The 144,179-nt window shown below is 48.1% G+C and overlaps 2 protein-coding genes across 3 annotated transcripts; one reads left to right on the top strand and one right to left on the bottom strand.

Moving 5' to 3' along the window:
* Positions 1-52,704: 52,704 nt before the first annotated feature.
* LOC144158450 (tRNA (guanine(6)-N(2))-methyltransferase THUMP3-like) lies at positions 52,705-99,232 on the bottom strand. Its single transcript, XM_077689330.1, has 8 exons — positions 98,961-99,232; positions 96,176-96,433; positions 93,682-94,025; positions 87,775-87,844; positions 81,272-81,399; positions 70,587-70,677; positions 66,081-66,218; positions 52,705-53,102 (listed from the first exon to the last, which is right to left on the bottom strand). Exons 1-8 carry the CDS (start codon positions 99,207-99,209, stop codon positions 52,992-52,994), a joined length of 1,389 nt encoding a protein of 462 aa, XP_077545456.1. The 5' UTR covers positions 99,210-99,232; the 3' UTR covers positions 52,705-52,991.
* Positions 99,233-120,775: 21,543 nt separating this feature from the next.
* Positions 120,776-135,637, top strand: LOC144158449 (uncharacterized). 2 transcript variants are annotated; one of them, XM_077689328.1, is made up of 8 exons: positions 120,802-121,216; positions 125,134-125,202; positions 125,268-125,366; positions 125,418-125,489; positions 132,055-132,266; positions 132,344-132,503; positions 132,954-133,082; positions 135,538-135,637. In XM_077689328.1, exons 1-8 carry the CDS (start codon positions 121,087-121,089, stop codon positions 135,567-135,569), a joined length of 903 nt encoding a protein of 300 aa, XP_077545454.1. In that variant the 5' UTR covers positions 120,802-121,086; the 3' UTR covers positions 135,570-135,637. The 2 variants fall into 2 exon arrangements, with proteins under 2 accessions (XP_077545455.1, XP_077545454.1); XM_077689329.1 differs by lacking the exon at positions 125,418-125,489 and having other exon boundaries at positions 120,776-121,216.
* Positions 135,638-144,179: the final 8,542 nt, after the last annotated feature.

The following is a 144,179-nucleotide window of genomic DNA, read 5'->3' as shown; positions in this document are numbered from 1 at the left end:
CGAAGCCGCCTATGCGGTCAATTACGGTTCCACAAAAAGTATCGTCGCACTGGATGGCCGGGAGACTGATTTCATCAACCGTGGACTAAGCGATGCGCGTCATGGGTAAAGCAGGCTTGCTTTACAGCCGATTGAGATACAGCCGATTGAGATTGAGACAGCCAATTGAGACAGCCGATTGAGATAAGGGACAGTGTGAGAGGGCATCGGCATCTAAATGCTTTTTGCCGGACTTTGAGAAATAAAAAAAAAGACGTGCACGCTATTTCCGTGGTCGTCCTCGTATCATCTTTGTGCACAGCAAGTTACACGGATTGTACGTGATGGTAAACTTCTACTGCTGTAGACGAAGAACAAGACGGCCGAGGCAGCCCGACAGGTTTTTCAACGTCGACAACCAGCACAATGCGCGATGGTCAGTAACGACATTGAAATGTCGACCGTACAAGTAGGGGTGGAACTTTTTGATTGCCCACACAACAGCCAGGCATTCCTGTTCCGTAATTGTGTAGGTTCATTCTTCGAATTAAGTGTGCGACTGGCATAGGCCACCACTCACTCCCTCTTGCACGAATCGAGTTGCAACAACACTGCACCTATGCCTTGACCACTGGCGTACGTGTGTAGATCCGTTGGTGCAGCGTCCTCGAAGTGGCAAGGCACAGGGCTTGACGTGAGCGCGTTTTTGAGAGCTTGGAAAGCCCGTTCGCAATCTTCACTCCAAGTAAAAGCTGTGCCAGAACGCAAGAGGTTATTTAGAGGAGAAGCAACGGTTGCAAAAGTTCGTATGACGCTGCGGAAGTACGATGCTAGTCCGAGGAAGCTGCGAAGGTCTTTCTGATGTAGTGGGCGCGGAAAATTTAGAACGGCTGACGTCTTCTCACGGTCTGGCTGTATTCCTGTTTTGCGCACGACGAGCCCTAACACCTTTAGCGATTTGCTGGCGAATGTGCACTTTTTTGTATTAATCTGGAGTCCGGCATTTGAAAGACACGTCAGTACGTCGTCGAGACGTTGGAGATGTTGCTCAATCGTTGTTGAAAAAACAATGTTGCCCAGGTAACAAAAGGAAGTTTTCCATTTGAGGACGCGGAGCATGGTATCAATTATGCGTTCAAATGTCGCTGGCGCATTACATAGCCCGAAAGGCAAAACATTGAAATCGTAAAGACCAACTGGAGTGGCGAGGCCGTCTTTTCCTTATCATCTTCGTGCATCGGGATTTGCTCATAACCGGAGCATAAATGAAGGCTGGAGAACTCCGCTCCTTGAAGGCGGTACAGAGCGTCATCGAGACCCGGCTCGGTGGCTGAGTGGCTAAGGCGTTGCGCTACTGGGCACGAGGTCGCGGGTTCGATTCCCGGCCCCGGCGGCCGCTTTTTTGGTGAGGCGAAAAGCAAAACGCCGGTGTGTTTGAGATTTCGGCGCGCGTTAAAGATCCTCAAGTGGTCAAAAATAATCTGGAGCCCTCCACTACGGCGCGCCTCATCGCCTGTGTTGCGACGGCGCGTTAAACCCTACAATCAATGAAATCAATCAGAGCGTCATCGATGCGTCGCATCGGATATACGTCCTTTCGAGTGATCTCATTGGGGGCACGGAAATCAACACAAAAGCGACCTGAGCCGTCCTTTTTTTCTACTAACACGACTGGCGATGACCACGGGCTCGACGATGGACGCATAACATGACGCTTGAGCATGTCAGCGACGTGGTCTTCTATTATCTTGCGCTCATGCGATGACACACGGTAGGGGCGACGCCGTACAATCCCCGAGTCATCGATCTCAATCAGTGTGCGTCCACAGACGCTCATTTTAGCATGGAGAAAAAAAATTACATCAAACGATGCAATGTGCTTCTTCAATACCTGAAGCAACTTTTCTGTCAGTGTGGTCGTCAGGTATGGGCTAATGGTAGCGGTAAGAGCGGAAAGACTATCCGAAGCAGTAAGACCGCCCATGCCTGAAGACGTTAGGGAGCTAGAGACGACAGAGACTGGCGTGATATCGACCACAGAAGCGATGGTCATGCCCTTTGGTAATAGAATAGGCTCACCCGTGGTGTTGAGGACGGCCAGAGCTGCAAGACCCCGTGAAAAGCGGAGAAGGCATGCCGACATTGCAATTACTCGAGGAAGTAACCGGGTTGACCGCGAGGCCACCAGATCACCGTCAGAAATGCCGCTCGAAGAAACCATCATCATGACCTCTTCACTCATTATCATCATCACCAGCAGCAACCTATATACGCCCACTGCAGGGCAAAGGCCTCTCCCGTTACTCTCCAATTACCCCGGCCCTGTGCTAACTGCGACAAATTCATCCCCGTAAATTTCTTGATCTCATCTGCCAATCTAATTTTCTGCCGCCCCCTGAAATGCTTGCTTCTCCAGGGATCCACTCTGTTACCCTTAATGATCAACGCTTATCTTGCTTACGCATTACATGCCCTGCCCACGCCCATTTCTTCTTAATTTTTACTAATATGTCCTTAACACGTGTTTGTTCCCTGACCCACTCCGCTCTCTTTTTGTGCCTTAATGTTACACCTATCATCTTCCGCTCCATTGCTCGCTGAATCGTCCTCAATTTAAGGTGAACCCCTTTAGTGAGCTTCCAAGTTTCTGCCCCGCAGGCGAGTGCTAGTAAGATGCAGCTGTTATACGCGTTCCTCTTCAGGGACAATGGTAGGCTTCAATTCATTGTCAGAATTCCTGCCGAATGTACTCCACCCTATCCTTATCCTTCTAAATATCTCTGCCTCATTGTTGAGATCCGGGGTTACAACTTGGCCTAAGTAGATATATTCGCTTACCACTTCCACTGCCTCACCACCTACCTCCAACCGCTGTGCTGTCCCGAGGTTATTGATCATTACTTTGGTTTTCTGCGTATTAATTTTCAGGCCCACGGTTTTACTCTGTCTGTCCAGAGCGGAAAGCATGCTTTGCAATTCATCCCCCGAGTTACTTAGCAAGGCAACGTCATCAGCAAATCTGAGGTTACTGAGGTATTCTCCATTAACCCTTACTCCCATCTGTTCCAAATCTAACGTTCTGAATACTTCTTGTAAGCATGCTGTGAATAACATTGGAGAGATTGTATCTCCTTGTCTGACACCCTTCCTTATAGGTATTTTACTGCTCTCCTTATGGAGGATGATGGTAGCTGTGGACCCATTGTAGATATCCTCTAGTATTCTTACCTAATGCTCGTCTACACCCTGGTTCCGTAATGCCTGAATGACTGCTGAGGTTTCGACCGAGTTAAATGCTTTCTCATAATCTATGAAGGCTATATATAGGGGTTCAGTATACACAGCGCACTTCTCTATCACGTGATTGATCGTGTGAATATGGTCCATTATTGAATAGCCTTTACGGAACACTGCTTGTTCGTTAGGTTGACTGAAATCTAAGGTTGCAGAAATTCAGTTAGCGATTACCTTGGTAAGTACCTTGTAGACGACTGACAGTAAGCTGATCGGCCTGTAATTTTTCAACTCCTTCATGTCACCGCTCTTATGCATTTAGATGATCCCGGTCTTCCAAGATTCCGGTACAGTCGTGGTATTAGGCAATGCGTGTACAGGTTTGCGAGTTTTTGTAGTACAATTTGCCCGCCTTCCTTCAAGAGGTCGTCTGCTGTTATCTGATCCTCACAAGGTGCTTTGCCCCCTTTCATTCCTTTCAAAGCCTTCCTTACTTCTTCTGTCGTTACTGGTGGGATGTCTATCTCCTCTGAACTACTTTCTCGTTCGGCATTATCCTGGATGCCCCGGCTACTGTACAGATCCCTATAGAACTCCTCGGCTACGGTGACTATTTTATACCTATTTGTGATGACATTGTATTGCTTTTCTTTAAGTGCATACATCTGATTTTTTCCCCACGCCAAGCCGCCTCTTCACTGCTTTCAGGCCACCTCCGTTCTTTACAACGTATTCGATCCTCTCCATATTATACTTCCGCATGTCAGCTGTCTTACGCTTATTGATTAACTTCGAAAGCTTCGCTAGTGTCTATTCTGTCAGCTGGGGTGGAGATTGTCATGGTTTGCGGTTTCCTAATTAGATCTTTCGTCTCCTGGTAAAGTTTACCAGTATACTGTTAGCCATCGTGCACCCGACTTCTACTGCACACTCCGTGATAATACGTGTAATGTTGTCGCTGGCTTCTTGTGTCGTAAACTCTGCTTCCTCGGGAAGAGCTGAATATCGGTTCTGCAGCGCGATCCTGAATTCTTCTACTTTACGTCTTACTGTTAGCTCATTAATCGGCTTCTTTCGTACTAGCTTGTTACGGTTCCTCCTGAAATCTATCCTAATTCGAGATCTTACTATACGGTGGTCACTACACCTTACTCTTCGGAGCACTTCCACATCCACGACGCCAGAGTTATCGCATAATATGAAGTCTAGTTCATTTTTATGCTCCTTATTCGAGCTCCTCTACGTCCACTTGCGGCTCTCTCGTTTGCAGAAGGTATTCATTATGCGTAGGTTATTCCGTTCTGCGAACTCGACTAGAAGGTCCTCCCTGCTATTTCTACAGCCCAGACCACAGTTCCCAACTGCCTTGTCTCCAGCCTGATTCTTGACTACTTTAGCATTGAAGTCCCCCATAACTACGGTACACTGTGTTTTTACTTTGGCCATTGCCGATTCCATATCTTCATAGAAGCGTTCGAGTACCTGGTCGTCGTGGCTAGATGTGAGCGGGTAGCCCTGTACCACCTTAAGCTGGTACCTCTTATTGAGATGAATTACAAGACCTGCTGCCCTTTCGTTATTGCTATAGTATTCTCCTATCTTGCCAGCTATGTTTTTATTGACTAGAAATCCCACTTCGAGTTCTCTTCTGTCCACTAGACCACGGTAACATAGGACGTGTCCATTTTTCAGCACCTCTTCACTACCGGGTGCCAGAACTCGGTAGGCATGGAAAGTCAAGAACTGATGTCGGGGTTTAGTGCACGATAAGGTTCGGTGTTCGTAATGTGAATAGCTGGTTGAGAACAGGAGATAATGGCGGAAGCTGTCGAAAAAAAATCCCAACCGAAAATTAGTTCGCGAGCACACTCTGGCAGAACCGCATATTCAATACGGTGTCGATCGTCCCCGATGAAAACGCGCGCTGTACAAGTTCCAACCGGCTTTATAAGATGTCCATTCACACTGTATAGTGCCGGGCCAGAGTATGGGGCGCTCACTTTTCGTAAGCATGAACACAAATCCAACTGCATAACAGAAAGACTTGCCCCGGTGTCCACTAAATTTTGCACAGACATACCTTCCAGTATTACTGGTAAAATATTTGATGGGCGCTCAGGAGGAGCTGTCATAAATTCGACCGATGCAGCTTCCCCTCCATAAACCGCCGCATCTAGTTTTCCGATTTGCTGCTCGGTTCACGCAAAACGGGGCGAAGAGGTGGCACAAAACGACGCGGACGCATCGGCGAACGCCGTCTCGTCTGATCACGGTAACCACAAGACGGGTCGCCCAAATCCTGAGGAGACGGAGAACGCTGTCCAGGTGGATACGCAAGTTCCCCACGACCTTAGTTTTAGCGGATACGGCGTTCGTACGGAGCGTACCCTCGCTGCTCATCTTGCTGGCGCCGTCGACAGAAGCGTGAGATGTGGGTTCGAATACCACAGTAGAAGCACACTGGGCGGTCATTATGCAGAAGATCCAGACGCGGCCGCCAGTTTGTGTAGCCAGTGTGAGCCGGAGGCGGCGAGGAGACGGCTGCGATTCTACCGAGTACGGGCGGAGGCACAGAAACTTGCACTTTCGAGACCGGCGCTGGGGACGCTGCTTCCGCTTATGACGGCACGTCGAAACCAACTGGGGGCCCATTGGCATAGATTTCCCGTCATCGACGCCAATTTCTCCTTGATTATCTCCCGCAAGGTAGTCGCCGGCTAAGAGCAGCGGTCTCCATGAGCTCATCTCCATGAGCTCATCTCCATGAGCTCATCTCCAAGCTCCATGAGCTTGAGCTCCTCACGGATTATGCTGTGTATTAAAACACGCAGGCCTTTTTCTGCAGGAAGACGAGCGAATCCATGAGCTGGCTGCAGGCCCATCGCTTGAAGCTCATCAAGACGCTGGCATGTGGGCCATGTTGTTATGTTGTGTAATGTAGTTCGGTTCATGCCACCAGGTGGCGCAGAGTACTAAGGTGGCCAATTTTCATTGTCATCATCAGTAACCCCAGCCTGGTTTTAAATATCGTGTAACAACAATAAAGGATCTCTTTTCCGTGGGTACGAGGTGGCGTCTGCATCTCTCTGGTGACTCGGTAGGCTTGAGATACTACATAATGGCGACGAGGTAACCCTTTTCGGCTGCGAGCGGGACGCCATGTCAGTACTCAAGTACTCCATACTGCAATCTTCAATGGCACTGACGCCGCCGCCGCCGCCGTTTCTACCGACACCGGGAAAGCCCACCATACCGTGGACGCAATGGCGTCGGCTGTTCCAGAACTACCTCTTAGCGTCGGCCCGCGACGCATACCTGCCAGCACGCCGCAAGGTACTCCTTCTACATTGCCTGGGGGTCGACGGTCAACGAATCTACTACACGCTACCAGAGAAGCAACCTACGGAGGACGACTGGTTTGTGACTCGGTAGCCGAGGTACGTACTTTATTACCACCGGAGTATCAGAGCCCACCAAAGCATACCCAGCTACCATGGACATTTGCCACCTGGAAAATAACACTAGCCCTTCCCGGCATCTAGAGCAAAGCTAAGTTGCCTCTGCCTGCTCTTAAATTCTTTTCATTGCAGCACATTGCTACTACCTATCAAAATTACACACATTTTCACGGATGGATCGGTGATGGATACATCATCTGCCATCGGCATATAGATCCCATCAACCCGCACAAAAATTACCGCAAAATTAGGTCACAAGACTTTGTCGATGGTCACTGAACTTACGGCCTAGCGCGCTGCATTGTACCACATTTTAACTGCTCCAGTTGAGACATGGGCAATCTTCACCGACTCTCGAACAGCCCTTCAGCACCTCATTGTGCTGCCACAAGAGCAGCTTGCGCAAGAAATCAATGTCCTGCACACTCAGGCAATAAAATATCACTAAGTCGTTGTTCTACAGTAGTTTCCATGTCACTGCGGTGTGAATGGCAACGAAGAAGCCGACAGAGCTGCTGCATCAGGGCATTTCAGCGACTCTGGTGACATCGGCTGCCAAGAGCTCTCAGCGATTGCTGTGGACCGACCAAAATAAGACCTACGTTCCGTTGCCCAAAATAGACCCCGAGTGCCGCTTTCGAATGCCAAGCGGTCTGTGCAAGCGAGATGAAGCTGTCCTACATCGCATCCGACTCAATGTGGCTTACACTAGGCATTTCCTTTTTAAACTTCGCCAGGCTTCCTCACCTATGTGCCCTACCTGTACAGTTAGCGAGGACCTGAAACACGTTCTCTGCACGTGTCCTCGCTACGAACTTGAGTGTACCACAGCTAAGCTCTCTGTTGGCCTGCCCGCATCCGCCCAGATCTCTTCGAAGCACCTCCTTGGGCCCTGGCTTACAACCGGCATGGCAAGTCCCGCAACAAAAGCGCTCTTAACATTCCTCCGGAGCACTGGACTTGTGAGTGGGCTATGAACTCTCGGACGAATGACTATATCGACTGATTGTGTGCGTGCTTTTTGTGTCCGTCGGTGTGTTTGAGTATTGATGTGTGAGTGAGAGTTCTTTTCATATGTTTTCCTCCTACCTTCACCCGCATTTGGTGTAGCAAGTCGGGCGCCCAGCCTGGCTGACCTCATTTGCCTATTAAAGATGTTTCTCTCTCTCTCCCTCTCTCTCTCTCTCTGTCTCTCTGTCTCTCTCTCTCTCTCCAGACGCTCGAGGCCTACTACACAGCAAGTATAACGTTGTCATTGAACGCCAACGCTTTGGTCAACGCGTTCAGTTGCCGGGTGAGACCGCGGACTTGTTCGTTGCTTCGCTGCGAGTACTTTCTCTTGCCAGCGCCTTTAATGACAGGGCCGACGAGTTCATACGCGACCAACTCGTTGCAAAGACGACCAACTCCGTACTTTGGGAGCACTTTTGGAAGGCTCCTCATTGACGTTGGACAGGGCCCTCCCAGTTCCTCGAAGTATCGAAGAAGCCTAAAAATATTCCAAGGAGTTGTCATCTGCTAGCCGTGCAAGGTACGTGCAAAAAGTGGATAAGCGTTTGGCGCCAGGGCCAGCCGAACGTGCCTCGTCGGGACAAACCAGTAGGACTTGCTTTCCCTGCGGCTCTGCGAACCACTTAGTCAATTCTAGTATTTTCAAAGCAAGGAACAAGACCTGCAACAACTGTGGCAAGGTAGGCCATTTCGAGAGAGTCTGTCGTAGCGAGATGCTTAGCAAGAAGTCCCTCGCTGTTCAAGAAGTCGAGCACCGCGATCCAAAACCTCTCAGAGTACTGCAACTTAACGGGGAACAGAGCATCGGAGTGCGCCTACAAGTACAGGTTCAAGAAACTCCCGTCGATTTCCTCGTGGACACGGGTTCTGCAGTTTCAATTCCTGCTGCTCACACGTACAGCAAACTGAGGCCTCCAACACCACTCCAGCCAACATCGGCAAAATTGCTCGATTTTTCACGCAGAAACATCAACATTCAAGGATGCTTCGCCACTTCAGTTCCGTATCTGAACCGGCATGCTCAACTCCTTTTCTACGTGGTACCCCAAGGCACAAATCTCCTGGGCATCGACGCCATCAACACACTGCAACTACAGATAAATGGTACGTCACTGAGCTGCTCCCACACTTCTTGTTAACCGAAAGGGCTCTCTCCTGATCTGCTATCCCAGTTCTCTCACCTGTTTGTCAGGAATTTGGGTCTAGCAAAGGGCTCCGTGCGTAAAGTCAAGATACGCAAGGATGTTGCTCCTGTAAGTGCTAAACTACGACGCTTGCCGTTTGCGGTGAAGGAATCTGTGGAAGCTGAACTGGATCTTCTAGAACATGCAGATGTGATTGAGAAAATTGACAGTTCCCCTTGGGTCTCCCCAATAGCTGTAACGAAGAAAAAGGACGGGAAAATTAGGATATGTGTAGACCTGCGGGAACCTAACAAAGCAATCATTGTGGACTCATTTCCCCTGCCCCACACAGAAGAGTTGCTACACAAGTTGCATGGTGCAAAGTTTTTTCAAGACCGGATTTGGCCTCGGCCTATCATCAATTGACTCGGCCCAGACAGCAGGAACCTGACTGCTTTCATCACACAGCATGGGGTGTACAGGTACAAGCGTGTCTGTTTTGGACTCGCTTCGGCACCAGCTGCTTTCCAGAGAATGATGACTACAATCTTGCAAGGCTGTATAAATACTCTCTGCTACATTGAAGGCATTTCTGTGTTTGAGTGCACAAAAGAAGAGCATGACGCCTTGCTTCGACAGGTTTTGAAGTGCATTGCCCATGCTGGGCTAAAACTGAATGACAAGTGCATTTTTGGGGTGAAGGAGCTTCACATTTTGGGTCACAGAGTGATAGAAGGGGTTCGCCCACTTGTGAGCAATGTAGAGGCCGTCCAGACAGTTCCAACCCCCCCCCCCAAATGTAGCAACGTTGCACTCTTTCCTTGGCATGGTTGGGTATTATGCAAAATTACTACCGCACTATGCTGAACTCGTCGAGCCTCTGCGACAGCTCCTACGGAAGGGGTAGGTTTCACTTGGACGCTGGAAAGGCAAGCCTGTTTTGACCAGCTGAAGGTCCTCTTGGAAAATAACTGCTTACAGCTTTTTGACCCTGCTCTGGAAATAGTGGTTACCACAGATGCTTCTGGCATTGGCATAGGAGCTGTACTCCAGCAACAGAAGGGTGATGACTTGCATACCATTACTTTTGCATCAAGGCGCCAAACACCGGCTGAAGCCAAGTACTCGGTAGGCGAACTGGAAGCACTAGCCTGCACGTGAGCATTGGAAAAGGTACCTTTGGGGCCCGCACTTCACATTACGCACAGACCATGAGGCACTGGTGACGCTGCTCGGTGCAAATGGAGCGGGCCGTCAGCCTTTTAGGATTGCCAGATGGCATGCCAGACTGCTGGCGTACAATTACACAATCGAACACAAGAAGGGCACTGAAAACACTGTCGCAGATGCCCTTTCCCGGTTACCGCAGGAGAAGTATGGTGCCCGTCCGGAGCCGGAAGATGCTATTTGCTTTCTCTCTTCATGTTTAACTCACGAGAAATTCGTAACCACAACTGCGCAGGATTCTGTACTTTGCCAATTAATGCAGTGGACAACGTCCAGGTGGCCATCAGCCAAGACGCTGCCTCCAGAAGCAATGCCTGCCTAAAGGTTCGGGATGAACTGTCAGTGATGAATGACCTGCTGCTCCGAGAGGAACAGTTCGTGGTACCGTCTTCGTTGGTGAGCAGGCTTCTGGATATCGCCCATGAATCGCACCCAGGCATCACGCATACAAAGCAATAGCTCCGAGAAAAATACTGGTGGCCTGGCATGAGCAAGCACGTCGAACAGTTGATCAAGTTTTGTGCCGTTTGTCAGTCTGTTGACAAATCAGCAAAACCAGTAGTGTCGCTAATGCAGCCGGTACCATTTCCTTCAGCACCGTGGGAGACGGTAGGCATCGACATCGTTGGTCATTTCGCAAGGGCTCCTCAGGACTGTCGTTTTCCCATTACTTTAATAGACTACTTCAGCAAGTGGCCAGAAGTAGGGTTCACCTCCAACGTCACTTCAACGACGACCATGTCCTTTTTGCGGAGTATATTTAGCCTTGAAGGCTAACCGAAGGAGATAGTGAGTGACCATGGGCCACAATTTACATTCGTCGAGTTTGAAGAATTCTTGCCCAATAGAGGTATCCACCACACATTCTCTGCAGTCTATCATCCACAATCAAATGGACAAGTGGAACGGTTTAATTGTGTGTTAAAGGACTACGTTCAGGTGTGTCTGGAGGAACACCGCCCACTAAAGGAGGCTGTCACAGAGTACCTTGGGATCTACCGCTGCACCCCGCATTCAACTACGGGTCAAAAACCTGCGGTACTCCTACACGGCCGTCACCCAAGGACAAGACTCGATCTCGCTGCAGGACCGAGTGGAAGTGTTCCCGAGTTGGAGGGCGTGGAGCGTCGAGCCGTCAAGCAAAGGGTAACTCGGAAACAATTTGCAGGCAAGCACTATACAGATCGACGTCGTGCAGCCAAACATTCATCATTGAGTGCAGGACAAGCAGTTCGGAACCGGGACACGTGCCAAAGGGTTCCCCATCATATTCACCGCCTTTCACTGAGGTCCGGTGCCAACATCAGGACACGTACGAGCTGAGCGACGGTCGCGTGTGGAATCGTGAGCGGGTGATTCCATACACTGAAGCCTGGAATCCTGCGACGGATGCCACCTGCGGTTCCCCTTGGACTCCCGCCTCCATAGCAGCACAGCCCCGAGTGCCCAGATATTCCAGCCACTTACTACCCCGGCCAGCACCGACCGAACGGAAGTTCCAACTTCAAGTGCAAGTGCTGGTGTGCCGAGTATTGATGTCACAGACCAGTGTGCCAAGGAACGTGTTGGGTGGTGGGACTGAGGCAAGTGCTCAAAGTGAGGCTCCACGGCGATCCACCAGAGACCGACGCAAGCCTGCGTGGCTTGCCCAGTATGACTTATGAGGCATTTCAGTGACTGTGCGTGCCCCTTTTTGGGAGGAGAGGATGTAGTGTTGTGTGACGGTGTGCTGCCCCTTTTTGGGAGGAGGGGATGTTGTGTTGTGTAATGTAGTTCCGTTCATGCCACCAGGTGGCGCAAGGTGCTAAAGTTGCCAATTTCCATTGTCGTCATCAATAACCGCAGCCTGGTTATAAATATCGTGTAACAACAATAAAGGCTCTTTCTTTCGTGGGTACGAGGTGGTGTCTGCATCTCTCTGCCACGTATGGTGAGATCAGGAGAGAGCCCTTCCGGTTTACAAGTGTGGAAGCAGCTCGGTGACGTTCCATTTATCTGTAGTTGCAGTGTGTTGATGGCGTCGATGCCCAGGAGATTTGTGCCTTGTGGTACCACGTAGAAAAGGAGTTGAGCATGCCGGTTCCGATACTGACCTGTAGTGGCGATGCACCCTTGAATGATGATTTTTCTGCGTGAAAAGTCGAGCAATGTTGCGGATGTTGGTTGGAGTGCTGGTGGAGGCCTCAGTTTGCTGTACGTGTCAGCAGCAAGAATTGAAACTGCAGAACCCGTGTCCACGAGGAAATGGACGGGAGTTTCTTGAACATGTACCTGTACGCGCACTCCGGTGCTCTGTTCCCCCTTAAGCCGCTGTACGCCGAGAGCTCTTGGATCGCAGTGCTGGACTTCTTGAACAACGAGGGACTCCTTGCTAAGCTTCTCGTTAAGACAACCTTTCATGAAATGGCCTACCTTGCCACAATTGTTGCAGGTCTTGTTGCCTGCTGTGCAAATACTAGAATTGGCTAAGTGTTTCGCAGAGCCGCAGCGAAAGCAAGTCCTACTGTTTTGTCCCGACGAGGCACGTTCGGCTGGCCCTGCCGCCAAACGCTTATCCACTGTTTGCAGGTACCCTGAACGGCTAGCTGATGACAACTTCTTGGAATATTCGATACTTCGATACTTCTTCGATACTTCGAGCAATTGTGAGGGCCCTGTCCAACGTCAATGAGGAGCGTTCTAAAGGTAGCCGCTCCCGAAGTACGGAGTTGCTCGTCTTTGCAACGAGTTGGTCGAGTATGAACTCGTCGGCACTGTCATTAGAGGCGCAGGCAAGAGAAACTTCTCGCAGCGAAGAAACGAACATGTCCGCGGTCTCACCCGGCAACTGAACGCGTTGACCAAACCCCTGGCGTTCAATGACAATGTTAGTACTTGCTGCGTAGTAGGCCTCGAGCGTCTGTAGAGCAGACTTGAATTCGTCGTCGTCCTCCGTAGGTTGCTTCTCTGGTAGTAGATTCGTTGTCCCTCGACCCCCAGGCCATGTAGAAGGGGTGCCTTGCGGCGTGCTGACAGGTAGGCATCGCTTTCCGACGCTACGAGGTAGTTCTCGAACAGCCGACGCCATTGCGTCCACTGCATGGCGGGCTTTCCCGGTGTCGGTAGAAACGGTGGCGGCGGCGTTAGTGTCATAGAAGAAGATTGCTGTATGCCGTACTTGAGTACTGACGTGGCGTTTTGCCCGGAGCCGAAAAGGGTTACCTCGTCGCCCTTATGGTGTATCTCAAGCCTGTTGTATCCGAAGCCCATCGAGTCATCATACGTGGCAGAGAGATGAACACGCCACCTCGTACCCACGGAAAAGAGAGCCTTTATTGTTGTTACATGCTATTTGTAACCAGGCGGCGGTTACTGATGATGACAATGGAAATTGGCCGCCTTAGCACTTTGCGCCACCTGGTGGCATGAACGTAATTACATTACCAGGGGTGAGATAGCTGAATCAGATTTGGGAGCAGTTTTTGGAGCCGCGAAATCTCGATTTTGGAGCAGAAGAAGCTTCATTTGGAGCAGAAGAATGACGTTTATCTTATGTCACCTTAGAAGCCTCAAAAATCAAATTTTTGGCTGCTCGGGGTGGGGGGGAGTGCACTTTTTATTCAGTTTTGAACGTACATAACACTGGAACAGCCTTTCAATAACGATTTTCTACGAAAGTATCACAAGGTACAAACTGCAATACCTTTTTACAAACCATTTTTAAATTCTTAGGCTCTATGCATAGATAGCGTGGAGCTCCATTGAAAATAACGAATTGAAAAACTAAGCAATCGTAAGGCATTTTTATTATCATGTAAATGCCGAAAATATTATTTTTGTAATCCCAGAATCGGCTTTAAGCACAAGTGTAGAGCCAAGGCAAAGCTTGCGCAAAGTGACGTGACAGTTGGCGCACCTCGAGAATACTTCCAGTAGGTCCTGCAGCGAGATCAATCCTGGTCCTTGTGTGACGGCTGTGTAGGAGAACAGCAGGTTACTGGCCCGTAGTTGCATGCGGAGTGCAGGGGTAGATCTCAAGGTACTCCGTGACAGCCTCCTTTAGTGGGCGGTGTTCCTCCAAACACAACTGAACGTAGTCCTATTACACCCAAAACTCATTTGAGAGGAGGCTGTTTCCTGGTGGCAACAATAGACACGTATACCCCCAACTTAGCTTCCTGCATATAATACACCCCACCATGTATCCACCAACTTGTCCACACTGCAACAAACATTCAACACCATACCACACCACCTGGGTTTGCCAGAAAACACCAGAAGTCCCCACTATTCGCACTCTAACCATCCAGTTGTGGGAGGCCACGGGAGTAGTGAAAAGACCCGGACGACCAGCCACCCTTGGTGGACAGGGCATGCAGAACAGCAGCCGCCCCAGGAGTCCTGGGGACTGGGCGCTTCTCCCCGTTCAAGCGCGAACCTCCTCCCAATGGAAATCAATGAAGTTTTACCACCCCCACCACTTTGCAAAAAAGCTTTAGATAAAGCACCAATCCAAGGCGAAAGGTGTTATTTTATGAACTTTTATTGCAATCTCACTTGTCGCAACGACCGCAGACACTAAAAATGAAAAATGAAATTTGAAGTGTAACACAAGTGATTCAATACTTCCACTTCAAGTGTTCACATGGGGAAAACGTTCCCCAGCGCCAGCGCACTGAAGGCTTCTGCGACGAGCTGAGGTTTCTCGCTTGTAATCATCTTCCAGCTGTCTGTCGCTGCCACAAGTGCCGCATGAGCTTTAATGAATCGAAGCGCGCTCGCCCTCAGCTGGTCGGCGCTGTGCATGTCGGCAAGGACCAATATCTTGGCAGCGGTTTCCACAGATAGCTTCGAGCACAACACGTCTTCACACATCGCCTTCAGCCTCCCCAAGTCGTACTTGTCAGCTGCGAAAAGGACTTCCTCGGCCATCTCATCCAGCTTGGGTGCGCGTCCCGTGTAGATGAAGTCGACCACTTCGTTCAAAACGTCGAAGTCGCAGTCCGTTATCTGCACGCGATCTAGCTCGTTCTCCTTCATTTCATGCTTGAACATGGCGGCGAAAACGGGGCTACGTGCAGCCAAAATACCCTTGTGCGCATGAATCTCTTGACCTTCAACGCTCAAGATAACATCACTGAACTGACGGGATTCCAGCAAGTGACCAAGGTCCTGCGACAGGCGACAGCCGGGAACATTAATTTCGGCTGCTTTACCCTCCGTGTGATAGACAGAATCATAAAAATCAAGCACCTCACAGTATATGGTGAGCGTGTCGTCTACCAAAAGGCTTTCCGCACTCTTCAGGAGACAGTCCTTCTCGATGAACTTTGAAAAACCCCAACGACCACCAGGAGGAATAGGGGCAGTGGTTTTCTGCACGCAGACCTCGCGCTTTGCTTTGTCAAGAAGGGCCAATTTGTATTCGTGAACCCGGGTAGTGCTCGAGACCTTGGAGTCACAGAACAGGTAGACGGACACGTAACCTTCGCTTTCTGCGTCCTCCCCATTTGGGTAAAGATGTGAAAACCACGCGGGGACGCTAAACAGAAACTTTGGCATCGAAAATTTCGAACTTACTACTTTCTCACCAGTCTCTTCTCGGCGTAGGCAGAAGTTGCGAACTGTCCACGTGTAGGAAACCTTTTCGACGTCTACGCGTGTTTCGCAGGTAATATCCGTTACCTTACACATTGTACGCGACGCCATTCGGAGCACAAGTCTCACACCACCTCGGGGCGTTTGGTCAGTTTTGAAGCGTGCACAGTAGGCGCCAACTCGTAAACACACCAGCTCAGGCGCCGCCGGTAACGGACGACGGCGAACACACTCGTGGCGGTACTTCGTCGCCTTCAGTTTGAAGCGTAGACGCATACGAGCAATACTGGTATAAGAAATACCACGCCAAAGCGCAGAAACTTTTACCGGCGGCAACTGCTTTGTGCTCGCAAACTTTGCTTTGCCACCACAAAACAAACTTTCCCTCAAAGTGGCGCCACCAGGAGGAGACTCTAGAAGCATTGCCAGCCTGCGTTTTACCGCTGCCTACTAGATGGCGAGAGACGTACGTAATGCAGCCGCCGTAGAGTTTCATGCTAATTTAAATTCGTACCACCTATGTTATGTTCATGACGCTTCGTCTGCATTCTATGTTGAAAACGTGCATGGCAGTTCAAAATGCCGACGAGGACGCTCGCACCATAGAGTTTCTCAAACTCTATGGCTCGCAAAGTGAGAGATTACCAGGAGGCGGTCTCTTAGCCTTCAACCAAGCGTCCGGGCTAATTGTGACACTAGCGCCATATTCTCCCCTGGTCCGCCTGGGGAAACATCACTGCGTTGTTATTGCCCTAGCAACGCCACCGCCATGTTGGCCTTGAAGGCGTTATAATTGTCGTGGGGGGAGAGGTAATGCTCTCTCCTCTCATGCCGGTTGGATTCCTTCCACCTTCCCCGTCCCCCCATTCCCACCCGGCAACCGCCGCCGCCGCCTCTAGCGGGCAAACCTCGCTCCTACGGCGCGAAGCCACGCCGCTCGAGCAGTAACGACGCCAGCTCGAATATCACTTGAACACTTTATTCGCGTTACGTGCGCGAACGCGACGTGCGGCGAGAAACACCGATGACCAATACAACACAATACAACACAGACATGGTTGTCTGTCTTCAAGCACAGCCCACGCACGACACAAGTCCTATCCTTCAGCTCAACTTCACGTAGTGCATACGAACGAGGTTCTCACCTTTTGCTAACGGCACTTAACTTCGCGTTACGGTTCATCCTGGTGTTCTTGGCGTCCCTTTTGCAGCACCGTAATGTCCGAGGAAGCACATACGAGAAATCGCCCACTACATGAGACGCGCGTCGGCCTCGAAGCCTCGCCGTGCGAAAGCAACTGCGGTGACCGTTATCGCGCATGCGCGCCCCCAGTCGCGCCGGAGTGAAGCGGAAAGAAAAAAAAAAAGAGGGGAGGAGTGTTTCCCCAGCGCCACTGCCTCTAGGAGCGCAATAATAGAAGCGAAACTAGAAAAAAGTAGCATTGGCCTGAGATTACTTCATTTAAAGTGTTGCTATATGCCTCGAGCTTCGCGATCGCTGCGCCGCCTGCCGCCGCTGCTCCGCGGCGTTTATGGGATTTGAGCTGCGTGGCTTGTAGGGGCGCGTGCAGTGTTTTGGTTCTGTTTCGCTTCTTTTCGCATTTCGCGCCCAATCAAACTTGTTATGGTAACGTCTATAAGCACATAGTATGTTTAGTCACTTAAAAAGCCGCTGCGTCTTCGTGGAGTACTAGAACGCCAACAAGAACTAAGCGAGGACGCGGTTCTGCGCGCTTCGTCGCCGCTCTTCCGGGCGTCGTGACGGCAGCAGCATATGCATATGACCACTGTGCACTCCGAATACGTCAGACACAAGTGAATTATACTGTAGCCGCGTTTAGACCTTATACTGGCACAGTGAGATGTTGGTTTCATTTTGCAGAGCGGATAACGAGTGCGGCTTTTTTTCGAATATATACGTCGCAGAAAAATATGTTTCGGGGATGTGATACCCAATCCCGGAAAATAACTTCCCAAGCAGCAGAAATTGCCAAGCCCAAGCATGGCAAATGATCGGTGGCCAATGTGTCCGAGCTTGGCAATACCTCGGCCGCCAATATTGCCTGGTGTTTGGGAAAGGTGACAAGCCAACAATTGGGCAAGCTCTGGAAGGCCAATATTGGACAACGCTTGGCAAAGTATCTTGCCATGATAATACCAATTGGTGGATCCCACGCTATTTTCATGCACATTTTTGGCGTCGTGGCCAGTCCTTATGGCCAATGCATATTTTATGAGTTGCCTGGCGGCCCGATTTCTGCTTGATACATGCCATTATACAGAAAATTATTTAATGCGCACTCGTTAAATAATTTCGTGTACAATGGCATGTATAAAACATAAATCTGACCCCGAGGCACAATAAACAAACTGCATCAACTTTGCGAAGCAATTACGGGACTTGCCAAAAAGAATTGAGCAACACAACACACCAGACCTCTTTGCTTACTTATTTTATTATGCACATCAAATTCAGAACGAGAAACCTGGCTTAACAGTGGCAGGAACACGAAATAAGCTTCTTCAAAATTCAAACACGAAAGCAAACACAAACACAACACTCGAGAAAAAAGAAAAAAGAGCTGCTTCGTTAAACTGCTTGAGATGTGAAAAAAAAAGACCCTCCTCCCCGGTAATTCGCCAACCTGCCAACACCACAATATATCGTTGAACAGCACTATTGTAGAATAGTCCAGCTTGGAAGGCTTGTTCTCTCTGCTGCATCCGCCACATGTTCACGAGAAACACCTTTACGTTGTAGCACCTGTAATAAGTAAAAAAAAAACGTTCACTACAATGCTAAATGCACTCTGCTACTAAATACAACACCCAAGCACCATCCTTAACAAATGCACGTGTTAAAATATTCAGCCTAAACTCTTAGCTTGTTAACACTCGATCGCGATGAAACGTCAAACGTACTGCAATATTTATTTTTCAATACTTCGTTTTACAGTAGGAGTTACTTAGCTCGTTCTTAAGAAAACAGTCCGGAATTTCACCGAAAATGGGATTACACTCGCGTAAGGTAATACGAAAAAAGCCCAATAGATAAAGCAACATACGCCAGCGGTTTTGTTTTCTAACAACGCGGGATCAGAGATTACAAGCCAACGCACTACGCAATGGGTTCGGAATGCACGAACGTTCGTTTTTTTTTTTTTTGTTTTTTTTCGAGACATCTCTGCCAACTTGGAGGTAGATGAGAAGCGTTGTGACCTTATAATGCGTTATATTTTTAAGCGGTAACTAACTAAAGCACGATTAAAGCGACGCTCAAAACCTCACTGATTAAACTGGTTATACGGACGCGCAAGATGCGAACGGAATCGACGGAGAAGCCCAGCATCAGTGTAATTACTTTGTCGCTCGACAATATCTTTACTTTGCTCAAGAAAATAATGAAACGGAAGCTTCATTTATAGCTAGAGTTTAAGTAAGTCAGCTTAGAACATCCGAAACTTTTATACTGCACACGAGTCTTGCTTCAACGAATGCTGAACGTCGTGAACCTGCAGTGGGAGCACGGCCGCTTGGTCGGAAAACACAAAGCCGGAAGAAGGATAGCTAGAACTGCCGTCACTCAAATGGAAGTACATGTATGTGACCGCTTTTTTCTTCGCAAGAACCAACAACGCTAAGCAGCACTCACGGGCGCCAGTTGTTATAAACGACAGCTGAAGTTTTAGCGGGAACGAGAGCGAGCTCTCCCGCACCGCGCAAGGAACAATGAAATGGTGACTTACATTTTCAGCGGCGGCCACAGCAGGCAAACGATGTTATTCCACCAGTCAGGTATACTTCACAGAGCCACCGACACCAAAACGCATCTCACAGACACGTACAGGAGTACTACCGCAGTTTCAATGCCACAAAAGAGACGGAGCCGTCGGTGCAACGCGTCCGTCCACCGGCCCCGCCGTGGGTTCAAAGAACGCGCAAAGGCACAACGCTGAAGTAGTTCGACGGTCACCGTTGCGTTAGGACACACAAATGACCCATTCCTACTGAACGTGTAACACTATCTCACGCTTTTTTGAATACGCTGCACTTTAGTTTAAGTACGCTTTGTTTCATGGTCCGGTGCTGTAGCTCTTTAGGGAACTACTTTTTGCTGCGTTGTGGCCTGTTCACCCGCTCTAACCGTCGCCGTCACGGCAGGCCTCTCAAGCTTGGACGTTCCCTGTCTTCCCTATAGGCGGCGTAAAAATCGACGCCCCACGTGACCAACCTAAAGCGCTGTTTTCGACCATCAAGCCCACCAGACGGCGCAGGCAAAATGTTACTTTTGGTATAGAATACAAAACATTCATTCCGTGACTCAAAGAGCCCACACAGTTCGCGTACAATGTGTTATTTAAAAATACTATTAACAAGTTCCGCATCAAACATCCGTTGAGCAAAAATGTGCGCAACTTTTTACGAACAGCCGACTGGTGCACCACCTCGTTTCTGAATTCGCAACCACAAAGCCGCCAATTCAAATTGAAACCGCTGCAACGGCCGACCGTTTCAATGTGCGCGGAGCACCGGTTTCGTGACTGTTATTATTGCTGTTATGTGCTTTTGCGTCCATCAGTTGTTGAGAGGACTGGCAAAACACGGGAATTGAGTGCTTGTGGAATGACAAATGTGGGAAATTCCGCATCGGAAGGCAGCTGTCGAGGCCAGAATATTCGATTCTTCCAACAGAAGGTGAGTGTTATGCACTCCGCTAGAAAGACGGTGCAAAGGAAACCGTTGTCGCCGTCAATACTTCATTTGTGCCCTTCGTTCGAAATCTTAGCGCAAGTGAACGAGTTGTTATGGCAAAAAAAAAAAAAATGTTGTCACGAAAGCGACGTACAATTGCAGCGATCGAAATGAAATGATGTCCTGGCCTCTGTAAACTTGCGGATGTCAATAAACGATTTGTTCTCACTTGCTGCTCACTGTGGTCTGTGCCAGTCGAGGCCATCTGGTCACCTGGCGTAACATCACTTCACTAGCGCGGCGCAAGTAAACACGCGACCAGCGTGCCAGCCAGCAGGAGCAGCCACGGCCGGACTCGACGCCCCTTTCGCGCGCGGCAGGAGGAGAGTCGAGTCCGGCCGTGGAGCAGCGAGCCGGCGGCCGCCGTGCGAGGGCAGCCATGTTATTAAGGAGCTCAAGCGGCCTGTGCAAAAAGCATCCGCCATGTTTACAAAGCCGTGTTTACAGCGCCATCAAGCGGGCGTACTGGGTAGTTCACGACGCCGCCACTACGCTTTTTCTGGCACTACAGGCAAAGCTAGACCTTTGCTTCTCTAAAATCCTCCCTGTTCTGTGGTCACGGGCTCGGCAAGCTCAAGGCCGAAATGCGCTTTTATCCGTCAGCTGAAGCTCGGCTTCCGAAAAGCCTTCCGTGTGACGTTACTTCCGGTCGCCGTTTGCTTGGCGCTCACTCAATCTTTCAGCCAAGTTACCGATGAGTGGCTGACGGCTCGGAAGCCAATGGGGACCCGTGTGGTTTCCAATCATTGGCAATCGGCCTCGGCTGCTTGGGTTATGCCTTTTACAAGTAAATAAGCCATGCGAAAATGTGAAGTATATTACGAGGTTGTGCTTCGATAAATACGTGCCCGTTCACGCCTGATAGCAGGAACCAAGAAAGGTAATGAAACTACGGAAAAATAAACGCTGTGCAAGTCCGGGAGATACAGAATAGCTCTAAAGGAAATGAAAAAAAAAAACAGCGCAGCTTCTGATACACTAAAGACGTTCGTCGAAACCTAAGTCAGGAAGGGCTCACGAGACCAGAAGCAAAATACACTAATACAGCTGCTATTTCGCGAGACATGGGTGGCGGAGGGGAGGGGGACGCTGTGTACAAATGCGGAGTGAAATAAAGCAAAGAACGTTTTAGTAATCCCACACGCACAAATCTCGCGTTCACTTTCCTTTTGTTTTTTTACTTCAACGAACAGCTGATGGTTCGGCGGACGCATATTTGGAAGTATACAGGCTAGGCAGTTCACAAGCGACGAAAGGTGTCGTTGGAAGATTGTGGTATCGGATAAGGCCCTCTGATTTAAGTTTGTGCTTTATTCTGCAGGCTTCCTGAGCCATATGACGATGTTTTGAAGAAGCGCTTAGTCGCGGACGCGGATTACATTCTAAGCCCGTCTCCGGGCTGCTCGCGGAGGATATATGTAGCAGATGAATGTTTACGGGCGCTCACCTCACGGCAAGACGACTCTAAGTCGTGTGCTGATCACCGAGTATAATTCTGCATTATCCATCGTACTTTCGTTGAATGTTCGCGAAATTAAGACACACTGGCTTGTAAATGGTGGTAATCAATATATGAGGTATGATATTGGCAACCGTAACGGGCGTGCTGTCAGGTATGAGTGCTCCGTTAGATTACGCATGCGCACAAAACCGATTTACATCGTAGTGTATAGCCGTAGCATGAACATCTGAGGAAACGCTGGTAACGGAGACACTGTTAGTAAATTTTAGGGCAGTGTAACTACATCAGGCTCATGCATACGCCGGTTTCGCGCGTGAGAGAGAAGAAACTTTATTTAAGAGGCGTTCATTGCGAACTTTACACTGGACGCCCTGTACACGGGAATCCATATGCTGCTCTCGCCGCCGGGACCTTCGTGACCAGCCGTAGCTGATCCTCTAGGGCGGGGCTGGTCAACAAGATCCTCCACCTCTCTTAAAGGGTAGAGTGGGGTTGGTGGGGCGAGGCTCAGGTTAGGGGGGCGGGTGCTTGGAGCTAAACCTACACTCTCCTACCATTTGCTGGAGAGTGCCTAGTTTTTTTACAGATTGGGCAAGCTTCTTCAAATTGGGTTGGGAACATGCGGTTGAGTAGGCGGGGGTGCGGAAAGGACTGTGTCTGGATTTGCCGGTATACAGTTTGCTTGTACCTCCGTGAGTGCTGCGTGTGGTGCTGGTAGCTTCCTCCTGTCGTGCCTGCAATAAGAGGTTATTGCCCTGTAAGTAAGCAAGGGCTGTTTTTTTTTTCTTTACTGCAGGCGTGGCCCGGTAAGTCAGTGCTCGGGCCTGCTGGTGGGCAAACTCGTTACCCTCCACCGCAGAATGGGCCGGCACCCACACTAATTCTACTGTTTCCTTCGGAGGTTTTTTCTCGCTGAGCATTCAGAGGGCCAACCGGGACACCCAGCCGTACTGGAAGCTTCTGTAGGCTTGCTGGGAATCCGTGACCACATTGGTCTTGTCCGGTAGAGTAAGGGCCAGAGCAATCGCCAGCTCCTCTGCCTCTTCAATGCTCTTGACTACAGCGGATGCACACGTCAGCAGCTCGTTCGTGGTTGTCACCGTTGCTGTTGACCGGTTCGTACCGTCATTCATGGAGGCGTCCGTGAAGATAGCCCCTTCTTCGCTTTGATGGCTTAGCTTTGATGGCTTCCAGCCATTCATCCGGCAGCTGGTCTCTGTCCGCCGGTGTCGTCGCCCTCCAGCCGATTTACTGCAAGATGCGTCTACGCGCTTTTGTCTGGCTCAGCTTTTGTTTATGATTGGCGAGATGGGCCTCAATGAGCTCGTCAACCGAGTTGTGCAAGGCCATTTCCAAGAGCTTGCATGTAGAGGCACTCAAATAGCTTGCTTGACGGCTTTGCGGATGGTGACATCCAGCACCTGTGTGTTCCCTTCGTTCAGGAGGAGATAAGGTGTTACATAAGTGATTCTGGTTACCACAAAGGCTTGGACGAGCCTAAGTGTGTCCCTCTCCTTGAGGCCTCGTCTTCTTTTATATTCTCTGTATTTATTCTCTGACATGCCATTCCGCCCTCCTTTCTTCCTCCTACTTTCTCTCCCCACTTTTTCCCCCCTCACTTCTCCCCCCCCCCCTTTTTTTTCCAACTCCCCTTTATCTCGTCCACTTTGAACTGTAATTTGATTCCCAGGTTGAGTACGCAAGCCTGACTGGTATGGGCAATTCTGCCTTTTGCGGCCCTGTACGCCTGGTTCCACCCACCATGAGTACAAATAAGTATTAATAAAGTATTATTATTCTTGACGCCACCCGTCGGAGCATATGAAGGATTTGTTCCGACGTGCGCTTTAGTTTTGCAACGGCTATTGATGCCCTGTTGTCGGCCTGGATGGCTAATCCGAGAATTTTTGTGCTAGGGCATGGGACGATGTCTTCACCCTCTATAGGCTGAATTTTATGTCCTCTTTTTGTTTCTCAGGCGCCCTTGGCCGGATGGTCACCAGTGCTGATTTAGCTGGGGAGCATCTAAAGCTATACTCTTTGGCGTATTTGTCCACGACATCTGCGGCTGCCTGCAGCGTGTCTTGGATCCATCATGAAGAGCCTGCTTTCGTCGTCGAGAGCGAGATTTCGTCGGCATATATTTTTTGATTTTTTAGGGTTTAACGCGCCGACGCAACGCAGGCGATGAGGCGCGCCGTAGTGGAAGGCTCCGGATTAATTTTGACCACCTGGGGATCTTTAACGTGCGCCGAAAGCTCGTACACACGGGCGTTTTTGCTTTTCGCCTCCATCAGAAAAGCGGCCACCGCGGCCGGGAATCGAACCCGCGACCTCGTGCTCAGCAGCGCAATCGTCGGCATATAGCGCATGCCCCAATCCTTCGATCAATCCGAGCGCCTTTGGCAGGCCCAGGAGTGCCATGTTAAACAAAAGGGGTGAAAATACGGATCCATGTGGGGTCCCCTGGCTTCCTAGTTTCACGGGAGGGGATACACCTCTTCCCCCCCTTTGATTCTCGCCTGGCGGTCAGTCAAGAAGTACATAATTGTATACCCGTTCTCCGCATCCGGTGCCCTGGAGGTTCGATAGGACGCTGGCGTGAGAGGCGTTATCAAATGCGCCCTTGAGGTCAAGCGCCAAAATGGCTCTGGGCGAATGTCTCGTGACCTGCTTCATGACCTCCTCTTTATTTGTCCTGTGTTCCGAGGCGCTTTCAGAATCCAATCATGGTATCTGGAATCTGATTGGTGTTTTCTAGATGCTTTTGCAGCCTATTTAGCGCCATCCGCTCCATCACTGAGGAAAATTGGCCTTAGATTGTCAATGTGCGGGCAATTTTCGGGCTTCGGTATGAATGTGATCTCCGCCTCCTTCCATCGCATCGGTAGGTTGCCGCTCACCGAGGCCTCGTTCATGTGCCGCAAGAGATCATTCGTGGCTCTGTCGTTAGCTTATACGTAACGGTATGTGGACCTGGGGCACTATTCTGACGGCTCTCGGTAATCGAAGTCGGTGAACGGTTTGCCCAGCGTCTCGTTGGGTGCTCCCCGATAAGATCCTCGCCGCTCTACACTTCTTTCCGTCTTGAGGTATTTGTCTCTATGATCCCCAAAGAGCCTGTTCACGTCGCCATCATAGTTGTTCGGTGTTCTGGTCATATTTCTGTTTATCTCACCCTTGCTTGTCATGGGATCAATAAGGTGTCAAGGAGCTGCCACGTCATGCGAGCCGATAGAGTTCCCTGAAGTTCGTCGCACAGGCTGAGCCAGCTCTTCCTGGATAGCTCCGCAGCGTATTCTGCAGCCTGTTTGTTGACTTCTTGGATTTTCTTGCGGAGCTTTCTGTTGTGTCGCTGCCACTTCAAGCGTTTGGTGAGACTGCGCCGAGCTTCCCAGAGATGTGCCAGTTTTGCGTCGACACGTGGGGTTTGGTTTGTGGTTGCAATTCTCTCGGTGTGTTTTTCCACCAAGTCGAGTTGCTCCCCATACCAGTGCTCGTAGGGCTTGCTCTCCGTCGTTACTGTCTCGTCGGCTGACGAGCGACGATAAAGCGACCACACCGACCGGTTGCTGGAACTCAGATGCCTTTATTAAGCGAAGAGAAATAAACCCCCCCGGTCCCCGATGGCGCGGCGGCGCAGGCGTGAAACACGCTAGCTCACGCGTCATACATCCGGCGGGTCCGGCCGCCGCCCGAGCGAGCGTGAGAAACGCACCTTCAGCGCGCCGTGAAATGCGCGTCCACTTCTTTGATGGCGACATCGTTGATGGCACTTCGTTGATGGCGACATCGCTGTTGTTTCAGCCGTTGCTTCTGGCTGCTCGGTGCCCTGATTTGAAGTTAGCTCTCCACTTTGATCCGCGGAGCTTTCGACCGTCACTGCTGGTGTTTCGTCTGTGCTTGAATAACTGTCAGACGCAAGGCCATCAGGCATGCCTGCACCGTTCAATGGCACCAAATGCCGACGGTTGCGCTGAATGATGCCTGTCGGTGTTTCAACCACATATGAGCGCGGTCTTCTTGCTGGGCTAAGCACCTTTGCTGCGCATGACATATCCTGCACCCACACATCCTCCCCGTCAGCGAGTGGGCGGAGTTGGTGGGCGGCGTGACGACGGTTGAAGTCTTGACTTTGTTTTGTTCGGTTAGCTTTAGCCTTAGCTGTGACTTCGTCGTGTGGCGGCCACTCCGGTTGCAGGGCGTCTGGCATCTTCGGCACGGTCGTTTGCAGACGTCGGCCCATTAGGAGCTGCGACGGGCTGTATCCGCTCACTCCTGGCGTGTCGCGGTACACCAGAAGCGCCATGTGTGGGTCCTTGGATTTTGTGAAAAGATCCTTCATGGTCCGCACCATGCGTTCTGCCTCGCCGTTTGACTGTGGCTAGCCCGGGCTGTTTGTGATGTGATAAAATCCGTAGGTCTGCGCGAACTCGGCGAACACCCGTGACGAAAATTGCGGGCCGTTGTCAGACACGAACACATTAGGTATTCCATGTCGGACAAACGTGCTCTTGACAGCCGCAATGACAGCTGTGGAGGTGGTCGACGACAAGCTGATTACCGTAATTACCCGATTCTAACGCGCCCCCGATTCTAACGCGCACCCTATTTTCCAGGCAAAAAACCGAAAAAAACTTCCACCTCCGATTGTAGCGCGCAAGGAACTTTGTGAGCAATAAAAACGAATGCGAGAGAAACGGGCGATTTATTTCCCGAAGTAATCTCACTCATCTCACTCCTCGTCGCTCTCCGGGAGCTTCTTGTCGCCTTCCGCTCACCGCAACATCTCGTCATCGGTGTCGTCAAGCGCGTTCGCGATGCCACACTTCTGAACGAACGTTCAACCATGTTCGATGGGATCGTGGCCCACGCCTCACACGCCCATCCCGCGAGCTTCTCCAGAGGCGTACGCTTCAGCCAACCACTCGTTGTGAAGCGTGGGAGCCGCTCGTAAGCCGCGGAAGCGGCGCACCTTCGTTGCCGCTGCTGCCATTGCTGTTATCAAGCGCGAAAGTGGAATAATTTGACTATTTGTGTTACCGCCGATAGAAAAGCCTAGGCACCTAGATCCGAAAAAAATTTCCCCGCATTTCCCCGAGGGGAAGAATGTGAAAGTGCGAATGCAGGAGTTGAATTTGCGCGGTTCGGTAATGTGTCAGTACTCCTTTAAGCGGGTGCATTAGCCCTTCTCACGCCCGATTCCTGGCCAATCCCCCACGTGGGTATGTGCCATGCACATATACCTATTTGTGTTGTCGTTGTACTTGATTGCTAGAGCGGATCTCAGCTTTGAAATTTCGTGTCAGTACTCCTTCAAGCGGGTGCATTAGCCCTTCTCACGCCCGATTCCTGGCCAATCCCCCACGTGGGTATGTGCCCTGTCAGCGGCCAGGCAGCGCGCGCCCATGTCCCCCCGTTGCCAAGGAAGACGAGGAGATTCCTGGCCAATCCCCCACGTGAGTATGTGCCATGTCAGCGGCGAGGCAGCGCGCGCCCATCTCCCCCCGTTGCCAAGGAAGACGAGGAGCGCGCGCACCCGCAGCTGTTGCTATGTGGACGGACGGCGGTCAACGGAATTCAGGGTCGCTTATAAAGTGCATTCGCACTTAAAATTGTTGCTAAAAGCTTTGGCGCCATCTTGAGATGGAGATGGCGATGGGTGGAACGAAATTTCAGCTGTTTCGGCAGTTTCGGTTTTGTATCCGATTCTAACGCGCATGCGATTTTTCGGCCTATTTTTGCGGAAAAAAGGTGCGCGTTAGAATCGGGTAAATACGGTACTTCCGGAAAACGTGAGTAGTAGTCCACCACGATTATGTAGTGAGTTCTGTCAAGTTCAAACAAGTCGGCGCCTACACGCTGCCATGGCCGATTTGGAGTCGGTGTTGGGATTAGTGGCTCCGAACGCTGAACTCTCGTCTGAGCGCATTTCTCGCACGATGTTACGAGCTGCTCAATTTCGCTGTTAAGGGTAGGCCACCAAACTGCGTCCCTTGCCCTTGCCTTGCACCGTCCAATCCCCTGGTGGCCTTCGTGGATTTGCTGAAGTACCTCACGGCGCATCAGGCTTGGAATAATGATGCGGCGATCTTTGAGCAAGAAGCCATCGCACACTGTGATGTTGCCCCTTTCCTTCCAGTACTCCCATAGGTGAACTGGAACTTTTGGGACGTTTTCTGGCCATCCTTTCTCGCAGAAGCGGAGTAGCCCAGAACAGATGCCGTCTTCCGCTTGGTGCTTGCGTAACGCATCCATGCGGGAGGACATGAGGTCGGCAGCTGCTGTAACGACTTCCCCGACGAATAACTCGATGGAGTCTGTCTGCCGTTGACTTCGCTCCGGATCGTGTCCCTGAATAGGAGCCCTTGGCAGCGTGTCTGCCGTGGCAATCAGCTTGCCAGGGACGTAGAGAACAGTGAAATGATAGCGCATAAGACGGATTCGCAAGCGCTGGATTCTGGGCGGAATCATGTCGAGTTCTGCTGATCCCAGGAGCGTGACTAAAGGACGATGATCCGTTTCGACTTGAAATGCGATGCCCCTCAGAAACTGGTCGAACTTCTCGACAGCCCACGTCACAGCCAAAGCTTCCTTTTCCGTTTGGCTGTAGCAGATTTCAGTGTCGGTTAGGGATCGTGAGGCGTAAGCAACCGCTCGTCGTTCTCCCGATGGTTGATCTTGAAGCAATACGGCTCCGAGGCCGTATGAGCTTGCGGCAGCTGACACAACCGTGGGGTACGATGGGTCATATTTAGCCATGCCGACCTCTGAACTCAGCAAGCTTTAGAGCTTGTCGAAAACTGCTTGCTGGCACGTTCCCCAAAACCATGAGTTTCTCTTTTGAATCAATGCCCTGATCGGTGCTGTGATGTCGGAAAGATGAGGAATGAAGTGGCCCACACGGTTCGCCATTCCCAGCAGTCTTCGGACACCGCTGAAATCCGATGGGGTTGGTAGCTCGGCCAAGGCCTCGACCTTTTCTGGATCGGGACTGATTCCTTGTGCGCTAACCATGACTCCAAGAAACTTGACTTGGTTTGCAGAAAACGTGCACTTCTTGCGGTTCAGCTTGATTCCCGCTTCTTCCAAGCGCTGTAACACCTGCTTGAGACGTTGGTCATGCTCTTGCTGCGATGCTCCGAAGACAAGAATGTCGTCAATCATGCTCACAACTCCTTCGAGGCCTTCCAGAATTCTGCTCATCTGTCGCTCAAAATATTCTGGCGGTGAGCAGATTCCAAAAGGTAGCCTTTGGAAACAGAACCTTCCCATTGGTGTTATGAACGTAGTGAATTCTTGACTTTCTTCTGAAAGCTTCACCTGGTGAAAGCTAGCAGTAGCATCGAGCTTAGAGAATACCTTTGCTGATCCGAGTCGTCCCAGGATGTTCTCGACTGAGGGTAGTATGTGACGCTCCCGAAGCACGACTTCGTTGAGTCGGGTGAGGTCAACGCATATTCGGTAGCCTCCTCCTGCTTTTGGGACAGCCACCATACCGGAACACCATGGTGTGGGACGGTCCACCCGTCGGACGACTCCTTGGGATTCGAGCTTGCTGAGCTCCTCTCGAACTGGTTTGTGAAGCGGAATCGGTACTCTTCTCGGCACGCTGAGTGAGAACGGTTTGGCGCCTGGTTGGAGACGTATCACGTATTCGTCTTGCAGCTCGCCCAAGCCATCGAAGAGTCTGTCCTTCAAAGTGACGGTAGAATCCGTCACACTGTCCACGAACCGTATAACTCCGAGAGCCTGTATCGCAGGGAATCCAAGAAGCGGCGGGTCTTGCGAAGGCACAACATACACTGTTTGCACTGTAGACCTGCCTTTCCAGCTCAGTTTCGCTTGGAATGTTCCGAGAACGGTGAGGGAGTAATTTCCTGGGCCCGTAAGCTCACCTTCTGGCTTTTGCAGCTGTTTCGGTATGCCTGGAAACGAGTCCGGTACCACTGTCACCTCCACACCCGAGTCAACCTTGAAGTTAGCGTAGTCCGTTGACGGCCACTTTTACGAACTTGGCTCTGGTGATGGCTGCTACGGAGTGCAGTGTGAGAGCTCCCATGTTCTTCTTGCTTTTCTTTTCGCAGACTGCTTCGAAGTGTCCAATCCGATTACACCCTTTGCACTTGGCTTGCCTAGCTGGGCAATCTGCTCGAGAATGCGTTGGTCGACCGCAGTATCTGCAGCTCGTGGTAGCGTCGCTTGTGTTGGACTTCGTAACACGCTTGCCGGAGCTGCCTTGAGAATCCGAGCCATGTCGCGGCTTTTGGAAGCGCTTTTGAACTTTGGCCTCGGCGACAACGTGAGCAGGATTCGGCTCTTTTTGGAACACCGCTGCACGGGCTTTCACGGCATCTTCGTTGATGAGAGCCTGTAGTCTTGCTTCTTCAAGGGTAAGCTTTCGTGTTCGGCACAGTTTGTCCACAAGGTTAGAGCCCCGGAGACCCACGACGAACCTGTCTCGAACGAGTCGTTCTTCCACTTCCGCTGAGGCGTAGTTGCACTTTTTGACAAGTGTACGCAGCGCAGTGTAGAACTCGTCTACAGTCTCGCCTTCGCCCTGGGTTCGACGGTGGAAGCGGACACTTTCGTAGACCTCGTTGACCGGGTGGATGAAGTGATCGGTGAACTTTTTTGACTGCTTCTAGCGAGCTCCAGTCTTCGCTGGACAATGCTAGAGTGTCGAGAACGCGGCGGGCGTCTTGGGAGCCCATGGCGTAAAGAAGCGTTCTGACCTGTACTTCTCCCGGCGCTTGGTAGAGCCCAGATGCATAGCAATAGTCGCCGAACTTGTAGACCCATTCTTTCCAGGAGCTTGGGTTCCCAAAATCGAATTTCGGTGGCGGTTGAAGCCCGGTGCCACTGAACTGGATAGAAGGCTTGATCTCTCCATCCGCCATAGCGTTTTCTTGCAGGCTACGCACCTTAGACTGATCGCTAGCAATAATTGATCGATTTGTCGCTAACTTTATCCCACTTCTGACACCATGTCTCGTCGGCTGACGAGCGACGATAAAGCGACCACACCGACCGGCTGCTGGAACTCAAGTGCCTTTATTAAAGCGAAGAGAAAAGAACCCCCCCCCCCCCCCCCCGGCCATTGATGGCGCGGCAGCGCAGGCGTGGAACACGATAGCTCACGCGTCATACATCCGGCGGGTCCGGTAACGCGAAGCGCCGCCCGAGCGAGCGTGAGAAACGCACCTTCAGCGCGCCGTGAAATGCGCGTCCACTACAGTTACCTCTTCTACCCCCTCTACCTGTACCTTCCTAAGTTTGTCCCAGTTCGTAATTCATGCTATTCTGAACTTAGCCCTGAAGGCGGGGCCCCTTGCTGTGATCTTCAGGACGTCGTGGTCGGACCCCAAGTTCACTCCAGTGTTTTGCCACGTAGCGTCCAGGATACCTGCCAAGAGCGACAGGTCAGGCGTGGTATATCTCTGCAGTGCTAGTACTCACTCGTGTTGGAGTGCCTGGTTCATTGAGCAAGGCCAAATTGTGCTGATCCATGAGGTTAACTAGTTGCCTCCCTCTTTTCGAGCAGAACTTATACCCCCACGTCGTATGCACCGCATTGAAATCACCAAGTACGAGCAAAGGTCTATAGCCGGCTTTGTCCATGGCATCCTGAATTGTCCCCGCTAGGTCAAGGCCCTTCTTGGAAGGTCTGCAGTACAGACTGAGTATAAAACCGTTGTGTACACTTCCTATACCTCGGCTGTGGATTTCAATCAAGGTGTGCTCGTACCCTCTTTGTGTTGTTAGATGTTGTTGCCGCTATTGTGTTCCGCACCAGCACTACCGTCCCTCTTCCCGTCGGATAGACGTACGTTACGAAGCCCGGAAGTTTGGGTTTTTTGTTTGTCTCCTGCATGACTAAGATGTCGGGCTTGCTGTTGAGTGAGTCCACATATTGTTGTAGCTCGCCTGCCTTGTCTCTAAAGCCATGGTAATTCCACTGGATAATTGTCGTGGTCTCAGTTGGCTTTTTAGTAGGTTGCCCCATCTTGATTTTGCCTGAGGCTACTGGTTGTGTGACTAACCTGTAATCCCGTCTTGGCAAACGGTACCCCCTTCCTTGTCTTTTGCGTCAGTAGAACCTGATTAGCGTTGGCTTCAAGCTTGTCTATCCTAGATATCTTTGAGGTCATTTGCATCACCAGTTGTGATACCTTGTTTGCGAGCTGCGCAATGGTGCTGTTCATTTCCTGCATGGGATGCACCCACTCTGGTTCGTCCTTTGTGGCTGACATTGGTGACTTTTGGTGTTCCGGCTGCTCTGGCTGGATGTCCCGCTTGGGTACCTTTCTCCTTGTGTTGGTGTCCGCCCTTTGGCTACAGCTCTTAGTCTAGCTTTTATTTAATATAGATCGATACATTTCACTTAGATTTTCTATTTGTGCAGTTAGCTTAGCAATCTGCTCATTTTGTTTGGCTACCAATGGCTTCAGTTGTTCGCACTCTTTGGATTGCTTCTGAGGCCCTTGCAATAACGGGGGAATTTGGTTGTCATCTATGATGGAGGATCTGTCTGTCTAGCCCACCTGTTTTAAGTTGCTCCTCGCTGGTGTCTTGTTCCTGGACCTTGAGCTGGACCTCGACTGCTGTCTGCTGCCGTCAGCGACACGTGTTCAACCGGTGTTGGAGGTACTCCTCCCCGTTCGTCTTGGAGTTGGCAATCGGTCCCTTCGACTTTGGCTCGAAGACCTGTCCCGCCTCGACAGCCGCTGCTCCTCCACCGACGCTTTCTGTTGCAGGCCTGTTGCGACTTCACCTGATGTTGACCTTGCGCCTGTCGTCGCTGCTGCTGCTCTCTCCGGCGAATAACTTACGGAGTGACGAAGCGCCTCGAACATCCTCTGGCGCCCGTAACGTGAGCGCCTTCGCACAGGGAGCACTTTGCCACGCAGGTGTGGTCAGGTCCTGGGTCGCGCGTACCGCACTCGTAGCAGGCGCGTGTTCCTGGGCGTGGGCAGGCCGTGTTACGGTGGCCCACCTCGCAGCACACACTGCACACTGGTACTGTTTTCTTGTGGAGTGTGCACCGGTGTGCCGTTCCGTAGAGGTAGACGCAGCGGGGAACTTCTGACCCTGCGAACGTCAGGATCACAGTAGTTGACCCCATCCGCCTTGCTGCGTACAACTCGAAGCCGTCCTGCTCGATGTTTTCAATGATTTCTTGAATTGTAAATTCCTCCGGAACTCCTTGAATGACACCCTTGACTGAGTCATCGGGCGCAAGCCCGTATATCTCCACAGAATGTTTTTCATCCTTGATTTTGATGTCAGTTACACCGATTGATTTCTCGCCAATGTGAACAGACGGTGTGCTTATCGTTGCAGTATTCTGGGCTTGGTCGATCTGCAGGTGTATGTTCGCTTCACGCCAGGTTGTGCTGGTGGCGTGAAGGAGAGCCAGGGTCAGCTGTGAGGGTAAGATGTGCTGCAAGTTGAGCCCACCGTGGAGTCTCAGGACTAGCTTGCAATGGTCCCTTGGTAGAGGCTTGAACCAATGCCTGGCTTGACGAAGTGTAGGTCTCGACTGCTGCCCCGGTGGCGAAGGGCGATGGTGCTTGCTTGCTTTGGTTATCGCTTAGACGTAGCTGTCTTTGGTCCCGGCGTCGTTGCGCTCTTGATATCACCTCACTCCAACTCTTCACGACCCTGTCTTCCCCTTTTTGGACAAATTCTGGCTCTCTACCAAACTCTTATCGTCTTGATGCATGCAGTTATCTTCTTCCTCGTCCGAGTCGTGGGCTTCTACGACGGCCGCATCACCATCGGCGCCAGGCACGAGCTGTTGTTCCATTTCCATACTAGCAGCTGGCCTACCACGCTAGCGATAGGCCTAGCCCGCCCTCTCGGAAAAAGTGTCCTATGTGGGGTTATAGAGGGGTTTAAAGTAGATTGGTTTACTTTTCCCTGCAATAGCAAAACCGTCGACGAGAGAGACTAATCCGTCTTCGTCTTCTCGTTTCGCCCAGCTAGCAAGCTATCTGCCCCCACCCCGCGGCTGCGCGCTGTATCGCGCCAGCCGCGGCGGGCCGTGGCTCGACGGAACAAAGGAAGCGACAAGTGTTTCCCTCGTTGACATTTATTACCGAATAATAAACATCCAAAGAGCATGCAGGCTAGCTGGTTGACGGTGAGGATCTAGTTCCTCGCCCGGGCAATTTAAGGGAATCGAGAGGTTCGACTCACCGCGACAACAGTCATCTCCGGGGGCGCCTCAGCGCGCTCGCGTTTGCCTCGCTGGGACGCCGATGGCAGCCATTGTCGCCCTCCTTTTTGCCCGATCCTCGAAGGAAGGAGGTCGCTAGGCACGTCCTCTCGCCTCGCTTCCCGAGCTCCAACTTTCCCCCGCCGCAGCTCGCATCCCGCGCGCGCTCGCCGGCTTAAAGACACTCCTACGGCGAGGAGGTAGATCCCCCTCGCCGAAGTCTTGCCGAGCAAGTTCCCGCGAGGAGCAAGCGGTGTGGCGAAGCCGAACCAAAGGGAACGCGCTAAGGTCGCGTTCCCACACCTAATAGCGCCAAAAACGCGCTCACCGGTAAAATGTCGATGTCTTCGGGTGCCCCTCACTTAACTCAATCCGATGACAGCAACAAATTCTCATCAAACTCGATTTGGCCGCAACTTCGAGTATTCAACACAGAGCTCATAGAAAGGCGGTGCTGCTAGCGGCCCGTCTTGGCTTCCGAGCAGCCGGACGTCTCCCATAACCGGACTCTGAGCATCCGTTGATGGAGCGGCAGGCGGCTGAACAAATTCACATTGCCCATTTGTCGTCCTGGTCTGTAAATGAGCTCATAGTCGTACTGAGCAAGCAGCAGATTCCAAAGAAGCATTCGCGGTGAAAGCACGTTAGGCATTGGGCGGCTGTGGTGCAGAAAACCCATGAGCGGCTTGTGATCTGTGTACACCTTGAAATGTCTCCCATAGAGAAAGTGGTGGAACTTCTTGATCCCAGAGATGACAGCCAAAGCCTCTTGATCCGTTTGGGAGTAGTTCCGTTCCGGCGTAGTCAGAGTACGGGAACCAAATGCAATAGGTGCTTCTTGTCTAGATGAGTCTTAATGGCTAAGGACAAATCCTATTCCATAAAGAGATGCATCGCAGGCAAGCGTGAGCGGCTTGTGCAAGTCGTAGTGTACCAAAACATTCGATGCTTGTACGAGCTCTTTGGCGCGCTTAAAAGCGTTGGCTTCTGCTTGGCGCCATCTCCAGGGTTGATTTTTTTCGAGGAGACGATGAAGTGGTTTAAGAATATGCGCAGAGCCACGCAGGCACCTGTTGTAAAAATTCAACAGTCCGAGGAAAGACTGTAGCTGCTGTTTGTTCTCAGGCTGCCGTGCATTCTTGAGAGCCTCAACCTTCTCTTCTGTTGGTTGAATACCAGTTGCGTCTATGCGATATCCAAGGAAGGTCACTTCCGACGTCCCAAAAGTGCATTTCTCTTGGTTAAGACGTATGTTGTCATCCTTGATGCGTTTCAGCAGGGATCGCAGACGTTCGTTGTGCTCTTTAGCATCTCGGCCTCGAACAATGATATCGTCGAGGTAGACGTGAACCCCTCGAAACCCAACAAGGACTTCTTCCGTGTAGTGCCGGAATATGGCCACGACAGTTGGCACTCCGAACGGTAGGCGAGTGACTCTGAACAGTCCTCGGTGAGTGTTCACTGTTAGAAGGTCAGCTGTTTCGTCGTCTACAGCGAGCTGCTGGTATGCTTGGTTTAGGTCAAGCTGTGAGAAGGCTGTGCTGCCAGCAAGGTTCGAGAAAAGCTGGCCTGCTGTTGGCAGCGGAGAAGTCTCAGACTTGATCGCTTGATTCACAGTGCTCTTGTAGTGTCCACACATTCTGATCTTGCCATTTTTCTTGACGACTCCGAGCACGGGAGTAGCCCAGCGTGATGAACGCACGGGCTGGTATACACCTTCCTGAACGAGAGCGTCAATGGCATCGTCTGCTCGCGATTGGAGAGCCACGGGGATTTGTCGAGCTTTTCGGAACACTGGAGTAGCTCCCACGTTGACCTCTATGCGCATAGGAGGCCCCTTGCTCTTTCCCAGTCCTTCAGCGAAAACCTCGGGGAATTCAGAGATTGCTGTTGACCTGGTAAGTGGAGCTTCGCTTCCGGGAACGTAGTTTATTCCGCAGAGTGAGATCCCCAAGGCAGGAAACCAGTCTCTTCCCAGCAGGCTAGTGCCGGATCCACGCACAACAAAGAGGCGAAGGCGGGCGCACTTTGCTTTGTGTGAGACTGTCACTTCCAGGAATCCCAGAATCTCTAGGTGCTTTTTTGTGTAAGAACGAAGTTGCAGAGAACTGGGGTGAATTTCTTGCCTTGGTAGATCAAGCTTATCCATGGTTCTCTCCGGAATCGACTTCCATGGACAGTGGCATATTGTTGATGCGCACGTCCACACAGAAGGCAGGCGAAGTTCGGTTCACCATGGCGGACTTGGGCGTTCCATACTGTTACGGGTTACTTTGTTCGCTCTACGGGGGATAGCAAACTTAGCAGGGCGACCGGATCGGTAGCCGTGCCTGGCGGGGTTTTGCCTCGGCACAACTAACGACGACCCGTTCCCCAAGGAACGACAGAGACTGAGCTGCGATTCTCGAGTACGGGCATGAGCGCGGCGGGGCGGTTACGCGTGCGCGGAGACTGTCGGCTGCGGTGGCTCTCGCTCGGATTGTCTGGCGGGGTTTTGCCTCGACGCTCCTGACTTGAGTCAACTAGCCGACGCCTCGGAAGGGTTTTGGGGCGTCTTTTATAGGGAGACCAGGGAGAGTTTCTCCGAAATGATTAGCCACGTCTCCTCTCTCCACCGACAAGACCAACACCCTCTCCGCGCCCGCGTGCCGCTACCGCCATCTCTCGGGGCCCCGTGCAATCACTTTATTTATTTTTGTAACATCACATTCCCCCAAAAAAACATTGAGCGTCCTCGCTCAGTCTGTATCACTAGTAATACACGAACCCTTCTTGACGGGGTTTCACAAGCACTCTGCGTGGTCTAGTGTTCGTTGTTTCATCTGCTGATGCCGATGTTGTTTCTGACGTGAGTTCACCGCGAGCTGGAAAGTCTGGAAAGTCTATCGCGTCGAAGAACTCATCGTCGTCGTAATCACCGGCACCATCACTTTCACAACCTTCACTGATATCCATGTTGTCCGGTGTTTGTTCTGTGGTGGTTGCTTTCGACGCTGATTCGGATTCCTCGGGTGAAATCTTGTTGGCTGATAGTGGGCATCCTTGGGGTGTGCTATCATAAGCTGTTTCCCTGGCGATAAATGGTTTCAGCCGCTCCACGTTGACCACCTCTCGCTTTCCCCGCCTGGACTCCACCTCCCAGTCATTCACAGAGGTTCGCCTCACTATTCGGAACGGGCCGTGATATGGGTGCACGAACTTGGTAGTTTTTCCTCGTTTGGATGTGGGCATCCGGATGTGGACCAGATCACCTGGTTCGAAGTCCTGGGTGCGCCTTGTCGCATCGTACCGCTCCTTGCTTTTTTCCTTGCTCTTGTACTCTCGTTCAGTAACGATACGTTTGGCTTCCTCCCAGTGCACTGCGATGTCTTCGTTGGACGTAGCCTGCAGCTCATGCTGCCCGAGCCCCAAAGTGGCATCGATAGGGAGAGTCGGCTCCTTCCCGTGAAGGAGGTAAAAAGGGGAGTACCCCGTGGTCTCGTGTACCGAAGAGTTGTAGGCGAAGATGACGTACTGAAGAAACTGGTCCCAATCACGATGATGTGCCGACACGTATTTGCTGATCATTACTGCTAGCGTCCGGTTGAACCTTTCGCACTGTCCATTGGTCTGCGGATGGTATGCCGTGGAACGGGCGTGGTTAGTATTGGTCAATTGGAACAATTCCTCCATCATCTCCGCTGTGAAGTGGCTTCCCCGGTCAGTTATGACCCGCTCCGGCGCACCATGTCTAAGGACTATCGATTCCATAAATGCTCTTGCGGCGCAGGCAGCCGTTGCCTCCGGTGTCGCCACTGCCTCTACCCACTTCGTATAGTAGTCCACCATCACAACAATGTACTTGTTACCGTCCTGTGATTCAGTCAACGGGCCCACGAAATCCATTCCGACTTGTTGGAAGGGGTATAGAGTTGGGGCCAGTGGTTGCAGCTCTCCTGCCGGCTTTGTGCTCGGAGTGTTGCGGGTCTGACAGTCGGGGCATGACTGCACGTAGTGAGTGATCTCAGCAAACATCTTAGGCCAGAAGTAGCGCTGCCGAATCTTTTTCAGCGTTCTCCTCACCCCGAGGTGGCCTGCGGTCACGTCATCATGGCATGAGGAGAGGACCTCGCGTCGTAGGGTTCTAGGCACCGCGAGTGCCAGCCGTTCATCCGCGCCTTTGGCTCTTCGGTACAGAGTGCCGCCGATGAGGGAGAAAGGTTTTGCAACCCTCTTCATCTTCTTCCCCGTGGTTTTACTTGCCCCTTGTAGGTGTAAGATGATCGGCCGCAGGAAAGGATCCTCTATTTGCAGTTTGGGAATGTTCTCTGCGGAGATCACGAATACAGGCAGTTCCTCCTCGTGGTCTGGTGCAGGGTCATAGGGCAATCGAGACAGCGCGTCCGCATTCATGTTCCTTGTCCCGGGTCGGTGCCTAAGTGTGAGGTTGAATTCCTGCAACAGCAAACTCCATCGGATCAGTCGGCCATTCTGGTTCTTAGCCGTCATGAGCCACGTGAGGCTTGCCTGGTCAGTGACAACAGTTACGGGTGCGCCGAATATGTAGGGGCGGAACTGTTTTGTTGCGTAGACCACCGCTAAGCACTCTTGCTCCGTTGTGCTGTAGTTCATCTCTGCTTGATTCAAGTGTCGGCTCGCGTACCCAACGACGAACTCCTCCATGCCATCCTTCTGCACCAGTACTGCGCCGATTCCATAGCCACACGCATCAGTATGGAGCTCGATGGGCAGGTCAGGGTCAAACAGTCGGAGGACAGGATCCGAGGTCAACCGCTGCTTCAATGTTTCAAACGACTCCTGGCACGCTTCGTCCCAGATGAACTTGGCGTCCATCTTTGTCAGCTCGTTCAAGGGCCTTGCGATGCGTGCAAAATCCCTAACAAACCTTCGGTAGTAACCACACAGGCCTAGGAAGCTCCGGACCTGTTTGCGGCTAGTTGGTGCCTTGGTGTCGTGAACGGCGCGCGTGTTGTCGGGATCAGGCCGAATCGTCTTCCCATCAATGATGTGGCCCAAGTACCGTATGCTATTGAAAGCGATGCAGCACTTGCTAGGTTGAAGTTTCAGTCCGGCGTTGTCTAGGGATTGAAAGATTTCCCGTAAGTCCCGCAGGTGTTCTTCGGATGTGCGAGAGAACACGACGATGTCGTCCAGGTAAGCCAAACAGGTCTTCCACAGCTGGTTGGCCAGTACCTTGTTTATGGTGCGCTGGAATGTTGCCGGGGCATTGCAAAGCCCAAAGGGAACCACGTTGAACTCGTAGAGCCCGGATCCAGTCGAAAATGCGGTCTTCTCTTTGTCCTGCTCTTTGATTGGTACTTGCCAGTAGCCGGAGGCCAAGTCCAGCGTGGTGAAGAATTGGGATCCCTGCAGTTTGTCCATGATGTCGTCGATACGTGGCAAGGGATGCACGTCCTTCTTGGTGATAGCGTTCAACTTGCGGAAGTCGACGCAGAACCGCCAGGATCCGTCACGCTTGCGTACTAGTACCACTGGTGATGACCATGCGCTGGTAGACGTTCGAACGACTCCCTTGGTTAGCATCTCCCTGATCTGCTCTTCGACAACCTTGCGTTCGTAAGGAGAGCTGCGGTACGGGTTCTGCTGTATTGGCCGGGCCGCTTCGGTGTTGATTTCATGTTGAGCGACGGTCGTTCGCCCGATGGGGCCAGATTTGGTGGAGAAGAGGTGCCCGTACTCGTTCACTAAACTCTGAAATTGCATCTTCTCTTTGAGAGGCAACTGGTCTCCCAGTTTAACGTCCTGCGCCACATCCTCGGGGCCACTTGGTAAAGCCATGCTCAAGACTGTTTTCCCCATTGTAGTTGCTCTTCCAATTGTGGTGTTCTTTGGTATTAGCAATGATGTGCTCTCCGTGTTAGCAACTCGTATGTACCCCACCTGGTTTTTAACAACTGTCAAGGTGCGGGCTACACTGGGGCATGACGCTTCTCTAGGTTGGTCTAGCGGCTCGACTAGGTACGTGCCCGAGGCGGCTATCCGTACAGCGATGAGGGCCTCCGTTCTGGGAGGTAAGTTGAGTTCCTCCAGACATTGTACTTTTACCGTGTCCGGGGAGTCCGCTGAGCCCTCTTCCTGATGGTGCAACGGGAGTTGGTGTCCTTGTATTGTGATCGTCTTTTCTGGAAAGTCCAACACCATTTTCGTTGCCTTGCAGAAGGGTACCCCGCACCTCCACCATATGTTACGGGTTACTTTGTTCGCTCTACGGGGGATAGCAAACTTAGCAGGGCGACCGGATCGGTAGCCGTGCCTGGCGGGGTTTTGCCTCGGCACAACTAACGACGACCCGTTCCCCAAGGAACGACAGAGACTGAGCTGCGATTCTCGAGTACGGGCATGAGCGCGGCGGGGCGGTTACGCGTGCGCGGAGACTGTCGGCTGCGGTGGCTCTCGCTCGGATTGTCTGGCGGGGTTTTGCCTCGACGCTCCTGACTTGAGTCAACTAGCCGACGCCTCGGAAGGGTTTTGGGGCGTCTTTTATAGGGAGACCAGGGAGAGTTTCTCCGAAATGATTAGCCACGTCTCCTCTCTCCACCGACAAGACCAACACCCTCTCCGCGCCCGCGTGCCGCTACCGCCATCTCTCGGGGCCCCGTGCAATCACTTTTTTTATTTTTGTAACAATACGTAGGCTCGACGGAGTACGAATCAGCAGCAGTGACAGGGTTGACGTCCACAACTGGGTCACGGGACTCCGAAACGTGGTGGTTGCGTCCACGATGTTGCGACTTTTTCTTCTATCCCTTTCGATGACCGGATTTTGAAGCTTGCTTTTCTCCTGCTGCTTTCTTCCGACACGCTTTCTCGAGATGCCTCTTGTTGCCGCAGAAGTGGCAGACAGCTGAACGGTACGAGCAAGTTTGTGCGTCATGCTCACCAGTACAACGCCAACATGGTTGCTTAGGAGAAGCGGGTCTTTTTGCACTGTGGCACTTACTGCTGTTTTGTAGTTGGTTGGTGTCAACCAAAAATTTAGCCTTTGAGCGTCGCAGTTCTTCAGTCTTGGCGGCTGCTTCTTCCGCTGCACGAGCCAGTAGGGTGGCCTTGGTCAGCTTAAGGTCTGGTTAGGCGAGGAGACGCCTCTGAATCGTCTCGTAGCGAAGGCCACAAGCCAGGCGATCACACAGAAGACGATCCAACCAGTCCTCAAAGTCACAGTAGCGAGCCAACTGTCGAAGCGCTGCAAGGAAATCTTGCACGGATTCACCAGGGAGCTGGTCGCGCTTGTTGAACCTGAAGCGTTCCATCGTGACATTCGGCTTTCCGATGAAATGTCCGTTTAGCTTCGCGATGATGTCCTTGAACGGCGTTTCTGACGGCGCCTTGGGTGCACAAAGCGAGCGCAGCAGAGCATTCGCGTCGACACCGCATACACTGCACAGCAAAGCGCGCTTCTTGTCGTCTGACGTAATGTCATGCGCTTGGAAGAAGAATTCCAGGCGTTCCAGGTAGACAGGCCAGTAAGAAGGCTCGGCCGGAGAGAATTCGCCGATGGTGGCTGGAGGCAGCATGGTTGCCATTGTCGACGGCTGGTGCTTGAAGAGCGGGGCTCTTGGGGGCTGGAGCGGATCCAGGTGGTTTTGCTAACTCAGTCACAGCGGGCTGAAGCTGCGTGCTTGGGACCGCGGCGATCCCATCCTCATCGCCAGTGAGGTGTGAGTCGGAGTCCGAGGCAAAATTGTTTATTGGAGCCAAGCGTACAGTATGCACTGTGAGCGAGTGGGTTTCGAGAGAAGAGAAGTGAGAACATAAAGAGGGCATAGACCCGAGCGTGCCAGCGGCGGGCTGTAACACTAGACGTGGCGTCGAGGCGCCCGTGGAGTTCACGCGAACGGAGTGGCAGTATGCAGGTTCGGGGATGCAGTCTGCGAGTACATAACACTACCGTTTTCTGCGATCTTGGAAGTCTCTCAGTGATGTGCGGAGTTTGCAGACAAGCTTCAGATGTGCACATTTTATATTTCGAATTATCAATATATCGAACTTTTTCGCGATCCCCAAGGAGTTCGATATATCCGGGATCGACTGTAAATGTCAGCCTTATCCATTTATTTTTTGTGATATCATTATAGCATACCGTAAATATTACTGTTCTTACCAATGATTCCTTAAATGTTGTCACGAACCCAATCCTTTCGAAGAAAGATGTACTCCCACAGAAAAATAAGGATCATTTTAAATATTGATTGCTGATATTCATGCCAAGTTATATTTTGTCTGTTACGGCATGTTTACGCTCAGCCTAATGTTGTATATAGGGTTGGTTCTCATAGTCTACCCGACAGTGGGCAAGGCATCCTGGTGTTTCCTGTGATACTGCGTTTGGGATGCACCAGGTTCAAGGGAAAATGTCTGCGTCTTGCACGTTGGCTGCTAATAATTTGCGTTCTCCACGCCATTGACCGCTAGCAGGCAGAGGATTTGCAGTGAAGATGATGAACGGGCACGACGTACTCCCAGGCAATGGACGAGACTTCTCATGGAGACGTTGATTGTGTTTGGACCTACAGTGTGACCTAAGGCGGCGGCGTTTGCAAGAGCTACCTTTCTTTCGTTTTCCTTGGCGGCGTGAATGACCCAGGCCTGGGAGGAAGACCGGGGGGCCATCGTCTCCTGGATGTCTTAGATATCCATGCAATCATCCAGTGGTTGGATCGTGCGCATTCCTCTGGCCCTGGCCGCGCAGCTCTGTTCGCGCGCGGAACTGTCGTGTCCAAAAGAACGACAGGCCCGACAACAAGTTGTTGTGCACAGCCGCCGCATGCGGCCGAGCTGTTGGCAGCGCAGACACATGGCGGGACCGCCAGGAACTTCTATGAGCACCATGTTCCCGTACATCTTCACTTGGTGGGGAAGCGCGTCGAGCGAGTTCACGTTAATTCCTTGGGGCGATCTGTACTACTGTCGTCATGCTCCCCATGTGGTCCATGCCCGGGCAGCGCCACTTTTCATACGAAATGCTTTTCACTACACCAAAGCGCTCCTAGTGCCGAACGGTTGTCGGCACCCAGTGAAGCTTCAGTGCTTTTAAATGCGGAGCATTTCTTAGGCGCGCGATGTCACTCGTCGATGTTGTCGGCGCCGTCCACACGCTCACTGTGCATGCGCGTCGCGTCGAGGCGCAGGTGCGCGGCTCACCCCCGTACCTTCCTCGCTCTCAACAACAGGTGCGGCGGTGCGGGAGGAGCGCGTGTACCCCGTGCGCTCCGTCGCTCTCAACAACAGCTGCGGCGGTGCGGGGGAAGCGCGTCTGTGCGCGCATGCGTCGTAGCTACCCGTGCGCTGCGTCGCGCTAACAGTAACGGCGGCAGGGCGTGTACACGTGATAACGGCGTGGTGGGTGCGTGGAAAGTTCGCGCGCTTGTGTACGCAAGTGTGCGCATGCGCGTCTCTCCCCCGTACTCCTCTCCCTCGAACGCGGGCGGTGTGTATATAAGCGGCGGAGCGCGCGTTCGGAATTCAGTCAAGGGCGTCCTTGCTTGGCTTTCGCTTGACGGCACCAAGCAATAAAGACAGACTTTAACTTTACACTCCTTGCCTTCGCTTCTCCTTCATTCAATAAATAAGAATAATAAAGACGAAATAACAATTAAGCATTCCCAAACCATACCCAATTACGCAACATTGATCTACAACAAGTATAAACGCACCGACTCGCCCACTAACCTTTTAGAATCTTGTGGTCTTCCTACGCTAGCGACAAGGGCAAAACTGGCACGATTAAAATTTATACACAACTTGCTTCATAACCGCAGCCGCATCGATGCATCAAAATACATCTCCCTAGCACAATCCAGAGAACTAAGACACAAACATGCGTACACCATTACCGACTACACCTTTAACAGCGATTGCTTCAAGCATTCATTCTTTCCCCTGTCAATAAGAGAATGGAATAGTTTAGATTCCTCGATTACCAGTATACAATCAATGTCAGAGTTCACCTCAAAAATCGAGGACATGTTCTGTAAATAATTTTTTAGTTATCTTTTTCTCTTTTGGTGAGCCGTATTGTTTTCTAGCGGTTATTTTTGTTGTATAAATGTTCCCGTACAATTGCGCGTAAACGAATTTATTTTTCTGGTTGCAATAACTGGTTCTACGTTACCAAAGTGTATGTTTTTGTGGTGTATTGTTGCCAGTGCTCTTGTGTTTGCGTACAACTAGTGTCGTATTGTCTACTTGATAAGTAGAACTGTCTTGTATGCCATCTTTAAGTATGCACCGACTGTTCAGTGTTTGTATGTAATTAACGCCATTTTTTCAAAATGTCCCTATTGAATTTTGTAAAGGCTTCGAGTCCCCCTTAAGGCATTTCTGCCTTCAGCCTGTGTCCTCTTAGACATTGTCTGACAAATATGCCGCTGTACAAATGTGAAACTGAAAACTGTGTGTTGTGTATCCAAGAACTGATGCCCTTCTGCTTTGGTCTCGCATGAGACTGGCAGTATTGAAAATAAATAAATAAATAAATAAACATTCACGCGATACCCCCACCACTCTGCGACGCATTTACTCGAGTTCCCCCCGTGGGAAGATGCGGGCGGGCTTTTTTCCTGGTTGTTAGGGTCTATGACCAGGCACCGTTTCCCTTTGGCCTCGACTTCGCCCTTCAAGGCCAGATCCTTCATGTCTTCTGATCTCTCGAATGTGACCATCCAAACATGGTTGAATTGGAAAGGTCTTAGTCCTGAAATCTTCCTCATGTCAGTCGCAGCGCAGAGTGCCGCTGCGACGTTGTCGATCTTGTAGGTCCGGGCCGACGTGTCCGTGCAGGAAAACCGAGTTTTCGCTCAGCTTGCCGGTCGGCAGGGTCGGTAGCAGCGTCCGGTAGCCAGTCGAAGCGGCAGGCACGGAGGGTGGCGAGTAGGACCGGTTTGGCGCACACTCTCCTTCCTGACCCGAGATGACCGTGCTCTCCTTCTTCGTCTGCGAATCGGCTGTCACCGCTGCGCGGAAAGAGGTCACAGGCTTGGCATCGTCAGTTCACCCGCCTGCCCACACTGTCCTGCAATAGACACTCGTGCATGCACTGTGCGCGTGTCCACATCATTCGCAGGCTCGATCAGCGTTGAGAGCGTCGTATGCGAAACTGGGACTGCCTTCATGCACCTCATCAAACCTGTTGTTCCCGGATTGACACAAATCAAATCGCGAAAATGCGTTCCGAGCCCTGCTGGACTTTTTAAATGACACGGGACTCTCTGGCCGGTTATGATGCCGCCAGTACTGTCCATGCTGCGCGCCTTGTGAACCGTTATCTTATTCTCTATTTCTATCTTTTTTCTGTCCACCCTCTTTCCTGCCTAGCCCCCTCCTAGACTCAGTCTTGATTGAGGTGCCCTCAACCAGAGAGGCAGTGATCGGCTGAGTCGACTTTCGTTTCTCTTCTAATGAAGCAACTTTCTCTGTCTCGAGGAGCCGTCTCTCAACATGACTGCTCCCTCTGAGAGCTGGGGAGAGCCAGCGCTGCCGGGGATGGAAATATAAGATACCTATATATAATGCATAAGCAGTTCACAATATTATTTAATTTTAGCATTTCAAGCAAGTTAGATGACTATTTGTTGTATACCGCTTGTGCAGTAAGCGTCCCCAAAATTTCCGCAGTATCTCACGTCTAGCAATTGCATTCCTTAGACGAAAAGCGTTCGCAGATGTGTGGTCGTACTGCTGACCGCTGTGCTTGTTCACCCAGCGCAAAAAAGTGCTGCCTGCACTCACTAGTTTTACGCTGTACGGTAAAAGTTTCAGTTGATTTTATTTCCTTTGTACTTCGCTGACTATTCCGCCGCCGTCAATTGGCCTTAGAATTTCCTACTAGCGTACCAGACAGCGAAGCATCGCATGTGCGCGTGTGCAGCGCTTGTGTGTAGAGACCTGGATCATGGAGCTTGATACAGCGTACAACCTAACAAACTAAAGAAAGGCGCATTCTTTCATTCACAGACGTGTCGTGGCTCAGTTTCACCTGAGCGAACGAATTGCGACGACCCGTCGGCGGCCAGCGGACTAAACGCTGGGCCGACCGACTTTGTCGGAAGGTCGGCGAGCCGTGCAGTAGCGCAGTCAAGCCAAGTCATTTTTTCCTGACGTCACAACAAAACGCCACGGAAAATGAGCGAAGATACAGAGAGGTGGACAGCACTTTGGAATTGATTTTTCTACTAAATGAATTCGCGTAAATGCACCAAGAGTGGTAGAAACATGGCCTAGGGATGCTGGACTACAATTTGCGCTAGTAATCCCGCAATGTTTACAAATCACTTCAGTGTCCCTCTAATGATGCTTAAACGAAGTGTGTGTGCTTAACCTATGTCTTCATGCGAGCGACCGCAAACCTGTGAACTATAGAGGACAATTAAGTTGCCAGTGGGCAATTGAGGATCAAGTGTCACAAGTTTAAAGTTTGGCCTTTGAGCTGATATGAACTCAGGGACTCTTGGCCATGGCACGCTTTTTTTCAAAGCAAGACTTCTCTGCGATTTCAAATCACCCAGGGCAACTTTAATTACTAATCTGGATGTGTACCCTCCTAATTAAATGGTTAGTCTTGCTGCAGACATCCCATCTGGAAGTGCTGTGAAGCATGCTGTTGGTGATGAACAGTGAAAAATTGGGCCCATCTCCCCGCGAGGGGGACTGGAGTAAATGCGTCGCATAGGGGGTGGGTGTATTGCGTTAACGTTTAGTGTTTGGGGAGTTGGTGGTAGTGAATGCGTTGTATCAGCAGCTTCTTGACGTAGTTCGAATGAGTCAAGGATATAAGGCGCGTTCGTAGCCTCCCATTCTGTGTCGGCTTTGAGGCGCAGTGGGTAGAGCACCATGTATATTGCGTTCCGCCCGCAGGGTCGTGGGATCGAAACCAGGCGCCGGATAGTATTTTTTTTAAATGCAGAGCATTTCAGTAACTCACGATGTCACCCGCGTTGACGTCCGTCGTAGTTCGCACCGTCGTTGTCCGCACCCCTCCCTCTACACTATATAAAAAATTGGGCCCATCTCCCCGCGAGGGGGACTCGAGTAAATGCCTCGCATAGGGGGTGGGTGTATTGCGTTAACGTTTAGTGTTTGGGGAGTTGGTGGTAGTGAATGCGTCGTATCAGCAGCTTCTTGACGTAGTTTGAATGAGTCAAGGATATAAGGCGCGTTCGTAGCCTCCCATTCTGTGTCGGCTTTGCGGCGCAGTGGGTAGAGCACCATGTACACCCGCCCAATTTTTTACCAATATCACGGGAGCGTCAACCATTCCGTCGATCAGCGCCGTATGATGGGGTGATACGACAAACTCGGCGAGAGTAACCGCATGCGCACTAAGCGAAAGCCGCTGTTGCCGTCGTCTGCTAGGCTGTTCCAAGAGCCGACAGCCACCCCATACTGCTGTTACCACTCGCTTTCACTTGCCCTCTTCGCCCCGTTAACGGCGGGTTGGAGGGCAGTGTGATAAGCGAATAAAAAAATCGGGGATGGTTGTCTGCTCTTGGAACAGCCCAGCCGAAGACGATAGCAGCGGCCTTTGCTTAATGCGCATGCGGTTACTCTCGCCGAGTTTGTCGTATCGCTCCATCATACGGCGCTGATCGACGGAACGGTCGACGCTCCCGTGATATTGGTAAAAAATTGGGCGGGTGTACATTGCGTTCCGCCCGCGGGGTCGAGGGATCGAAACCAGGCGCCGGATAGTATTTTTTTTTATATAGTGTAGGGGGAGGGGTGCGGACTACGACTACGGACGTCAACGCGGGTGACATCGTGAGTTACTGAAATGCTCTGCATTTAAAAAAAATACTATCCGGCGCCTGGTTTCGATCCCTTGACCCTGCGGGCGGAACGCAATGTACATGGTGCTCTACCCACTGCGCCACAAAGCCGACACAGAATGGGAGGCTACGAACGCGCCTTTATCCTTGACTCATTCAGACTACGTCAAGAAGCTGCTGATACAACGCATTCACTACCACCAACGCCCCAAACACTAAACGTTAACGCAATACACCCACCCCCTATGCGACGCATTTACTCGAGTCCCCCTCGTGGGGAGATGGGACCGCCAAAAACAAGGCGTTGTGGACTGCGCAGTAAGGTGCCGGCACGTGCGAGAACCGCTCGAGCTGTTCGTTCCAGGCAGGGGGCGCGCGAACACTGCGAAGGCGGGAAATTTGAACTGCTTTGGACAAACCTCCGTTCAATTCATCAAGAGAGAAGTGAGACAGGGAGGCGAAGAGCGTGATGGGTAGTAGCAGTAAGCGGATAACGGTGCCACAGGCCGTTATGGCGAATCACTGCTCTGCATTTACGACAGCTTTCACGTTGAGTGGAACGGCTTTAATTTTTTTATATAGTGTAGGGGGAGGGGTGCGGACAACGACAGTGCGGACTACGACGGACGTCAACGCGGGTGACATCGTGAGTTACTGAAATGCTCTGCATTTAAAAGAAAAAAAAGACATCATCAGATGGCCCACCATATTTTGTTTTTAGATGCTACGTTGAGAGCATCTCTTGTCGGCGGCCCTGTCCTTCCTGCGTGCGTCCGTAGTCGTCGGCGTCCGCACTCTCCTCCGCTCACCCCCTCTCCTCTCCGATAGCGAACACTCTCTCGCGAGGGGCATTGGATTGGATTAAAGTGGATTGTGTTGTGTCATAGCCGCGGCAGACGCACTGGCGCCGGCGCGTGCCCAGGTGAGAGCGAACACTCTCTCTCAACATCTGCGGGTGTGCGGCCCAGCGCGCTCTCACTCCACCGGTGGGCGCGCTCCGCGCGGTGCTGCGCATGTGCAGTACTCTCTCTCTCCGCAGTCTCCTCTCCTTTGGGCGCGCTTCGCATATAACCAGTGTGCCGCTCTCCGGCGGCCTTTCGGTCGACGGTTGCTCTCCGTTGCGCTTGAACCACCCTCACCGTCGCATCACACCAGGGTTCCCGCGAGGGGAGGTGGGCGTAATTTTTTGTACTTGTGCTTTCTCTATTAATGACCTCCACATGTGCTCTGCTATTCCATTATGCCAGGGTGTGCTGGGCATCTAAACAAATATGCGCATTCTGCTCTCGGTGCTTGGAGAGCGGTCTTGTTCCAGGTCTTGTTCACGGTTCACACGTATATCAGAAGAGTAGTTTCTGGGGGTTCTGAACCAGACCATTGAATTTCCCGATGAGTTACCCAATAGAGAAGGCAACAACCAAGCACCAACTTTGGTCGGCCGAGTCCATGGCACTCGGCCTCTCCTAAGCTGGAGTCCGGGCCTCCTCTCCCCATCACCTTCCTTTTCTAAAGGCCAATAAATTGCATTTCACCACCTCCAACCAAGCACAAACTTTCCTCAAGCACCTTACAAGACGCATCTTTGTCAATTTGCACTCAGGACTGTCGCAGGTGAAGCAGACTCCGTGGCCCACCCTGTTCAATACAAATGGGCTGGGCATACCTTGCAGGTCTTGCTTATTACTAAGAAGTATATTGAGGTAAAGAGTTCACTGCAAAGAGGAGTCATGTGCAGATAGACTAATGAAGATCCCTTGCGGAGTAACAGAAATACTAGACCTGGCGGCCACAAAAAACCTCCGGCACCTGCCTGTAACCAACATACAAATAAATAGAACGACGCCCCCACGAATGTGCATCCCTGTTAACAGCTGCAAATTTCTGGAACTCTTTCGTACAAGGGGTTTGCTTATGATCACTTAGACAAGGTTTCCAGTCCCACCTTATCTCCCTTTCTGCAGCATCTCTCGATATTCTGTGCGAAAACAATGGGCACCATCACTCCCAAGATCAAGGTTTTACATTCTGCAGGGTGTCTACCAAGTTGACATTTTCAAATTCTCAAAGTTTTCCGGGATTTCCCCGAGTATTTTTGATAAATTCCGAGTGGCACAGAACTCTGTTTTCATCAACACGGGCTGACACCACTTCACCAGTTGCTGTCACTCTCTAAAAAGCACCTTATAAAATATGACAATAAAGTGTGAATGCTGGACAGTAACTTTTATCTCATTCAAAAAGAAAACATAACAGAGTGGCAGTAGAATTCACAGTGAATGAAATATAAAAAATGGTAAACTCGTACTGCCATGTTCTCAGCTCGCACTCAATGCCTCAGTGCTGTATTTCACTGTTTCAGAATTTATTTTGGTTTGGATGAGGGACACATGCATCTTAAACTCTGTCCCGTTAGGTGCCCTTAAATGCCGCCATACTTCTGGCGCAGGGTGAGCGGGAAGAGTTTATTCGAGATTCACATTGGAAATCAGAAACACCTCAAGTACATCCCGCTATGGTCACTCCACGTAAAGTTCTTTTGGCGCACAGCAAAAGCTACGGAGCCGAAACATGCTCCGTCTTTCTACGCAGCAGTATATAGTGCCAGCTTGGAGTTTCTAAAAGCGGGGTACAACGTCTATATTCGATACTTAAAGGAGCCATGAAGACAAAATGCAAATTTGGTTCATTCAAAAGTTTGCCCCCGTTAGAATCATGCTGACACCACTTTCAACTTAAACTTCGCTCAAATAAGCTGTATAATTAGGAAAAAAGGGAATGGCCATGCGACCCACTAGCTCATTTCCCGCAACAGAACCTATGGTGTCATGCCAGCCAGTTCTGGGATTGGCGGAGGCCGGAAAAAGCAAATGCAAATTAGGCACAACTTGTAAGCTTGCCGAATGAGCTATTTGCGCTTAAATTTAGGGCACATTCTTTTTATATCAGTAAGAATGGAGAGACAAATAAGTATAAGTTAAGAAAGCACACCTATACATAGAAGTACCGATGCGTACTGGTGTTGGTACTGCGTGCACTATGCTTCATTTAGATGCATAGCACTGCGGGGCTTTGGGTGGGCTGTCTCAGATGGCACTGGCCGATTGGCACAGACGACAGTGTCTTAATTAAGTGACCGTATTTGTCGAGCAAACATCATGTTTCACGAAACGATCACGTTCTCCATGAACAAAAACAAGCCAGGTTTAAATACGGTCACAAACAAACCAAAGGCAGAAAACGGCTTGCTGCGGTGTGGTGGCGCCATCTAGGTTGAATAACAGTAAACAAGTCACCGACCCCGCGGCCGGACACGGCTCGGGAGGAGGAGGGTCAAGTCCGCCCGTACCGCTCCATACCAAGTTTAGCTGAAAGACCTGCTCTTATGATGTCATTGCAAACGTCGTTCGAACACACATTTTGGCACGAGAATAAAAATTTTAGCTTAAATTGATTAACTTCGCAGTGAATAAAGCATATTTTGCTTCCGGACAAGAACTGGGGGCACTGTAGAACACGAAATCTTCCGAATAGAACAAACATATATTTTTTTCATGGCTCCTTAAGACATTTTGAACACAGCTGCAAACTTTCAAAGCTGAAAATTAAGAGAAATGTGGTTTTACTATTACACCAGATTCACAACTCAAAGATTCGCAACAAGCGTCAACTAACTAGGAACCACAGTAGATGGTGCCAGGTGTTCCAACATAGGATTGAAAGCTACTACTGCCCCTGCTCCTGTAGACTCCCTTACGCTGCCACAAGCTATTGCGGTGCGCAACATTTTCTTCTGCCTTTCAGGAGTCTTGGAAACATGCCACAACACAAGGTGACCATACAAAGGGTCGGGAGGGGTGACTTGCAAGCTGTATGAAGCTAGTTCTCACTGGAACCAGTGTCTTCTCCGGAAAGCAGTGCACTTTTGACTTGCTGTTACTTGAGCCAGCATTATCTTGAATTACCCTTCCTTTATAAAGTACAGCTAATTTTCCCTGATGGAAGCACAACTTCCACGAGTTTTCCCTCAATTCTTCCACACTATTCAAAATGCCCGAGAACTCTGTTTTCCATGTTGGTAGACACCTTGTTCAGTTATCAGCCACCCACCACAGCACAAGGCTTCCCAAAAAGGAGCACCAAACATTAATCTGCAACACCACACTAAGTCAGGATACTTATCACTTCCCATGCTCCACTTTGGGCCCCTACAGCAACACCGGATAGGGACCAAATAAGCAAAGTCAGAGGCAAACAATGGACTTGCGCAGCACAGGACAGGAGCAGGTGGGGGTTCATAAGAGAGGCCTTTGTCCTGAAGTGGACCTGACTAGGCTTTAAATGATTGTAGGGTTTACCATGCCGACACAATGCAGGCGATGAGGCGTGCCGTAGTAGAGAGCTCCAGATTAATTTTGACCACCCGGGGATCTTTAATCGACCAGATTTAGGGGAAATCCCCAAGGTGGAGTAAGTTTCTGTGAAGGAAAGTTTGGCATCCACCTAAATGCAGCCATACGGCTACAAAGGAAAGCTATACAGCTTTCTTAGAAACTTCGCAGATGAAGAAAAATTAGTCCTGGTCCTGGATTCGAACCCGGGACCACTGCTTAACCGGAGCAGTCGCTCTACCAACTGAGCTAACCAGGAGGCTAGTCGTTTGTAGCGTGAGAGTGAATTGATCAACAACTCGAAGTAGCCGTATGGCAGCATTTAAATGGAAGCCAAACTTTCTTTCACGGGGATCTTTAACTTGCGCCGAAATCTTGAACACGGGTGTTTTTACTTTCCGCCTCCATCAGACGTGGGAATCGTACCCACATCTTTGTGCTCAGCAGCCGGAGTAGGCTCTGATGATGACGACAACGATGAGGAAGACTAGAACAAAGACCAGCACTTTATTACAGACAAAAGCAACAACAGTCCTTCAACTGTGTAGGCGTTGCAGGTCCTTGCACACCAGTCGAACTTAAATTAAAGCACTAGTAAACCACACGTCTCGTCTTCTGTATGCGAGATGAAGATGCAACGGAGCATCACCGAGAGTCCCGTTCGGCACGCAAACATATGACCTGTCCCTTGCAGGCACAAACAAACAATCACGACCTTTCAGCGTCGCACACGTCAGATCCTGTCGACGTCGACAGCTGTCGCTGGCTCCTAGATTCAGAGCCTGGCATCAGTGCGCCGCAGAACATAGATGGCGGCCGATAGTCCGCCAACGTTGACGCCGTGCACACGCAGTTGGCGCCAGATGCGGCCCAGGCGTCCCACAGCCTGAAATCACATTGAAATCATTCCCAATTAAAAGTAAACACTCGTTAGTTTGATCACACGATGTTCATGATAGGATGGTGGCGTTGCACAATGAGTGTGTGCCTCACATGAGGCAAGTGTAGACATGCATGCCCTGCCATGGGAAATATGACATAGGCAGAGCAAGGACATATCAGGGATGTGCCTATATTCAAAGCTTGGAATAATATAGCGAATAACACATTATTCTATCATGCCTCGAGTCGACAAGCACTACTAGAAAATTGAATAGCATTTCAAACTTTAAAAATGAAAAGGACAGTTGTTTGAGTGAACTAGGGTGCACGAAATTATGCCTCGGTGAAAACGAGAAATGCCCCACTAAAATTACCGAAATATACTGTATAATCTTGAGTAATGGCCGCACCTCTCTGTTTTGGACTAATAATAATGAAAAAAAAAAAAGTTACCCGTCTATTAGTTGAACTGTCCTTTTCAAAGTGCCCCCCTAGACAGCCGCATTGAGCCACCACTCGCAATCTTCCTAGGAAGCGCTTCGATCCCTAAATAAGGGCATCGTCCCTGCCCTGCCACACCACAAGTTCTCTCTCCCTCTTTTGAGGCCGCGTACGTAGCGTTCAATGCTTGGTTGTTTGTGCGCTGCCGTTGCGAGTGCAACAGCGCAGTCGGCCTCCAGCTCCAAAGACACCGACAGTGCCGTGCAGGCAATCCCAATGTGATTCATTTTTAAACGGGGGAAAAAATTATTCGTGCATGGGCCGCATCCCCCAAAATTACCACCACATGAGTTTATACGGTATTTGCTACAAGTCTGAACTAGTGGGGAGAGTAGGACGCATCACACTTTCTATACTGCAAAGCAGTATACCTCTACCAGCTAAGGAAACTTACGTAACATCAGCAGGAAACGCCGGGCTAAATAAAAGAAATTACTGGCACTGCCAGGAATCGAACCTGGACCCATGTAGAGATACGGAGCGAGAGAGCACGTCGTCGTACCGACTAAGCTACGCCCACACAAGGAGTGACAGATGGTGTATTCGATGAACGCAGTGGCAGGTCTACCACCTGCGCTAAATCAAAGCCCCCGTGTAAAGTGCAAACTTCCTAATGTATAATAACAGTGTTCACGTGGTTTGGATTAGCGATGAATGGAAGAGCATTTGCGGAAAGTGTCAGGGCCTCGGCGGTGTGACGCATGAAACAATAGTGAGAGGGAGGCAGCGTGTGCCGTCCTCCTCCTAACCTTTCACCAGACACTCCCCTCAGTTTTCTTTCTGCCGTTGCTGCTGCATTCACTCACTCCGTTACACTGACACCGCCACTGCGAAACCCAGGTAACGGCTGCCAGTCTCTGGTTTTACTCTTTGTAGAGCTATATGTGTGAATTCAAGTGACACGTCCCAGGGGCAATCATTGTAGGTGTCATTTACAGCTACGCAGTCCAGCCACCTAGACAGCATTAATTGGAGCCAAATTTTTTCAGCACCTCCGATTGGCAGTCGCAAGCACTGACTGAATACCTTGGCCAGCGACAAGTCTTTCCTGCAAGGCACCAGTGGCGTGCGGCTAAGTGGCCTACAGGAAGAGAAAGGTGCGTGGAGCCTCCCTTATCCGCTTGCCAACGGGCCAACTCCAACCTCCAACTTCTCTTTCACAACCTGATATGAAGTCACCCTCAAGCTGCCCTGGTCAACACACTCAAGATGAGAAAGTCTAGATGTGCACTGACATACTCTGAGCCCCCCGGTTTTCCAATTGAATGATGCACACGTCTTTATTAAACCATGGAAAGTTCTCTTCTCTCTAGAAGACCTAGGGTATAAGTTTTGCCCTCTTATACACCCGAATAGATCTGTGTTTAGCAAGAAGGCATTCACACCATGGCACTCGTGAGCTACTGCTGAAGCATGCTTCAGAAACTGTAAATTGCCATTCCCTTCTTAAAAATCGCTAAATACTTGCTTCGATTTTCAATTATTCAAACAAAACCACCTTTCGCTTTGAATCCAAAAATTCCTATTTACACATGCCACACAACAAGCTTCGCGGCAGTATAGTGTTGAGCAAGGCAAGACGGCATCTATAATAGGCATGAGACTGTCACATACCACCTCCGTCACCTGGCCACCGATATTCTGAGTGGGTGGTGCCGGGTGGCGGACCCGTCTCCTGTTAGTAATTTGAGCTTCCATGCTCTAGTGATGCAACTACAGCCTTCAGTAATTACATTGTTGTTCAGGCTTACCTTGTCAATGACATAAATCAGCCTGCCAGTTCTCCCCATATCACTGTAAAAATCCATGTACTACAATATAAGTTTCTTTTTTTTTCTAACTTTTACCACATATGTAATTTGTGCCTCACGTAATACGGGGATCACAATGTTCTGAGCCGAAATTTGCAGTTGTCGTTGGGTCACTGCACAGAGCTACATCATCAAGACTCGTAGTAAAAGAAGTGCCACCTTGTAGTGGTATCAGTAGGCTGCTTCTTGCTTTAACCAGCAATGTTCTGGCCGCACCAACTTCACAACACGCCTGCAAGCAAAGCTTGGCATGTTTGCCAAAAGTTTACCTCTCGCGATGTTGGGACCCCTGAAGAGTACCCAGCCGCCTATAAAAAAGGAGTTGTTAGAGCTGCTGACAATATTGAAAATTGCGCTTCACGGAAGTGGTTTGTTGTCAGTGAGGGAAACAGTTGCAATGGGAGGAAGAAAAAAATAATTTTTTTTCTGTAGTGGCCTCATAAGTTTCCCAGGGGCTGAAGTAAGTCTGTATTGAGACTGAACAGAAGCAGACTGCCTTGCTGTGATGCAATTGGGCTGCACACCTGGCTGCGAGAATAGAGCCTATACAAATGAAGGTAAGAGATATTGCATGAGCAAAAGACATTTTTTACTACGACTTCAAGGTGATTAAAAAAGGGGAGTCACATTATACCCTACACTGTCAAACCCCGCTACAACGAACACCGCTTCAATGAAATTTCCACTTCAACGAAATATTTCCAATTCCCCGTCAGCTAGCCATAAAAGTCAATGAAATGAAGACCTCACCCCGACAAACCATTTGTTTGGCTTGCTTTCGTTTCAACAAAATTTTCACTCAGTGGAGCTGGGTTTGAACATTCATTTTACGATAAAATAAGCATAAAGCCAGCTATCTAACTTTTCACACATTCAGGGCACTTAGTTTCATCTAAAACGTGCGCTCACACCGCCACGCATAAAAAAAAACTCAGATGGACGCCATTGTTTGCCGGTGATAACGATGTGGCTGGTCGTCTTTACATGACGCACAGGCCCAGCTCGCCAAGCCAAAGCTACGGCCAATCCATATCCAGTTGAAATCGTGCAAATGTGCTGCTGGCGTTTCGCTGTCATGTATGCATTGTGAGCAGTTTTGCAGCTTTTGCAGTCTTTGCAGTTTTCCTTCTGTCGTTCTTCAAACTCAAAAGCAAAAATAATGTTTTCATGTTTAGTCTGGAACCAGCATCATCCTATCTTAATCGCGAGTGTGTGGCTTGCCTGCCAAGGTCAGTTGCTGCCGTGCTGAGTAAGAGGATAACGACGCTGCTCGTGTCACAAGCGAGAGGGAGGCTTCCCACGGCCTAGCGGCTATCTGCAAGTAATCAGCTCGGTAGATATGCCTTATTGCACGGCAATATGTATTGCAATTGCATTTCTGCCCGTAACACGCTCTTTACTTAGAAGTAAAAAACCAGACAGCGATTGGTACGTTTGTTACGTGGATAAATACGATGTAACTGCGCATCACTCCTTTTTGTAAACATAGCATTGTGCAGTCAATGATGCAGATAATATACGGGACTATTTTTCTTGCCCTTTAACTCTTTCGTTACCACGCCTATTCAAATCGATCACCGGTGATCGATGATTTATATTGCCTATTTCGACATGTTGTAGTCGTTTCTCGTACACCTAATGCAGCCAGTGAATAGTCTAGGCATTGCCCTTTTAGAATCAGTTTAAATTTTCCCGCTCCGGCGACATTGAGATTTTTGGCGGCGTTTTTTGCGAGCTGAGGTGCGCGTGTTTTTGACGAAGGGGGCGTGGCTGCTGCACTTGAGAAAAAAGGATGCAGGCCGTGGTTAGGCTGCATTACCATAATAATTTTTTTGTCAAAAGGCTCCTGGCAAGTGAAATACCAAATAATGGGGTCAGCTTTGTAATCCGACAGCGTTGAGAGGTGATAATTACTTGAAAATGGCCCCAGCTATTCACTAATGATCTTTGGTTCGGACAAAGGGCAGCTTTATTTTCACAAAGCTTATTTCTGATGGTCCCCCGCATGTTTAGCAAGTGTGCCTGACATTTTTAACCAGTTTCCAGCAGTTTCGGTTTCGTTTTCGTATTGCGAAATTCATATTTGGCGCTACTACGCAGTTACCCAACTACAAGCTCATTTGCCATGGCGCCTCCGTTGCCGCTACTGCTCCTCAAAACAAGCATGCCGCTCGCGCTTCCACTTTATCTACGCCTTGCTTCTGCGATAAGAGATTCCGCTGAAAGTCAAACGATAACACCAAGTCGTCGGGTATCAGTTCAGACGAGGAGAACGCTTCCAATTGGCCCTGAACACCGCCAGCTGTTCACCGGCCAGTTTCGGTTTCATACGAGGGTATTTCCGGAAGTCTAGTGTCGCTTCTTAGTAGTACTGTTTATTCTGACAAAGTCTCCAACAGCCTTGTATTTGTTTCTTTTCAAAATTGTTAGGTGGCGCTGCAATGTAGTAGGCTCGTAGTGCTGAACTCGCCTCACAGCCCGACGGCGGCTTGGTGAAAGCCTGCTGGGCACGATTCTAGCGCATCGTACCTTATTACTGCAAGCAGGGCTACCATAGTGAGTCAGAACATGATAATAAAACGCAAATGAAAGTTCTGACTGATGAGCGATCATCAGAACGTCAACAAGCATCCACCAAAGAGTTTGGTTCTCAACTCCAAGCGGATTTTTTCACATCGCTTGTTTGCCTTCAATATTGTGCCGGTCATAATCATTGACAAGGTGTTTTTACATCACGTGGAGGCTAATTGGGGCTTTAATAATGTCAAACCACCAGATTTCTTCTAGAGAACTATCCCAAATAGCAAAACTTGAAATAGAGGTTGGGCTTCACCACATGGCACGGGCACCACGCGAGCTAACATTTTCTTTTATATCTGACAAATTGTACTGCGCAACTCAATTTTTTTTTCTAGGACGGGTTTTTGAAATGTCTACCTACAAAATGTATATTCTAAATTTTTTCTACTACACGTGGTTTATTATACACAACTTACTTTTTTCTTTTTTCTTCGACGCGCGGACAAAAATTTCGAATTCGATAATTTTTTTCGGAATCATTATTTAGGAAAACATTAATAAAACTGGTGTCGTCGGAAAGCGCGTGGAATAATCTGCATTGTATGGCACTGCAATGTGTGCCTAACCAATATGTATAGCCCAAAAAAATGTTTTGTTAGACCCTTCAAAATTGGTCAATTTCCCGCGGTAACGAAAGAGTTAAAGGTGTGTTGAGGCAGATTTCACCCCAACAAAATTCCGCTTCAACGAAATTTTTTGCACGCCACGTCAATTTCGCTGTAGCAGGATACGACTGCATACTCGAATTTAGGCCAGCTCCAATTCTAATCTGACTAAGAGTCAGAATGCCCTAAAACACAAAAATTTTTTTTCGAATGTAAGCCAGTGGAAATAGGCGAGGACGACACCAGCCACAAAACTAAAACGGAACATGCCTTGGTTCACTCAACAAAGCCACCGCCACTGCCTCTGTTGTTACTGTCGTCCTTGTAGCTGTCACCCTCATGGTGTGTGCCAAATATTCGGAGCTGTCAAGTCCATTCTAACGTTGTGCTTTTCCAACAGGCTTACAGCTCCAGCACATCCATTTCCTCAATCAATTCCGAGTTGCCACCTTGCTTGGAGGATCAATAAGTTCTTGGCTGTGAGCATAACCTTCTCTGTAACGGAAGCACTTTGCTACCGATGTAAAGGCACCATGTGGGCGAACTTGCGCTGATAAGCCGACAAGAAACACTCGGTGAGAATGACCAAAATAGCGTCTTGTTGCTTGTGCTTTGGTCGGCTATGACTGCGGATGCTAGTGGTTACAATGCTTTCTTATTAGCGGAGCATCAAAGCAGAACAAACTGCACACTCCTCTTAATGTCGCAAGACTTCAATACCATAGAAAATCCCTGAAACCTACGACGAACAGCTTGTAGCTTCGCAGCAACCAGTGTTGCGGAATGGGCGTCCCCATTCCATTCCAATTCCATTCCGGGGAATGGCAAGTTGCCTAAATTCCATTCCTTTCAATTCCTCGGAATGTCAGAACATCGCCCATTCCCACTCCGGGAATGGCCGGGCAGTTCAATTCCATTCCTCTAATTCCTCAACGTTTTATCGGGTGATTATCAAGTTACCAATCAACCCACCATTAAACTGATGTTATTACACGTGTTAAGAACGGCTAAAATACGCAAAACACGTAACCACGGTCGAGGGATAGTGGCTATGTGGCTTATCTCGAGCAGTACAATCACCCTACTAATTCCCACAGGGGCAGTTCTCCCGGTAGTTATTACAGTATTTGCATGGTCAGCATGTCTTTACGAGTTGTGATGCTTTAATATTGTTTAAGTGTGAATGTGTTAATGCCAACGTGACGACATGTTCTATTTTTGTGCTGACAAAAGTATGGTTGAAGAAGACATTATATTCTTTAAGCAGTTAACACGCGTATGGAGCGGTCGTGAGCATGGTTAGATCTATAATTTTGTTAACGACGAACAGAACCTCCGGATCTGGTGGTATCAGTTGGAAGAATTACCGCTTGAGCACCTTGTCCTGCCTTTGCACCAAATACGGATCACGGGCCGCACAGGTCGTCAGCACTCACGCATGTCAAGCGGGCCTTGAAAGCACGGATAGGTTCAAAACTTCCTGTGTTTGCGTGTGCTAAGGTATGCAATGTCGCCCTTGCTGAAAAGCTTAGTTACGTGCGTAGGTATCATCCACTGCGCACGAGCGAAAGTTCAGGCTTGCTTAGAGTATGCGCGACCTATGTATGGGTGTCTCGATGAGAACCAATGCGCAGGGAGAATTCTTTTCTCTCTCGTTAGTGTATACTGGGATAGTGCATTTGTTCGTATACTAATCTGCGTCTTGTTTTTTTTTCTTTTACAAACTGGGAGATCGTTCACACTTTAGCACCACGCAACCTTTCGCTCTAGGTAACTAAAGAAGGACTTAGAGAATGTGTTGCGGCCATGGACTCAGCAAAACTGAGTCCAAGGCATGTGTAACCAATTGTATAACTGAGGCCTGTACAACTAATTTGAGGAGTTGCATGCAATGTAGTAGCAATGAAGGTTCCCCCAAGTGTCCTCTGGCCTGGGCGATCAACCGAAAGAAAAGATGTAAAGAAAAATGATAACGATAATAATAGAAGGACACGTTCGGCAGCCGGCCAGTCTAGTGTTGTGGAAATCCCTACGCCAGAAAAAAGTGCGTAAATGTCCGCGTTGATTGATTGTAGGGTTTAACGCGCCGACGCAACGCAGGCAATGAGGCGCGCCGTAGTGGAGGGTCCGGATTAATTTTGACCACCTTAGGCCGAAATCTCGCACACACGGGCGTTTTTGCTTATCGCCTCCATCAGGAAAGCGGCCGCCACGGCCGGGAATCGAACCACAACCTCGTGCTCAGCAGCGCAATTAGCTCTCCTAGTGAATTTCATATGCTCCAATAAAGGTCTCAAGCTGCCGTGAAAGGTCGAAAAAAAAGTTTATTTTGGTTTCATTCATCAAAATCACGTAACAAAATGATGTGAGCCACACGGATTGAAGGCGGGCCAGTTGGTACATAACTGACTTATAAAACAGCGCTAGAAACAGGACTACAGAAAGGGCACACAGACAGGGCGCTGTCTGTGTGCCCTTTTTGTAGCCCTGCTTCTAGCGCTGTTTTATAAGTCAGACAAATGGTCGCTTCGCCGTTCAGTTCTGAAAACACGAAGTGTAAATGACGGCTGCTACAACGATCAGTTCTAAAAACAACCAAAAAAAGTAAAATAAAATAGTTGCCTTGTGACTGTGTGTTGCGCTTGACAAACGAGCTGCTTAAAAAAGGTGTTTGAGAACCGGTTTCCCTTCGCTGTCTGTCATTAAAAGGGATGCCGTGGAAAACACGCGTTCCACGTTAGCTGACGTCCGATTTACGACGGAAACTGCCCCTGCGAGTCGGGAAAGCAAGGGAAAGTGGCTAGCGTTCGCTTTCCGTTAGGTCGGAACCGTTTCGGAACAAAGCTGGCAGCGTGCATCTTGCAGGAGCAGGTGTGACCGCAGTATCTATTACATGAGCTCTCCTATTTCGGGTGGATTCTCGAGCCAATATTTTAGGCCTTCGTCGACGCTGCTTCGGGCAAAGGCGTCCGAGTGTCTAGACAGGAGGTACAATATTGCAAAAGGTCCTGGGAGAGGAGGGGGGTTGGGGCGTAAGCTGATATGCGAAATTTTGCAGTGAACACAAGCACCGCGCGAGCGTCCCGATGACGGCGAGGTGGGATGCAATCACCGACGGTTTTGGACGCAAAAAACAGAAGTGAAGGGTAGGGAGACCTCCACACCCTTTTGTGCTCGCAGCCGGGCCGAAGGCGCCGCCACTGTAAAAAATCACAAAGCGAAGTTGGTGGGAAAGAAAGGTGGGGATGCCGCCGCGGTAGTTCCCCACGACGGATACCAACGGCTTAGAGCCGTGGTTATTACGCGGAGAATCGCGACGAACTTCGTAGAAGCGCTGTATATAAGGACATAATTGTAGTAGAATCGCTGCTTATAAATATACCGCGCTTGTAACCAGCCAATCGATTTTAACAGTACTGCGTTATTGTTAAATTCAAGGCTCCGGCTTACTAATGTTTGAACTTGAGCTAGTGGGATTTTTTGCGTATTTTTGCATATTTTGACAAAAAACAGCGCGTAGGAGGAAAAGTGCGCTTTATTTTGGGAAAAACACATGTAATTCCATTCCCATTCCATTCCGGGCAAAATGCGCTTAATTCCATTCCCATTCCATTCCTTGAAGTATTGCCGCCATTCCACTCCCATTCCATTCCGGGGTCGCGAAAATGTGGAATGATTCCGGATTCATTCCAATTCCGGACTGGTAACTCCGCAACACTGGCAGCAACGTCTGGCAAAGCTTCAGAAGAATGTTGACTTTTGGGACAGATGAGTAATGCTGAAGCTGGTTGGATGCCAGAGTACCCTGACAAGCCATTGGTGCATCCAGTAAAAGAGAAAGGCTACAAGTTACCACAGGGTCAAGTGGCAATGACAAGTTGAAAGTGCCATGATGTTGTCCCTATGACAGATGATGCAAGCTTCCAAATAATGATAACTTTTCAACAATTTGCTGCGTGATGCCAAGACAAAAGTGGACGGACCAAACACTCCTGTTTGGTTGGATAAAGTCAGCCTGGTGTCCACTGCTACTTGTGTGGAATGCTTTTCACTGTTAACTGGGCGACATCGTGAATAAACCACAACTTGAAACTCGCAACAACCGTGTTGTCACTCCTGGAGGGATGATAACTGATCCGCAAGTGCTGGACGTTTGTGTTAATTAACAAGCTCTGTAAAAACAAGATGAAGTGCTGCTATTTAAAGTGGATGAGGTCAGGAGACATGGATGTGACGGCCACCAGACAGCTGAAGCGAGCCGCTCCAGCAGTGCGTTGTAGCTGGATCACGGACGCGTAGGCCAGCATCCCCAAGGAGCTGTCAGTAACTCTTTTAAAATTCTGCACCTCAAATGCACATGACGGCACTGAAGCAACTTTCCTAATGCCAGTGGACAGGACGACTGCACGTGAACTGAACTACAATGCAAATAAAATGGTTTCTGCAAGTTTTTTTTAGTTGCATTTTTTGAGAATGAAAACTTCCATACATTGTCACATAAGTGAAATGTCGCTCGGCTAATCTGAAAACTCCAGCCCCATTGACCAAGCTGAAGAACAGAGCCATTCAAGGAAGCGAAGAAAGAAGCTGGGACCTCCCGTGTTTTTGGCAATCGGCGCTCCAACTTTCCCTACGTCTTCAGAGCCAACGCTCTTCTGCAACTAAACCATTCTCCGACGTAAGAATATTTTTGCTATCAACAAACTACACCTCGGATTAATAAATGCTCCTGTTATACATGGGTATTTATGGTATATCTTATTTGACACTTGTTCTTTTCCCTACAACTCCCATGCAATGCTGTTGTTACCCTGCTAACAATAGATTAAAAAAGCTGCCTGTCATTTAGGCACCAGACACGATAACAACCTTTGTAATGTTGCAAGCGGCCATTCCGGAGTACGCTGCCAGCTGTGTTTCTTGTTTCAAACAGTGCACAGAGATCGGCCGGCACAGAAATCAAGCAACCTGCGAGATTACAGGAGCAGCAGAAACGTTCTGATTAGGAAACCAGTGTGTCAGTGTGCCATCTGTGTCATTCGCACTAAAAGAACGCTACCATCCACCGGCTCACGGCTAAAAAAAGACATGACATGATGATGATGGTTGCTATTGGTTTCCCCTTTGAAGCGGGGTGATGACATGTCATCTTACCAAAAAAGACTAATATACCCATGTTTTACACTCTTGGTTTAATACTAGCGCTGCTTAGGGCAGGCACAAAAAGCTTATTAGGCACAAAATACTTTTTTTTTTCTGTTGCAGGTGGTAGGTAGCTGTCCTAGGCAATATTCCCCTCTCTGCTTTTCGTCCACCAGCATTCTAGTCTTCTTTTCGTCACCTCAACAGCCTTGAAGTTAACCTCCTCTATTCTCCCATAAATCTTAGGGCTTCTGGACACCCAATATTTCCCTCATGTAGATTTGGATGGATATTCACATTGTAACACTATGTGCCGCATAGTTTGTTTCTTTTCTGCAGACGACGCAAACCCCATCATTTTGTGAGTACTTCCCCACAAAGCTCTTAGTTCACAAGCAACCTGCTCTAGCCTCAAAAAGCAAAGCACTGCCCAGGGAATTATCATAGAAATTTTCCTTTCTGATGTTCAATTTCTCAGCCCTGTACATCTCTAACGACGTTTTAGATTCCAATGTTTTTCGATTTTCCTAACTTGTTCCTCCTGACTACATTGTATACAGGTTGTGTGTAATATGTATACAGGTACGCCTGTCTATACAGGTTGCGTGTAATTTACAGTGGAGCTCCGGTAATACAGCGTGATTGCACCTGCACTGAATTGATCTTTTCCGTTTTACTGTTTTTACTGACTTCAGTTTCCAAGTCCTGCATAGCATTAGTTCCATGCGGGGAAACTATAAACCCCTTTCCTCTCTCCTGGATCGTCATTTGCATCCTCGCAGGCAAAACACTCAGCTAAAGCAAAGGAGACCAGAAGCCGTTATTGCATTTGTGGCAGTTGGGTTGCAGTTGCCATGTAGCGTTCTGGGTCACGAAGCGTGGGTATTCCACATAGCCCACATGTGAACGATTGAGTTGATGTGCTTTGCTACCCTCCAGGGGACCCACCTATGTGCTGTAATGTCATGTGCAGTGCTGCAGGTGTTTGCAGAATCTCCCACAAATGGACGGTTTTGTGGACTCCTGACCAGGGTGTCAGAACGAAACGGTTTTCATTCTGGTTTTTGTTTCATTGCATAAATAAAAGTTCTGTTCTGATTCAGCTCCGGAATGGAAAAAAAAAAAAAAAGTTTCTGGCGGTACACGACGGGTCATAGTAGAATTGAGTTTCCACTGAGTTCTGGCAGTAGTTGAGTGGAAGCGCAGCGTGCCTTGTAGCTGCTTACATCGAGTGCCACTGTAACCTTCTGCTTTCGCTGCAATCTGTGCTTGCTGGTGTAATCATACCAAACACCGCATTTCCTTTTTCTTATTTATTATTGGGATGTGTTTCTGAATTTTTGTGTTTATTTATGTATACATAAGGCAAGAAATAAACAGAAAATATTTATATAAATCAAATAAGAAGCAAACATGGCCCTGATGTCTCTTTCTCAGCCAACTGCAGGCGGCGATCACGCAGAGAGCTAATCACTGGCCATCGAGAGAAACGTATCCTCGATATTCCATGGCGTGGAATGCATGCAGGCAACCAAGTGTGCGCCGCCAAATCTGTGGCCAACCATTTGTTGCTAGGCGACGTTGTGCACACGGCCCGCAGATCAGGCACACCTCTTTTCTTCCATGCAACCGTGTGAGTTCGCCGTCACTCGTAACGCTGGGCTCCGCGGGATGGCGGCACTTGTCCGTGCTAAGCACGACTGTGAAACACATGACTGTGTTTCACGTAACGAACTCTTCGCCGAACGCAAAGTATTGCGTCGAGTTCGCTGTGAGTGCGATTAATAACATCTCTGTTGGCGCCACAATTTAGAATCGGATTAGAACGGAGCAGATGACGGACGCCAGTGTCTTTTTTTTCTTCGGCGTGCGGTCGCAGTGGCCCAGGCTGCGCCGTGTCCGTGGCGGATTGGCCATGTCTGTGGCCGTTTCCAGTGTTGCCAAGCGAAGAAATTGATCGCTAAACTTTTCAACGAATACTGTCCATAGTGTTCTAGACAGCGCTAGAACATGGCAACAGACGGAGAGTGTATGAAAGCCTGCAGCAAGCCTGTCGAAGGAAGGCTGGTGGCAGTGTTACGAAAGGCCATTTTCTACGGCAGCGAACTCGTGGCAATCTCCTGCCTTGCTGCATGGAAGTTGGAATGAACCCTGACATACATCAAGCTTACACTCGAACTGTAAACCGAAACGAAATTTTTTTAGTCCAGGTCCCGAACGATTTTATGTTTCAAGCTTCTGTTCCAGTCAAGAATATTGCTATTTTTCATCCTTTTTGGTTCCGGTTTTCATTTCGTTCCAGCTCCCTGCTCCACACACGGCAAGTGGACAACACAGACTCACCACGGAGAGGCTCTTCTTGTCCTGGGTGAGCAGCACTGCCCGGCCAGTGCGCGGCCGGGCCACCCGACCCAGTTCCTGCAGGAGGCGCGGGTAGAGCACCCGATTGTCCGGCCGGGATCCCATCCGCTTCCCAAAGGGCTGCACAGCAAAGCACAGGGGAGACACGCTGCGTCAGTCGGCCAAAACACATGCGTTCCAACGGCACACGGGGCAACAACAATATCAAATCTTGGCACAAAAATCAATAAAGAAACGCGTGACCCAAGAGGCATGCTGTAGGCATACAGTGTCATACTAATACATACTAGAGGCAAATCTGTAGCTGCAATCACATGTCGTTGTGGGTGCCACCACAGCACCTAGCAATATTCCTCGCCTACTTGGCTGGGCTAGCCGCATGGCTTCTTTTTGCTCTTGGAGCTAAAATGTAGAGCCAAAGGGTAACATTTGTTTTTCTTGTTCGTCCTGAATGAAGCTTCTAACTACCGTATAATGCGGAATATAGGTCGAGATTTTTTACAGAAAAATTTGCCGAAAAGTCACCCCTCGACCTATATTGCAGTCATTTGGCAGTTGTCATCTGTCGATCGGGCAGCCCATCGAGCCCATCCAAACCCCGAAGGCACCATCGCCACCACCATCAATCGGACGCGCCGCCATCTTTGTTTTGTTGCTTCTCTCGCTGTCGGCGAATGTGTGCGTGCTATTTTCTTCTTGCTCAAAATGAGTTTAGGCACTTTGTGCCAGTTCAGAGCAGCATTTAAAAGAAAAGTTGGGGGTTTTCCAAGGCCAATGACGTGTCCGCCTTGCGCCAGTTCGGTATCACCAAAAGAAGTGCTGCTAGCGGCGTTAGCTGAAGGGCTTCACGATGACGTGGTCTTGCGAGTGGTTAAGTGCTGCATAAGCAATTCCCTGGACTGCACCGAGGACGGCCTGCTGTGTGGGCGACAGCGAGCCAGAAGCAGTCGTCCGACGATACTTCAGACAGTTTTAAATGAGTAATCTGAGACGAAACAAGTTATAGTCTCAATAAAACAATGGTTGGTACCTAACTTTTTTTTTGCATTTTTCGGCTACAAGGTAAGGGGGTCGACCTATATTCCGCCTCAACCTATATTCCGCATTATACGGTAATCCCTGACAAATAAATCTTTCCGGAGTTCCATTTTGATAACAATTAAGCAACTTCAAATAATCTGTAACGAAGAAGAGAGGTCCAGGTCACGGGATTCAAGCTCAGGCCGGAATCCAAGCAGAACCAGGACAATCCCCACAGACAATCCCCATGCATCATGCGCGCAGCATGACCAGTGCGATCGAGTTCAGCTCAGGCTTCCCCCGCTTCTTCGGCTGCTCGAGCTTCTTCGGCCTCCGTGCTTGACTCTCTCGGTTCCTTGGCTCTCTGAATAAACCCCACTACAAATCTCTGAAAATAATTTGCAGCCAGAGGCAACCTTTCAGCCTGTTCATGAGCCATGCCAAGGACAACTGCAACAGGCCTACCCGATACACGATGGCACAATCACTGAAGTGTGGCTCTCCTAGACAATGCTGCCAGTGTTTCCCCTAATATATACAGTCGAACCACATATATCAAACTCCAAGAAGATCGCGAATTAGTTCCAATAGTTCAAGAGAGTGAAATGCTGGGCTTGTTGGTTCATACTGTAGCAAAAAAGAAACCAGCGGCAAGCACACGCAGGACAAGAGAAGGAGGGACACAAAACCAGCGTTGTGTTTGTGTCCCTCCTTCTCTTGTCCTGCGTGTGCTTGCCGCTGGTTTCTTTTTTGCTATAGTTCCAATACATCGATAAACCAAAATATAAAATATGCCTGTCTGAGGATTATCTGATAACTCTGCACATCACTGAAAGCTTTCTGAGATTGCGACAAGCAATAGCTTACCCATTCGTTTCTCACAGCACAGAGAATTCGAACCACAGAGTGACAACCACCGTCACTTTATTTAACATCAAAAAGTTTGTGAGATTCGCTTGCTTCTTGTGCGTCACAAAGTTCACCACACTATCTTCAAGTTCACAAATGCCGTCCACGTGAGAAAATCTAGCGTTGTACACTGTGCCATAATAGTGGCGAATCTGAACACTGAAACAAGCTCTGCTGCAGTAGACAGTTAGGAACACTGTCAGGGCAGCTAGTAGGGTTCACTTCTTTGGCAGCAATAATGTCCGCCACAGCCTGCAGATCGTCGTCAGCACTTACAAACTTTTGTGCCATTGTGTCATTGGGAATGGCGCATGGCAATGCTGACAGCTCTCTGAACTCCCTCTCAAGGCACTCAGCGCCGTCGTCTTCGGTATCCTAACACCTATCATCTGGAGCCGCGCAACAAAGCCACTTTGCACACGACGCGCTCCCGATCAGCCAGGTCATGGCCGTGCTGCCTTTGCATTTACGTCAGGTTTGATGCGCGGTGTCGTGCTAAAAATGCCACGAGAAATTGCGAATACCTCTGCAGGTGACATCTTTTCATTGGCCTGTACCTGCCGAATAATGTCCGCTTTCCTCGCTCAATCCAAATTCTTCCACATTTTTTTTTTCGGGGCCATGCGTGCAGCACACAAAAACACGCACCACATTGCATCGGTTTCCCTGCGTGAACCACCACTGGCAGCTGCTCACGCACACAGAAAGAATGCCATAAACCAAGCGCTTCTGGTCGGTTTCACCTCTTCCTTTACTGCCTTTTGCACCCAATTACTCCTCGCGTTCTGGCTGCCACATGGCCTCCCCCCGTGCAAGTGTGCGAACAGCAAGTGTTGAAGGCCATTGAAGTTACATGGCACCACCTCCTCCTCACCAAGCGTGGCAGCACCCGCAAGAAGTCATCATCATCGCATTGGTACTGTCAGGAGAAGTGCACTTGCAGGAACACTCACCGCGCAGCGTTACATATATTGAATGAGCTCGTCATCAGGAGTTCGAAACACACGTAAAAAACAACAGTGCTATACTATTGCGTGGAATTGCCCAGGGGATGTTCAGACTTAGATATAGACAATTCGTATCCGTGTTTGATATATCTGTTTTCGACTGCACACTCAAACCCCTCGATAACAGAATTGCGAGGAAAAGCCAAAACAATTTACCTCAAACGACATGAAAATTGACCACGAACCGAATATATACAGTGGAATCTCGATGATACGATTCTGGGTGATACGAATTACGGGATGATATGAATTTCTAATAAGTCCCAGTGAAATTGCATTGTTTGCAATGGGAAAAATTTTGGCTCTTACAAACGGGCCTGCGCGGCCTAGCGGATGATACGAACAAGTTGGCGAGGCACCCAACTGCCGAACGAGCAAGCGACGGCTACGTGCGGGCTCTCTCTTCCCTCTTTGTCGCTGTTTCTCCAGGAACAGCTGGGCTATTGTTTTCTGCTCACAAAAACGTGCTGCGCACTCCTCGGGTGCGCTGACGCCGCCGCGAAACTGCCAGCTTGCTGGGCAGGGCGCGGCCAGCCGCAGCAACATGGCGGCGGCTTCAGTCGAGAAGTGGTGCGGGGTGCTCAAGCGACTGCTTCAAACCACTCTTTAAAATGCTGCTCAAAGCACATACAAAGTTGCTTGTGCAGTAAATGAGCTAATAATGTAGGCGACAACAGTGCTATAAAACATTATCCGCACAGCTAGTCAAAGCGCCCAAGCCTAAGGGGTGCTAAGTCTAAAAATTTCTGGTGGAGCCAGCCGGCTGTCTCGAGCGCTTTGAAACTGCCTGATACCTCCCCATTGGCGGAAGTTGTCAGGCTCCTCCCACCGTGCGTCGCGCGTCATTTTCTGACCGAGGCACAGGCAGCGACGGGCGCGGAATGGCACGCGTAATGCTGACCCGCACGGATCGCGGGCAAGAACGTGCCATGCGGTTCACACCTTGACTGTTGCGGTGTGTAGTGAGCTTGGGCACCGCGAGCGAGGAGATGAAAGTACAGAAAGGACCGCTTGGCGACATGGAGGTTAAAAAAAAAAACAGAAAAACGTCATGGATTTCTTCACTTATAAGTAAGAAAAGAAATAAACAAAAACTTCTTTTAGTGCTAAATTTTTGGCAGTTTTAATGGCCAAATTTGAGCCTGTACCACTGTATAAATTTTTTGTTCAGCCAAGTGACCATTTTCATTCCAAAAAAGCAGTACCACAGATCAGTTCTGTCCACTATTTTACTACCACAAATGGTATCTCTGGTATCTTTTAGGTCCTTGAGGTGCAGGACACGAGCTCATTACTGTGTTTTGATTGACTGCGCGGTTTAACCCGCCAATGCTACACCTGGGCTATGAGTGGAGGGCTCAGGATTAATTTTCACCACCTCGGGATCTTCAATGTGCACTAAAATGTCAAACACACGGGCGTTTTCACTTTTAGTCTCCATTGGAACAGCGGCGGCCATGGCTGACATCGAACCCGCATTCTTGGGCTGAGCCTTAGCCACTGGGCAACTTTGGCAGGTAAACGAGAGGAAGACGTGTGGGTGTGAGCTCACCAGGTCAGTGATGAAGACGTCGACGGAGGCAGACTTCAGCGGCAGGCGCACTGCATCCCACTGGGAAACGTCCATGCACAGGGCCCCAGAACTGTTCGGGGGTGGCAGAGAACCAAGGGATGAGGGTCAGCTCAGGACTACCTAATGGGCACGGATTAGTTCTTCCTACTCAAAATATGCAAGAAGGCACTGATGTAGATTGACCAAAGCGCTATCTATGGCTGCATTTTGCCAGTTAAACCAGTGTGATTTGCTTTTTGACTATTGAGCACAAATCTAGTGCCTCATTTTGTCCGTAATGGGTGCCAAAAACCTAACACCACATGCAATTCAAGGGCACTGCACCAATTACATATGGTGTATACCGCTAATCACATATGTCCCGGGCGCCACAAAAATCTGTACTATAAACGGCACCGCGCTATTAACAAAACACGCGCGAATCCAACCACGTTGCAACGTATGTTTCAGTCATTCCTTGTTCATCATCACTGAAATATAAACCACAAAAAAACAAGGGCACAGTGTTTATTTTGTCACTTTTCCCCACATTCAGACGCCGCTGCACCCTTTTACTAAGCCCGAGAGTGAGGGAGCATGTCTCTGTTTTTTAGTGTCTAGAAGAATGGATGCCGAGGGGAGGGGGGAGCAGACTTATGCTCGCGAGACAACGCAATAACAATACAAGCCGGATTCCTTTTTTGCACCCTGCCTTGCATTGGCGATGCCGACGGTGGCTGCTTGTCAGCACAACGTGCAGGTAGCGAAAACTTCGTGTCGCTCGCAGCCGAGCTGGGTATTTTTAGATGTTGGGAAAAAGAAAGGGGGGTGCTAATCTGCCAACATTGTAATAGAAACAACTTACCATGTGTGCATCTGAAGGGCGCCTATTTTTTCCTTTTCTCTGTCTAAGTTACGGAAGAGCAGGGAGAGTGTCACTGTGTGGGATGACTGATTCTAATTTCTTTTTTTTTCCTGTTTTGAGACTCTAAAACAACACCCCAGCTGCCCCAGTCAACTGTTCAATCAGCGGACCTGCCAAAAAAACACACTATAAATGCTATTGTGCTGTGGGCGACTACCTTTTAAGCGGTATGCTTATGCACTGAGTTCTACGGGAGGCAAACCGGTTGTCACAAAAACCTGCATTACATCAGGTCCCGCACTATAAGCATTACGTTATAAAATGGCCTACACTGCACCGCAATGGCATTGCACTGGTTTATAATCTGTTTTCACGTAGTCGCAGCCTTCAAAATTTTGACTTTCACCCACTACAGTAGAATCTCAATTGTACGAACCTCGCGGGACCGCGAAAAATATTCATATCATCTGCAAATTGTGTGAACTAACAGAGACTAAGAAACTGAGCACTAAAAAAAGTTTTCACTTATTTCTTTTCTTACTTTAGCGTGAAGAAATGCGTGACTTTTCCTGCTTTTTTTTTTAATTTCGATGTCGCTGAGCAGTCCTTTCTAGACTTTCATGTCCTCACTCGCAGTGCCCAAGCTCACTACATGCTGCAACCGTCAAGGCGTGAACTGCATGGCGCATTTTTGCACGCGATTTATGCGCGTCGGCGTTGCCCAAGCGATTTTTTCCCGTCCACGTCAGCGACTCCACGCCCGCGGCCACCTGTGCCTCGGTCAGAAAATGACGCATGATGCGCACAGCAGTGGGAGGAGCCTGACAACTTGCACCAATGAAAAGGCGTGCGCCTCATGGCGGCAGTTTCGAAGCACTCGAGACAGCCGGCTGGCCCCGCCAGAGATGTTTAGGCTTAGCACACTAGCAGATATTTCATGGGCGCTTTCACTAGCGGTGCGGATGATGTTTTATGGTACCGTTTTTACCCCCATTATTAGCTCATTTACCGCACAAGTAACTTCACGTGTGCTTTGAGTGGCATTTTAAACAGTGGTTAGAGGTGGTCGCTCAAGCGCCCCGCACCACTTCGTGATCGAAGCTGCCGCCATGTTGCCGTGGCCGGCCACGCCCCCCGCAGTGTGCCGGTGGTTTCGCGGCGTCGTCAGTGCGCCTGAGGAGCGCACAGCGTTTTCGCTAGCAGAAAACAACCACCCAGCCGTTCCTGGAGAAAGACCAACAAAAATGGGAGAGAGAGAGTGCACATTGCCGTCACTGGCTTGCTTGGCAGTCAGGTGCCTCGCCAAATTGTTCATATCATCCGCCAGGCCACGCGGGTCCGTTTGTAAGAGCCGAAATTTTTCCCATTGCAAACAATGCAATTTCACCGGGACTTACCAGAAATTCATATCATCCTGAAATTAGTATCAATCACCCAGAATCGTATCATTGAGATTCCACTATATTGGTTGGAATTAGGCCTTTGTTCACACACACAGAAAGTAACCCTGTTAGCAATCCATCAAATTCAGCCTATCGAACTTTCCAGTGTTATTATAGCTGACGTTAGCAAATCAGCAGAGAGGATGGTCTGGAAGAAACGGCACTTTTGAACTAACTCCTTGTTAAAATTATGCACAACTGGGCTGAAGAAAACTTGGAGCAAATTAGGTCAAGCAGCCAAGAGGACATCTGCAACACACAATAGTTATAAGCCCCGTAAAAAGAAACACAACCACTGCGAACCCACTGAACCACGCAGGACAGGCAGAAAGAACACACCCCAAAGCTTAGGCCAGGAGAGAAAGCAGGCGACTGTGTAGGGCAACACTGCGGAAACAAAAGGGCTAGAGTTCTGTCTTCTGGGCTAGCACAGGAAATGGAGGGTTTGACCATTTCTGAGGGTCCGAAAAAGACAGAAGCAGCTCTGCAGACAGCAAGCATGCAGCAGCAATAAGTATCTCCCTTTATGGTGAGCACCCCCATGTTGGCAGCTTATACAGTCAAATCTCCTTACAACGAAATTGACGGGACAAGCGAAAAATTTCGTTGAAGCGAAAATTGGCGAAATCTGCCCCAACACACCACGGAAGGGCAAGAAAAACAACCCTGTATATTTCCAAATTATTTGCAGCGTAATACAATGGTTAGAAAAAGGAGTGACGTGCAATAACGTCGTGTTTATTCGGATAACAAACATACCAATGGTTGCCTGTTTTTTACCTGCATGCAAAGAGAGCGTTACGGACGTGGGGGATGAGTGAGGGGTGAATAAATGCAGGCGCAAAATCTATTGCTGTACAACAAGGCGTATCCACCGAGCTGATTACTTGCAGACAGCTGCTAGGCTGTCGGAAGCACCCCTCCCACTTGTGGCAGGAGCGGTGCCGTTACCTTATCCTCTGATTGGGCCCGGCAGCAACTGACCTTGGCAGGCAAGTCGCGAGCGCTTGCATTTAACGTGACTGCACACTCGCGACTAAGATAGGATGACGCGGGTTCAAGACTAAACACGAAAACATTATTTCTGCTTTTGACTTTGAAGAATTGTAGAAGGAAAACTACAAGGACAGCTGCTCCCAACGCACACATGACGGCACCGCGCCAACTAAAGAGCACATTTGCGCCATGGAGGAAGAAAAAGTTAGGAGACCGCGCCACCGGGGAAACGTGAAGCCTGTACATGAAAAGTAAAATCAAAGCCGGCCCAGGGCGTCACTGCACCACATGATCTTGTGGCGCTGCCGCGTGCCACCGTGTGAGAGCGTGCGGTAGGGCTTACAGGCTGGCATGCACTCTTCAATTTCGTCTGCTCGAAGCTACTCTGTGGCCCGTTTTTGCGAAGCCCGCTATATGTTGGTTTTTTTTTTCCCACGGCTTTGGTCTTTTAAGTACAGAACGTTTCGGTACACGGTCCTTCCGGAACACCGTCGTTAAGCGAAGGGACAGCGGGAACCAAGAAATTAAGCTTGTCGTGGAATAAACAGAAGAAGAGTATTTTTTTTTTTACTGGAATGCAGGTCAGGTGCTGAGTAGTTTCTCCTCATTTTTTGTAGGGGCGCATGCTTGGAGGCGTGGTTTTTGCGTAATAAAACTGATTTGTGTTTGGACTGGATGCTAGATATGAGAGTCAGTCGCCAGAACAAGAGTGAACAAAGGCAGATGACGGGAGACCCATCAGATATGCTTAGCTAAGCGTAGTTGAGTATTTTCATGTTTTGTGTGTTCTGCCTGCGTTAGCGGAGTTGTGTTTGGCTTTGCTGCAGCATGAAGTGTTGTGTTCTAGGATGCACTAGCTGCAGTGACACAATCGGTTCAGGACTGTCCTTCCATTGGTGAGTGTGCTTTCACTCACACATGACACCGCACGAACGAATACAGGAAGGTCGGGTAAAAGCTACCGCCGCCAGCCCAGTCGACCATGGAGGTCACGTGTTGGGCCGGCTCCGGCGGCTTGAGAAAGGGAAACGGCGAAGGGAGCGGCGTCAACGGAGGTGGGCTTGCGAAGGCTAGCTGCGTGACGTCATGCCGTCTCCTAACTTTTTCTTCCTTCATGATTCGCGTGACTTCAACTGGATACGGATTGGCTGTACGTCTTTTGGCGAACCGGGCCTGCGCCTCATGTAAAGACAGCCAGCCACATTGTTATCACCAGCAAACAATGGCCTGCATCTATGAGTTTGTTTTTGTTTTGGGTGGCAGTGTGGGTGCGCGGCGCAAGTTTTCGGTGAAACTAAGCGTCCTGAATGCATAAAAAGTTACAGATATGTGGTGTTATGCTCACAAATGTTCAAACCGAGCCCAAATGAGCGAAAATTTCGTTGAGGCGAGGACTTCGTTGCATTGACTTTTATGGCTAACTGATGGGGAATTGGAAATGCTTCGTTGAATGGAAATTTCGCTGAAGCGGAGTTCGTTGTAGCGGGGTTCAACTGTAATGGTGGATGGGAGGGCGGCAAATGCGTTGCACACAGTAAGCACACAATGGCATACCACCTGTCAACATGTGTGCCACCACATCTGACAGTGTCAAAGTGGGGCACACGTGCCTTCAATAGCTGTCTCTCAAGTGAGCACACACCGTCAGAAACAATAGCTCCAATCAATAATGGGGACTGGAGAGTCTCAGCCCAGATATAAGTACTGCATTTGGTCGCATAATGTTCGCACGCCTGAAGTTTTTGCGTCAAATTTCGATTTTCCAAATTTCCCCCTGCAATGAACGCACGATGAACTTGCTGCAGCAGTATGTCGTATGTGTGCCAAGTCTAGCTGATGGCGATCGTGCTTACCTCTGTTTCTTTCCCTTTCAAAGCAGACATGGCTAGGTTACTGCTGCAGACTTGCGGATGTTAGCGATATCGGCAAGCATGCGTTCAATATTGATGAGGAAGAGAACTCTCACTAAATGCACATAATGTACTCACAAGACAAAGAAAAAAAATGCGTTCAGCTTGCTGCGTCAGCCCCACGTCTGTCTTGCAAAATGTCATGCACTGTGACAGCAGCAGCCATTTATTGGTCGTCCTGTTGTCACCTCGCAGCAAACTCGTTTTGGTGTGTTCCGTAATTGATGAAAACACTGCATTTTGCATCACTTTGCAAAGTGACGCAATATGGTGGTGTGCGGAGTTTTATTGTTTTTATTTATTATTTTTATAATGTTCATGAGACTATCGTAAAAATTTTGATCCGCAACTTGCTTGTCTTTTCTTTGCTCAAAAATTTTTCGTGAAAAATTTACCCTGTGTAATGAATGCAGCCCTAAATTTGCATCAATTTTTTTTTGAAAAAAAAAAAAAGTGCGATCATTACGCGAGTAAATACGGTATGTCGCTTAGTTTGCAACTCCGCACATGGTAAAGTTTACACTCCTGTGATTGTTCCCTGTCACATCTGAAACACTGCTGAATCTGGCGTGTAAGTTAGATGTGGGTTGGGTCCTTCGTAAAAGGGGAATCGGCATAGCTTTTGTCACTGGTGCCACAAATTTGGAGTCGTATAAGTCACCCGTCTTTGAAGCACGAAGCATTTTAGTGCGAGGTGTTGAAAAATGAGTGTCCGGGTGTGTTCCTTTACTACGCGTTACAAAGTGTTCCAGCGCGAGGCGTAAACGAGTGTCTCGGTGTTTTTTTAGTATGCCTTACCAAACGGTATAGCGCGAACAACGCTGGAGTCAGGAGGAAGTGCTTGCTGAAGTGGAGCTCTGCTTGAACATGTAGAATGACCAGTAGTTCCACAAGGACGGATGCAAAAGTATGTGGCTTTGGGAGGACAAGTGATTTGCCGAAAAATAATAAAGACTCGTACCCAAGCTTCACAGTGTGTCTTCTGTTGTTTCATGGCAATAATAAAAGCCTTGTGAATGCAGCATTGGATACATTTTTTCTCTGACGAGTGAGATTAACAAACTCAGCCGGCCTAGGCCAAGGCCGTGTAGCCACTATGTGATTCAAGTCAATTGGCCTAGTTCCCTGTTTCTGCTACTCATGAGTAGACAATGTGCTGGTGCAGGGTTCGTACAGGCTTTAAAAGCAAAAATTCAAGGGTTTTCAAGGACTTTCAAGGACCAGAAAACACATTTTCAAGGTCGCCATCTAATGTTTTATCTAGGATTATAACTTCTCCAACACAATGCAAAAGTTTTTTATTGCACAATGCCTAAGCACATCAGTGCACATTTAAATAGGGGCTAACGGGTTCGTAAATGCCCCCCCAGCTTTATTTTTTTATTTTATGGCTGGTATTTAGGGGTTTTTCTTTTTCCTTTGTGTTTGCTGAGGCTGTTTGATTTCAAAACTTGGCTAATGTTGCCTGCATCTCCTGCTTTGTCAGCAAGAGTATTAGCTGAAATTAAATCGAGCAAGTGTTGCTGCAAGGCAGGATGAACAATGTACACGTCCACCATTTGCACGTAACACAAACGCAGATGGATCGAATGAGGCACAGCAAACATGCAATGAGCAAGCATCTACAGACTACATGGAAGATGCAAGACACAGAACAGAAGCTGGCTTTGAATGGATTGTACCGAGACATAGATTAGATTGACAAGTGCCTGCTCCCAATGTTGCCTTGTAATAATGAAAATCCACCAAACTTGTAATTTCACGCAATGCACTGAAACTTGATTGTAACAATGTTTCTTTAGATTTGTTAACACCTAAAATCCACGACAAACACTTTAAATTCTTGTGAAAAGACAGGGCCATTGATTCTCTCAGGGAAAATCAAGGGTATTCAAGGACCATTTAAAAATTCCAGGACTTTCCAGGCCTTGAAATTGACACTTCTAAATTCAAGGGTTTTCAAGGTTTTCAAGGACCTGTGCGAACCCTGTGGTAGTTGTGTGGTCAGTCAGGGCCTTGTCTTCCCTGCTACTACAACGCAGTATTTTAAAAGGGCCATGAACACAAGATACAACTTTACTGAATTTGAAAGAGCAATCCTTAGGTAACGAAAACTGAGCTCCACGCCAGAACATTTTTCTGGCCAAGAAACGCAAGAAATATCGAACATTGACACAGGCTACATTGACACAGGCAGGAGTGACAAAAGCCAGCCCTAAAAGCATAGTTACCAGTGCATTAAATACGAATCAGCATTGAAGTGATGGAATCAAATGAAGCTAGAGGCCCACTACACTCGCTCAGTCAGGTTTCTTGCTGGTGGCTCAGATTAATAGCTGCCAATTACCCAAACTTGATCCTCCGATGTCATAGAGAAATTGCTAGGGGTGTGCGAATATTCGAAATTTCGAATACGAATCGAATATTTTTCTTATTCGAAAGTTATTCGATTCGAAAAATCTACATTCGAAAATTCTCGAATATTCGGACCAGGCCGAATATTTGGTAAGATTGTCGAATATTCGAACAAGACACGGAATATTTGCGTTAATTATCAAGGAAAAAGGATGAAACACCGATGTGTATTTTTTCACCCCAGACGAATACCCACACTGCAGGCAAGACATTACACATTACAGCAACGCCGAGGCGCATGTACGCACTAGGACAGAAACAAAAAAAAATGATGCGACCGTGAGGGAATATCTTTTCCGTGGCTGGGTCGGTTATCTGCAAGACGCACGGGTGCCACGCGCTGATATGACAGGCTCTGCGAAGCCTGTATCCTGTCTTACTGCCCGCCAAAGTAAGAAGCACAGCCCCATCGTGCTGCCGCTGTTGCCGCGCTGCCAGCGCAGCTGCGCCTGGCTGCGCCGTCTGCTCCGCGACAGACTCGCGCTCAACAGTTTTTACTGTTTTGCAGCAGTGTTTATTTCTGCGACTCTTGTACAGCGATATACCGAAATTTCGCGTTCTGTAAAGATACCTAATAAAATAAACTTATCTTGACTGTTACCTGGAATACTTTTAAATATAGAGAAAAATCGCTGCGAGCAGACCCTCAGAACATAGCGTGATAGCATCGCCATCGACATCGACAAGATGGTCGCCAACTTGTTTTTATAATTAATTGTGCGACGATCTCTTTTCGTACGATTCCGACGCTACGAGCGAAGCAAACGAAAACCGAGAATGTCGTCGACCTCGGATGATGAGCCACCTTGCAAGCGGGACAAGAAAGCCGGACGCAGTACCATTTGGCAGCACTACACAAAACTCTCGTCGTCGACAGCGCGGTGCAACTCGTGTGAACGTGTACTTCAGACGCCGACGGGGACAACGACCACACTCCAAAATCACTTAAAGCAGCATCCGTCATTACTGGCAACATACAAAAAAGACGCCGCAAACATGCCTTCGAAGAGTCAACCAACTCTACTTGCTGTGATTCAAGGAAAGCAGCCCGTGTCTCAGAAGCGGGAGAGCGCGCTCAACCAGAAAGTTGCAGAGATGGTCGCTTTGGACCTTCAACTGTACAGCTTTGTTGAAGAACGTGGCTTTAAAGCCCTTATGAGTGAAGCTGTACCGGGCTACCATCTGCCATCTCGAACGACATTGTCGCGCGTGCTGATCCCGCGCCTGTATGACGACACGAGGGCTAAAGTGAGGGCCGAGCTGCGAAAAGCATTTGAAGACGGCACAACAACCCTCGCTTTTACAAGCGATATCTGGACGTCGCGTGCCAACGAGAGCTTCATAAGCCTCACGTGTCATTTTCTGACTGTGAGGTATGAAATGAAGTGGTTTACGTTGAACACGCGACATATGCCTGAAAGCCACACGGCTTTGAACATTGCTGCTTCGTTGGAGCAGCTATGCGCTGAATGGGATATACCGACCGACTGCGTCAAGTACGTGGTAACGGACAACGGCCGCAATATCCGAGCGGCTGCCAGGACCCTGCCATGGCGACAGCGAGCTTGTTTCACGCACACTCTGCAACTGGCAATCAGTGATGCTAAGTCAACAACTCCGGCGATCAACAAGCTTTGCAAGAAGGCGAGGGGGATTGTGGGGCACTATAAGCATAGCCCTGTTGCGCAAAAAAAGGCTGCACGACGTGCAGAGGCAGCTAAATAAGAATGTACTCCATATTGTGCAGGATGTCGAGACAAGGTGGAACAGCGAATACCTGATGTTCTCCAGGCTCCTCGAACTGAAAGAGGCCATAACTCTCGAGCTTGCCACTTCAGACACACACATGGATGGCTTTAATTCTTCGGAGTGGAGAGACGTGGCAGAGTATGTGGAGGCACTGAAGCCTTTATTTGATGCCACTGTCATCTCAAGTGTGGAAAAGTACCCCTCACTTTCATGCCAAATTCCAATTATTTTTGGTATGCTACATTGTCTGAAAGGCTGCAGAGGCAATACAGAATTTGCTAGCAACCTTGCAAAAAGCATCAAGACTCGCTTTGCAAGCTACGAGTTTGATGAAGTGGCCAGCCTGGCCATGTTTCTTGACCCACGCTTTAAGGCCACTGTTCATCAAGCATCTGACCAGATGATTTGGCTGAAAGATCTTGTGTCAAGGCAGCTCCAGTCAGCTGACATGGAACACGGTACGGACACTGCCGTGCCAGCAACAACTTCGCGTCCTCTGGTGGCATCCAGTGTATGGAACGCTTTTGACCACCTTGTGATGAACAAGGAGAAGACACAGACGGAGTCCGCCCCTGAGAGAGAAATAATGGAATATGCGGAACAACCTCTTTTGGATAGGGGAAATGATCCTTGTGAATGGTGGCGGTCCATAGGCCACTTGAAGTATCCGTACATGAGCACACTCGCCCAGAAGTACTTGGCCATCCCTGCCACCTCAGTTCCCAGTGAAAGAGCCTTTTCCACTGGTGGAAATGTTGCCACACCACATAGGGAGCGCCTTCTTTCTGAGCACGTGGAACAGTTAATTTTTCTGCATGATAATCTGTGAAGAGTGTACCACGACCTGTTGAGTGCAGCTTGAAAATCTGTGAAGAGTGCAATACAACCTGTTGAGTGCAGCTTGAAAGAGTTCTTGTAAAGGTGTAATAAAAACTATCGTAACCTCTTGTTTTGTGTCTTTTTTAAAGCTACACAATATTCGATATTCGATTCGATATTCGAAGACACTTTTTCGAAAATTTCAATATTCGCGCACCCCTAGAAATTGCTGGAAGCTGGCGGGTGAGTTGGCAATGCTTCATCCATCCGTTTCCCCGAACATCTCTACTATTTGTTTGCAGTTTCCGGCAAAATTGGTGCCTTCTTCGTGATCAGGAGAGCGTTTTTAAAGAACCAAACACATATTTGGTCTCCATGACCCCCTTAATGAAGTCGCTGCACGCCAAAAAAGCATCCATCTGAGCTGAATAGATACACCGACGATCACAGTCACGTGACGACAGCTAGGTTGTGGATACAGATGCTTACCCGCCGCCGCCGCTCCTTCCGTGGGCCCGCTTGTCGTTTAGGGCAGTGCGGTTGTCGTGTGCGCGCTGCACGGCTAGCGGGTGGTTGTCCCCGCACACAAACACCACCTGGGGCCAATTCACGCAGCCCTGCAACCACAAAACAAGGGCCAGAAAGGGGTCAAAAAGCCTACAAGAGGAGAAATCACTGGAACGGGCCATGCGCCATACTTTGTCAGGCATATTGTATCACATTGAAGAGGTCTAAGGTACATCAGCATACCTGCCAGGTTTGCCGGGATGGCATTAGGAAGATCTGACCGGGGGGGGGGGGGGGGGGGGGGGTAGTAGCAACAACAAAAAGGGTAACTTTACACACATTTTTTAATTTACTTACAACATAGCAGGAAATGAACTGTTTCTTCCTCCAAACTGCCAAGAAGCTTAGAAGGACTTGTTGTTGGGCGAGTTGGTGCATCTTGGCAAATGAACACGGGCCTTGCGCGAAAAAGACACCACACACAGCGCTCGTCCCGTCCGTCCTGTGTGTGGTTTCTTTTTCGCGCAAGGCCCGTGTTCATTCGCCAAGAAGCTGCACCACTGAAATGTTCGGCGTGGCTCTCGCTGCCCTTTTCAGAAAGTCCTGGAAATAGTACTGCCAAGCGCAATACAAAACAGCAGGAACTGAACTGTTTTGTTGCTTCGTCTAAACTAACAACAAGCTACAACACTGGAGACCTGCTAAATCTTCGACGTGGCTGACGCCGCCTTTTTCAGGAAGTCCTCGGAATACTGTCGGGCATAACAGTGTTCACCCCTGTGACACTTCGCCAAAAGAACGTTGCTAAGGGTTGTGTCAGACATGGATGCTCAGAACAGCGAGCGATTTTTCTTTACTACACTGAACTGCCTTTCGCATTCAGCATTGCTGTGTGGTATCGACAGGATTCCAAGCATTACTGCTGAGATACGGCCAAACTTCAGGAGTCCGTCTGCACCATTGATGTGGGAAATGGTGTTCCACTGGACATCAGCTCGCTCCTCTTGAAGCACATTTAGAGGAATTTTAAACGCCTGCAGCTTCACAAATTCCATCTCCAGAATGTAGAGAGCTTCGTCTTTAGACTCTTGCTGCTCCACCGGCAATAAAGCTGGAAAGCGCTCCACAAAAAAGACGATGTTCCGAAATGACATGGTTTCGATGGATTTCAGGTCCGCTACACGTGCGTTACTGAGTGCATCGTGAGCCAATGGAAATTTGAGGCAAATATAGTCACAAGCAGTGACCATATATCTTCAAACTGCCTCAAAAAACGGTTGTTGCTCACTTGGCAAGAGTCTATCTACAATGTGTCTAGCTTCTTGACCGATCACAATGTCTTCATCATCCCTCACTGCACTGCGGCTCTTGTAACAAATCTCAAGTACGTCCTTGTGCTCCTTTAGCATGCCTGGCCTCGCGAACCCTGACAGGAGCTCTTCAAGAAGCCCAAACAGCAGCAATCACAGCACGTGTATTTGAGGAGCTTGAGCTTGCAGGTGGCAGTTCAATGCCTCAAAAGCAGGGATAGCTGTCTTCAGAAAAAGGCAGCATGCTTTGTTGAGATCAGAGCTCAAGAACATGAACAGCCGTTCCTAACGTGTTACACATGGTAACCCTTCAGTCTTGTTTGCTGCACCAGTGCTCTTGGCCTTTTTCGATGTCGTTGGTGTAGTTTCTGTGGTCCTTTTTCTCTTCTGGTTGCACAGAATGGGCTCTGACTGTGCAGTTGGCACTGACTCCACCGTCGTCTTTGGAATTTGGTAAAACGACAGAAATTGTGGACTTGTGCCTTCTTTCTTCACCTCATGAAGGAAAAAATTCAACAGAGGTGCCCACTGATTTAGTAGCCTTTGCAGGCATTTCCCCAGCGACAGCCACCAGGTGGGCGCGTGCTTCAGGATTTTTCGGAACTCAACGTTGTGCATTTCGTGGAGCTGTTTCAGGGCAACTTTTCTCTTCGCACTCTTTTCCAAATAAAAAAAAAATATCCACGAGGACTTCGTCCACCTTAGCCGGGAGACAGGACGCTGCTTTTTCAGCCGCAATGTTTATCAAATGGCATGGACAACCAATTATGATTACATTTTCATTGGCCTCCGTCAGCACTGCCGCCACGCCATTTTTTCTTCCCAGCATTACACTGGCGTTGTCAGAACCAAAAGCTATGCAGTTAGACACCGGTATGTTCATTGGAGTGAGGGTATCTATAATCAATGCGCCGATGTTGCGCCCTGTAGAATGGCCCTCCAAGGTGCTCAACGCAAGCAGTTTGCTTTCGACCAAGTCCGCTTCTTTAGCGAAATACGTAACGACAATCGGGTACAGCTGTGCCTGGCTGTCGTTACCGCCGTCAATGGCAACTGAAAACACTCCCTTTTTCAGGGCGCTCACCGTGCTCTCTTGTGCGTCGCGTGCCATCTCACCGACGATTGCCGTGGTCTTAGTCCTAGAACATGCGTAGCGCTTCGCAACGTCCGACTTCGGAAACATTTTGCGCAGCAACGGTCCGGCGTGCTCAGATGCACTCAGCGGGATGTTGTGCTCCAGTAAGAAATCGGTGAACAGGCATTCTGCACGTATGACGTCGTTGTCGCTGTCTTCTCTACCGAAAAATTGTTGGAGACGATGTTGTTTCTCTTTCCTCTGAAGGTTGCTGGCGTGCTTCTTCGATGCAACGCGCGTGGCGACATCGGTTCTACCGCCGTGTGAGATGCTAATATCACAATTGCACACAGTGCAGAAGGCATAATGCTCCCCTTTGCGTGACGCCAAAATTCACCCAAACTCTGATGTAATACTGTTTCAACAATACTTGCAGATATTTTTTACACTCTTCGCTCAACGCCATGGCTAAGCCATGCACCGCACCGGTGGCCGGACTCGCCAGAAAGCACACAAAGCTCCCGGATAAGGGTGGAGAAAGCCTAGTGCTGCCAGTGCTGCGGTTGCCTGCAGCAACATGAGACAAACGGAAGTGGAGAAAAACCGAGATGAAAATAATCGGACCCTAGCGCCACCCAAGGGGCCGAGTCGAGTCCAGAACGGCCGTGCTCGTGCGTAAATAAAAGCGGCGGCGGCGCTGCGTTTCTATAAACAGTAAACTAACAATGGGATGAACAGGTTCACCGTCTGCGCATGGCCAACTACGCTTTTTAAGCGCTTCACTGATAACGGTGCCAAGTGGTGTCTGGTTGGATTGTCAGGTATACCTCCGGCGCATTGTGGCCAGACTGGGAAAAAGATTTGGCCAAAGACGGGTGCGTTTCCGGGAGATTTTTGTTTCGGTCGTACAATCGTACAAAACCATGAAAATTCGGGAGTCTCCCGGATAATTCGGGAAACCTGGCAAGTATGCATCAGCTGCACTGCACATCAACTGGTAGATGCGCGCCAACTACTGCGCATCAACCGAACCGCGTCCAATAACTGACCAGCCAGAATCATTATTCTTTCTGAAACATCACATCGTTGCCTAGCGCATACTGTGGCAATCAGGCTGCGTGCTGCGCTTGTTTGCCATAACCAAGCGTTCGTTATACAGTGTCGACCACTTACATCGCAACAGATTATCGTGTGGGGACGGATATAACAAGCGGTTGTGTCACCACTGGTTTGCTGCCTATAGAACTCGATGCACATGCATACTGCTCGAAATGTGGTTGCCCGAAGCACAATACCGTTTGTAGTGCGATTTTCTTACAGGCCTGTTGATTGACAGGTGCAGCTAAAGCATCATTTTAGAGTCGCAAAAATGAAAAAAAAAAAAAAACGGAATCAGCCATCTCTTGCAGCAAATTCTCCCGCTTTCCTCTAACTTATATGCATAAAAAAAAAAAAAATGGGGGGCACGTGTTCAGTTTTTATGTGAACTGCCCTTGCTCATGGCACACATAAGATAGCATTAAAGCTGTGCTCGCAGTTGGTAAGGCCATGCAGCAGCGCCTGACGTGGAAAAATAAATCCCGTCGGCCATGCTAGCGTTGGCACCTAAGTTCTAGAATAGGGGAAACGAGCGTTTGAAGGCCAGATAGGGAAGCCTCAAACACAACATGCTCGTTCACGACAGTAACTGAAGATTTCTACCCACGGCTAGCGGCCTGCTTGCCTTTCTGAATGCGGTGCTGTCGCGGCGAACAGGTCCCTCCGAGGTCTGCAGAACAGGCTTAGCATCGCCGCAGTTACACAGTCCCCGCTTTACGAAGCCGCGGCGACGACGATCACCAGCGCAATCTTTCACCATACTATCAACCCTCTTTCACGCAGTTATAAACCCATTTTATAGCAATGGTGCTGCTCTGGCAGGCGGCGACAAGTTTTAGCTGCTGCAATGTGCGCCCGTTTGAGCGTGCTCCCTACCCAACATTGCACGCAGATGCTTTCCGCGATCGTGCATAGTGTTTTGCGCCTCCCGAAGACACTCCGTGCTATTCAGCATTATTCATACCTAGCAAATGAAGTGTTATATCTACAAACTCAGTTAAGCCTGTGTGACAGACGGTGGCAATGGACATAACATCCCTATAAAGACATGCCGTGCCTGAGTGCTGCTCGCATAGACGCTGCCTGAACCGCCTAAACCATTGGCGACTTTTCCAAGCCACAAACGCTTATTGGCTGCAGCATTTGATGGAACCCGCTGATAGCGGTGCTTTACTCTTCAGCACCAGCTGCATCACAGAGGCTACGTCACACGCGATACGCTACTTGAATGCTCCCTTGAACGGCAACGAGAATTGACATGTAAACAAGGAAAGAACACAATCTAGCGATAGTGCACTTCAAATCATGGCCTATTTAGAGCCCCTTTCCTTGAACGGCAACGAGAATTGACATGTAAACAAGGAAAGAACACAATCTAGCGATAGCGTGTTTGAAATCGCGGCCTATTTAGAGCCCCTTTCAAGGGACACTAAAGGCTGAATTTAATTTTGTTTTAACTGAAAGATTATACATTTCGTAGCCCTCTCGGCTTTTGTTTGACGAGCAACGCTGCGTTATTTGCCGAGAAATAAGAAAATAAAGCTGCCCTTCCTCTCACTCGCTTCCCTTTCATTTTTTCGCGACGTAACCATCGCATCACAAAATAGGAGCGAATCCCCACTGTGTGCTCATTTTGGGACGAGGACAGCGGCACAGTGTGTGCAAGCAAAACAGCTTGCGGTGCCGGCGCGTTGCGGTGGCGCACAGGTCTACTGCAGCAACGTCTCTTTGGCCAAGGATGCTGGCTTGCAATTCGGATTTTTTACCAACGGAACGAGAAACGCGCTTAGATGCTCGACTGGCAGGTGTGCCCGCGTACTCTGGCGTCCCAGACACCATCAAGCGGCTGCGAGCATGCAGGGCTGCAGCAAAGCCGCTTTTGAAGCAACAAGCGCCGTTTCGAACATCAACCACGGCATCCTGGGCTCCCAGCTGGTCCCACTCAAACTGGCACCCTTACAACATCGCTTCGGGCAATCACAGCCACTTCATATTATCTTCTCTCGCGCAGCACGAACCTAGCGTGAAATAAACCCTCTTGAGTCTTCACGACAGCCGTGTCAGTAGTCGTAGTTGTCCGTAGGGCGATGCACGCTTTACAAATTATTAACACCGGCTCGAGGCGAACGGGTGGATTGGTCAGCTAGTTCATTTCACAGGTGATTATCTTCGAACCACACGCACTTTACGGGTAGCAACATTTTAAATAAAGTGTTACTTCCCCTCCTACTCCTCCAACGCCGTGCGAGGAGAATGGGAGATTAGAAGCTCGGGCAGCTCGCTTAACCACCTGCAGTGCATCTTGTTCCTTTTCCAGATGTGAATCAAGGGACTTTATCTGCTTCCTGCCGGAAAAATTGCTTGCAGAAGCTCGGCGCTCACAGTCGTAGGTTAGTGACTTTGCTAGTTGTGCACCAATGCTACAGTGGCTAGAATAGCTGCACATGCTTCTCCAAAATGAAACTGAAAGATGATGGACGATTGGTTGTTGAGAGAAACAGTCTGCCTCGGAGCGTATAAATGCTGTAGCCTGGGTTTTTTTATTAGACACGATGAGCTCACGGAAAGCTTCGATTTACGCTTATTTCACGCGCCCAACCACTTCGGAACTGTTTATTTCAGGAAAACATGTACAGATGCTTCTCAAATGATATCTCGTTATTCACCACTTTTGTGACATCACAAACCATGATACCCAAAAGCGTATGGGGCGTTGTCTCCTGTTTTTATTTTCTGTCTGATTAAACAACTGCTAGTTGAAAGAATGGTGTATTTAGATTCTCGGCACCGTACTCAATCAATACATGCCAACTTGTTTTTTTGTTTTTTTTTAAGTGTAGGCTACCATGGAGAGCTCATGAATCATTTTTCGAAACTATTCATGCAGGATAGTTTTAGCAGCTGTCAGACACAGAAAGCTGTGCATGAAGTGCAGTGCAGCTTTTGTGGTACAGACTACAACCAAACCTGCGCCAGGCAAACGGTCCAAAAGGTGAACCCACCTCGAGCGGGATGGATCCGCCACCCACCATGGGGTCACACACAACGTCCCCGGGCTGGAGGTCGCAGAGCCTGCACAAATATGCGGGTCAGAGGTCACACCGCACAGTTCTACGCCCTTTCAGCTAGATGAACTTGCCTGAAAACTAGAAATGTGCAAATACTTGAAACTTCGAATGCTTTGTGAACACCGCTTGCTTTCTAATTCACACCACAGCTTCATCATTCGAAATCTTTTCTAAAGTTTTGAATATTTGAAACTGAATAATAGAGCCACAGCACTTGGCTCTGCCGCACGACACCGAAGCTGTGCAAAAAGCTTAACACGTGAAAGCCTCGCCCACCCACGATCAAAATTTCACACACCACGAAAGCAGCAATTTTGGGTTATTTCTCTGCCGCGTGGCATCCCGTGGTACTATGTGCCGCATTTTTCATTACTTCAGTAACTATACCACATCTCACATGCACACGGCAGTTTGTTGGGCTGCTACCGGAAGAGAAATAGCCTAAAATTGCCATTTTCCTGGTCCGTAAACTTTTGATCGTGGCTGTACAAACCTAGTACTGTGGAACACCGATGGTACGTCCTCTGGACAACCCACTCCTTACAACGGATCCCCATGGTCCAGGCAAACTTCCCATATAAACAATGCATCAAAAACGCCAACAATACGACGCTTGGGTGCACGCGGTCCACGTCATAAGACGGACCCTGGTGGAGACAAAACAGGCGTTTCCTCCCACCTTTTATGCCGCCTTGTCCTCACCTTTATTTCTTAACCCCTGTTTGGCACAGCTTGATGTGCAAACGTCTGCAGACGGGGCAGACACTTGCTGAAGAGACGTCAGCAAGCATGCGGGTGCTAGTGGGCGGGAGTTAAATTTCGACAATCCCGCGTGGCGGCAGAACTCCGACACGACAACAGTGAGAAGTTGAAGTCATGTGGCTGGCGGACCGCGAATTCGAAGCTCCCATCAAGCTGACAAATATGAAAAGCACATACGATGCAATCAAACACCCGCTTTCCTCGCTTGATCGATTCAAGTTTCTTTCTTTCACGACGCTCTGTTCCCCTCTCTCTGCTTATGTCTGTCAAAGCTGTGTTTTCGCTCCGGTCCTTTCTTTCCATCCCCAGCTCGTGCAATCGTTCGTTTTGCTTGGACTTGGCAGTTCACATTCCGGCCTTTCGCCCTCTCAGTTTGCTCGGCCGCGTGGAGATAATCTCGCACGCGGGAGGCACAGGCCTTGTGGCCTGAGCTAGTGCCGGACAACATGGGAGTTGCAGGGCGCACAGCACAAGGCTGGCGGGCCAGCACAGAAGCCGTGGAGAGGAGGTGGGCACAAAATAGGCGGTTCTTTTCTTTAGAAAAAAAAAAAGTAGGCATTTTAGCTAAAGGTTTGCGAATTGCACAAGAACACGCTAAATATAGCCATTTAATTAAGTTCTCAGCAGACCCGTCGCGTGAGAACGTCTACTAGGCTGGCATTCATCAGGGTTGGCATTTATCTGGCATTTATAGTATTATTGGGGTTCCACCGTATTTTAGCTGACAAGGAATGCAACTTGTGTAAAGTTTATAAGCCTAAAACAAGTTTATTCTCAATATGGGGGCCCGCGTGAAAAGCCAAGAGTTGTTACTTGCGTGTAACGCTTGCAGTAACAACATAGTGGTGATAGCAGCCTCTAGCATGTTTATACGCAGCTACTTTATTACCTGGAGGGACAAGTCGAATATACCTCCTGATTGCTGAGGGTTTTCTGATGTTGTCTGGGCTGTTTTTATTGGAAATACTTCCTGATTTCGCAGCATGTTGAGGAAGGTGTACTTGCTCATGAAAACTAATGCGGGTGAAATTTTTGTTTCCCTGCGTTGCAATCTTGTCTTGATGTTTCACATTTATTATTTTCCATGTTTCTTATCAAGCACAGGAGTGATGCGGCCCGTGGACCAGCAAGAAAAAAAAAAAGCAGTGAGAAAAAAAAAGAAGAGGGGAGGACCAGGGAATTAGGCAACCATGCATTTTCGCAATAAAAAATAATAAAGGCCCTGTTCTTGCTCTTACAGTGTACTGATGATGCACTCTTTTGGAATGCACATTTTTATTCTATGCACAGACTCTGGAGTCCGAGCAAGTTCAGAGTCTGCAATTGCGGAAAGGTGGCCACCCAGTCTGCACTTGAGATACAGTGTAGACCATTTATAACGTAATCACTTACACTGCGGGACCGGATATAACGCGGGTTTTTGTGACTACCGGTTTGCCTCCCATAGAACTAAATGCATAAGCATACCACTTAAAATGCGGTTGCCCGAAGCACAATACCGTTTAAGGGGGGACGCGGCTTTCAACTTCGGAAAAATGACCAAAACATCGTTTTTTTGAAACCCACATATTCGGCTTCTATGTTTCCTATTCTGTGCGTCTGCAAAGTTTTTACGCTGAAAAGCGTCGCAAAGTGGCATAAAAAAATACTTTTGTCAGGCGCGGTGACAAACTATCAGCGCAAAAGGGCGAAAAAACGGCAATTTTCGGAGCGCTCTATCTCCGCCACGGTGCCACCGGGCGCGGCCATTTTGATATGGTTAGATCGGCCGAGCGATCGTCTTTCCGGTTCCGCTCGTCTCTTGTATCTTCGTTCATTCACAAACGCACAAACGGCAGAAAAGAAACGACGCACAAACGAAGCTAGAAATAGATGCTGAAGTGCTATTGGTTCGCGCAGAACAACGGCCCTCCTGATTGGATGTCGCGGGCGCAACGCAAGATGGCGGCCGCCTGAGCTGCGTAGCGAGCGGATTGAGTTCATTTTCGCCGCTTCGCTCGGCCGAGTTTCTGTTCAATCTGTGGTATTCAACACGCACGTTATGGCGATGGGAATGCGAGAGATAACGAGCCAGATTACGGGAAGTTGTGTGGCTCGAAAGGCGGAGGTCATCGAACGCTTCGTGGTGCGCGTGACTCTACCGTCGCCAGACCTTGGAGGGTGACGCGGTGTGCGCGCTTGCGATAGCGGTTCGTGAAGTGAACTTTTAGTCGGATTGGCGATGTTTACACGCTTAGTTATTGCTGTGTTTTGACTGTGGGCTCGCTAGCCTTGAGAAAGAAACGGTCGACGCGTCAAACGCTGCGGCGCGCACGGCATAGCCGACGCGCATTGGAGCATCACATGACTGGGCAACCGGTTACGATTGAACGCCGGTAGTTGTAATTAACGCCTTCGACGTTAGATTTAATCTTAAAAGCGACCTGACCAGCCATATTAGGTATAATCAAAGTTCGATATGTCGCGGTAAGCGTGCGCTGCGATGCGCGCGAGCCGTATCGCCTTTCTGCGCTACGTTTCCCGTGCACTTGTAATTTTCATGCAAACAGGTTTGAGTTAGTAATATAAGAATAAAAATATGCTCTCTGCGTTAAAAATGTACGTTACTGTGGCAGCATTTTACAGTGATTTTTTTAGGGAAATTATTGATACCATTGCTTAGGGCATACTGGCTGTGCTGCGAGAAATATTGGATGCCTTGAATGTCAAAAGTAGTAAAAAAATATGCTCTTGCATTGAAATTGGGAGTTATGCAGAATACTCTACCAAGCTTCAAAGTAGCTCATTTTCATCCTTGTGGTATGCAAACTTTTGGCAATGAACACCTGCACGTATGAGTACTAAGTTGCTGTGCCAGGCAAGATAAAACATAAAAAAAGCCAAAAATGTTCAATTTAAGTAAAAAAAATGCTTAACTTGTTGCCATGGTGACAACACTGCAAAATGAGGTTGTCCAGTGCGATACAGCCAACCAGCTAACCTACTTTGCATTGAAAGCCCATTGAAACCCATCTTCCCCTCCGTTTGGTTTGCAAAGGGGGTATGTACTCTTCAAGGAGGAGCTGAAAATGATGTTTTCTGGAAAGAGAAAGGCTGTAAAAGGCACTCCAATTTCAAGGCAAGGCCTTCCAGAAGCCCCATGTTCAAAAGGACATGAAAGGCTGCAACCGTGGCGACTTTTGATAAGTGAAACCTATGTTGCAACTTCGGAAGCCGTTTTCTCAAAACAGTTTTTTATGCCACCTATGTCGCTTGTACCAGGGATTTCTTCGTGACCACTGGGTCTATTTTGATTCCGTTTCTTGCATTACATTCCTTGATGAACAGTTCAGGTCGTGACACTTTTGGTTTTCCAGATTTGTTTTTTGTGACTTTTTTATTCAAATAGTCGTTCACAGTCGACATGCCTGTTGCACATTAACCTCTAAAAAAATGAAAACTAAAAAATATTGTTTTGTAAAAAAAAAATTCTGAAACTGTCACGACCTCGCCCATTCATTTGGGAATGCAAAGCACTTCGAACAAGTTTTCTATCGTGTTTTATAAGTCGCTCAAGCTCGGTACAAGCGGAACAGAAAGAAAATTTAATAAATAAAAAAGTTATCAAAATATTATCTTGAAATTTTTGTGATGCTATCACAGAAGCATTTCCAGTTGCTGTGCCAATTTTCATCAAAATCCACTCAGAAATAAAGTTGATTTTGAAAGCCACGTCCCCCCTTAAGTGCGGTTTTTCGGCTGGTCCGCTGATCGACTAGCGCAGCTGGGCTATTGTTTTGGGGTAGCAATAAAAAAAAAAAAGGAAGGATAAAATCGGCCACCTGGCGCAGCGCACACCACTTGCTCTCTAACCTCGACACACAAGAAAAAAATAGGCACCCTTTAGTTTGCCCGTACGTGATAACCACGACGGTCCTTGCTTGACGCACCTCGGAAGATAGCGACCCCCCCTCCCCATTCACGCGTGGAAAGTTGTTTCTATTAAGTGAAAACCGCATGGCCCGTTTTTGCATACGGTTTGTGCACATCGGCATTGCACGTGTGTTTTTTTCCCGCTCGTGTCGACGATTCCGCACTCGCTGCGGATTTTGCGCGTGGCAGTGAGAGGCACCTGATGACTTGCACCAATGGGGACGTGAACCTAATGGCAGGAGATTCAAAGCGTTCTGAGCAGCTGGCTGGCTGCACCAGAGATGTTTAGGCTTAGCACCGCGGTATTTTTTGGTGGGCACTTTCACAAGCAACGCGGATGGCATTTTATATTCCATTTTTCGCCCAGATTATCAGCTCTTTTCTTGCATGAGCATCTTCGCTTGTGCCTCATGCAGCATTTCAGCGAGCGGCTAGGAGCGGTCACTAGAGCTGCGGCACCACTTCGCGGCCAGTGCCGACGGCATGTTGCCGCCTCTTACCGCGCCGCACACACCATGCCAGTTGTATCCGCGCCGGCGGCGTTCACTGCACGTTTTCGCGAGAAGAAATCGCTCGATGCGGTTCACGCTTCAGAGCATTGTGTAGATAAGCCCCCGCCCTCTCCCTTTCCAAATACCTGCAGATAGTGAGCTGCACAAAGCCGATGTACGTTCCGCTGACAAGCAGCCGCTTTCGACATCATGAACACAAGGTGGGGTAAAAAAAAAAATCCGCCTGGTGTTCTTATCACATTGTCCAGCGGCATTTGTTCATGGAAGAAAAAAAAACGCAGCCATGGTCCTTCAAAACACAAACACAACGGAAGTTAAAGCCGTGCTCGCCGTTTGTAAGACTGCGCTTGCAATGTGTAAGACTCTGCAGCAACGGCTGATGTGAAAAAAAAAAATAATAAATGAAATGTTTTTTAAGTTCTGTGAGTTTGAATGATGATAAACACCGAATGATTGAAAGATAGGTTGCAATGTGGTTGGATTCGCGCATGTTTTGTTTATAGCGCAGTACTGCTTATAGTGCAGATTTTTGCGGCTCCTGCGACATACGTTATAAGCGGTCTACATTGTATTTCCATTTCTGTTCTGCCCTGCACTAAACAGAGTGGGTGCGAGTACAGGTCCCTGAGGCACACCGCCCCCTCCTCAGCCTCACCGGAGCATGTTGTAGGCGATGGTGCAGCGCAGGCTGGTGGGTCCAAAGTGCTCCAGGTGCCGGTGGTGCAGGCTGGTGGTGGTCAGGGAGAGGGCCACGTACACGCAGCCGGGGTCCACGTGCAGCACCACCTCCAGGTCGAAGTGGCGCATGTCCACGCCCCAGCCAAAGTGGTCGTTCACCGCCCCACCGAACGTGGCAGCCGCCTCCATCGAGGTGAACTTGTGGCCCTCGCCTGACCGGTGGCACGTCACCCGGAACTTGGGGCCCTCTGCCCGCCGCTCCTCCTTCTTGGCGTCACCGCTTCCCCCTTCCTCCTCCCCACCTCCTCCTCCCTCTTGCGTCTTTGAAAAGGGGAGTGAGAAAGGATCAGTCGGGAATGCTCCCCCAGTTTCGGTTTCGGTACTGGTACATACCAGGTACTGGTACAAACAAGTTAATATCCACTAAGAATAAGACACGAGGGGAACATCACCTTGTAGGGCAACCAGTTAAAAGGACACTAAAGGCGTGAGGGCACCGGCTAGTTGGTAATCCGCGAGCTTCACAGCAAAAACAGACAAGGGACAACAAGAAGTTTATTCTTTGTAGTCCCTCTTCTTGTTGTCCCTGGTCCGGTTTTGTGCTGTGAGGCTCATGGACACTAACGGCTAGGTGAAATTTTGTTTTAACTGAAAGATCACATGTTTCGTAGCATCCTCGGCTTTTGTTCAACGAGCAATTATGTGCTATTTGCTGAGAAATGAGCAAATAAAGCTCGCATTTCACTCTCCCATTTCCCTTTCATTTTTTCATGACGTAGCCATTGCATCACAAAGGAGGAACGAGGCACCAATGTGGTATAGGTGCTCTCGCGCTGGCAACAGGAGCTTTTACATCTCCCAAGCCATGGCCAAGACCAACAACTCTGGCCATGGAAGCTGGCGTGGACTTTTATCATCTCTCACCGACGGAACGACAAATTATTTTAGATGCTCGAGCGGCGGGCATACCTGCGTACATACACCGGCCTCCCAGACACCATCGAGGTGGCTGCCAGCGAAGCCTCCTAAGCGGCAAGCGCCATTTTGAATATCACGCGCGGCGTCCCGTTGAGCAATTGAGGTGGGCACCTTCACCTCACCTGGCCCAAATAGCTGTCTCATATTTTCTCTCACGTGGATTTAGTGTGACATGAACACTTTTTCAGAAAGAAGTTATGAAAGAAGTTACATACCGTAATTACCCGATTGTAACGCGCACCCGATTTTCCTGGCAAAAAAACCGAAAAAACTTGCACTTCTGATTGTAACGCGCGCGGAACTTTTTCAGCAAGAAAAACAAATGCGGGAGAAACGGGCGATTTATTGCTCGAAGTAATCTCACTCATCTCACTCCTCGTCGCTCTCCGCTGACCACAACATCTCGTCCTTGGCGCCGTCAAGCGCGTTCGCGATGCCACACTTCAAACGAACGTTCAACTATGATCATTGGGATCGTGTCACACGCCTCGCAAGCCCATCCTGCGAACTTCTCCAGAGGCGCACGCTTCAGCCGAACCACTAGTTTTGAACGTGTGAGAGCCGCTGCTGCCATTGCTGTTATCAAGTGCGCAAGTGGAACGATTTGACGATTTGTGTGAACGCCGATAGAAAAGCCTGGGTGCCTGTGCTTCTCGCATCCGAAAAATCATTGCTAAAAGCTTTGGCGCCACCTTGAGATGGCGATGGGCGGGACGGAATTTCCGTTGTTTCGGCAGTTTCAGTTTCAAATCCGATTCTAACGCGCATACGATTTTTCGACCTATTTTTCCGGAAAAAATGTGTGCGTTAGAATCGGGTAATTACGGTACAGAAAAAAACAGCAGAAAAGGTGGGAGCTACTTGCCTGTGCTAAGCCACTTTCGGTGCAACACATTCAACTTGCGTGATTAGCTAATGCCGACGAAATTAACTGCTTATTTAAATGTTTCTGTGAGGTTTCAGCTGGGACCCATAGCATCTCAAACAAACGGCTACAGTGAAATAACTGAAGGAAAATAAACACGAATACGCAAATTGGAATGCACCCTAACTGCAGCGATTTTACACAAGTGCCCTTGTGCTTTTTCTTTGTGTAAGAGAAAGGGATAATTCCGTTTCCCTGTGGGCAAAAGCGCCCCACTTCCTGCACGCACCCAGTGTCCTCTACTGATTCGCTCGGAATCCTCCTTCCATTCTTTTGAGCAAGTGCTAAGAGAACGCCCAGCCGTTCAACCTCAGTCGCCTTTGGGCAGAATTGCGGGTACCTGTACAAACAGCCTAAGTTCGAGCCACAGCAGCGCCAACATAAAGCCCCGAGTTTTTTTTTTTAATGTAAAATGTCCTCTCCGCTCAATCCTGCGCATTGTTTCAGTAAATAAGGGTGGTTTGTTATCTTTAAGGTCGGTTTAGGAGCAGGCCACAGCATTTCAATACGATCAATTAACATTCCGCATCCCACTATCTTGGAGCAGAGTATCCCCGGACACACGTACCTGCTTCCCCTCCTCCCCCTTCTCTCCAGCGCCGTCCTTCCCCTTCTGCTGCGGGGCGCACTTGCGGAAGAAGTCGGCCAGGGAGAAGCCGGCGTCCGGCCGCATGCGGCGCCACACCTCCAGGCCGGTCTCCCAGTGGGTGCGCTCCACCAGGGGCGGCAGCGTGGCCTCCATCTCCTCCTTGGCCGGGGGCACGTCCAGGCCCTCGAAGGTCGACAGCACCACGTACAGGTTGTCCACCCCCTGCAGACGCCACGCCTGCCCCCCAAGAGAGAGAGACGGGTATCATCATCAGTGGCTGGCAGCCAACAAGGTTTACCAAATGACACTAAGAATGCCAGCACCAAAAAAAAGTTTGACTAACCCTCACTTTGAATGGGTGCTACCTGAACAAAGCTGTATATGTGCATACGAAAAAACTACATGGCTTTTCTCAACCATTACTGCTAAACACGGGTGAAACAGATCAGGGAAGCATTTCTGAAAGACAAGAAAATGGTATTTAGATACAAGAAGGGGTTCCATAAAGCAATGGTACGTTTTCGTGTAAAATGGCAGATGGTAGGTTGAAAGGGATCAACGTCGTGAAGATGCCCCTGTAATACAAGGAATGCCCCAGAACAGCAGCCTCCTTCATCATTGCTGAACATGCGTCTCAGAACACGGACATAGTACCTCAGCCGTTTTTTTAACAGCGGATCTGTTAAGCAAATCGTTTGTGTATGGTGTCCGCAGATCAAAATACCAAGCGCTCGTGCCCGCGTGCACCAAACACGATTGTCAAGCTAAGCCTACCCACTTAGGGAGGCTGGCCAATGTTGGCCCCCCAAAAAAACTCCAGCGTTCGCCTCGTGCCACAAGCTGCAGTGAAGTAGCGAATCAGCTGCAATCATTGACTTAAAACCGTCGTGACGGTTGCATACAGCTTCACTAACTTCTAGTTTTGCGCATCAGTGTGAGCTTCCTGAATTTTGGTCTGTAAGAAATAGAGCTCCGGCCATCCAGTTTCAGGGTTTGCATTTTCTGCCTTCCTAATTAAGAGAACCAGACCACCACAGTTTCGCCTGCCATTACCCATCACCAACAAAACTCGTTGCGGGGAACCACCCGAAGTTGAGAACGCTCCCACAAAAGCGGGAGACAATATGATAACCATGCAGTTCTATATGGACACAGAACTGCGTCAAAATAGACAATAGCACCGTTTCAGGAAACTCAATTTCGCATGCCCCAGTGTCTACGCAGAATTTACCCACCAGCACGACAATCATCAAAGAGAATGAATAGAAAAAAAAAAAAAAAGCACTGGTGGGCTCCTCAACAATAGAAGCCAGACACATTGGTAGCGTCTGTTGCCACAAGCTATCTCGTTTGGTAGGCAAAGTGTACAACACGTTCGCCGCTCACATAAATTTTCTTGTTTGGCTGCGTCTAATCTCACAGCAGCCGTGAAAATTACCAACAGGAAATTCTCACGGCAGTTTCCATAAAAGCTGGCTGGTCTAACTGAATAATATTGATTGATTGATTGATTGTAGGGTTTAACACACCGACGCAACAAAGGCGATGAGGCGCACCATAGTGGAGGGCTTTGGATTCATTTTGACCACCTGGGGATCTTTAACGTTGCACCGAAATCTCGTACACACGGGCGTTTTTGCTTTTCGCCTTCATCAGAAAAGCGGCCGCCGCGGCCGGGAATAGAACCCGCAACCTCAGGCTCAGCAGCACTGAATAATATTACGTCCCAATGTAACCTAGCATAACATAACCTCAACAAACCTAGCATTACCTAACCAAATGCGTCATGACCTACCCAAATCCAGCCTAACTGCAACAAACATAATCTAACCCAGCCCAGTGACACAGAACACAACCTATATTAAACGTAATTCAACCCATTCTAGAAGTCCTGTGCATCGATCTCTTTGATATAGTAAAAACCGGAGTAAAAAAAGTGTTGACAAAATCACGATGACCGAAAAATTGTGAAATTAAAAAAAGACATTGCAATGTCGGACTCAAACCTGAGCCCTCTCGTATAAAACCGAGCACTATACCACAGCGCCACACGGGCAGCTGCATACACGGCTTTTTAGGGAATATCTATCCCAAAGAATCTCCGCGTAGCGGGCTCAGCCAATGGGAGGCGACTGCCGTGAGAAGTTTCTGACGGTAATTCTCACGGTTGCCGGGATAATAGACACTACCTTCTTGTTTGGTCGACATGTATGGACCTAACTGGATCGCTCTGCAAAGGAGAGTACCCCGAGATAAACTCGCGCAGACCGAACGCCTATTCGAGTTGCCGATGTTCGACAGTGCACGTAACTTCGTTGCCTGCTTCACCAACGTCTGTTTGTCTGCGCCTGTCTTCCAGTTTACTGCGTGGCACAGACTCTGGGCTCCAATAAGCTTTGTATACTAAAAGAATTTTGCGGCGTTCTTGACTGCGTGACTACTCCGTGCGTTCGAATGGCACGTTAGCTTCCAAGCGAAATTGAGGCTGCAGTCTAATCTGTAAAAACGCAACGCGCTTATTTGTCACTCACTCGCAAAATCAGCAGTTATATCGCTGAAACAGCTCATGCAAGCAAAGAAACGCACGTTGTATCGAAGAGCGCTCAAGTAGCCATGCATGCGTCTCCACGCGCAGCGCCCATATTGGTAAGTAATGTGTTTTAATTTACATCAAGAGCACAATAAGTGAGCCGACTTTCATCTGAGCTTCGAAATTAAACGCAAACATCTTTTTCGGCAGTGCCGGCCGGTGAAACCAACCCACCTCGGCCACGCGGTCGACTGGGAGCTCGAAGAAAATGCGGCCACGAGCGGTCTCCGGCCGGGCGCCGAGTTTGTCGATGCACTCGTCGCGAGCAATATGCTCAAGTCCCGTAACCACGGTGGCTTCGAGACGGCAGACCTTGGCATACTCGCCGGGGGATAGCTTAGGCGCACTGTCGCCGTTACTTTTGCAAGTTTCGGCATTTTCCATGCTGTCAGAAGCGACGCTGTCATTCGGGACGGCGGCCATTTTCAAACGACTGACTATGGCATCAGATTCGGCTTGTTTTGGCACGGCGTACCAGCAAAACAAAAATAAAAATAATAAACACGTTTTTAATTGTTATTTTTTGTTGTTGTAATTATTACTTTTTTAAAAAGTAAGATTACGTGCAACGACTGCTTTAAATTTTAGTGCCAGAAAGAAGCAAAACAAGACCAAAACAAAACGTAAAGGCCTAATTCAAGAACTTAGTTTTAATTTAGTTTTTTTTAACCATTACAAACAGATTTTTTTTAGTATTCAAGTCATTTTTTTTAACAGGCATTGTTAATAATTTCTCCGTCTCTCAGCCAGCGCCACTATTGCCCTACTTCCGCCACTTCCGTTTCATGGTTATTGCGACTTCCTTGGAAGTACCTTCGTTGGGAAGGTTGAATCGCGGCTCTCTTTGAAAAGTATTTCTTTTGACACTGGTGTCATAGTGATTCAGTTGTGCTCCAGAAACGTGTCGTGCAAAGGATTGTCAAGCTCTCCTACGTTCACCTCGTTCAAATGGACCGCCGGAACAGCTGCGCAACCGTCTCCCCCCGCGCGACGGTACAGGTGGGATCAACGGACGCTGGCCAAGTCGCACGTGCGCTCAAGTAGCTCTGATGGCTGATTCTATCGCATATTTGCGAACGTGCGTGGTTCCACGTGTAATTTGGGTCTAACTAGTTCTTTCGGAACTCTGGCACAAGAAACACGTCATCAGAACTGCGGGGGCCGTATCCGCCTCGCTTCGTTTCCTGCCATTCAAAATTGCACCTGCACTGATCGTTCAAGTAAAATTGGCGGGTCGCGTTGCGAGCCATTCCTGCGTTGATCCGGTTGCTTGCACATTCTAAAATGTGTTTTCCTGAGGCGTTTTCCGCTCTCGCTTTCAAAGTATCAGGTTGTGTATCAGTGCGAACTGTGCAATAACTTCCGTGCTTTGGCAGGAACGGATACAAGTGTAGTGCGAAGTCTGGGATCGGCTTCTGCGTCGACAGCGTAGCGGTTAGGAGGCAGCAAGTTGACGATGAGAATACTTTGAGAGAGAACGGACAGTGACAACGTGTTAATGCGCATTATTTGAAGTTCGTTTGAAGTTTGCAGGGGTAGTTCGTTCTGCATATTTTTGCGAAAAACGGCGCGTAGACGAGGGCGAACTGTCATCCTCGTCTACGCGTTGTTTTTCGCAAAAATATGATCGACCGAACTGCCACGGCCGCTAAAGAATTAACGCTTGATTTAATTGGTTGTTGTGAAACTTTGTTTTCTGCGACGGATATGCTAGATCGGACTCGCGGTAAGCGCACGCGGACGTCCGCTTGGAAACGCGTATGCTTACGGCAGGAACAGGAATTCTTTACACAAACTTGGCTGGTGGAAAATTCATAGGAGGAAATGTTGAGTGGATTGGACCAGTAGAGGCTTGGTTTGCATGTCAAAGGAAATCCGGAGGCAAGAACCTAACTGGTATATGCCAGCATGTTGACGCGCACTGTTTACAAATGAGGTGGGCCACATGGGGCCACCAGCCTTGTAATGAACTATGAGAAATCACAGAAGCCAAGGGCAGCCATCGATGCAGCAGGCGGTTTCATGCGAAAGGACGTGGAATGTCACAATTTGTGCAAGTTAATTTGTGTTGCTTATAAAATGGACACCAGAAGGCATTTGCCCAACTCTTATTGTAGAAGGCTGCATCATGTAGTGTGAATACTGTATGCACTTCTTCTTGATGTGAAAATGTACAGCCGTAGTTTGCTGTCCATGGTGCTCGAAAAAAAAAAAAAGAACAACAATCATATCGCTGGTTTACAGTTGTGGCTTTAGGCAGTATTATTATTGGTGCATGAAATTATGATTTCTACCATTTAGGGTTTCTTGTTTACACTGGGGCGCAAAAGTTGGACATGTGTGCAATCTTTATTCCGCCCCACCATTTGATGATTGTGTGGTCATGGCTAATGTCAGGAAACCAGTGATGAAAGGTAGCACTTTTAAATGTACTTTCCTCTGGAAAAACAACTACAGTCGAGTCCACTTATAACAATACCGTTTATAACAATATATCGGATATAACGATGAACAGCTATGGCACCGTCAACTTTTGTACTCTTTCTATGGCAAAATAAACCGCTTATTACACTGCTCCAGTGCCACGATATCGGATATAACGATTGAATCCGGTTATATTGTGCACCAAAAGTGCAACAGTGATGACTCGAATGACGCGGTTGCGCAGTGTCACTGAATTGAGCGAGGTAATAATTTAGTGGCCGATGGCTCGGACGGGAGGAGCGACAAACAACTCCCCCTTACGTGCGAATTCGAGAATGTGGTTTGGACCTGCTAACCGGCGATAGGTCCACGCCTGATTGGCTGCTGGCGTGAGGCACGAGACGGGGCACGGGAAAACCGTTTCAAAACAACGGGCATTTACTTCACATTCACAGGAAATTCGAAACAGACAGACAGGAGGGTTGACGAGTTAATACACACTGCAGTTGACACCCCGTTGGGGTCAGAGCTGCCAAGACACCGACACGAATTACATTAATCACAATGAAAGAAAAGGTACACGCCGTTACGAGCCCGAGGAGAAGACGACAGTAAATGAAGGGGACAGTAGAGTATACAATAGGCGGGGTTGGAGCCTTCCCCCAACTACTAACAATAGGCCCGCTAGAAACACATACCGCGTGGTGCACTGAAGGAGGCGGATAAGCCCGTGCAGTCCGCTTAGGGAAATACAACACAGAAGATGAATAGGAAGAGTCCGAGGAAAGGTGGAGAAGGGGAGAACGTCTTAGCTGTGGTCCGGCCGATGGTCTCGCCGGGGTGACGGAGGCTGTCGGTCGTCTGTGGTGGGGCGCCGCTGATCAGCGACGCAATTTGGGTGAACTCCGGCCGCGCACTGTCGCCTCCTTGAGAAATCTTCAGGGGCCCGAAGTTCACCGCCATCGCCGCTCGGCCTCCCCAGCACAGCCCCCAAGGCCGACGCCGCGTCCCGGCCGTACGTCCGGCCACCACCAGTTCTCAGCCCATTCTCCCTGGAAACCCCGCACTGCACCGCACACACAGTCCACCGGGCCGCGCGTCTTCCAAGGATTCCCGGGGTGCAGCCTTCTGCAGGCCGCGGCACTCTCGCCCAACTCTCTCCCCGAAACACATGGCCAGCCGACCCGGGTGCGACAATGGCGGCGAGAACATTCTCCGCTACGCGGTACGGCTCCTCTCGGCCCGAAAATGGCGAGCGGCAAGAAAACCCGTCAAGGAGGGACATGAATTTCGCGACACGCAGCCTACTCAGGTAGTTGCTTCGTAGGAGGCCGAATGGGTGGCACAGTCCCTCGGGGACTTTGTTTCCACCAAGGACATTTACCTCAGCTAGGTAAAGCACCTATAGATGCTCTTGAAAATATTTGCGCTAGCTTCACATGCGGCAAACAAAGGTGACAGACTGTGGCTTCTTTTCCGCAAATTAGTAGTAGTACAACCTTGCTGGCGTGCGAACAAGGTGTTTTGAGCTCTGTTCCGTCTTTTTATTTCGCAACTCGCTTATAACAATTATCGGTTATAATGATGGGATTTCCTTAGCACTTGGATATTGTTATAAGTGGACTAGACTGTACCCTAAAGTTCCAAGCAAGCCCCCCCCCCCCCCCCCCCCCCTGCGGGCAAGTCAAGATCACCGGCAAAGTGTGGAAGGGGTGCTATCCTGGAACGGCACCAAAATTCAAGATGGCAGCAACAACGATCCCCCGACAGGAAAACAAAAGTGCAGGATGCTCATGCGCCTAACATTCTGCCGGCGAATGTTAGTCATCGCTCTTAAATCCACAAAAAGACTTCTTTGAGCCACTTCCAAAAAAAAGTTAGCAGAATTCTGCTTGAACTCCACCCCAGTCTCCTGGTGCCCTGGCTCCAACTTCTGCCAGGTCACCATGCAGGTCGCCTTCTAAGCTATCCAGTGCACAGTGGTGAAACAACTGCACCATTGAGCGCCAAACTTGTTTATCAGTGCCGTCCATGCCGCAAAGCCCGAATATTGAGCTGCGAGTTACGCCGCCGCAATGCCCCGTGCCAAAAAACTTGGCTGGAACATTGTGTCTTTGGTTTCATCGATGCTATGAGCAGCTATGGAAGTTGGCTTTTGCTTAGCTGTGAGGCCGCAGGCACTACACACCTTCTCCACTTTCACTTTGGATTTATTTGTCGCACTTGCAAGGTTTTGTTTGCTGGGGCCGGCCGCTGCGCTACAAATAATGAAAAATGGCCAAAAGTGAGTGAACGGTTTTCGGTCACATCGGGAACAGATAGAAAACAATAATATTCACATGAAAAAGGTTGTAGTTTATTCTAGGTGAACGTCAATTTAGTCGACCGTTTATGACGAACATAGCTGCATGTATTGAACAAAGAGGATCTTTGATGCTTTGCCCTCAGTTCTTAATTCAGTTTGCCTTTTTTTCTTGTGGGGTAATTACTCATTTTCGCTCGGGGACTGTGGGGCTAGGTCTGTTTATGTGGAGGGCAGTCCAGCATTAATTATGCCTTCTAGCACGCTCTCGTTACATAGTTTACGGAGTACGGTCGTCGACTCTCGCAACCCCTTGACGGGTGAAGACGAAGCTATATTCTGCTTCGCACACACTGAAACTGCTGTTCACCTTGTTTTGCGCAATGCCGCCATGAGTTCGCTTTACACTGAATTTAACAAAACTTGTTGGGGGGCTAGTTGGTTCATTATTCTTAAATATGTTTAAGCGCAAAATAACCAGAACGATACACAAGAAGAGACAGGACAAGTGGTAACTTTCAACTGAATTTATTAGCCAGCGGCGCTAGTAAATATAGATTAAATATAGAATATCACAAGTGTGCTTGTGTGCTACTCAAACAAAATGTTCTAAAAAAGATTTTTCGGGTTTAAACAGGGGCACCGACGTATCACTGATACACTTATCGCCTTTTTGCTTAAAGGCCAACTGCACTCAAATTTCACCCTGGCTAAATGTCTTCGAAATGTGTAGTAGGTACCATGAGAACAACTGCGACACGACCAGTAACTCTGTGCAATGCGTGGTTATTCAGTTTCCAGCACTCAAAATAACGCCCTTGCAGACGACAAAGCACCTGCCGGCGTGTCGCGCAAACAGCCATTTAGCGGAAGTGACATGCCAGCCGTCCAGGCCGATCGGCCTGCCTCGCAGCGGGAGAATCCAGGAAACTCGTACTTCGCGCCGGTACGCCTGGCATTCATGGCGCCGAAGAGGCTTCGTTAACCGTACGGTTCACTCCATGGAGGAAAGAATGGTTCACTCCTTTTCGAGTGTCGTCGTGACCACGTCGTGACATCATGCCTGCGCGGTGTGCTGCTGTCCGAGCGCACGAATAGTGTCGTGCTTGCGGGACAAGCGCTCGCTTTTCCGCGCGCCTCCCACACCCGCGCACACGCGCGCTCACACTTTCCTCCTGGCTGGCCGAGCCGGCCGCGTCGGCCGGTCCGCACCAACGGCTGATACGTCACTTCCGCCTGCCCGTAATGGCCGCTTTTTGCCCAGTTTCGTTTTCAAAATCGTCGATTTTTGGTGGTCGCTTGCGGCGTAATTACGCACATTTTAGGCGTCATACTTCGTACATCGCGGTCTTTTTAGTCATACTATGCAGGAAGAGTGATTTCGCGCGGTCGAAATTTTGAGTGCAGTTGGCCTTTAATAAAGGAGCCATGAAGAGAAAATACAACTTCGTTTAATTTAAAAGAACTAGGATTCAGTATCTTACTCAGCTCCATTGCAGCCACAAAAGATGTTTTTTAATGAAAAAAAAAGCAAGAAGTATTTAAAACTTTCAAATTTTGCGCCAGAGTGATGTGTTATGAGCAAGAATGACGTAGCACGGGCCAACAACAAAACATAATTTTCAGTGTGTTGACTGCACGTTAGCATTCGAGTGATGCGGTCAAATGGAACTAGAGGCCCCATTACAGACGTCCAGTCATGTGTCTTCGCGACAGGTCAGTTACGCGGCCGCCAATCGCGCACAAACAAGGTTCCGTGGTGTCGTAAAAAAGTTGCGGGAAATTGGCTAGGGGGTCGCAACTGCTTCACACGTTTTCTTCAATATCTCCGTTATTTGTTCGACGATTGCGATGATATTGGTATCATTGTTATCGGGACTAAGCAGTCTTTCTAATAAACCCAACTTGTATTTTGTCTTTATGGCTCCTTTAACTGTATCAGTGATACGTCAGTGTTACTGTTTAACTCCAAGAAATCTTTTTTAGAGCATTTCGTTTGAGCAGCACACAAGCACACTTGTGATTCCCCACTGTGGCACATGCCCCAGATTTTCTATATTTACTCGCTACGCGAGTGAATAAATTTAATTGAAAGTTACTGCTCGTCCTGTCTCTTCTTTCTTGTGTATTGTGTGGGTTATTTTGTGCTCCAATGTATTTAAGAATCGCTTAACACTGCTGCAGGGAACACTACCATCTGAAGGACATTAAGCAAGGCCTGTTGTCTGATCCCCTTCGGCTCTGCGCATGAGATTCTTTTTTTAATGGCAGTAGTGCAACGCACTCGCAGGGGCCGACAGTAGATAACTCCACTTATTTAAATTTTTAGATACAGTACAAGAACTACGTTCCTGGTTCGGAGTAGGTTCTAGTGCACGGCAGAATGCCTAAAGTAGTTGGTAAACAGATTAAACAAAGTTGGCAGGGGGCTGGCTGTGCCATCCTCCTTCCAAATGGCCTTTCTCGCTGCTCCAAGCCTGCGACAAAAAGCAATTTTTCCTGCTCCCAGGAGTGCTCCCAAACCCATGCACCTAATTCCACCCCCTGAGTGCATTGTTTATGCCGCAGCCCTGAGGGACCGTACCACAGTATCCTCTGGTACTGCAGCCCATGCCTCGGCCACAAAATCGAGCACATGTTGCCGAAAAAAAAAAAAAACCGACACCGCCAAAAGAAAAACAAGAAATAACATGTAGAGATCCGGCTATCGGGCTGCTAACCACGATTGGAATGGATTGGATTATAGGCCTGCCATGTTAGGCCAGTGTTGAGTGGGTGTGGTGGATATTGGGGTGCCGACACTGTTAAGCTGGCTAGAATGAGTGAGGGGGGGGGGGCGTTCTCAGAACAGGCATGGAAATTTGAAATTAACAGTGGATTTGGAGGTGGGGGGGGACGCCTTACAAGGGTGGGGGCCCTTGTTCAGAAATTTGCATTATGTAATGGCTCAGACAACCTCCAAAGCAGGTCTGGGTGCCTTGTCAGATAATTAGAAATTGTCTGTAGCCCACGTCGGCGTACCTGTAGCCATTGTGTGTGTGCAGGCTTTTGAGGGCTTGCTTCCGGCACATCAGTGTGCTCCCTGTGCATGGCTCTGCTTTCTGTGCAAGCTTTGCTTCCAGGCCTTACGATTGACGAGGGCAGTGCCGAATGCCTCAAGGAAAGCCATCCTTCCCTGGCCCCACCAGTGTCCCTTTGGCTGGCCAGGCAATCCACCTATCTTTGGTTGGTGCTACCCACAGGTATTGTACAAGTGCCATCAAAACACAAAGGAGTGGGCTCCTTCGTCTTGAAGCAGTTGAGATCCGAAGGTGAAGCAAACTCGGTCCGTAGAGAGTAACATGTTTTTTTGTTGTTGTTGCTGTTTTGTTTTTGTTTTTTGCACCCAAGTTTTAAGCATGTGTGAAAGTGAGTGTCTCAAATGAATGCCATATTAGTGTGATTTTTCAATTACACATCAAAAGCTCAAGCTTTCACTTTCATAGTGAAATCTATTCACTCTGCACAGTGATGCTACCACTATGCCAATTGCGCCAAACTGCACCCAAGTGCCCTGGCTGCTACATCCTGCTACATTTTCTCTAAATTTGGCTATTCTGCGCCCTACCTGCACTTGAGGGTGTATGCCGGCTTTCAGAAACAAAACTACTTGAGGTTCCCCATTGAAAGCAGCATCGCGGTGCACCTGTTTTCGGGACAATCCAAACCAAGCAAAGGCAAACAGGCCTTGTTGCGATAACGGCGATGATGCGTTTTGCAGTGTGAACTGGAATTGGTGCGCACAACTGTGTGCAAAGCCCGTCGACAACCCTTGTCGATGGTGTTTTCAAAGCTTAAATATTCGTACATTGTACTTGTATTTTGTGTTTCTTGTGTGTGTGCCAGTGTAGGTTGATGGGGATCTCATTTCATGACCGCCTTTAGGCATAGCAGAGTGCAAACAAATGACGGAACGATTGTTTTCCCCTGACTCGGTGGCTGATTTACCATACGGTGGTGCAGCAGCGTCACAGGCAATTTTTCATTTGGATTTTAATGGGATACCTTGTCAATAATGGAGGCGTTTTGGTCGCTTGCGGCAAAAGTGTCGTGAAAGGGCAAGATTCAGCCTGGTGCTACATGCTTGTTGCCAGAAATGGCGGCCCGTTGCCTTTGTAAACAATAATGCTGCTACCCGTGAAGACCCTGACTGTGGCAGCGCTGACACCGCTAAATAGTGACGCATATCCAACACGGGGCAGAGCATGATGTTGCTATGCAGTCAAAGCTGGGATGCTGCTGATGTTCTTGGTCAGCACTCGCATTATAGCCTTTCAATTGCGCTCGATTTTACTTAGCATGTTCGTTGTAGTGAGCAATTTTTAATTTATTTATAGTAAATCTGCTATTCTGTAGAAATGAGAGCTTCATTTTTTTTTTATGTGCAGGCTGCTGCACGAAGTTCAATGCAGACATTCTTCAGGAGGCTGACTAAAATAGGGACAAAATATCCATGTGATGTCATTATTCATATCCAAAATTGCCATAATTCTGGGTTCTTTCATTTTTTTTATGATTGTCGAAGAGCGTGTCTATTGTCTATAATGATGCAGTACGTGTCTTAAAATTGCTTCTATCAACACCTGCTCCGAAAGCCAGTTTTGCTGCTCCGAAACGCATTTTTGCCTGCTCCAAAAGCTGCTCTTAAGCAAGTAGCATCACTGCTCTGCATTTTCAGTGCTGCATCCCTTGAAAAGGGCCATGAAGACAAGATGCCAGTTTGGTTCATTCAAAAGATTGCCTCGTTAGAGTAACACTGACACCTCTTTTAACCAAACTACACTTAAATAAGCTGTAAGATTGGGAAGAAACAGAATGGCCATGCGACCCACCAGCTCATTTCCTGCACTAGAACCTGACATATTATGGGCAGGTTTGTGATTGGCTGAGGCCAATCGCAAACGCAAGTTACGCAGGGCTCAACCTTACAGAATGATCTCTTTGCACTTAAATTTAATGCATATTCTTTTTATAGCATTAAGAATGGTGGGGTAAACAATTACTGTTACGAACACAGACATAAACATAGAAGCACCACTGTGTAATGCTGTTGCAACTGTGGGTGCTATGCTTGTTATAGCTATACAGCAGTCCGGCACTTTGGGTTGTCTCACACGACACTGGCCAATTGGCCCAAGTCACATTGTCTTACGTCACCCTGTTAATCACACCCAGTGTTTCTTGAGGTGGTTACCATCAACCATTACAAAAACAAGCCAGGTGCAAATCCGATCAAAAATAGAGCGGGTGCAGACAGTGGGCCTGTGTGGTATTGTGGCAACATCCAGAGGATGGACGGTTCACAAAGCAACGAAGGATGCTTTGTCGTCCGCTGCAGCTCTAGTCAGCATACCTAACATTTGTTGCAAATACCTGACCTCGATACGTCATCGCTGACGTCACGAAACGCACACTTCAATAGGAGAATTGAAATTTTGGCTTAAATTGTGCAGTTTTTCAGTGAATAATGCATTGCTGCAGGACAAGCGCTGGGGGCATATTTTGAGTAAAACAAACTTGTATGTTGTCATTGTCTTCATGGCCCCATTAACATTACGTTGGTTGGTATGTTGAGCTGAGGTACAGGCAAAGCGTTGTAATGGAGGTGCATGAAGGGCTCTTTGTGCACAAAAGAAAGCTGTGGCTTAACTCGTTCAGTCACTGGTGATACATCTTGTGCTAGTGTCATTGACTTAGCCTTGGCAGTGCAGGAAAGGAGGGAGAATTTGCAGAATCGTGACACGACGTAGTTCACTAAAATCCATGATATTGCTAGTATGTGCATTGGGCCTGTTTGTTGAGAGGGAATGCCGCCTATTCAGGAGTTGAAGCAGTTGAGCCAGGAGACCTACGCTGTTTCTAGGAATTGATGAGTAGTGGTGTACTTTGTACAGCCGTATTGAAGTACTGAGGCCAAATAACAAACCATGAGAGCTGTGTACCGTAATTACCCGATTCTAACACGCACCCAATTCTAACGTGCACCCGATTTTCCAGGCAAAAAATAGAAAAAATTGCCCCTCCGATTGCAACGCGCAAGGAACATTGTGAGCAAGAAAAACGAATGCGAGAGTAACGGGCGATTTATTTCCCGAAGTAATCTCACTCCTCATCGCTCTCCGAGAGCTCCTTGTCGCCTTCTGCTGACCGCAACATCTCATCATCGGTGCCATCAAGCACATTGGCGATGCCACACTTCTGAACGAATGTTCAACCATGTTCAAAGGGATCGTGGCCCACGCCTCGCACGCCCATCCCGCGAGCTTCTCTAGAGGCGTACGCTTCAGCCCACCGCTCGTTGTGAACGCGTGGGAGCCGCTTGTAAGCCGTGGAAGTTGCGCACCTTCGTTGCCGCTGCTGCCATTGCTGTTACCAAGCGCGCAACTGGAATAATTTGACGATTTGTGTGAACGCCGATAGAAAAGACTAGGCGCCTAGATCCAAAAAATTGTTGCCAAAAACTTTGGCGCCATCTTGAGATGGTGATGGGTGGAACGAAATTTCAGCTGTTTCGGCAGTTTCAGTTTCGTATCCGATTGTAACGCGCATGCGATTTTTCGGTCTACTTTTGCGGAAAAAAGGTGCGCGTTAGAATCGGGTAAGTACGGTAATACTAATTTTTTTTTAGTTTATTCAGTGAAGTTTGGTCATCTCTGTACCTGCCGCGGTGGCTCAGTGGCTAAGGCATTGTGCTGCTGAGCCCAAGGCACATTGTGGGTTTGATTCCCAGCCATGGCGGCCGCTTTTTGAGGGAGGCAAAAGGCAAAAACACCCGTGTGTTCAAGATTTCGGTGCATGTTAGAGATCCTTGGTTGTCAAAATTAACCCGGAGCTCTCCGCTACGGCGCGCCTCAACACCTGTGTAGCATCGGCGCTTTAAGCACCACAATCAAGAGCCAGGACTCTCTGTATGACTGTGGGACTCTCAGCAATATCATCCAAGCGATTCTGGTCTACAGTGAACATGCTAATGTGGAAACTTGGAAACACAATGCAGCATAACTTGAAGACATTAATTGCAGTGCAGTACTAAAAAGAAACTCCGCAGAGTTTGATTGGACACATACATTCGCATTCCCAACTCAAAAAAATACCTAGCTGTCTTGACATTACTGTATGAAATGTAAAAAAATGGTCTTTAGGCTTTTCTAAAGTGCTTTGGTGATTTTTTTGTGCGTTTAACTTATTAAATTTTTGGGCGCTTGCTTTGTTCTTCAGTTTTTAGCACAGTTTTTGAGGTGATGTAGGTGTCATGTATACGCCAGGTTTAAAAAGAAAAAGCCTATTGATGCGTGTTAGGTTAACTTGTAATTGGTGGCTGGCTAGAATGGCAGCCTGGCCCAGTGGCGTATGCAACAGGGGGCCTAAGGGGCTGCGGCTCCCTGCAAAATTTTGAGTTATGGGGTGGGGATGAGAAATAGGGCACTTATTCTGCCTAAGTCGAATAACGACTACTGATAAATATTTTCTGTCACAATCAATGCACCCATGAACTTCATCGAAATTCAACATCTGCTCCAACTCAATGGCCAGCCAGTTCACAATGCCCCTGAAAAAAATAATCAGAAGGTTTAGTAAAGAGCTTGCGCCATGAATTACTTTTATATTTTAAAATTCTTTCTGGGCTCTCATTTTGTTTTTACGTTTTTATTTTAGTGCTCTCCCCATCGTCCCAAAACAACATCCTGCGGACACCACTGGCCTGGCCAACTTCTAATGTAGATAATGGGAGCCTTGTGGTGCGGTCTGCGAAAGTTGCGTTGTATTGTGGCCCAGATGTTCCTTTACATCTCGTGCCAGCAGCAATTTTCGCACATCTTCACGACACAACTAGGCAACAGGTGCTGGGCAGATGCAGCAGGTTACGATTACTAGTTTTAGCAAACAGAATTATGGATGCGTATTTTTATGATAACCACCTATGCTGTTACACACTGAACCTTAATTCAGCTGATGAACCAGCGAAGTGTGGGTTTGTGGGTGCCCTTTCTCGTAGTTGATAGCAAGGTTCTTGTTGATGACTGTGGTGATGCTTCGAGGCCTAACAGTTCCACTGGAGTAGTTACAGGGCCATCTCTTGCTCCTGCTGTAAATGCCGGTGCTCGCAAGGGAAGAAAGCGTCCAGTGGATGATGCATGTGCTTTAGCTCCGGCATTGCTGTGGCTTTGAGTTTTCAAAGTGCTTTTCGCATTGGTGCAGGTGTCGCAAGGATGATTGCAGCAAGGACCTGCAAGAGAACACAAGTAGTGATGCACTGAACCACGACACCTGATGTGCCCTTCTGCTCATGACAGCAGTGACTTGAACTATCAGTGACATGTGCGGTGTTGTATAGTTCCTTGGTGAAACTTTTGTCACTATAAATTGTAGATTGCTCATGTATGGAAACATCGATACATTATGAACAAGCATAACGTTGTTGAAACAATGAATATAGATATTGTTAGTTTTCGAGGGGAATAGTTCTGAAGTCTGTGGCACCTGGTCCTGTTTGATACATGCCACATGGCAGCGTGTTGAATTACAGCTATTGCCTCTGAAGTGTTCTGGGCAGCTTTAGTATATATTTAAACATGTGAATTCTGCCTAAGCTGTATAGAATAGTGTTCATAGAAACTTACAAAATGAACTGCAGAGGACTCTTCAGATTTGCCGAGTTTTCACTCCTAAGTTGCACGTAGGGTAATCACCTCATTCGCTTGTTTTCTGCTTGCTATTTGAACTGTTTCTGTTGGAATTTTAGAATGAAAGGAAGTGACACCAAATGGTGGTGCTGGGCCTACCATGCATGCTTTGGGTATTGCCCGGCTCACACACTCATCCCACTTCTCATTCAGACATTGACACCGACTAACGGTGGTCTCCGAGAGGCTGGATAAAGTCGCAATTGTCTTTGGAGGTCACTGTCATCTTGTCAGTTAGCACTCACTCTGCATTTTGTTAATTGCAGTATTTGTCTTTGCCATCTGGAGGACATACATACCATGTGAACTTCAGGATTTTTCCCGTCATCTGTAAAGATTTTAGATGGTTTAATGCTCATGTGTTGTGCTTGGATGTGTCTTTTGACTGCCGGAATTTTGCAAATGTCAATTGTCTCGTGTGAATCAGTTGGTTTTCTGTTTAATTACACGCTTGGGGAGTCATTGCTTGTGTATTAATAATATTGCCCAAATTTTTCTTTCTTGCATCAAACTACTTCAATAAGGTCATGTAGCTTAAAAACTACTTCAGGAATGATTAAGTCAGCTTCATTTCAATTTAAGCTTCATATGAAGTATAGGCTACCAAACGATCGCCGGAGGGCTCTGCAGTCTGCGGGGGCTGCCGCCACTTTTGCACGTGCTTTTTTTCGCGGCGCGTGTTGCATTTCTTACGCTAGGAAGAGGTCCAGGTAAAATTTTCTTTCGACTTATGAAGCCACACGCGTCAGCACGTCTCCAGCAAGTTCAGTTTAAATGCAGAGTTACTGAGTTTGTTTATGTTGGCGTTTGTCTTGCCGTCTGCTAGAGACGCGTTGTCTGCTACACGCCACTTCACTGGCTGACTGCCCCAGCGATTTCAAGGGGGGAACGCAGTGTTCAAAAGTCGCCAGCTGCAGTCTTTTCATCAGCAAGGCGACAGCTGTTCCGCTTGTCACAGCGTATATTTTCTCTTGTTTGTTACTTCCTTCGCCTGGTCACACTTTGGACATTCAGATTTTATAGACTGTAGGAACATTGAGGCTTGCCAGAATTGTGAGATAAATGTGATTGAATATGGTTAATATGGTATTTCTTACTCTTGAAACAATCAACTGCATCTTATAAAAAACATTAAGAGGCACACACTTTATTAAATTGGTGTGTGATAACGATGCATTTACATTTTGATTGTCTTTGAAGGAATTTTTGTTTGCAATGTTTGTCAGAGGTTGACCTGCTTGGAGTGCAACTATGGGTTAGAGTGACAGCCCATGGAAACAACAGAACAGCTTGTGTATAACTATTAACTACTGTTAATACACAGCATTTGGTGTATAGCTTTTAATTACCAGTATTTGTAAATTTAGGAAAAAACAAAAACGAACAAACAGGAATTCCCTTGAGAACACAAGTCACAATAACAAAAATGAACGCAGCTTTTTTTCACCCATGCAGAATGTGAACTTTTTCTGCCATATATGGACGATATCAAATGGCACCAGCTAAGAAATTCCCAAGTTCATTTATCATAGCGGAAAACAATCATTGGCAGCACGCATTTTAAAAAAATAGAGCTGAGGACTCAGAATAATTTTAAAACACTAGTTCGCCTTTTTAAAGATGGGAAATTTAAACTGAAAGTATACAATGCAAACAAAAATGGGCTGACTTATTTCACCTTTCGAACTGCAGTGGTCTGTGCTTGCCGTTTTTCCTTTTGGTGCGCTTATGCAGGGAATCTAAAATTTCAGGGATGGATCTTTCTCTTTTGCCTTCTTGTTACTGTTGCGGCAGCTGATCACAAAGCAATATCGGGGGTTTGCTTGGCTTTCAGTTTTACCACCTTAGATATCGCGAAATGACTGCAGGAGCGTCCGCGCTTTTGCCCCATGCTCCTGAACCAAGGAGACGCCGGCCGGCCTGCGCGGCCCATCTGACGACCGCACGTGCAGCTCAGTGTGCACGCTTTCGCACTCGCAATCCATTTACGCCTTCCCCCACCGCTCAAATCACCGCTCCCCCCTACTCCAGAATGCGAACAAAGCGACCACCATGGCCACCGGCGGCACAAGCCGCTCAACCCAGCCCGTACAAGGTGTGGGGGGAACTCCCCTCACTTCCTCAAAATGAAAAGGACGCCGCTTCGCAATAGAATTAGTGCTGCCCTCACCCGGCAAACTTTAGCTTCACCTCCCTATGGGCAAAAACCTCAGCTTGCTGGTACTGAATCTAGGAGCTACCAAGTGGAAAGTGAATGAGATTGCTTGTTGTGGTCTTCTGCTTTGTGCTATGTTGGTTTTCTCACGGCGGCTTTTGGCAGAAAAAAAAAACCCGGTTGTGTGGTTTACTTTTTTACTATAAAACCTTTCGTCCTGCCAAATTGCTTATGTAGAGAGGTCGTCACACTATGAGAACGTAATGTAACAGCCACTGCTGCTCCGCAGGTTCATTGACAGTTCATGTATCTGGCCAAACCAATCGAGCTCTTGTCAGGTGGTGAAATGATAATCTTTCAGTGCGTATGTTCATGGTGCATTCTCCCATGCTTGCTGCCACTTGGCCTGTTTTGACAGCTTGATCATGATAACTTCGTTCCATCCTAAGTTCATTCTATGTTGAGGCCTTTCAGTTTTCGTGGAGAATAGCTGCTACTCATTTTGTTTACCATCCAGTTGAAGTAAAATTGCTGATAATCATTGAAATTTGGCTGGAAAAGCAGCTAAGCAATGATTCTTGCAAATGAGAGAGGTGTCAAACAGGTGATCTTTTTGTAGTTTGCTAGAAAAGCAGAATGACATGAATTCTGCCAAATGGGAGGGCTTGTGGGTTCTGACAGTGCTGCTGCAACTATGGGGTGGCATGTTTGCTCTAACAGAAGCCCTTCTCATCCTTTATTTCTTTGTCTGACTTCAGTGTTGTATTTTGTGCGATACATGCCTAGACTCATCTACTAATGACTACTTTTTTGCTTTCTTGCAGCCTTGTCCTTTGAAAACAGTGACCAATACCAGTCTGGAACAGGGGCAGAAGAGGTTGTCGTCCTGGAATCCACGCTTTGGGATCCTCCTGGTTTGCCTCTCGACGCTAGTCTCTCTGGTGTCATCTATGTTCAGGTTGAGCCCAACCAAGAGGACAGCACGGACGGAGATTGTGTCGCCATCGACGTGGAAACAGCCTGTCAGCTGCAGGAAAGCCATGCGTGTTCCTCCGGGAAGGCTGCTGAGGATCCAGTTACAGCAGAACATTTTCCATCAGCAGAGCTTGGAGAACAGTTGCCGAGTTCCCCAGTGCAGGTAGTGTCAGACGAGGAGACTTGTGGGGGGGACTTTGAACACTCGTATGGCAAACGGCAGGCTGAACACTCGTACAGCGAACGGCCTGACACAAAGTCCAAGGCCAAGGAGTATCCTTGCTCAACGTGTTCATTCGTCACCCGTCACCCGAGTCGGCTTGCACGACATGTGCTGCTGCACACGGGCGAAAAGCCGCACAAGTGCGAGGTGTGCGGAAAGGGTTTTCGGTTGCGAGCCACAATGGTTATGCACTTGCGCACTCATACCGGTGAGCAGCCGTACACCTGCAAGACGTGTGGCCGAACTTTTGCCTACAGCAGCTCTCTGAAGAAGCATGAGGATACACACACGGCAGAACGGACCTACAGGTGTGATGTGTGTGACCTGTGGCTCAAGCCCCGGAGCCTTCAGCGTCACATGCGTACTCACACGGGTGAGAGGCCATATCCATGCAATGTCTGCACAGCTGTGTTTGCTGATAGGCAGGGTTTTAAGCGCCATATGCTCCGCAAACATTCATCTAATGAGTAACCAGGCAAATGACTTCCAACTGCTGTGGAAGCAATGCGCCAGCCTACTTGCATATACTTGGGAAATCTCCCGGATGGACCCACGTCAGTGGAACTGAAAGCTGCACGTGCTATTACACTTCCTACAGAGCTGTTTGTGTGATGTAGGTAGTGATAGGCCTGCGGTAAGATGGTACAGGCTCTGCCAGCTTCCAGCCAATGAGTGGCCAAGGCATTAAGTTCAGGCTGTTGTGTAAACAGTGTGTGCCAGTTTACTGACATTACTTGCAATGCTGCTGAATGGATTTACGCCAGTGGAAGTGAAACTGCAGATGCTATTGGACTCCCCACAGAGCTGTTTTCATAATGCATGTGGTCATTTACTCTGATGTGAGCATGTCAGGCTTTCATGTTCCAATTTTGCTCTGATATTCTGAATCCCTCCTCCACTCGAGCCTCCAGTAGAGGTCCTTGGAATAGACTTCCCCATGCATAAGCATTGCGGAATCCTCCCCTCACCCAAGTGGAGGGGGCAAATTGAGTGGAGGAGGGACTTGGAATACAGCCCTTAGTATTGCCATTGGGCTTAGAAGTTTGCAAGAATTGTGTGAGTATTGATGTCGCGGTGTGCCCATATTCTGGCTTGCTTTAGATTGTCAATTGTGTTTCACATTTGTAAATATGTTATCTGCCCCCTGTTAAGCAATTCTGGTGCAAACGAAACGAATGGGGTACTTTTGCTGTTTTTAGGGTTGGGTTGGGTTCCTTCAGCTTTACTAGCATTAGCAGTGCCTGCTTGTGTGCAATTTTTTTTTTCAATTGTGTGGGTTTTTCTTTCTTTTCCTGTTTTCATAATGGCAGTGTGTTCTGGCTGCAGCTTTGGTGAGGTGGTATGGCCAACAATAAAGTGTCATGGACATGCTTGTGGTCTGGTTTCTAAGGGGGTTGTGTGATAACAAAGCGCATACATGCTGCTGGCTGTAGTTATGCAAGCAGAATTTTGCTTCCAACAAGTGATGTGCAATGCTTGTTAAGCGGCCTGATGAGCACGCCAGCAAGGGGAGCGAAATGGCACGATGCATTCCCACTGCTGAGTGGACTTGAGCGCACTCCAGAGTAATAAAAAAAAAACTTGCCTAGCATCTTGTGCCTGAAACATCTCAATATGTATACAGACCTTCATTCAGGGTTGTGGCTGGTTGTGTGTGGTAAAAATGTGTCCCGTAATATATGTAGCAATAAAACGATGTACAGTGAACTCCCGTTAAGACAAACTTGATGGACCATTATAATTAATTTGTATTACTAGAAGGCCTCCCAAAAAAATAATCGGCAACACACCCAGGTGCATGCACCTTGCTTTAAAATGGTGAATGATGAAGATATCAATGGAGGAAGTAGGAAAAAAATCATTTGAGTGCGCAACTTGACGAAAACTGTTAAAGTGCTCTTGCCTGGTTTTATCTTGTCCAAATGGCGACAGAGTGTACACCTGCTACCTCAACCAACAATGCACCAGACACAGAGGGAACTCCTCGCTGTCTCGGCAGAGACTCGGTACGACTCGCGATGCGGCATGCTCTTGCTGAGAAACAGCATTGGTCAGGAGCTGCTACGTTCACGAACAGGTCTTTCTTGTCGCGTTTTTTTTTTTTTTTTTACATTTTATCCTAGTTTTGCGCCTTTCCCCGGAACAGAGCTACCACAAAACGCTTTCTCGGTTTTTTTTCTTTGCTTTGCCGGTGGATCCGCAGGTCCAAGGGTGGGAGAACAACCTTTATCCATGTGTTTTTCTTTTTTTTTTCTTGCTCCCGCTTCTCCGTGGCACGAATTTTGCTTTGCACTGGGGTTCTTTTACTTTCTTTCCCTCTGGTCTCGTAAATTCTCTCCTGCACCCCACCAAGACTGCCATGTTCACTGCCCAAGATCGCCAGCAGTGGTGGTCACCCCGAAAGTTGTTCGCCTTGACCAGAATACATGCAAGGCTGTTATCTTAAGCGGATTTTTTTGCATTGCGTCTATGGAAAACGAAACAAACATTCCCACGTTCGGCATAAGAGAGAATTTGTCCTAATGGGAGTTTACTGTGATAGTAATGAGTGCTTCTAACAGTCCTTGCCTTGGGTTGTGTTGTGCCGACGGGTTTCCCTGCACAGAGTTTTGCTAACAATTCGTGGAAAGTGAAAGAAAAGGGTGTTGAGCGCTACTGTTTCAAAGTAGCTGAAGTTGGTCATGGTGCTCGCGGTCATCATGGCACTCAGTTGTAGTACTAATGACTGCAGGTGAGCACAATAATGAGAACAGTAACACTGCATTACGTGATCTTTTTTTTTTTTTGAAGTGATGGGGAATGTATTTTAGAATGCTGCCTTTATATCATGGACATTAACAGGTAATGCGTGTTCAGGTTCGCATTTAAAGGGGACATGAAGACAAGATCCGAGTTTACTTCATTTGAAAGATTGCCTCTGTAGAATAACATTGACACCACTTTTAACGTAAACTTCAGTAAAGTGGTATGAGGAAAATAATACGAATCTGTCACCCTTGTTACTGTGCCGTAGTGAACTCTTAATGCATTATGAGTAGCTCATTGTGATTGGCTGAGGCCAGCAAAGTCTAATGCAAATAAACAAATTTTGAGCTTGCAGAATGAGTTTGGAGCGCATTTTTTACCACAGTGAGAGTGGTGGGGCAGGCAAGGGAGATTGCAAACGAACATGTAAACATGCACCAGTGTGTGCGGCGAGCACTATATCAGCTGAAGCTGCAGAGCTGTCCGAAGCATTGGGCTTGTCTAACACGACACGGGCCAAATGGCATTAGCAACATCGCCACTTACTTGACACTGTTTGTGGAGCGTATCCAAAATTTCACTACTAGTTCTGTAGCAAAAGTAAGCCAGGTACAAATCCGGTCAGAAACAGCAAATCAGAGCTGTACTGTCGTTCCATCTGTGAAAAATGGTAAACAAGGCAAGAAAAGGTGTTGAGCAGTCTGCCGCACCATTAGTCACCATACTAATGTTCGTTTACGGCATCCTCCTTCAGCATGCTACCTTCATGCTCTCTTTGCATCTGTTTGTTCAGTGTTTATTCGGATTGTAAACTATGTACCCCCTTTTGTTTGCTGGCTACAATGTGTGAGTGTAATCCTGCTATTTCTCGTGTGAAATGTCGGATATTGTATAATTCTGTGTTGCTGACTATCCCGTTTTCTTTGTTATCTTTCTCTTTCTTTTTTTATGTGAAACGTTTCTAAGCTTAAAATGCTCTCTGTGCTCCCAGTGTTACCGGGGGGCCAGAGGTCACGTCGGGTGACATTTACGTCTCCTTTAGCCTCGGCACCATGTACACCATTCTGCCAAAAATAAACTTCAAACTTCACAACATCATTGCTGATGTAACGAAACATGATTGAGAGGGAAAATTACAACTTTGGCCTAAAGCGTTCCATTTCTCATTGAAGAAAGCATTGTTTGCAGCCATCCAGGTGCTGGGGGCATTGCAAAACGCCAAATCTTTCGAATAAAAAACTTGTACTTTGTCTTAGCCGAAGTAGTGCCTAGTTCAAAAACAGTGCAGACATTTAATGTTGTATTGGTGCAAATTCAGTTGTGGCCACCTTCTGTGTGTACCTTTATTCTAGGCAAAAATTGGCGTTATTAAGACCTGTATAATTCTGGCATGGCCGTCTGCTGCAGAAGTGCAAAATTTACACACCAGTTTCTTCATTCTTGCCCATGTGAAAACGAATGGTACCACTGCACGACACCAAGTTGGATTGAAAGGCAGGTCTATGAGGCTTTAAAGGCTGCTTGGATTTCTTGTCTAACAAGCCTTATGCCCGTTCAGAATGTGTTGAGTGAAAATTTTTGATACTGGCACTTCTGACTGATTGCACCTGACTGATTGCACTTTTGATTGATTCTTTAAAGTAGTGTAATATACCATTTTGTTTGTATATATATACTAGCAGTTTGATTTTGTTTGGTGCTCAAGGAAAGTTGGATAAATATAATTTGTAATAAGTGCACCCTGACTGCATTTTACTTGTGGCCGTCATCAAATTAGAAAATTTGTCTCTATGTCAAACCACCATCAAAGGTAAAATAAACAAGCTTGCTTTGTGTGTTTTCTGGTGTTAGAATATACGGTAATTTTTTTGCAACGCCTGAGGCATTTTTGCTTAGCCTTTTGCTGCAGGTGCATCCAGAAATTGTGCTGGTGGTGGTCATAAAGTATTTATTTCGTGCAAACTTTCTAAACAATTATTTCAGATGCACATTGGTTGAAAGTGGCTTGTGCATGTGCCAAAACGCATTTGTTTAAGAGATTAACCTTGAAAGGTTTTGTTTTGTGTAGTGCTTCATGAATAAGATTTCCCAGGACATAGAAAATGAGCAACTTGTTTTTGAATATGTACGTTCACATCACTGTTTCACCCGCCGCGGTGGCTCAGTGGCTAAGGCGTTGCGCTGCTGAGCACGAGGTCGCGGGTTCGATTCCCGGCCGCGGCGGCCGCTTTTCTGATGGAGGCGAAAAGCAAAAACGCCCGTGTGTACGAGATTTCAGCGCACGATAAAGATCCCCAGGTAGTCAAAATTAATCCGGAGCCCTCCACTACAGCGCGCCTCATCGCCTGCGTTGTGTCGGCGCGTTAAACCCCACAATCAATCAATCAACATCACTGTTTCCTGCTTCTTGACCTTGCTTTTGTCTTAGAATAGGGAGGCTATTTTTGTAACTTTGTTATTGGTCGAAGCTTGTGATAGCTTTAACCGCAGGGTCGGAAATAAAAATGGCATGGTGTGAGAATGAATGGACGCATAAACGTGGGCATTGCCTTGTTCAAGGAAACACTATTGAAAGGTGTGCTACCTAAATTTCTAAAAACATTTTATTTGCGTGAGCACATTGTTTGGAAAGTTGGTATTAGCTGCTGTACCATGCCTTGTTAGCTTTCACTGATGAAAACATGCAGTGTCTCGCAGTGCCCGACTAGCAACAGTTAACGGGTTCTGAAGAGCTTAAAATCTTGCCTGTGAAAATGGTACCAAGTAGTTATGCGATGCTCACTTCTTTTTTCTTTGGGAATGCAGCTGGTTCCAATAGTCAACCAAGGACCAATGGGATGCCTGTTCCACGGGTGCCTGTGAGGCCTAAACCGGAACGTGCAGGTAATTCCTGTGAGCTAATACGCAGAGTAATTAAAGGGAAACTCGGCTTAGAGGGCTGGGAACTCGGCATTCTTTTTATATATATAATGCATGCAGTCTCCAAGCAGAACCTTGTACTTCTGTATTTGCATCAGTGCTTCGTCATAACATGGCCAACCTGTAGGGTGACCATCTGACAAAAGTGACTGATGTTAATGTGAGGCTTTGTAAAGTAACAAAGGAAATTGCCTCATCCCGCACTAGTGAGTATCACAGGCTTTACACAAAGTGACTGGCAGGGATGCAACAAGGTACAGAAGTGCAATTCCTCTCTGCAAAGGAGAATTTTAAATCTGGTTTACTCGTGCCGTTGCAAATTACTGACTGATGAAGACGAAGAAATACATGGCAGCGAGAGCATCCTCGGTTCAAGCAGTCGGTGTGGTTCATCAGTTGTCGTTTGTCGGGGCTGCTTGCAAGAGTCGGCTACGCTTGTCATGTAGTTACGAGTGCAGTTGCAGAAAATGGGCGGAGCGGAATGGGTAACACGATTGAAGTTCTGGGAGAGAGAGGTGTATAGTGCAGGGGAAAAAGGAGTCGAGTGGGCCTCTGAAATTGTGTTAGGGCCTGTAAATCTAGTGAACTGATTAAACGAGTGGGAAGGTGTGACAGAACACAAGTGTAGCTATAGTAGGGATGGTGACTGATGGTGGCATGGGCCTCAGCAGTGCATCACCAGGAGAGCTGATGTGTGCAGTATCTAATGCCAGTGTAATTGGGTATTGGTGTATTTAAAAAATGCTTGAACATTTTCGAGAAGCGAAACTGCAGAGGGTATGCAAGACTCTCTGACTTAGGCGGTAGCATGCCAACTGAGTCTTGCTAGGTTAAGCGGTGCTAATGGAGTTTCAAGCAATTGTGAAAAAAATGGTGATAAATTTGAGTTCACCCAAGACGGTGCTGGTCTATGTAATGGTGCTGTTATTGCCTCTTTAAAGTTGCTGAAAGTAACTGCCCAAGGTTGCCTTTAATATACCATGGGGGATTATCTTGGTATACTCGAGCGTATACTAATGCAATGCACCTTGTTGAAGATTATTTCAGCAGTATGAAGTATGGGCAAAACATTGGTGGCACCTTCGCTATCAGATTATCAATGGAGGCTAAAAACTTTGTGGGACTTCAGTGGGCAGCAGCTGTGAGTGCGATGCTGCAGGGTAGCTTAAGATAAGTGTTATTGATGGAAAGAGGCAATAAACAGGTGTCTTGGCCAAGCAAAAACAGTGCTGTGGGCTGCTTGGTCAAGAGTGTCTAAAGTGGCTCGAAAATGGCCTTGGATAAGACTGGGGTTACCTTTGGTTGTAATGATTTGTGTTTTTAGTGGATATGCCAGTTTTGCCTTGTGCCAGTAGGAGCGAGTCCTCGGAGAACCAGCGACTTAGTGCGTCGACTCAGTGATCTGGTTAGTATAGTGCTCTTGGGAATAAAGCCATTGCTGGGAAGGTGTGCTCCATCTGAGTGGTGTCAGTAGCTGTCAGTGATGATGCTACAGATGCAACACTAGCAGTTAGTCGACCCGGTGGCATTAACAATGAAGGTCTTTACAGTGGCCATGGTTATGCCAGCCGCATGAGAAAGAAAAGCCTTCTGGTGTCGAGAAAGAATGGGATTACTGCAAGTTGAGATAGTAATGTCATACTGTGGGGGGTATTCGATGTATTGGTGAAATTGTAGAAAATAATGAATATGGTGCACAGCATGTCTAGTCATTTAAAAAGAGGACATCTTTGTGAAGGAAGCTTTGGTGAGTGAGCAATTGTTCGAGCTTGTGTTCGCCACTTTATATGGTGCCAGTTCTTGACCCAATTGTATGCATGAGCCACAATGTGTCTGCTACTTCTAACAGCATAGTGCACCTCAAATTCCTCTGTGAGGTTAACAGCTCCAACAGCCTAGAGCAGAGTTGTGCTATGAGATCGCTACATGCCTTGTGGCACCAGGAGGAGTAAGAGTGACCTTAGGGTAGTGGGGAGTAGCGTAAGTCGTACTTTGCTGAAGGATGGATGTAACAGAGCAAAAGGCTTTCAGAGGTCATGCCAGTTAAGCATACCTGCCAACTCTCGATTTGCCTGGGACACTCCCAATTTTCTACCTCTCCTTCTGCTGGCACAAGTGCTAGCATAAATCTCCTGAAAAACTGCCTCAACACTGCGACAGAAAAAAAAAACTCAGCAGCACTGCGGCATCGTAATTCCCAAGATGTGTCAGGTGTACTTTGTTTTTATTGTTTTGTTTATTGTTTATTGTTCAAACGCAATGCAGGAGGAAATCCTGAAGTTCCAAAGAATGGTCTGGGGGACCTCCCAAGAAAAGATGTCAAACACTTAGATTTGAAAGCAGTGACAAATATACATTACTGAATAAAGCAACCTGATTAGTATGAAAAATCACTTGATAGACAAATTAGTTTTGACATTGTACAAGAATAATATCCCATGAAATTTTTAACAATACAGCAGCAAAAGTTAAAGGAATCGTATCCAAGCCATTTTAAGGCAGTGAGTGGGCAGGCCTTCTTTTATAGCTCCATTGACATCACAGCATCATTAGAGCTGACAAAGTATTTTAAGTTTTCCTAATTAAGGGGTACCCTAGTCTTGACCGAAAATTTGTCAAAAAAATCAATTTTCTGTGTTAATTTTGTTTGCATTCTATAGTTTCCAGAGATCGTACCTGCAAAATATTATAAGTATTTTCAAAGGTGTCGCCCTTTGAGTTGCCTGAATGACCACTTTTGTCCTTTGTTTTCCCAGAACCAATTTTTTCCCCAAGGTCAACTCTCACGTACAATATCTTATGATGTACTGGTCCGATTTGTATTTTATTTTGCTGCATTTGAAAGCTTGTGAACTGAACAGGGCAAGAAAGCCACAAAAATATAGAATTTTTTTGCTAGCACAAGGTTTTATGTCATTTGTTTTAGAAAAACATTGGTAATTTTTTACCTGACATTTAATGAATTTAGAGCATTTGCTGAAATAACGCGAAAATTACTACTGTGGTTTGTTTTACTCCCTGGTCCTGCTAGAGCACAAAGGGATAAAAAAATGAGTATTATCTAGGTCATAGTGGAAAAATTGCCTGAAATGGAATGACAATATGTTGCGCAACTATGAACTTAAACCACATAGACGAAAATGGACTGCATACTTGGGCTGAGGATGTTAATATATACCTAATGTGTAAATCTAAACCACATAGCTTAAACTACAAGCAAAATATCATCAAGACCAGTATAGTCTCCCCTTAACCTCTTATGACTGGTTATTGCGATTTCGCATCACAGCAATTGTAAGCTGCGCAACCAGAAGAATCAGTAGCTGCAACTTTTGGGCCAATAGGGAATCAACACATTGATGGCAACATATGGAACAAGTGGCATTGTATTCCTCACTTCCAGTAATGTGCTGACTGCACCCATTTCTCCGGTTTATGCCAACAATCACCATTCTTCTGTGGCCGTCCATTTACACCCGCATTTACTAAAGGAATGTAAGCATATTGATTGCAATAAAAATGTCACCACGTTAGGTACTTTGTTGGAAAACACAGAGTTTTGGTTTATTTGGTTTATTCTATTGGTTTATTTGGAAGTAGTTGTGGTAGGGATTATGTTGACTATACGGAAAAGATAAAGGCTGTAATTTGAAAGTTGTTTAACAAGAGCGAACTGCCGAAAAGTTTCATTGTGTACTAGCAACCGTAACCTTTTTTTGCAGTTTGGGCTTGGCTTTTTGAAGAATAATGGTTCCGGTTCAGTTCTGGCAAAACTGACACTTCCGTTCCAGCTTTTGTTTTAGTTCGACACTTGATCAAATGCACCCATGCGTATCATCATAATATCTGTATCGTAATAGCCTCACTCTTATTCCCAACAGGGCATGCAGAGAGTTGCAGCAGCCGGTCATCAAGTGCTGGACTACCTATGTATACTGAGGAAGTTGAATGTAAGTTGACGTTACACAAGTACTTTTATGCATTTCTCTTGAAGGTAACTCTACTTTCAATATAGGGCCTGGAGCTGAAAGTACTGCAGTGGACAACACAGCAGAAGCATTCCCGTTGGATTACATGCTCTACAACAGCCCACAGAATGGGACCGATAGACCAGGTAAAAATTAGGAAGTGCTATTTGTAGTTTGTTACTAACGATGACTTTTAGAATGCAGAGCAAGGGCTGGTGGACCAGCTTCCACTTCAAGCACCGGACCATATGTCAGTACATTAAGGCCTGGTAAGCATGTTTTTCCATGCTTCACTGACACCGTCATTAATACAGATTTATATTTTCGGTTCGACTTATTGCTTTCTTATGGTCAGTTTTTCCTAATGCCATTTCTAGGCAAGTGTCACCTTTCAGGGAGAGAGAGATGAAGCGTTAATTAAATCAAGAAAAAGGTTCATAGAGGCGTCCTCATTCCAGGATGCCTTGAGCTTGGGCCGCGTTGACAGCTCTTTTGGTCACGTGCAGCTGACCTTCAAGGCCAGAGCTGGCCAAAGCTCCCTCCTAAAGCTCTATGGAAATTTTGAGTTTGGAAGGGGGGGGGGGTGCTTCGATAGATTTCTTGGAGCCACCCACTATGTGTATGAGGATCCCAGGCTCTGCACAGGAGCGGCAAAGGAGAGAACAGTGTATCCAGTCAAAGTGGGCTGTGGGAATAATCTTCCCTGGTCCCTGGGTACCGGTTTGTGTGGGGAGCAGCATGTATTACCAGACAGCCTATAGTGCTGCATAATTGTCTCGTATATGACTGCAGGATGCATGTGCTCAGGCTTGGCTTCATCAGCGGTGGCTTGGAAAATCGAATCTCGAGCCATGAGGCTGGTGTTCTCGTTGCCCTAAGGTACCCCTGTGATCTGATGTCCGTACAATCCTGACTGGTCTCGTTGGTGGTCTCTCATTTATTAGTCGAAGTGTTGTGATAAGCAAGCAATCGACCGTTGGCAAAGTTTCGGCATGCCTGCTGGGAGTCGGTGATAATAACTTCGGCATAGCTTTGGCTAAGCGCAAGTGCTACGACTGCTTCCTTGGCTTGGAGGGGCTGGGTTTGGTGATTGAGATACGCACCTATGTCGCTGATTTAAAGCGACAGTGGCTGCCATGGCTGCTCTTTTAGGGTAACAGGCTGCATCTTTGTAGGCAGTATATTTTTATCCATGCAATTTAAATATTCTCTGTGCTTGGGCCTCTGTGTTCTTCGTGATGCACGGACTGGATATTGCGTAGTAAAAGTGGTACAATTGTTTTAATGGGGGGCGGGGATACAGTTCTACCAAAGAGAGCTAGCTGGCGCTGAGTGTGCTGACACATGCAGGCCCTAGAGAATGAATTTCTCCATTTTGGTAGCTCTTAAACTTAATCTTTGGGTATTCAGGTACGCCTCTATTAACTCCTTGGCTAATCTGTGGATGCCAAGTGAGAGTTGCCGTACTGTAAAGGTGCTTGCCGGGAAGCCCATGGCTTGCTACTACGTCCTCCTGGTCATGGTTTGTTTTCTGGAGCTCTGTTGCTTTAGGCAGGGCATAAGGTATACTGTAGATAATCCTAGACACGAAGGCCTGGTGCAAGGCGAACAGTGTCCACTTCCCCCATGCCCCTTGTTTTGGTTGCGACTTGTCACATCATATGAGTAACCTGGTCTATTTTAGGCTTGTTGATGAGAAGCTTGTTTGAGCGGTTGTCCTGCATTATCATGCCCAGGATCTTTATGCTTGGAGATGGCACGATGATATGGCCCTGTAGGTGTAGCCTGATAGTGGTCTAACCTGAAGGCTGTTTTTTTTTTTGTGCAGTGAGATCAGGAGTAGTTCAGTCTTCTGGGGGGCAGAGGTGAGGCCATATGACTTGGCATAGGCAACCACCACATTCGCTGCTTCTTGTAGGCAGTTCTCTAACTCCGAGTGACCCTGTGGATGGCCACGTTATGTTACCGTGCACATACCGTGCCGAATCCCAAGATGTCGTCAAGGAGTGGCGACGGGCCTAGCAGGCAAATATTGAAAAGCATAGGAGACACCACAGCCCCTTGCCTATTTCGCACTCACTCAATAACTTGGGGAACGTCCGTGGCCTGTTCCTCGACTATTAATGTGGCTTTGAACAAGAGAGCCATATCTTTTTTAAAGCTCTGGCAGTTCCACTGCCATTTGGGGGTCTTCCATGTAAAGCCCTGGAGCGGGTTTAGCAGCTGTAGGGGCGCAGCCATCCTCGTTATAACCGAGCCATGGGGCTTGCGAAGTTCAGTAGGCTCTGCTGTGGTTTCTTCCTTCAGCCTTTGGAGGTGCCTGGCCTCAAGAGTGAACAAGCATTCCTCTAGTCGAACAAATCTGTCTTAATGAATAATGGTCAGTGAACTTCTGCTGGTGGGCTGCACTGTTTTGTTACATAACTGGCAAGTGCTGCTAGATTGATTGATGTATTGACTCCTCTTTAGGGCTTGAATAGTCCCAGTTTTGATATCCATTACCTGTTGGATGGTAGCATATGGTGCAGTAGGAGACCCTGTGTGTCGCTGGGTGTTGCGATTGCCTGTTGACGTGGGGATGTTGCGGGTTCATTTTTCTCTGCGTGTTTACGTTTGACGACGCGTGGAGATGGGGGACCTGCCTGTGTGAGTGCTTTATTGGTTTTATGAATTTTGTTTCTAAGTGCCAAAAGTTCATCTGACATATTTTGTAGCTCCATCTTGAGGGTGGCGCTTCCTTTGGCTACTCATGCACTATAGGTACAGTGTACTAGAAGGGGCAGTGCAGCGAGCGGAGGCAGCAGCGCGTATGTACGCCTTGCCCCGCTGGTAACAAAAGGAGCGGTGGCGCTGCAGTTGCCCGATCTTCTGTGGAATGGACGTCCATTGTGCTCGTGAAGCGGCGTTTGGCAGTCTTGCTTACGAATGTTAGCTACTACAGATCACAAATGGTGCAGAAGCAACGCCTAAATCATTGCTTCGCGCCTGGGTGCAACACAGGGTACTCCCGAATCAACCAAGCGTAGAAAGTGTTGTTTAAAGCGCCCGCTGACCCCAAGAGAAGCGTATGGGAATGCTACCTTCGTAGAAGCGACAGAAGACTCGCACTGTATTGTGCTGTTTGGGAGTTACATTTTGAGAAATGTTTCATTGTTAAGAATTATGTTCATATTAATGGCTTGATCACGGACCCCGACGCTTGCACCGGACGCTGGTCTGATTCTACTGAACGTTGCTCCATATTTCAGCGAACGCTTGCCTCCTAAAACAAATGACAGGAAGAGGAAATCTCAAATCTGCCGACAAAAAAGGCATGACTGACTTCTGTAGGCATGCTTGATGTCGTGGACAAGCCTGATGTTGACGCCAGCAACAAGTGACAGAGCCGCTGTGACAGGTGCATATTTGAAAAAGGAGCGTCATTGCCCAAGACTGGACATTTCATGAGATGCGAGATGCCTAGGGAGCGTGTTTTACGTCTTGCTGACTGGACGCCGGCACAGAGAATGTTACCGTAAAAAAAGGCAGTTTTTTTTTTTTTTTGTAAATAGCAATGGTATTTCCCACTCGAGATTATGTAAATAAAACTATTGAAAATGATAGTTTTGGAGCGCGCGAAAGCATCGCATGGGCGCACTCCGCCGTGAAATGCGCACTCTTCGCCCACCTGCTTTGAAGATTGGTTGACTGCAGCACTACTGGCAACGTTGCTGGAGTCGCGCGGGGAGCAGCAGCCGCTGCACTGCCCTTTCTAGTACGCTGTACTATAGGCACGCTCCCGAGCTAATTATGGACTGATTGCGGCATGCAGAGCTTTGGGAAAGGTAATGTGTGCCCAACTCACCTGTGGTGAGGCATACGAAACTGCCTTGCTTCTTACCTGGCACTCATCAATCAGCCTTCCCTTAAAGTTCTGCCTCGGGAGGCGCCCGCTTCCTTGATGAAGTCTTCAGCCTGGATCTGGAATGTGCTTAGAGATGCTCCTTCCCTGAGTGCGCCTCATAGTGAGCAAGAATGGTGGAAGGGTGAACCACCACCATGGAGTTCAAGGGAGAGAGAGCGGTCCTCTCAGAAGGACTGCTGCTGTTGCAGCTAAGGCTTTCTGCAGTTCACAGGCAGCAGGTACCGTTTAGTGGCAGACTTGTCCGCCGTTTGGTGGGTGCTGCTGCACTGGATGCATTTGGGGTGGCACTCGGGCTGTTCCATTGTTAAGCGAGCCATTATTTCCGGCGCCTCAGCATTCTAGGGCGTGGTGGGCATCCTCCTTGTGTCCAGTCTTTATGCATTTGCAGCAGTAGGGTACCGTTCACTTGTAGTGGCAGCAGTGAATCAGCATACCACTGTAGTTGACATAGTAGGGCACGCATTTGCCACAGAATGTGACCATCATTGTTTCCATGTTTCGAAGCCTTTGCCATGGTAGAACTTCATAACGTGGATCCTCGATGCGTTTGGGGACCATGCTGGGGGTTGTATCAAGTTCATTGTAAGGAATGACCCCTTTGCAGGACTTGTCTGGAAACTGTGCATATGACACAACATCGCAGGAGTTTTTAACCATTTGTTAATTTCTTGATCTTGCTTAGCTTCATAGATGTTGTTTCAAAAAGGGTACTTGCGACAAGAATGTCCCTGTCTATGCGCATTGTGACATTGACTGCTCCAACTGGTAGGTTTATGTCAGTTCCTATACCCATTAGTAATTTTTCATGGCTCACCCTGGCAAGGCATTGATTGTTTTGTGGGCGAAATGCCAGCTTCCGATCTTCGGCAGTGAATGGAGGTTGTCAGGGCTTGTGAGCTATAGGCTAGCTTTTGCCAAAGGTGGGTTTCTCCAACGTTTGGGCCAAGTGCTGCTGTGCCATAAGGTGTCTCTGGTCTCGGAGGCACTTGCAGGGGTGAGACAGCTGCGCATATTGCGCACTTTTGATACAAATCTTCTTTCCTGCGCCAGGCTGCTCCAAAAGCTTGAAAATTGCAAAAATTGCGCCAAACTGCTCTAAAACAGTCTGAGAGCCAAGGATTTTAACGCTCCCGCCAGTTTCAGTGGGGAAAAATGCTTACTGACGGCATAATTTTCCAGCACCCACAAGGTGATCCTGTTTGTAAAGATAAAAAACCCGCATAAAATTGTCCCCAAGATAGTTTTTTCGAAGGTCACCATGTCGGGTTGCACATGTTATATTCTGTGTTTTTTTTTAATTTTTCCCATGGAAAACAATTGTAAAGTTCTGTAGAAAAAATACGTATGTGTACTCAGGCAACAAACTACTGGTGAAAATTGATGAAAAGACGGCAATTTTTGGAGCGCCGTATCTCCAGAACGGCAATACTGGACGCCGCCATCTTGATGTGGTGAATATTGGAAAACATGGCCGTCGGGCGAAGCAGTTGCTCGTGGTTCAGGCAGAGTGCTCTTCACCGATTTCTACTGTGGTTTTGGTAATGGGGGTGGCGGGGTTTTCATTTAGTCGTTTGATCTGGTGAGGAAAGTTGCGTGACTCGCAGAACGGGAGTTCATCAAAAACAACGTGGGGCCCGTGATTTCACCGTGTTTCGGCCTCGAGTGAGAGGCGTGGTGCGTGAAGTGAAATTTCGGACTCATTGCGGTGTTATAATAAAACGCTAAGTTATTGCTGCCCTTGACAGCAAGCTTGCGAGTGGCGGAAATGAGACGATCGACACTGCAGAATTGGCGGCGCAGGCTACATAGCCGCAAAATGTTCAAGCAGTGGCCGATAGCGGGACGGGCTATTATTGCACGCTAGTAATAATTGTTTATCTATCTGAAGGGAAATTTAATGCCAAGAGGGAGGTGGCTAAACATACCAACGTTATTCAAATTGCGATCGTAGTCAATGCGCACCTTGGGGATTCAAATGGGAGGGCTGGTGGGGTGCGAAGATTGTCACCTCGCTTTGCGCAACTTTTGCCATGCCTCTACAATTGTGTGTAAAGCCGAGTCTGGGATAATAAAAATAATAATTTCAGCATTCGCATGATAATGAAAATGCCTAATGCTTAGTTTTTCGATTCAATGTTTTCAACGGCACTCCATGCTATCTATGCATAGAGCCTAAGAATTTATAAATGGCTTGTAAAAAGGTAGTGCAGTTCGTGCCTTGTGATACTCTAGTAGAAAATACTTCATTGAAAGGCTGTTTCAGTGTTATGTACGTTCAAAACCCCATTAAAAAGTGCGCCACCCCCCCTTTCCCCACCCCCCGAGTTGCCAAAAATTTGATTTTAAGGCTCCTAAGTTGACGTAATAAATGTCGTCATTCTGCTCCAAATCAAGGTTCTTCTGCTCCAAAATCGAGATTTCGCTGCTCCAAAAACTGCTCCCAAATCTGATTCAGCTGTCTCACCCCTGCACTTGGCATGGTGGGCAACGAGAATTCCGGGTGCAGTCATTGCTTCGTCTTCCTCCAAAGATGGGGAGGGGTCTTGGGTGTCACGGGCTTCCATTTCTTCATCCTTCAAGCCGCTGTTCAACGACAGGTGGGCTTAGTCAGCGGTGGTGCACTATGGTGCACTCACCATTTGGCAAGACGTGGCTCTAAGTCCGGGATAGGCTGCACCGCTAGCACGTCAGGCTTAGCGAGGCGGCTGCTACTTCGGTAGTTTGAATGACCACAAAGTGCAATGCTATGCACTTATGCCATCGCCTTTGGTATCGACGTATTCTTGGTTGCATCAAGAACACGATAGCAGCATTTCATAACACTGAAATCTTTTTCCACCAGAGTTTCATCCTTCCTCACCTATGAAGTGTTCGGTAATGGTGAACAGCTGTGTGGGTTTTCGTAGCGAGTATCTTTTTTATTTTTGCAGATTTCGAGCAAATGATGAAGGCCTTACAGAGTATCCAAATGAGATCTGAGCAACAAGGAAAACAGCTGGATGACATCAAGCGCAAGCTCAACATTGACCCAAGCCCCTTCAGAGACGACGACGAAATGCTGAAGAAGCCACTTCAAGACATTGAGGAATTCGAAAAGTTTGATGCCGAGTTGGGCACAAATGACTCCACCAGAGCGCGCCTTGTAAGCCCCTTTTATATTGTAGTACTTGCTGGTTGTGCATACAGAAAAGCAATTACTTTGTCTGTTCATTTTTTCAGCTCCGTGAAATGTCTGGTCTTGGTGGATTGTCTGTAGCACATGCTACCAGGCGAATCCTTGAAGCCCTTATGAACCAGCAGGTGGCTGTACGATATAGCTGGCTGGGACAGAAAGGAAAAAAGAAGTTTGGTCTCCTAAATGTTGCAAAGTTAATAATCAGTAAGTTCCTGTTTCTTCATTTTCTTTAATTTGTTTTTGCGTACTCTATTTCGTTTGAATGTTATGCCTTGTGTACAAGAACATTCATGCACAAACGCATGCAAGTCTACACAAGAACCACCACACATACTCACTTATAGCGCTTATTATGCTAACCAGTGACAAAATCAGGTTACTAGAGCATTTGGCTTCAAGCAAGAAATCTGTCAACTTCAGTCAATTGCACGTGAATTTCCTGCTCCTGCTTTGGGGCAGCACTAGTCTGGAGGGCTTCGCCAGGGGTGGTGCTTGATAACCGACTTAGCCTGTCCAAGCTTTATACATATTTTACTCTACCTCTTATTTGTTGTTTTCTGCTCAGCTGCACATGATTTTTCAAGTTTATTGTTTAGTTGGCTCCTTCTACCTTCATTTTCTAAATGAACAAAACTCTTCTGAAAAAATTTTCAGAGGCCGTGAAGCAGAATTTTGCTGATGCAACGCATACTGAGGTAGAAAATGTCATCAAGACATGGCTGCGTCACTCGGGAGAGAGGCTGAAAAAGCTTGAAGCAAAAGCGGCAACGGCTCAGTACAAAGGTGATCTGAATTGTAGTTGCAGGCAACACAAAAATCGATGCGTGTGCCAGAGCAAGTGTTGATATGGAAATGTGAGAGCATTTCTTGTGCTCCATGTGTCACTGAGTTCAGCGTTACTCCGCACGTCTTTGAGAAACTATCTGCAAATTCGTGGCATTGGTCTCGTGGGGTAGACATTTGTTCTAAACCTCAGTCTCACAACTAGTACTTGCTCCCAGATTGTGTAGAGATGTTTCGAAAAATTTCTGTTGCCACTGCAGACTTGTAATTACAGACTTGATATAGCTGCTACTGCTGTTGTGGCCAGTGCAGCCTTTGCACTGCTTGCTCTCAAAGCTTCTGGTTGCTTTGCTGTCTTGGTCGCAGTATTGCTGTGTTGACTACATGTCTGCTTATTTTGGACTTAAGGGTGGACCTTGTTTCACTGGAGCAGGTAACTTCAGGTGTTTTGTGCATGAGACAAAGAAATAAATGTAACAGAATTGTCAAGACGATGTAGCGGAAAAAGAGCCTGTACACTGGAATCTCGATGATATAAATCTTGCGGTACTCTGCAAAATATTCGTATAATCTGAAATTCGTATCAACAGTCGAAAAAGTTGGCGACCAAAAAAAGTTTTCATTTTCTTCTTTTCTTCCTTTCACATCAAGAAGTCTGAGATGTTTTTCTTTCTTTTAGCCTCTATGTTGCCGACCAGTCCTTTCTCGAGTGTGTAAAACTTGGCACTCGTCTGCTCACTCAGTGCACAAGCTCACTGCATGACTCAACATGCCACGGGCATGCAGGGTTTCGCTTCTTCACGGTGGTAGTTCACTTTCGCTGCAGTCCTCGCCGTCACTATCTGACAGCTGTTATGGCTGCAGCATCTCATTGACATTGTCCTCAAGGCAAACTGCCTGCGTCTTTAAAGGACCTCTGCAATGGTTTTTTACAAGTGCAGGTGCCGTCATAAGTAATTGGAGCGCGGTAGCTGTGGCCGAACTGTATCGGAGCGCTGTGTAGCTGCACCGGCGGTAAATGAAAGGACGATAACCCGCATGCGTGCCTGCCGACGGCGATAGCCTATCTATACCTCTCAAACCACCTTTTAAATTTTGCTCCGAGCATTGCTCGCAGCATAGTGCTCTCGGCGACGGCGCTGATAGCAGAGATGATTCTGGCAGCGTCTCTGGTGCACTTCCAGCTGCCGGAGAAGCAGCGCGCTGTCACAGGAATTTGTTGTGAGTTTTTCGTTCAAATATTTTTACGCGTGCACGCTATCAGCACCATCGCCGTGACCAGTATGCTGCGAACAATGCTTGAAGCCAGGTTAAAAAAAGTGGTTTGAGAAGCATAGATGGGCTGTCGCCGTCAGCAGGCGCGCGTGCGTGTTCTCGTCCTTTCATTTACCGCCGGTGCAGCTACGCGGCGCTCCGATACAGTTCGGCCACAGCTCCTGTGCTCCAATTACTTATGACGGCACCTGTACTTTTACGGACCTACATGGATTCTTTGTGTTGTTCAGATACAGATGCAAAAAAACAATTATCAGGATCAGTGTGGAAATAGGAAAGTTATTCAATATTTACCTCTACAAAAACGAGCAAATGCGGAACTGGCTACGTCACACCTGAAGGCTCTGGATATGACGACGAAACTTGGGGGCCCTATGCACTCTACGATTGGCTCAGCTTGCAATATTTGTATTGTATCGACCAAACGAGCCTAAATAATGCTTTAGGTCATATTTTTTTTTTTTATCGGAAGCATGAACATTTGCCATCACATTTTACCCCCTTTCTCGTATGTACAGCTTTGATTGTGTCTTGGGGAGCGATAAACTATCGCTCGAACTACCTGCGGCGGCCTGCGCCACTTCGGCTCCACGGCCGCCGCTCACACAGCGACCACGCTGATGGTATGGCGGCTTTTTCAGTGCGCCTGTCGTGTGCGCGGCACATTTTCGCGTCCGGTGTTGTAAAAAGCGATAAAAACAGAGTGCCTGTAACTGCTTTAGAACTTTGGCCAGCTGCCCGATGAGCAGACGAAATCCCACCGCCTCCGCCGCCAAGCGTCAGATCGTTTGTAGCTCGCGAGCAGAAGCTCCGACCTCCGATTGGAGCGGTGTGCCGGAGAGAAACCGTGACGTAGGGGTCACGTGGCACACACTCCTAGGAGCCACACGGCGGATTTCTCTGTCATGTGAATACCCCTTTAGGTTAGGGCTTGCAAATTTGATCACAGTATGTTACACTGAATTGTCAGTGGTGTTTGCTGGGGCAAAGCTAATAAGTGGGGTGGCATGCACATGCTTTTCTACACTACCTGTTAAGAACAGCAATAAGATTTATTAGTTAGGTACTTTACATTTGTATGTACATTCATTTCTGCTGTTGCGGGCAAAAACGTATTGGAGTTTTGTCTTGTCACAGTTTTGTCTTTTTACCAATTTTCTAAATCTTTGAAACCTTTTAGGGCCTACTCATGAAGAGGAGTTTTCTGACTGATCAACACTGAAGGGAAGATACAAACCATGTTGTAAAATGTACAGTTAATAAATTTTTAAGCATGCTCATTTTGTTCTATTTTTTCACCTCCATCTGGACTTGTGTTGTCAATGGATTCAGAACAGACTGGAAATGGTAGAAGGTACCGCAGCTAGATAATTGGCATTTTTGGTATCTGGTAATAGTCTCTGGACATTGTGTGACAGAAGTGTACTCTAAAGGTAGTTCCAAAGGTATTCTGTTGTTTGGGCCACTAAACTTTATTTGGCTTGAGACCTGGTGTGCTGCCATTACTAGCATTTAGGGATGCTGTAATAACTATACACAAACAGTGAAAAGGAACGTGAGCCTAAAAATATTAATGAGTGCAGGTGTTTCAACTCTTTTAGTCAATACAAGTAAAAGTGTCTTAACAGTGTTGTTGGCTATTTTTTCTCATTTATTAAAAATTATTGCGGCTACTCTAGCTCGTCGCTGAGCTTCAGTTCTTGGAAAGCATAAACAGTAAATCCACGCCAAAGTAACGGTATCGCGTCATACATGTTAAGACTTGACGTAGATGTACCCTGTCACATTTTTATTCTGTGCAAAGGACTTGAATAGATAAATGAATAAATGAAAGCATTGCTTACCTGTAATGTGCAATCTGTAATGCATATCAGTTGGGTGCTGCTATGGCTTGTGAGGCTGGTGTTAAGTGTCCGATTCCTTTTACTTCCCAAAGCCTGCTGCCAGCTACCAACCTACAGCCACCTCCACTGGGAGGTTTAATTTTTGTGTTTGGTGAAAACAGGTTTTATTTTAAAGCTTTAACTGACTTAAAACTTTTGTTGCATCTCCTTGCTGCAGACGAGCCAGTGGCTGGGCCTTGCTCACCCTAATGTACTCCATTGTGTATTAATATCTGCAAAGTGCTGCAAGCTCGTGTACATTCGGCTTTTTGGTCCTTGTTGCCTTGTGCCAATAAACTAGTAATAATTTTCAAGCTCATATACAGGGCAAGGAGCAGCTAGAAAATGGAATAACTGAGGTTGGGTGCCAGCGACCCAGCTGCCTAACATCTGGAGGATTGAAGGAGCAACTGCAAAAAGTGGAATGTTCACGAGGTGTGCAGAACTGTTGTGCCCATGAACCAGACGGCATGATCTTGAATGCAAGCCTGTCCATTAAAGATCTCTCCTCTCATGTGACATGCACCAGTTTAGAGAACTTTGCTGTGCTGTTTGGGTGAAGTGTGTGTTCAGAAGTTTCTTCGGAAAGCAAAATAGAATGCTCAGTTTCATTGTAAGCTTGCGCAGTGCTGGCCTTGTGAAGGGCATGAATCGTGATCTGTATCTGCAAAGGTGAGCAAGCCTATTGCAACTTATGCAAGTATTGCGGATGTGGTGAATAGGATGAAATTTCGTTTGGGTGGAACTTAATGCAGTTTCCTCTGAAACAATCAATGTTCATTGAGAACATGTAGCGAATTTTATGGAATAAATTTGGAGACTAGGTGGCATATTCTGACTTAGCTAAGGCCAAAAGGCCAATTGTTCTGAGTACAGGCTGCCTTGGAGTACTGCCATATAGAGGAAGCCTGCCCACCACAAAGTAATTCATTTAAAATTTTTAGGAGGCTTACCTTGCAAGTGTTAAATGGCCAAGATAATGCCATCTTGGCTAGGGGCTGGCTCAGGAGCCCTACTGAGGTAGCATCCAGGTTGAAACCGGTTTCGTAAACAATAATCCAACAATGCTCGTGGCTTTTGAGGGCCCCAACAGGAAAATGCTGTACAAAATTCTGGGCCAACAGGAAGCGTCTCCGGTGACAGCTTAAAAGGAAAATGCAACTTCCTATGTCACAAAATGACCAGCTTTGTGGGAGGAACAGGCGAGAGCCCTCGTATTAGCACGAGAAAAGAACTTGGTATAAATTTGCTGAGCTAACAAAAGTGTGCAAAAATTATAAATGAAATTCTGATCACCTAAATTTGATAGATGTTTGGATATGGTAGTTTTTTCTCCATTAACTGCATCAATATACCTAGTTGAGTTGTACTCATTGCAATCAGAGAATTTAGCCCAAATATTCACATGTACTCATAACATATTACTGCTTGAACTGGTGCATACTGAGCACATATCAGCTAATCAGGCTCCTTTCAGATCTGTTGGAAAGGGGTTAATGGGTCAGTGTTTGTCGGTTAAGGCTTGCAGTTGACGAAAACTATGCAATGGTCATGATAAGGTCGCGTCTGCCACAATTTTTCTCGGGGGCAAAATTGTACCACATACTAAATGGCTCCAAGACGTAAAGGAATGACCTTTCAATAAATAACTGCCGCTTTGCAGTAGAATCTGGTAAAATATGTTGTGGCATGTTGAGAGAGGGGAAGTTATTCTACATTTATTGAAGCCGAGTGGACAACTGTGCCAGTTACTGCAGATGCATAACAGCGTTGAGGTGCTAAAATGAAAAGCAAACATGACAAATTCCGTCTCTGAGAACGTAAATGAGACTTCTGCACGTAAAAATCTGGGAGGAGGAGAAGAAACTTTATTCATCCCATCTATTGTGATTGTGGTCACTGTGGACAAGTGCAGGACTACCTGTGTAGCCGGCCTTCCATGCCCTATCCACCAGCCGAAGCTGGAGTCGGAGGTGGCAACCCCATACGAAATACGTGCAATATGGGAATGCCACAAAGCAACGCAACAGGCATGCATGTTTCTGTATAGTTGTATATAAAAGGCTTCAGTAGTTTCGTTTCTGCGCATGTGTGCTTGCAAGTGAGATATGCCTGTTATCAAGCTGCGTAACAGAGCCACAATTATGGCAGTGAGCGGAAAAGTGCAGCATTCCATGGTTTTCCTTTTGAAGTATACGGAGGTTCACGTGCCATGGGAAGAGCTGCGTGGGGTATGCAGCCTGCGGGGGCTTTCTCATGGCTGACTTGTAAATGATGTAAATACATCGCTTGCATCTTCCATGGTCGATGTCCTGCATCCTGCTGCCACATAGCAATATGTGTCCTGCCCGTGCAATATATTTTGTTACGACAGAGGATCTCATGGCTGACTTGTAAATGATGTAAATACATCGCTTGCATCTTCCATGGTCGATGTCCTGCATCTGCTGCCACATGGCAATATGTGTCCTGCCCGTGCAATATATTTTGTTACGACAGAGGAACACAGATAGAGTGGCCCTGGGTCACCTGGGTGTCTTCATGAGAGATGGGGCTGACATATCCGGTCGACGTGTAATTTTGACAAATTTTACACGTAGGCCTTTGTACTCAGGGGGAAACAAATCTGAAGTTAGTTTTCCGAAAAGGAATTTTGCCTAGGTACCTAAAAAAATTCTCAAAGCCAGCTCGGGTGGCAAGTGTGTTGGACAAGTAGCTTGAAATTCAATCAATCATTACTTTTATTTATGGCATAAGTACAAAATATTTGCAAACAGTGCTTGGACCAATAACCAAGGGGTGGTTGTTGGTGCAACTTTAGAATGCATAGTTAAAAGCAGTCATTAACAATCAGTGTGCAAACATACTGTGGTATAAACAAAGATATAAAGTAGTTACATGTACGACATAATACATAAAGCCTAACACCTATTACACAAGAAGGCCGAAATCTTCGCTGTTGTACATAAATGATCGTATTGCAACCAGAAAAAGAACACGATGTATGCCTTTAATACAGGAGACAATCTTCGGCTTATAACAGAAAATGGTTTTTCAGAAAAGTTTTGATCATTCCTTAGGTCAACGGGAATTTTATTCCATACTTTCTCACCAACATACTGTATAAGTTGATCACCATAAACATTATAAGTACCCAGGTAGCATAAAAGAGCTTAAACATTTACTATAAGGATTTTTCAGTACGACAGAAATAGCTTGCAAACGTCCCAGACAATCCAATAACGCATTTGCCACGTTTTAAAAAGATTTGCAATCGCGTCTTATGTCTAACAGGTATTGCCATTTCTAGACGACTTGATCACCCTCTTTAAAACGTCTTCGGAGATCGGTCTAAAAGTGGGATTTTGCTAGAGCTGTGTCTGTAACTGACTTTTCAACCCGCATTTTAGGTGGTTCGAAGATGTCTTGATAATTCCGCTCTAGAGAAGGGCTTTGGAAAGATACTAAGAATCTTGGGACATTTAGAGCCATGTCTTAGACTAGGTGTGAATGATGCATTCGCAATGAAGAGGCCTTTGGCTTGAGAAAACATTTTATTTCAGACCAAGCGATGGGGAAAAGTACTGAGCACAAAAAAAACAATTTGGTGGAAAATCCTTCGTTGCACCTGCCAGAAGCACAATTAAATCAGTGCAAATAAATCATTGAACAACAAAAAAGCAATGCAAGAAACTTGTACTATCAAGTCCACAACTCTATGCACTTGGTTATGGATATTTGAAGGCAAGAATTCAGCACAAATAAAACGTACAAAAAAACCTTTATGCATGCAAGAAACTCACTATCACGTCCATAACTTTGTACATTAGCATATAGTTACTTGAAAGCAAGAATGCAGCTCAACTAAAACAGAAAAAAATGATCAATACAAGAGAATTCTACCATCAGGTCCACAACTATGTACACTTGCTTTTAAGCGTAAACAATAAGATACAAGGACAACTTGTTCTGCAAAAAATGACAATCCCGTAGGAAAGTCAGCGGCGTTTGTGATAAGCTCCTAAAGCAATCTATGAAGATAGAGTGCACGTTACATGGGAAGAACAGAAATGCACCCAGCAGGTCAACACCCATAGGGGACTGAAACAGGGAAGCCCTTTGAGCCCAATACTGTTTATGCTTTGCCTGGCAAGGTTAGAAAAGAAACTGTTAGAAAGTCAAGTAGGGTTCAACCAAACGCATATGCTGCTAGGCGAAGTGGTAAAACTGTATTCCGGGAATGTTATACGCAGATAATATTGTTCTTTTAGCTGATAACCAGAACTGATGTGCAACGGCTCATAAATATTAGCGGTCAGGAAGCCACCGACCTCGGGTTAAGTTTTAGCACAGAAAAATTAGGAATAATGGTTTTCAATGAGCTACCACTGACGTAGTGACTATACAGTATGGTGAATTACCCAGAGTGAAGAAATATAAATATTTGGGAGAGTGAATAAACGAAGGGGATAACTACTTAAGAACTCAAGAGGAGCAACTTAAGGATAAGGGAAAGCGAAACGCAGCTATAATGAAGCATTGGGCCTATGGGGGTATAACAAATATGAAGTAGTGAGACGAATATAGACAGGAGCAATGGTTCCGGCTCTCGCATTTGCGAATGCTGTACTGTGCTTAAAATCAGGCGTTCTATCAGGCCTTAAAGTGAACCACAGAACGGTAGGTCGTTTGGCCTTAGGCGCGCATGGAAAAACAATTAACGAAGGAGTGCAGGGAGATATGGGCTGGGCGTCATTTGAAGTTCGAGAAGCGCAGAGTGAAATACTTTTTTCGAGGCAGCTAATGTGTTTAGTTACTGATACTTGAAAAGCATGGACACGCAGTGGTTAAGGAAAACTAGAAGGCTAACGATGAAATATGGAAAGAACAGTGGAGAATCCAAAACAGCCAAGACAACCAAAAAAAGAGGCAAGGCAGATAGAAACAGATAAATGGAGAACAAAAATATAGGGCAAAACGTCGTTAAGGATGTACAGGGCTGAGAAATTGGGCATCAGAAAGAAAAATTTCTCCGATAATTCCCAGGGAAGTGCTTTGCTTTTTGAGGCAAGAAGGTTGCTTGCGAACTATGAGCTTTAATTGTGAGGAAGTATTCACAAAATGATGGGGTATGCGTGGTATGCAGAAAAGAAACAGAAACTCTGCTGTAGAATGCAGAGAATGGGTAGCGAGGGTACCCTTCCAAATCTACACGAGGGAAATATTCGGCATCCAGAAGCCCTGGGATTTAAGAGTAGCACAGAGAAAGTTAACTTCAAGGCTGGCGAGGCGACGAAAAGAAGATTAGAATGGTGGTGGACAAAAAGCAGAGAGGAGAATATTGCCTAGGACAGTTAATTACCACCTGTAACAGGAAAAAAAGTATTTTGTGCATAATAAGTTTTTTTGTGCCTGCCCTAAGCAGCGGCAGTATCAAACCAAGAATATAAAAAATAGGTAATTAGTCCTTTTTGGTAAAATGACCCCTCATCACCCCGCTACAAAGGGGAAACCAATAGCCATCGATCATCATCATCAGTGTACTGTTGCCCGCCGTTGCTTTGGTTTTGACAGTATATTTTCTTCCGGCTTGTTTTTGTTACGTCAGAAAGTAACCGTTTCATGAAACATGGGGTATACTCGACAAACATGGTCACGTAAAACAACGTCGCTTACGCCAATCGTCCAGTGTAGATTGCATGGAGGAAAAAAAAGCTTAGGAGAGGCCCCCAGCTATCCCGGCGCATTGGCAAAAGTGTGGAGGAAGTCACGTGTTTTCGGCGGCCATTGGAAGTCGCGTAGCAACGGCGTCCTAGCAACAGCCCGCCCGCCGTTCGCCAGTCATGGAGGAAAGGCAGCGCCTGCCTTGTCGTCCGATTGCGAAGATTGCTGCTTCGCTTTGCTGCGCTGTGGTCTTGCGGAACTCGAAAAGGATGCTGCGAGTTGCGACAGCTGAGCCGTTGTGAATATGTCGTTTAATTTCTACTTGCAAGTGCACCTTGTACCGCGTCAAGCTATTGCTCCGGTCGCGATCACGACGCGCCTATTGAAGTGCAGATATCGTGAACGCGCCGTCCCGTCGTACGCGCGGACACCCGTCTGGTAGATTTTTGGGAAGTGATACACGGTGTGCAGTACGTAGGCGACTTGCAACCGAACGATTCGCAACTCAATTTTTTGGTTATCGCCGCCGCAATATATAGTTTGCTAGGCCGGCAATGCGCGGCAGTGCTTTTGCAACTGTTACAAGGTAGATTCCCAGTTGATATAATTCCATCGTCCTATTACGTTAGTAGGCGTCCGTCTGTTGATTGGAAGAGTGCTGGATCTGGAATCTGGATCTTTTTGTGGTCTCGCTCTGGATTTCGCTTTTCAACGCTTCATACTGCGAGGTTAGTGTATGAACGTTTTCAACTGATATCACCTTGAATTTATTGACACTGAGACAAGTTGAAACTTGGCGAAAAAACGTTTATTGGCGCCACCCACCCTCTCATTTTTTTTTACTCAATAAAAAGTTTTTCCTCCTCCTCCTGCTCCTCCTCCTCCTCCTTCGCAAAAAATTCTATCGAAGGCACGCGAACAACGGTAAAAACATTCCACAATTTTTTAGCGTGAAATCTGCATGAAGTACTGCTTACCTATATATATAGAATGACCGTTTAATTGACTAGTCATCTCTGGGATTGCCAGTGAAACTGCAACGCAAACTTGGGCACTTTCCAGTCCGGTAGCCGCACGGCGTTCGCCCACTGTTTGCGGCGTTCTCCATCGCTTGGGAACCTATAAACGGCGGCGATTGCAAACAAAGGATGAATGCACACCAATGTACAGCAATACTTGTCAGCGGAATGATGCACTAACCGGTGGAAAGTGACGCCCAATTCCTTGGGTACCGATCGCGACTTGCAGCCTGGCACCGAGCATTGCGGCATTGTTAGAGCGAGCCGCTTCGCAAACCTGCTGCGGCCACACTGAACCCAAGCAGCAGAAATTGCCAAGCCCAAGCATGGCAAATCATCAGTGGCCAATGTGTCCGAGCTTGGCAATACCTCGGCCGCCAATATTGGCTGGTGTTTGGGAAAGGTGACAAGCCAACAATTGGCCAAGCCCTGGAAGGCCAATATTGGACAACGCTTGGCAAAGTATCTTGCCATGATAATGCCAATGGGTGGACCCCACGCTATTTTCATGCACATTTTTGGCTTTGTGGCCAGTCCTTATGGCCAATGCTTATTTTATGAGTTGCCTCGCGGCCCGATTTCTGCTTTATACATGCCATTATACAGGAAATTATTTAACGAGTGCGCATTAAATAAATAATGCGCACTCGTTAAATAATTTCCTGTACAATGGCATGTATAAAACAGAAATGGGACCGCGAGGCACAATAAGCGAACTGCATCAACTTTGCGAAGCAATTATACATACGTGACTTGCCAAAAACAATTCAGCAACACAACACACCGGGTCTCTCTGTGTAGCTTTTTTATTATGCACATCAAATATACGAGAAACCTGGCTTAACAGTGGCAAGAATACGAACACAAACACAACTGTCGAGAAAAAATTTTAAAAAGCGCTGCTCATGAAGCGCGAACCGATTATCATTCGTTTAACTGCTTGAGATGCCTACAAAACAGAAGCATTCAGGTAAATGAAAACAGGACGCTCATTCCCGGTAATTCGCCGACGTGCCAAGATCACAATATGTTGTTGAACAGCACTATTGTAGAATAGCCCAGTTTGGAAAGCTTGTCACTGCTGCATCCGCCACTTGTCCACGGGAAACACCTGTGCGTCGTAGCGCCTGTAATAAGTAAAAAAAAAATAGTTCACTATAATGGTCAATTCACGCTGATTACTAAATACAGCACCTATACAAGCCTTACCACATGTCCGTGTGAAAATATTCAGCCTAAAGTTCTAGCTTGTTAAC

This window comes from Haemaphysalis longicornis, unplaced genomic scaffold (genome assembly GCF_048455015.1).
Source record: "Haemaphysalis longicornis isolate Haplotype H1 unplaced genomic scaffold, Haemaphysalis longicornis Haplotype H1 scaffold_10, whole genome shotgun sequence".
In the NCBI taxonomy this organism is placed as follows: Eukaryota; Metazoa; Arthropoda; class Arachnida; order Ixodida; family Ixodidae; genus Haemaphysalis; species Haemaphysalis longicornis.
This window is presented reverse-complemented; position numbering and strand designations above follow the sequence as displayed.

What these genes read in the sequence shown, in the direction of transcription:
- LOC144158449 (XM_077689328.1), top strand. Translation starts at nt 121,087, where the DNA reads ATGGTACCAAGTAGTTATGCGATGCTCACTTCTTTTTTCTTTGGGAAT. An exon ending in GTATACTGAGGAAGTTGAAT is followed by an intron (nt 125,203 to 125,267) that starts GTAAGTTGACGT and finishes CTTTCAATATAG; the next exon opens with GGCCTGGAGCTGAAAGTACT. An exon ending in GAATGGGACCGATAGACCAG is followed by an intron (nt 125,367 to 125,417) that starts GTAAAAATTAGG and finishes GATGACTTTTAG; the next exon opens with AATGCAGAGCAAGGGCTGGT.
- LOC144158450 (XM_077689330.1), bottom strand. Translation starts at nt 99,209, where the DNA reads ATGGCCGCCGTCCCGAATGACAGCGTCGCTTCTGACAGCATGGAAAAT. An exon ending in GGAAGGAGCGGCGGCGGCGG is followed by an intron (nt 70,678 to 81,271) that starts GTAAGCATCTGT and finishes ACCCCCGAACAG; the next exon opens with TTCTGGGGCCCTGTGCATGG. An exon ending in ACAAGAAGAGCCTCTCCGTG is followed by an intron (nt 53,103 to 66,080) that starts GTGAGTCTGTGT and finishes ATGTGATTTCAG; the next exon opens with GCTGTGGGACGCCTGGGCCG.